The sequence below is a fragment of the Rhinolophus ferrumequinum genome, chromosome 3, assembly GCF_004115265.2.
Source record: "Rhinolophus ferrumequinum isolate MPI-CBG mRhiFer1 chromosome 3, mRhiFer1_v1.p, whole genome shotgun sequence".
In the NCBI taxonomy this organism is placed as follows: domain Eukaryota; kingdom Metazoa; phylum Chordata; class Mammalia; order Chiroptera; family Rhinolophidae; genus Rhinolophus; species Rhinolophus ferrumequinum.
Genome location: NC_046286.1, coordinates 91302978 through 91447156, shown reverse-complemented (window position 1 = coordinate 91447156; position 144179 = coordinate 91302978). Strand labels below are relative to the sequence as shown.

Sequence of the window (144179 nt, the reverse complement as noted above, 5' to 3'; positions counted from 1 at the left end):
AAAGGAAAATGCCAGAAAAAAATCATCAAAAATTACTTAAAGTAGTGACTTCTGGGGCTAGCAGATTAGTGTGGAAAGAGCTATGAGGAGATTGATTTTTTTTCATTATAATTTTTTTAATGTTATTTGCTATTGATTAACTGTGTGTGTGTGTGTGTGCGTGCGTGTGCACACGCACGCACACACACACCTATTTTTTGATAAAAATAAATCATGATTATCCATATAATCAAATACTATGCAATTTCTCAAAAGAATAGAGTACATTCATAATGTGGTAACAGGAAAAGAAGTCTAACATGATGAGTGTAAAACTTCAAATTGCAAAAGTTTTAAACATGATGGAGAAGCACTTTCTCTTTTTACTTTATAAATTTTACAACATGTATTATTTTGTAATTGAAAAGTAAGAATTTCTCAATCCAAGAAAATCCACTGAACATCTGCCAAAATTCAAGAAAGTGTCTAGAACAAGGTAAACAAAAACTAAAAGCTTTCCTATGCATCTTTAATAACCATTAGAATATTTAATGTAAAATTTCCCATTCACAGTGGTGAAAAAAAGCATAAAAAACTAGCAATAGGACAAATAAATGCACACATTTCATAGAAAGCTACAAATGACAACATGTAAGTTGAGGGGTTAACCGTGTTCCTGGTCGGAAAACTTAATATTGCAAACTCATAAACTCTCCTAAAATTAATTTATAGATTCAATGCAGACTGCAACAAAATCCCTGATAGAATTTTCAATCGAACTTGTCCAGTTGATTCTAAAATCCATCTGGAATAGTAAATGCAAAATTTGCTAAGAAAATTCTGAAGAAAGGGACTTGCTCTATTAGATATAAAACACATTATAAATTTCCAGTACTTTTTTTTTAAATATGGCATTAGAAAAAGAATAAACAAGATAAACAGAAAAAAAATAAGCAATTCACACTCAATCTGATGGACATATAAAAATATGCTAAATTTCTCTGATAAGAGGAGAAATAACAATTAAGTGATAAGCTACTTGTTGCCCAACTTGTTGAAAATATTAAGAAAATAATAATATACAATTCTGGAAGATAAGTGGGAAAATGTTTTCTTATTCTATGGGGTAAGAAAGTTGTTCAACCATTCTGGGGACAATTTGGCAGGAAATCTACATGTTAATATGCATAAACCTTGACCCAGAAATTCTGCTTCTGACACTCTATCCTAGAAATGTATACATGCATGAGCAAAAATAGATACATGTATAATTATATTTACTGACCAAAAATTTTGGAAATAACCTGTCAATCATTATGGGAAAGACCGTAAACTACATAGCTACAAAACAATATGGTAAGGCTTCTGTATTGATATGGACAGATCTCCCATGGTATACCTTACATTGAAAATGAAAAAAATCAAACTGTAGAACATTATGTATAGTGTGATACAAGCTATTTAAAATCTACATATGTATGTACATATGTGCATAGGAAAAGGTTTGCAAAATACACATAAAATTATTATAGAACTTCCTTCCAAAGAGAGTGGGATTGGGGTAGGATAAAGGCAGAAATTAACATTTTACTTCACATATTCTAATATAAGTGTGAGATTTTTGCTTAGGGCAGAAATTTTTGTATCCATTTGTAATTAGACATGTTTTCATCATGTGATATTAAAAATATTTTCAGCCAATCTACCAACGGACAAAAGCCTTTGGCAAGTAAATTTTGTGTTGAAGTCCAAACTTTAATTTTATCACCTGGACTTCTGGTAAGGAAGAAAAATTACAAGTAGCACAAAATTCAAAATTAAATGTTAAACTTTCAGTTTTATCATTATATTTTTTTCCCACTACGATATTTAAAGTTCTGTGGAAAAGAAGATTGGGTGGGTAGAAGAGAGGGAGAAGGTAATAAGGAAAATCATTGAGTTATTCCAGGAGATGTGTGAAAAGTCCAATTTTATTCTAACCACATAAAGTTGCTAGTCACCTCATCCTACACAGAGTGGTAGCCCTTAGTTTGTCACAATAAAAACAGACAAGAATTTGAGTTGGTGTAAAGCACCTCCAGTCTTCCTTGCACAGAAGTGCAGACAAGACCGAACTGCCCACTCTCAGCTTTTCCTTAGCCCCATTTTACATTTGGTCATAAAGACGTTCCAGACTAGGCTTTGCCACGACGTGTTCCCCACTATTATATGCCAAGGCTTGTTTGTAAAACTGCAAATCGCCACATAAATTGTTAGATGTGATTATTACCAGTTCCTGGAAATTACATTTTAATGCCTTTCTTCCCATTTCTAATCATTACCTCACCACAAAAATAAGTAAATGTTAGGAATTCCAATTACACAACACCAATAACCCCTTACCCAGTGCCTACTATGTGCAAGACTCTGAACAATAAACTGTGGGAAAACAGATGAATCAGACACACGCTTTACTCTCTAAAAACCCTAATAATGTAACAGAGAGGACAGATACGTCAGCAACCAATTTAATACCAGGCTGAATTTGACAAAGGTTTATTAATGGTGCAGCTCACAGGGAGAAGGGTGATATCTAACCAGATGGCCCCTAGATGGCTTCATGTGGAAAATGACATGTCATCGGGACCTTGAAAAACATGGGAGAAAAACATTCTCAGAAAGATCCATATGATCAAAGGCTTACGGGTGAGAACTGCCAGTAATGTGGTGGTGAAGCTTGATGGACAGGGGAAGGGCCATGGAAAGGGTGGTAGATATAACTAGAAATCAAGAGGGAAAAAAGAAAGCTGGTGCACACGTTATCAATGTATCCCCAAAAATGTCTGCACGCTTATTTGAGGGTCCTATGGAGTGTTTTTCTGGCTTGGGATTTATTTCTTGTCTATAGGAACTATGTAACATGAGGACATCCTTGTATATCACACTATTTACTAAGTTGGGCATTTTGAGGCAAATAAAAAAGATTTGTTATTTCCCACATTACTTCATTTGTAATATCATTCCCACTTCAGACACAGAGGGAGAGTGTATCTTGTGGGGCCAGGGCGCAGGGTGGGGGTGGGGGACTGCCTTTCAGTCCACGCGTGATTTCCAAAGCGGCACGGGAGAGTGGAAGCCCGATAGCGAACTCAGGAGAAAGGGCCCAGAATGTTAGGCAGCCAACAGGGGAACGGAAATGGGGATATACCTTCTTCATAGGAGCAGAGTATGGATGAAGTCATTTGGGAACTCTCTGGGAAACATTTTTATCTAAGGCTCTCTTCTCAAAATACACAGACATTTTCCAGATAAACTGGTACAAACACATCCTACACAATTCCTTGTTTTAAGTCAGAGCAAGGCAAAATTTTTTGAATCATTTTGTAACGAAAGCAAAAATTACAAAAGAAACACACATTCATCAAGAGCAATGAGATATTTCTTAAATGGGGGAAACGACAATCCTTTTACAGTCTTTGCTTAAATAAGCAGCTTAGGCGGACAAAAACAACACAGAAGGTTAAAAACACTGTTGAGTTCATTTCTAAAACTTATGCAGGAAAAATGCCAAAGCAACTATCTTATTAGAGTCTGAAAAGAAGGTTTTAACACCAGAGACATCTCGTCGTTGAAAGATGGTATCACATCAAGGATTATCTTGGCAAAAATTATGTCAGCTGACATTTCAGGGACCCCAGCTGTGGAAGTGGTTTTTGTGGCTGGTTGAAGGTGCACGTTCCAAAAGCAGTGGGAAGTCACCCTCTAATTATATCAGGTTTGAATCGTGACCATGGAGTTGATTGGTGAAAGGTACACAGTAGGAATCCTGCAAATGCATGTTGGCAACCTGATCTTCACTGATCTGATGTCCATTCTTTCTAAAACAGGGTTCGTTTTCCCTTCTGATTATAAAAATACTTCATTGTCAGTGGCAGACTTTTATAAGGCACAAGAAAGTTAAAAAAGGAAATAAAACTCATCCATATCACACTATGCAATTATAACAACTTTTTAATATTTCTCTCCTTTTTTCCTGTGTTATTCCAACACTTTCAAAATGTTAATTTATAAGATACATCATAGGGTTGATCTGACTGATGTACATTAAAAAAAAGGGACATATATCCATGCAAAATGAAAAAAGAAGGACCCTAAAAGAATCAAACAACCTACATTAAACTACGTTTGTAGCTTCAGTTGCTTAAATTTTATCTCCAATTGCAATAAAGGCAATACAGTAGAAAATTCAATAAAAACATTCTTTTAGGGAAGATATTCATTACCAGAACCATGTTACACAGTAACTGCAAATGCCCATTCTAGTTAAACAAGGTCGAATGATTCCCCACTTGCTACTCTACAATCTTGGGACACGATAAAGAAAATTGCTACCTAAGTAAATTTTATAAAGATTACAGTAGGCCAAATACAAAGAGGAAAAAAAAAACCCAACAATAATATTCAAAGCAACAATGAAAGCAACATAATTTAATTCCACCAGGAGATGCTTGCTTCGTGCTATTTGTTTTACCTTTTGTAGGATTTAGGAACGTCTTTCAAAAACCTACATTCCTAACGTTTTGAATTTGATACACATATCAAATATATTTTCTATTTTCAATTAATTCTGCAAATATTCAGTTCAGTCATGAGAGATCAGAATGAAATGCCAATTAAATTTACATATGGTGTTAAATGTTTCTAGATTTTCATTTTTATTTATTTTTAATTTATGGAGATCCTATTTGCTGAATATTAGCATAAATTTTTACTGAAAAGAGTCCTTCAATAAACACAATTATATTTTGATGTGTGATACATTAGTATTTTTCTACAAAAGGATCACAAATAAGCACATCTTTGGGCATCAGTTGAAAAACTAGCCTGACAGAGGAAATCTTTCTGCAAAAGACCTGGACCTCAAAAGTATCAGGACAACTTTGACCCACTCAGAAGATGGCTTATAGTATATTTATCTCTGCTGGTCTCCTGGAGTTATAATGATTACTGTCAGCAGGGATGCCCTTTCTTCTGACAGAGCTGACACTGCTGAGTACAAATTAAAGGAAAATCAGATTTTTTAGTCGCAGAAAGGGTGGTGGAAGTGGGGGAGGGGCAGAATCTTTCCTTCCATATCTTTCATCTCACTATTGCAAGTTTGTCAAGGAGACTCAGCATCAGGAAATTTAAACAGAGATGATGCAAACTGAATGGAGAGATTTTTACTATGAAGTGGAGTGAGACAATCACTAATGAGAAATTACCCACGCTCCTTCATATTTCCCTAACAATTACAAAAAGAAAAAAGATGAACACTAGTCCTTCTTAGCTTAAGTTTGTTCTCAGAGCTTAACCTGTTAGAAATAAAAATGTGATATTTCATTACAAATTTCCAAAACACAAAGTGTGCCAATTTCTAAAAACAAACAAAAAATCCCCATGTAAAAAATTTAGAGAAATGAATGGGTGAAACAATTATAGGATATTTTATCACTGGAGATTTTTGTATTAAGGTTTCAGAATTTCACTGTGGTAGAAAATAAAGTGTTTTCAATTTGCCAATGAAAAGCTTCAGATAAATGCAATATTATTCATTCTCATATGCATATTTTTCTCTAGCTTCATGATAGTTCACACTAAAAATGAAAGTCAACCCCTATTCTGACTAGGTCCTTAATTGCATAGAGGTATGCTAATGTAGTAATGACATATTATCAGATGTCACCTTTACAAAATATCCTACAAGACAGTCACTGGTATACTGTGAAATACTAATAATTAAAAACAAATCACAGTTGTCAAAATAAATACATCTGTCTATTATAATATCCTTGTTTCTTTACTTGTACTTGTTTTCTGAAATGGCAGGTGTCAAAGTGGATCTTTTTGTTGTAGTACATGTATCCAATTATGAACACAGTTTAGAAAAGACCTGACAGCAGATTGAAATGATTAAATGCGTGCAAAAGAGTGATGTAGCAAAAGGGGAGAATGTTGGGAATTATTGTTCTAGGACAATCAAAGACAACAGAATGAGCCTCAAACTGGAAATATTCTCTCAGTGATATTTACTCCAAGCCTTTACACCTTGGTCATTCTCCTCCATGGTAGGGAGTGTGGAGTGAGGGGCCCCGATACACTGACATCTCTTCTTCGACAGGTGAAAGAGATCGATATTTCAAGAGGAGTTTCATTTATTATACAATTTACCACACAATTCAGTGACCAGGATTCCCAGGTTCATACTTAACTTTTAAATCCTTCACTAATTCAAATAATTTTCTACATATCAAAATGGAAATTAGCCATTTCCCGTTTCTAAGATTTTGCATCCTCATTTATTCCCATTTTAAAAATAAACCAGGGAGCCAGTTTATTAGTTTAGAATGAAGTCCTTAATTGCCAGTGGACTAGAGTGTCCCAAAGGCTTGCCTGGAGTATCCACCTCTGAAAGGAGATAGGCATAACCTCATTTGTTTTCTATTCCCAAAGTTTGATAAATTACAAATGAGATGAACTAGAGCTGTTTAACTGAGAAAGGTGAATCAGTCCATAAAATACTATACTTCTTTCATCTTTCACTTAATGCTGATCATTACACCAAAGGAGCACCGCTCATCAGTAAGCACGGCCAGTCCCGTTAGTCTTGTTCTCCTCCCTCCAGAGTATTTTATGGGTCATCTGCCCTTTGCTGCTGTTTATTCTTATTTTGTGAGGACGTGAGACATAAAAAAGGGGAGGGAGTGAATGAAGAAAGATCACTCATTGCTCTACAAAAATGGGGGTGGAAATGGGGAAACCATGAACTCAACCTGGTGGCAAGTAATCTTAACTAAAAAATAGATTAAATTAAAAATTAAAAAAACCCAAAACACAAAAAACAGAGCAAGGTCCTTCCAATGAACGAGGATGCTCTGGTTAACCTTAGCACTGCTCCTTGCAGCAAGTCAGTTTCTTGCATGATAGGTGTGACTTTGAGAGTGACTAATAATTTGTGACTGACAATTTCTTCCAAGATACTCCCACACTTCTCAGATGTTTATGAGAACTTTTAGAGAAATATGTGCCTCAAAAATTTTTACAAATGCTGTCTTCCATCACAATATGATGTCTGATTTTTAACCTATAATGAAACCAGGTGGGTTTCTCCAAATAGTTTACATACTTCTTCCAAGTGAAAAACAACACTTGCGTTTTTAATTTTATAATTGTTAAAATCCGTTCTTCAGTAAAAAGCATGCGGTTAAGGTTTCAAATGTAAGTGCTCTTTAAGGGTGACATTTGGGATCTTTAAAATTCTATTTTTTTCATAGTTGTTCTTTTTCTATGAAACGAAAAAAAAAAACAAATTGGCAATTTTGCTCATAAAGGGAATATATACATGTAACTGCCTATTGCCATGTAGAATTTGAGCATTGGTAGCCAGCCCGTTTGGAGATTTATATCCTCCTGATCCCATTAGGGATACGTCATGTTGGCAGACCGGAAGGGTGATCTCAATGAAACTTGGGAGATTAGTCTTGAAACACTGTCCCAAAGAAACCTTAAGCTGATTTCCCAATTCCTACCAGATCCTGAAATCTAAAGGGCCAAGATGGGGTATTACACCTGGGAAATGTCTGTTTCACGCAAAACCGTGGGATGCAGGGTGGCCAGAGGGCAAAGGGTCTGGGGAAGGGAGAAATTCTGCAAGTCACTCTATAACTCACGTTTCCCAGGGCGTGTTGTACATCCGTGTTCAAGCCACGACTATAGTTACAGACAACACCACGACTTACATGTACTTGCAGGTAATAAATTGTACAATACGAAAAGAGATGTAGAAGATGGAATAATTCAGATGTTCACACATGTACAGTTCCAATTCGTGCCTGAGCATCCCTCCACAGGAGGAGCTGGGCCATTTCAGCATGTCAGGAGGACAGGCAGACTTCTAATTCAGTGCTCTCAAGACCCATCAGCTCTGCGGCAACCTCAAAGCTTCGCGTCAATGTCGTTAATGGCAAATCTAAGCACGTGAGCATCTTTGCTCAGGGTGCTCCTAATAGCATCGTGATTGCCAAGTGATTGAGGACAATCATAGGGAGCAGACAGAAATGGCCTATTAGGCTTTCGTAGCCACCTCCCCTCCCTCTCCACAGAGCCCCTTTCTTTCCACAGGCACAACAGGGTGGTGACCCACAGGAGACTCACTAAAGCTGTTCCTAGTTCTATTTTCAGCCACTGCAAGTTATGAAAATCTAACACTGGGGGGGTGGGGGAAATGAGAAGTAAACCCAACGCCAAAAATACGTACCCTATTGCCAGATACTTCCGAAGAATTATTTGATATCGCTTATTATAGATCCTCCTTCTCTCATTTTTGTAATAAAAGCAATTGAACAGAAATCCCTAAAGGGAATACACTTGTGCTTTTACACTTTGAGGAAACCGTGGGGAAAATCATACTTGCTTTTTTTTCCTGTTCACCCCTAAGATTCCTGTATCTTTCTAACAAACCACCTCTCCACCATTCACACCATCCCACATGATCAAAAGGTAGTTGAGCTAGTTTAAAAGCCGAGGCCGGTATGCAAAACTACAAAAATACAAACATTTTTATATTTGTTCTCTTTTCTTCTCCTGATTACACGATCTCTTGAGAAATCTCCTAGGTCATTATTAATAAGCTTTGCTGACAGCAAAACAATCTATAATAAAGAAATTCACAGAACCAGAGATGAAAAAGCAAAACAAAAACAAACGTGATTTCCCAGGACCAATAATAATTAAAGTCATTTTTTAAATGTTCTGAGGACATGCCCTATTTCCCAATTTTATTCGATGAGGAAAACCATCACCCCAAAGAATAACTAATAATCTATTAATATCTCACAGCACAACTGTCACCAATTTTAAAGCTATTAGAAACACACTGTTCTAAATGTTTCCTCTATGAAATCTTGCCTTTGAGAAGGTGTCTTCTAAATGCATTATTTTCGTCTGTACGAAATGCGCTGAATCTCAGAATCAATCAGGTTGAGTAGTTCAAGCTCTAGAGTAATTCCCACCCATTAACTGAGTAAATTATATCTGTGCCTGTTTCCTCATCTCTAAAACATACACAGTAATCAAATTAGCTCATCCACACACGAGTTTAGTATGTGTCCCCAAGAACACTTAATAAATGTTAGCTATTACTAGTATCCAAGAAAGATTGGGATCAATCCTTATAAAACAAACATGATCCTCACTCACTTTTAGCCCAATTCTGACTTTCATTCCATGTCCTCAGTGAATGTCCTCTTCCACCAATATTCTCACTTGACAGTGGCAAAAACCATATTATCTCAGTAGGAGATGGCATCCAGCCCTTTAGTTTCTTTAATGCCTCTCTTACCATCTCAATTAGTAAATTATTTTTAAGTGTATGGGTGGACCGATAACTGTGCTAAGTCCTTTAATAATCACTGTTTTCACTTTCTCACTAAGGATTTCCACATTTTGAGATGAATAGTATCAATTATCTCAGTTGCTAAATTAACTATCATTTTGCTGGAAAGATGTAGAAGAGACAATTCCACATTAGACTGTCGTCTTTCATCTTGGATACTACTAGTTTTGGTGGCTTTAGGTAGAGTCTTCCCTCTGCAGTTCATAAAAAGAGCTATGAAATAACACGATCCTCAAACTATCTTATCAACATCCATTGGAACAATAGTAGTGAAACAGATTTAATGTGCTCAGTACCAGCAGGCTAGGTTTCTGGGCTTCTGGGTAGAGCCCTGGACTGACCCCAGAGGCCACAGGACTGGTCTGAAAGATTTAGATGATGCTTTTGAACAAAGTGACAAGGGCCATCTTTTAACAGCTGTGGAAAATCTATTTTTCCCATGTTTAAAGACTTTTAATTTGGAAATAATTTCAAACTTAAAAAAAGCAAAAACAATGAAAGAACAAAAAATGCCCATCTACCCTTTAACCAGCTTCATCTATTTTTAACATTTCACCCTATTTGCTTTTTCATTTGCTCTCCCTCTTTCTCATATTTTCCCAAACCATTTGAAGGCGGGTTACATACCCCTTTATCCCTAAAATACATACATCAAGCCCTTTATCATTCAAAAATAGGGGTATTCTCTTACATAGCCAAAGAACAATTAACAACTTTAGTAACTTTTACATTAACACTTTTATCTTATCTACAATTAGTATTCCGTAGTCTAGTGGATTATCTCCAATATGTCTTTTATCCCATTTTTCTACACTCCAGTACAGGATCTAGTCCCGGGTCAGGTATTTCCTTTACTTGTCATGTCTCTATAGCCTTCAATTTGAAACCTTTATACAGTCTTATTATAAGAGACAATTACTTTTACACAATTGACAGTTTTGAAGAATATAGTTCCCTACACTCTTATTTATTATTTATTTTAATAGAACATTCTTCATTTCCAGTTTGTCTGATGTTCCTCACGATTATATTCAGGTATCATTCTACGCCAGAAAATTGCCTAGATGATTTGTCCTTCTCAGTATCATAGCATATGGTACACATTGTCTCATTGGTGACATTAATTTTGATTATCTGGTCAAGGTGTTGCTCAAATTCTGGAGTATAAAATTACCATAGATTTTTCTCTCTCACCTCTAATAAGTAGTATGTGGGGAAAAACAAAGACCATGCAAGTATTCCCCTCATCATCAAAATTTCTCCCTAGATTTAGCATCAGTGGGTGAGTCTTGCCTGATCCAATCTTTACCATGGTTTTTTGGGGGCTCTAGCCCAACCCATTCACCAGTCAGCCTTCAGCATTCTACTGGAAGCAGGATGCTCCTTTCCTCCCGCCCCCATTTATTGTTGGTTTTGCTTTTTGTTACTGGCATGGACTCATGAATTCCTATTACTTTTAATTGTTTATAATTCATTACTGCACTTAATTATTTTGGCACTCAAGTTGCCTAAAATTTGGCCAGGAGAAGCCTCTTCATGCTGGTGTCTCTGTCCCTGCAGCATTCGCCCATATTTTTTTTTTTTTTTGGTACCTCCTTCCTTTGTGGTATAACAAGAATATCCAAGTCCTTTTACCTATCCTACCCCTGTCCTGCAACCAGCCATTTCTTCACGAATCTTTGATTCCCTGTAGTTGGGAATGGTATTAGAGACAAAGATATAGAGCTAGGAAGGGTTATTACTATTTGAGTGTCTTTCCGTCTTGACATGTTTAGCAAACAGAGCTAACAAATACATGCAGATGTAAAAACAAATACACTTACATACCTACATAACTACAATTACATATATACATGCATATACACAGAATTATGAAATGCAGTTCATTTGTTTCGGTTTGCTTCCAATGCTTATTAATTTAATTTTATGTTTTGGATTTGTACAGATTAACATTCTTTCAAAGTTAAAAAACATATAAAAAGATATACTCAGAGAAGTGTCATTCCTTTCCACATCCCTTCCACCCTATTCTCCACTCACCCCTTATAGGTGAACAACTTCATTGTTGTCAGCTTTATTCTTCCTCTTTTAGTAAAGATAAGCAGACATATGTCTGCTTTTAAATTTTTTCCTTCTTCCATACATAAAAGGAAGCATGCTCATATTCTTTTGCACATAGATTTTTCCCATTTAAGTAAATATCCTGGAAATCACTCAATTATAGAGGTCGTCCTCATAAATTTTTATAGTTGCATAATACTACAGTGTGTGCATGTACTACAATTTATGCAAAAAAATCTCTATTCTTGGACACAAGTAATTTCCAATATTTTTCAATTATAACAAATGCTTCAATGAACAAACTTATGCATATATGTATTTTTGTGCTGTTGGAGGTTTATCTTCAGGGTAAATTCTTAGAAGTGGAATTGCTAGGTCGAAAAGCAAATGCACACATAGTTTGGTTAGATACTGCCAAATCCTCCTCTATAAAGATTGTAGCATTTTCTTTTCCCATTAGCAATGTATGACAATGTCTGGTTCCATACAGCCTTGCCAAAAGAATGTATCATCAAGCTTTTAAATTTGCCAATCTGGTGAATGAGAATTAGTTTCACTGCTGTTTCAATTGGCATTTCTCTTATTATGAGTGAATTTAAACATCTTTTCATATGTTCTCTTTTTGTGAATTGTTTCTTCATGTCATTTTTTTTCCACTTTTCTATAGGATTTTTTTTCATTTTTCTTTAATTTTTAAAAGATGATTACTAATTAGGGGTATTAGACTTTTATCTGTGATAGATGCTGAAAAATATTTGCTCCCAGTTGTTCATTTGTTTTTTAACTTCCTTGCTTAGGGTGTTTACCTTTTGAGTGTTTTGCTTGCTTGCTTTTGACATTAAAAAATGTTTATATTTTTTATGTAGCCAAATTTATCTTTTGCATTGTTATATTAGAATTTTTAATAATCACTCAAAAGCCTTTCTCTACACCGTTTTAGAGGGATTCGTTTGTTTTCTTCTGGTATAATATAGACTTTTATTTCTTCACTTTAGACTTTGATGCATTTGGAATTTATTTTTGTGTATGGTATGAGGAATACCATTAGACCCAATTTTACCTTTTTTGGGTCTAATTTTACCTTTTTCACGATGGTAGGTCATTGTCCCAATGCCATTTATTATATAAAAAAGGACCATCTTTAGCTCTATTTTAAGGTACTACGTTTATTTCATACTGTACTTCTATATGTAATTATATTTTCTTAAGTTTGAATTCTATTCCATTGGTTTCTGCTTTCTGTAGGTGGATGCTGTGTTATGTGGTGCATAGATATTCACAATTGTTACAATTTCATTGTAGAATATGGCTTCTAATATATAAAGTATTTTTCTTCATATTATTTAATGCTTTTTTGGCTTGATGTCCACTTTTTTAAAGAGTTTTGCATTTACATGATTTTAAATGTCACATTAATTGTACTCTATAATTAACACATTTCTTGATCAATAGCACATCTTTGTACTAGAGAAGTACAATGAAAAGTAATTAATTGGATGTATGATGTGGAGAGTTTGCAACCTCTTTTGTTTCCCTGCCATGGCAACTCTAGAGAATCAAGAAGATGTTGCAATTAATAAATTACATAAATAAATTTTTGGAGTTGTTGTGGTGGCTGTAATTATGTATAACAAGAGGTGATTTTGTAACACAAATTCTGATGAAGATAGTCACTCTGAACGTCATTGTGTAGAGATTTGTTTTCTGTCCATTCAGTAATATTGAAGTCTTGAGAAGTTTAAAGATCTTATAAGAGAACTAGGACAAAGTGGATATGTATGTTTGATTCTTGCTTCAGAAAATAACATTTATATCAATACAAATAACTGAAATTTTCAGTTTGGAAGAATCATACATGTGACAAAAACGAGGCCAAGCAAGTGAAGTGGCTTGTCTAGTCACAGAGCTGGTTAGTGCAAAATCACTCCCATCACGCAGGTTGCTAATGGCTAGTCAAGTGTTCTTTTCACACTTACGTATTAAGTCTACTTCTGCACACAGCAGAATGCCTTCTTCACTTCACAAATACTACCTTGGCAAACAGAATATTTATGTGACTAAACAAGCCTATTTGACACACAAAGCATTTATTTTCATCCTTTTTCTCACAGGCCATTTATGTGAGAAGTGCAACATTAAAGGGCACCAACATCCTTTTAGGAAAAAAATTGTGGGTAGGGTAAGTAAAAGACAGGGGGAAGCAGTGAAGGAATTTCAGCTCCAGAAAATAAAATTGCTGGGTGCCCATTATAATGATGACTTAATGGGTATGCAATGAGTAGACTCTCATGGTCTGATCACTTTGGCTTGTCATTCTTGTCAATCTAACGGACCCTGGACATGATCACCACCAATCCCCAGGTTACCCAGAAGACCCTACTGGCTCAAGTGGGAGGATGGATGGCAAACTGACAACAAAGCAGATTTCCAAAGTGTTGGGAAGGCATTTTGGGTCTCCTGTCTGCTCTCAGACTTTTAGGTGATACACGTGCATGTGCGCACACATTTATTTGTTTGTTTAAGAATAAATATATCAAACCAGCCAGACCAAAAAAGAAAAAAATCATTCTGATGTAAAAGCTGTTAAGACTTACGGAGGGGGAAAAAAAAAGAAAATCTCTGCATGCTGGAGCTTACTGCTCGCTCACAGATATTTATATCAGAACAGCAGCAGGAGCAGAAAGCAGAGGCTAATCAGAAAGAAGAAAAAACACACTCTAAAAATGCTAAAATGGAGCAATAGCAGTGTCCTTTTAGTGTCCTATAAAGGGGTATCATATGTTTTGGTCAAAAAAATAAACCCTATAGCAATGGAGAATTGAAATCCCTAAGAGTCACTGAAACTGTGTAGGGTTCCCTCGCCTCACTCCCCCAGTTCCAACCTTGTAAATCCCTGAGGGAGCTCTTTGTGCAAAGACAATTTCTCACACTACTTAGGAAGTAAATTCATACATTTATAGAAAGGCATGTGATGATGGTGTATTTATGTGTGAAAGAGGAATAAGGAATCTACTGGTCTCTCCATTTTCAAGGGAGAAAATTCAAAGAATTTTCACACCATCACCTACAGACTAGGACAATGCCTTCCAGAAAAATAAAAATCGTTCCTTTCATGGTTTTCAGAAATGCAAAGCAAAATTTAATGATTTGCTTTAAAATCCTTAACAGGATTTTTTCATCCTGCAGGAGAAAGGTCCCATGAGTAAAAGGAACCGCAAATGCTAACAAAAAAGGGAAAAAAGACAAAAGGGCTCATTACGAAATCCTCAATATCTGGGGATTCTATTCTAAATGGTTTATTAAATTCTTCTTGTCCTTCTCGATTGTATCTCCCAGGCTGTGACCAGTGTTGTAAAAGAATAGGAAGAGCATGAAGTCTCAAAGGCAACTCCTCTTTTCCACACGCATGAGAGTATTTGGCGCTCACAACGGGTTAATAAAGAAGCCCTGATTCTTGATCTCATGGATAAAGAGCTCACCAATTAACAGGCCCACAGGAAAGCACAAAGCAGTCTCATATCAAAACAGAAAAGAAGCCCTGCAATTTGCCAATGTCCGGGAAATGCATGAAATATCAGTAAACAATGGAGAGAAATTTTAAAATGGGCTCCGTGCATATTTAAAAGGGCCTTTTTCCAGAGAAATAATTCTAGATGAACAATTCATGCACATACAACATTTGAATAATTCTATAGAATCCATTTTACCAGATTTTTCTGTCTAATTACAAGTCTTTCAACCAGACAACGGTACTCGAAAGATCAATGCCTGGCTGCACAAAGCATATATAAAGCATAATTAAGAAGACTGCTCAATGGAGCAATGGATGACATGCATATGGATGTGTGAAGTCTTCACATTAACCCACTTTATATCTGTGATATGTACAGTGAAGAGATATACTTCCATTCCCCTAAATGTCTTTGGCTGCCATTTTGTAAATAAAATAACCAAATGAAAATGGAATTTAAAATAATAATAATGCAACCAAGCCACAGATAATGTTCTTCCTCAAATTTTTTACTATAGGGCAATCTAATTAACTACGTCTGGGAGTATTTCTTTCTAACCCTATTTTACTTCCTATTCAGATAAAAATTTGATACGTCTCTAGGAAATATATGGATTTTAAACATGTTATAATTTGTTCAACTTGCTTCTCATTTTCTAATGCTAAATCAACACAATAAAACATAAACATCTTATATTACTCAGAAGGTATATTTATACTTTTCAGGAAGGAATATGGTAGAGCGTATATTTAAGTATGGGTATATCATTTGTGAATTATGAAGGTTTGCTTATTCTCTGGGAGGCAAGTAATGGAAGTCACTGATATTGGATGTTCTTGGTTCTCAGGGGAGGCAGTGCTAATGAATGCAAGAGATGACAGGCAAAAAAGGCCACCTAAGACAGTGGCTGACACCAAGTAAATAAATAATAAATAGCAAATTAATGTTGACCAAATAAAGTAACAGGATTCAGCAACACATCAGATAGAATAAGAAAATATATGAGGAGTTAAAAATCATGGGGAACTGAAAATGTATATGTTGATGGTAAAATAATAGACTGTAGAGTCGCAAGGAGCCATAAAAACAATCTGGCCTAATACACACATATTAAGGAGGAAGTAAATTAGGATCAGGGGCATGAGAAGCCACAGAAGGCCAGAGGGCCAAATAGTCCTTCTCTTCTTCAGTTTATCTATTGACCCAGGTGTCGCCAACATCTAGACCCCTTCCCTTACTCAGTGAGCTTTTGTTCAAAAGCATTTTAGAAAACTAACAGGAGAAAATAACACAGGAGATCAGAATCTCTGTTTCATTTTCCTTTTATGCCTATATATGTTTTTGCTAGGTTGAGAGAATGGGAATTATTATAAAATGTTTATAATATGGTTTCGAAAAGCACTTTACAAAAACAAAACAAAATAAAAAAAACCCTTACTTGCTATACCAGAGGTGATATTTGGACCTTATGTTGTCACCAAATGTCTTTTAGTGCAATTAAATAAAGGACACGTAACCAGACAGATAAGACACTTTGTATATTTGCAATTATGGAGAAAAATGCAAAGCTCCGGCTTAAGAAATGCTCCTTTGTCTCCTTTCATTTCCTGTCCCTTCATTTTGGCCAATGAAGATGTGGTTACTACACACTTTTATTTATTGCTGTTTTGAAACAGCGACGGGTTTTAAATAGGAAAAAAATTTTAATTAAATTAAAATTGGATTTATTGACTAAGGAATAAATGACAATGGAGATATATTTTTCCACAGGGTGCTAGGCTGGGAGGACACAGGTTGGGAATGACTGACCTGCAACACTTCGAACGCACTGTACCAAGGGTACAGGTGCAACCTTGGAGAAGGCACTGAGATACTCTGGTCTTCCGCTTCCTCATCTAAAACACGACACTGTTGAATAAAAGACTCTCTACTGTCATTCTTTGCTCCTTTACTCTTTGATTATTCTCCCTCGTATTTGATTTTGTTCTTTAGGTAAAAGTTGAATATGAGGGGAAATCATACGGTAAAGATTAGCAAAGGAGAAGGTTATATGTGACCACAAGATGTCAAGATTGTTTGTGGATTTCAATGAACCAAAGGTTCCCTGTCTCCACAATGCAGTCTGGACTGTCATCATTTGCCATTTTTAACTACAGAGTTTTAATTGCATCTCTTTATTATGAAACAGAAAGACTCGTGAGCTTTCTAAATTTGATTTTTGGCTAAAAATCTTTCGGCCAATTCCTTCGGACAATAAATTCTGAATGGTGGTATTTTATATCTCCCAGACAAATGTTTCTTTCATAAAAGTGGGTGGGGATGAATGAATTTCAAAATGTCATCATTTTAGCTACCATTTATTCTACTCTATTACAAATTCAATAACCTTGAACCAGAGTTAATAGAAATTCATGATAAGTAATAAAAATCAAACTGGCCTCAAATTCCCATGGCTTCAGATAGTACTTCTAAACTACCAATTCCTCAACTTCTGTCCCCAGCCTTGTTCTACTGAGTTTCAGCCAAAATCACACAGACAGACATCTCCACCTGCATGTCCTATTGGGGTCTCACACTGAACACATCCATTGCCCTCTTTTCTTTCTCCCAAACCAGCTCGTCCTTCAGTGTTCTGTGTTTTCTGTGAATATCCCCACCACCATCCCGCCTGCTGTTCAAGTTTGGCTCCATGATACTCTCTTCTCCTCTGCCCCAAACACTGTCGATTCAACCTTCTAATTTCATCAGATATATCTCAAGTCTTTCCCACAAATAGCATCTTAATCCAGTACTCTAAAATGCCAGTCTGATGACCTGCCTGCTTAAAAATATACCGTACCTGAAGGGTAAAACCGAATCTCTCCAGCATGATAGGTGGTTCCTAGCGGTCTCTATCTTCATGGCCAGACTCATCTTAAGCCACACCCCTTCTTTCCACCAAAAGTTCTCATCACACTGAGCCTTTTACAGTTACCTAATATCCCAGACACTTCCCTCGAGTTTTGGCATATATCACCCGTTCTTAGTAGGACTGTCCCTTGTTCCCTTCTTTGCCAGGCCAACTCCATCAATCCTTTGAAACTCACCTCAGCCCTTCTGCTGCTCAGTCTCAGCCTTTACTGGCATCCATATGTCCTCTCCAAGTATCATACACATTCTTCCACCACTGACCCTACCACATGGCATTTTAACTGCGGTGGGACTGTGAGCCCGTAAGGGCAGAGTCTGTGTTTATTTACTTTATTGATTAATGCCTAGCATACCATAAATGTTCAATAATGTGTAATAAATATGAACAAATGCACACAGTAAAGGGTCTACGAGGAGAGTAATCCTAAGCCGAGATGCCTCGGTACACACCTGTTATCCCAGCCTGATTACTAATAGTTCCTCCCTTCGCTCCCACGTGTCCAGGTGTGGACAATAAATCATGTGCTCACTGTCTATGAGTCAACATTCAAGATGTACTTCTACCCTTATTAATAATCAATATCATTTAAAATACATGGCAGTACACTCAGAGAGAGATATCTAGGAAAAATGATTACTGAACGACGTTCTTGCCCAGATGATATAATTTCAGGTGACTGTTTTTTTTCCTTTTTGTACTTTTATTAATTGATTTCCCTTTCATTCATTGACCACGCATCACTTTTACAAAATAACAAAGCTACTGTGAAAAAGTCATAGTATAATTCATTTCATGTGAATTTTCTAGAATATTCAGCTTTGTCTTTAGAGCTACGGAAAATGTCAAGATTCTTCACAAGTCAAGCAAACATATGGCAACATGTCTCCATCATAAAGAATGTCTGGCAAAAAAAAAAATGAAGTTTGTGATTATAATCACAAATATGTCACCCAAACCCTCATTCCAGGAAAAATGAAACTAAACTAAAATAAACAGTGCTGGCGGTCAGGAGGCCAGAACATCCAGACATTTGGTTTGAAGCCGCTGCATAGGGTCTAGACTTCCACAGCTGGTGATGAGAATACTAGACCAAACTTTCAAATAGTAAAGCATATGGAGAACATTAAATGGAACATAAACATTGCTAATCAGAATCCAACAGAGATAATCCTTAAAACATCCTCTTGTGTCAATGTGCTTCCACAATCTATTCTACTTTGCAGGGTAATGACTTTTATCTGTTCAAACAGCTAAAGCTTAATGGAATGTTAGTAAGGAAGGAAAGTAATCATGTTTCCTACCAACCTTTTATAGTGATTAAATGTATATAGTGATACATCATTGGGTAGGAACTTTTAGGCGATACTTACATATATGTTAATAATAACATTTTGATTGAATTACAATTTCAAATAATGTCCCAGACCAATTACTTTTAGTTACTTTCTCTATTTTCTCACTGACTTGCAGATGTATCAAAAAGAGAACAACAGTACCAGGACATTTTTTTTCTGTCTGAACAGAGATATTTAAGACAAAATTATCTCCAACTTTGTGGATCCAAAGTTGAGACGATTGCTTGCATCTCTTCCAGAGCTGACTATTTCTAGCAGAGTAATGGGTATGAGGTCTTGTACATCAACTGAAAGGAAAATGATGGTGGTGGGGTATATCTTGGCCAGCCAGAGGCTCTGACCTCCTTTTTTTGGCAGTGGACTGAGATATGCACTGACACACTATATAATCTGCTTCTCTAAAACAGGTAGCCTCAGAGAAGGAAGTCTCCCCACTACCCAGGATCCAGCTAACAGCCAATGGTGCGATGAAATCAAATCCTAGAGTCCTATGCTCAAATTCTATAACCCGGATTAAGGCATGAATCTCTTGTAGGGTACCTATGGAACGCTGACTGTGAGTGAACATGAACACACTCTGTCTCCTAAAGCGTAGAGGCATTATGTTGGAGATAAACTCAAAGGATACATTTTCAGAAGAGGATGTGGGCTATTCAGGGAACACTGATCCTCAGTCACCTAACTTTTCTCTTGGAAGACAGATTCAGCGCGATGGTGGTGATATTCCATCTGCTTAGAGTGACATCCTGCCAGGGTACCAGAAGCCCTGATGAGGGTGCTTTTAGCAACTCATCATGTTTGGAACTAATACTCTTGAGAGCAATTATGCTTCTTCTCAGAACATAAGCCTCCCTCAGCCAACTCATTCTCTTCCATCACTATCTACACATTTACAATTTATTTGTCTAACCCAGACTGTTCCTCAGAACATCAGATCAACATCACCAACTGACTTCTGGAAATTTCCACATGAATGTCCCACTGGCACTTCATACTCAGGCTTAATTCATCCAAATCTGATCATTTTATCTGCCACCTACCTCAGAGCCAGTTCTTTCAAATGCCTAAAACTCTGAATGGTTTTACCATCTGCACAATTGGCAAAACCAGAAAATTTAACTCATCTTTGCTTATCCTCTCTCTCTCATTCCCTGCATATACTGAGTCACCATCTCTGGATTATTTTACCTCGAAAATGTTTCTTGCATCGTTCAATGTCAATTCCATACCATCACCCTGTTTCAAGGCACTGTCCCCTCCCTTGGATTACTCTAATTCACTTCCTCAAGGTCTCCTTGCCTCTAATGTCACCCCTATAACCAGTGATCTCCTCAATCTGTTATCTCTGTATTGTAGCCAGAGAAACCCACGTAAAACTCAAATGATCAATCCATTCCCTAGTTTAAAACTCTTTCTGAAAAACCAACTCGAAATGGATTTAAGACTTAAATGGAAGGCCTGAAACTGTAAAACTCCTTGAAGAAAACACAGAAAAAAGGCTCCACGACTTTTGTTTTGGCAATGATTTCTCAGATATTATATCAAAAGCACAGGCAACAGAAGCAAAAATGGGACTGCGTCAAACTAAAAAGCTTCCGCATCGCAAAGGGAACAATCAACAAAGTGAAAAGGTAACCTATGGAATGGGAGAGAAATATTTGCAAACCATATATCTATCTGATAAGGGGTTAATATTAAAAAAATATAAGAAACTCATAGCAAAAAATTCAACAATTCAATAGCAAAAAACTCAAATAACCTGATTTTTAAAATGGCACAAGGACCTGAATAGACATTTTTTCCATAGAAATACAACAAGCATATGAAAAGGTATTCAACATCACTAATTGTCAGGGAAATGCAAATCAAAACTACCATGCGATATCACGTTATACCGGTTAGATTATAACTAAAAATATAAGACGTAACAAATGTTGGTGAGGATGTGAAGAAAAGGGAACCTATGTGTACTGTTGGTGGGAACATAAACTGGTATAGCCATTATGAAAAACAGTATGGAGATTCCTCAAAAAATTAAAAATAAATCTACCATAAGATCCAGAAATCCCATCTCTGGGTATATAGGCAAAGAACATGAATTGGTATCTTGAAGAGGTATCTGCACTCCCATGTTCACTGCAGCGTTATTCACAACAGCCAAGATACTAAAACAATCTAAATGTCTATGGATGGATGAATGGATGAATAGAATACTACTCAGACATAAAAAGAAGGAAATTCTGCTATTCAAGACATGAATAAGCCTGAATGACATTATGTTAAGTGAAATAAGCCAGGCACAGAAAGCCAGGCATTGTACGGTCTCTCTTATAAGTGGAATCTGAAAAACTCAAACTCATAGAACCGTAGAGTCGAATAGGAGAATGGGAAATGTTGGCTAAAGGGTACAAACTTTCAGTTATAAGATGAACAAGTTCTAGGGATCTAATGCACAGCATGGTAATGAAAGTGAATGACACTGTACTGTATAGTTGAAATTTTCTGAGAGTAGCTCTTAAGTGTGTTCACCACCCAAAAATACATAAACAAGTAAAATGGTAACTGCAAGGTGACAGATGTGATAATTAGCTTGATTGTGGTAATTACATACCTATCTATCTGTCTACATATCAGGCTGTAAACGTTTTAAAAAATCACATTGTAAAACCTCAATCTACACAAATTTTATTTGTCAATCACAGCTTAATAAAGCTGGGGGAAAAACAAAACTCTGTGCCCCCTCTGCTTTATCTCTCCAGCTTTATCTCTTCTTGCCATTGCCATCCCATCCCTGTATTGAGCTCATCTCCAATTGCCACACATCTGTTACTCCATAGGTTTCCTGTCTTGTCTGGGATCCCTGCCCCTTATGCCTGGAAGACCATATATCCCATCATCATGCTCTTCATTTGGTCAACTTCCATTCATCTCTCATCCCTCAAGTCCCAGATCAACACTGTCTCCTGGGATTCTCCAACTCCTGCATGCTCCAAAAGTATCTTATCCTTGCTTTCATCTCCTGACTTTAATTTACATAGGCCATAGGCCTTGTGCAGTTATCTCATTCCTTATTGGATCCCTAGAGCCTAGCAAGTCCCTGAAAGATATTCTACATTTAATAAATATTTGCTAACTCCAATTATGAACTTGGATTGGGATCCGTTTCCTCCTACATACCAACTACTAAATCCTCTCTAAGTTACCTAACTGAACTCCAGTATCCTTCTCAGTAAAACTGGATAATGATACCTATTTTACACGGCTGTGGTGAAGATTGAGGAGCTCACATACATACAATGGTTGGCACAGGGCTTCACATACCATTTGCCATGGTAATGATCCTAGTGTCCTGCAAACTGCTGACCCAAGGGCCAGTTCTGGTTTGCAGATGCGTCTCTCTCATTAGTTCAAACTGGTACTTAGGATTGAAAAAATGTACATAAAAACTTGAGGTTTTACTTTATTATGAATAAAAGGTCTTAAGAGCTGACAGCCCTGGAGCTGTATTTCTCATGTAACCATCAGCTAGAGCCAAGGAACATCAATTCTTCTTGGATGAGACATACATAGGTTTTAGTTTGACACAGACCTCACTAATCGTCATGCTCTGATCCCTGACCTGCTTCTCAGCTTAAGACCCTCTGTGCTGAAGACCTTTGCTGTAGAAAACTATGGAAAATTCCTTGAGATGAAAGTGTTATCATACCTGCACACGAATACACCTAGGACATTGGAATTCAGTGGCACTGGCCTTTCCCTTTCTCCAGTGGCCTGCGTGGTTAAGTTGCAGTACATTTATATATATATGTGTATATATATATATATATATATTCAGCTATAGAAAAATTCTGACTCTAAGCTGGGGGTCAGCACCATTACCTCGAGCAGAGGAAGGGACAATGTTCCTTTTGTTTTAGAAATAGATTGCATGAGTTTAGAGAAATGACCTTGGAGACTGCTTTTTGTGAAAACCATTTCCAAATCAGCTTCCACAGGTGGTGCTGACTGGAATGTTGTCCTCGCATAGCCCAGGGGAGCTGGCCTTTGCTCAACTTCATGAAAGAAGGAAATCGGGGCCCAGTGAGTGGCCCCCAAGTGGGGATCATTGTTCCTCCTTGCACTTGACATCGGGCTGGTGGTAGCATTTCTTCAAATCAGCCAGGCGTCCTGTTGTGCCTGGTGGGGGGTGGGGGTGGGGGAGCCCAGCCAGGCAGCCCCTCATTCTCAGATGTGGCATCTCCTTTTTAAAGTCCCCAGATGCTAGCGTTCCACATCACATGAAGGGGGCTTCCCAGGAGGTCTCTGATGTTCGGTTTTGTTGTTGTCTTCACAGAGTATAAAAACCGGTCTGTGAGCGTCCTGACCGACACTGCCCTGATCAAACTCCAACCAGCATGCTTCAATAACAGGCTCAAAACTCAGCGTCTCTGGTGAACAATTCTGACCCTGATCCTCTGACGCTTATTGTTTAACCAAAGAGAGTCTACAAACCCCATTTCTCTTTGATTAATTACTGGGTTAAAATATATGATATACATGCACACATGTGCACATGAAATGATTTATAAATACACACACTATAACATCATGTTTTAACTATAATATATTTGAATGAAAGGACTATGAAGCAAAGCGGTCTTGAAAAAAATCAATGTTTTTCAATCAATAGAACTATTTGATAATGTTCCTACAAAAAATTAAGAAGTCTATTTTTTTATCTAGTTCTAAGACTAATTATCAAAGTCTTAAAGAGATATTAACACATTATCTAGGAAAAATTTGCTTCTTCACAGTCTCATAGTTGAGGTTATATTTATTTCCACAGAAGTATTAACTTTATAAATAAAAAAGCACATTAGATCAACAGAGAGACTTTAATAATATAAAACCATATAAGAAGAATATATCTACTTTATTCTAAAGACTTCAAAAATATTCCCTAGGAATGTCTTTGTCCACTAATATCTAGTATTTCTTAGACGACATGATCTGATAATTAAGTTCGCGAACTTATTCTAGAAAAAGTGCTGCATACCTCATTGCTGAATATCACTTCGGTAACCTTTGAAATACTCCCCTTGGGAAACTATGCACTGACACCAGTGCCTCGTCCAACCTTCAAAGCAATTTTGGAACTCTTTTTCTGGAACAGCCATCAGAGCTGTTGTCATATTATGTCCTGAATGTCATCAAAGTGTCTTCCTTTCAATCGTTCCTTTACCTTCGGGTAAAGAAAGAAGTCATTTGGGGCCAGATCAGGTGAGTGGGGAGTGGGTTCCAATACAATTATTTGTTTACTGGCTAAAATGTCCCTCATGTGAGCTGGTGCATTGTCATGATGCAAGAGCCATGAATTGTTGGCGAAAAGTTCAGGTTGTCTAACTTTTTCATGCAGTCTTTTCAGCACTTCCAAATAGTAAACTTGGTTAACTGTTTGTCCAGATGGTACAAATTCATAATGAATAATCCCTCTTATATTAAAAAAGGTTAACAACATCTTTGCAACAAGGTCACAAACTTAATTGTTATATCTAGTAAACTTTCCAGTTTCTCTTTCATCTCTCCTAAACACGAAGACAGACATTAAGGTATATCTTAATCTCAAAAGGGTAGAATTTCAAGTTTCCTTGCCTCCTCTGATTGGGTTAAAAAAAAAAAAACAGTTTTCTAATTAGGGCAGCATTTCAGGAGTAAATCCATATAGGCTTGGTGTCTACATTTTACAGTCAGTAAGAAATACTGTTTATAATTTCAAGGAAGGTAGAACATTTCACCAAGGGCAGGCATTTATCACACCATGAATCAACATCCAATCACCTTTATTCCCATTCACATTCAAATAATGTCCCAATTTTCCAACTTGTCATTATATGTGACATTTAAACCCAGTTACTTTGGACCTACAGCATTAGTTAACCCCAGGCAAGTTAGGATCCCAAATAAATCCTTCCTAATGTGTCAAAAACTAATAAACTCTCTCTCTCTCTCTCTCTCTCTACCCTAGCAAAGCCTTCCATAAAAGTATACCAAATTATGTGTAACAAAAGGCCTTAGAATATACACTTTACCCAAGCAGTAAAATGCAACTTAAAATTGCCTATTGGTAAATAAATGACAAGTATAGTGAATTTGGGGTGATTTTTCCGTTGGAGGTTTTATCTTCCTCCCTCTAAATGTCACCATGGGATAAAAGACGTAAAATTCAAATCAGACAAGCGGTCTACTTTTATAAACTACATCAAAGTCAAATGAAGGGATAGAACTACTACACTGGTGGAGAAAATTAACTTCTTTACTGTGTGCTTTAGTTGATCTTGTCTCCATTACCAAAGATAATTAAGAAAAAATTTACTCACAAGATTAAAAGGACTGTAGAAGGTACATCTAATTTCTAAGCAAGTATTTAATTCCTTAAAAAAAAAAAAAGCCCATAGAAAAATATAGAGAAATACATCACATATAATGAAATTACTGGGGGTGCCAAAAAAGTGTATACACATGACTTGCATTCATCTTTTGTTGTCAGTATATATTGAGTATTACAATTTTAATACACATTTAATACACATTTCTTAAAATGTGTATACATTTTTGGCACCCTCTGTATATAGTATATATAGAGAATATAAACCAAATATAAAAATATCAAATATATATCAAATATATAGCACATATTTGAATTAACTATAAATAAAAAGAATTATTTTTTAAAAGATCATTAACAAATAGAAGGAAACATAGTCTTCTCAACTTACCAATAATTTTAAAGAGCTCTCCATGTACAGCTGACCCTTGAAACCACACGGATTTGAACTGTAAAGGTCCACTTATACGAGGATTTTTTTCAATAAATGCAGTTGGTCCTTCTTATCACAAGTTTCACATCTGCAGATTCAACCCACTGTGGACCAAAAACAGTATTTTTGCATTCCCAGCTATAGATTCCCAACTTTAGATCGAAACTACTGTTTTTGATCCATCGTTGGTTGAACCCACAGATGCTACCAGCTGGCTGCAATTCAGTTTTTGGAGAATCAAAAGTTGTATGTATATTTTCAACTGGGCAGTGGGCATCCCTAACCACTGCGTTGTTCAAGGGTCAACAGTATTACAATATTAAATTATTACTCGGGCCTCGTTGCCTATACTCAAGTGTAATTATGCCACTTCTTGGTTTAACCATTCTATTGACTACCTTTCACTAAGCACCTTTCACCTAAAATGCCTCTATTTCATACTTTTTACATAGGTGTTTTATGGTCTTTTGATTATGACTCCTCCCTCCAGCTCCTGCTGCCCCAGTTTAAACCACTCAGGTTTATCTTTTTATGTGCTGGTCACATCGGAACAGAAAGCTGTAATCTTCTGTTATAGAAGCATATGGATATTTTTATTCCATACACAGGGTTTACTCATGAATGTTGCATGGTTGTTACATTCTTCTCTTTCCCTATTCTTATGCTTTAGTCAATGGGTAGAATTTTTCATTTGTTCTGCTTCCATATAACAACAGACACAGCTGGGCTGTGACTTATTGTGGCACTGATGGTGCCAGTGTTTGTGGTCCCACAACCCTCAGGCTACTTCCCAGTTGACCACAAATCTGGTATAGTTAATTATACAGAAGCAGCAGTATACTTTTATATGTCCCTCATGAGACCTGAGGTCTTTTCTTTAGCCTACTACATTTTTTTTTTCTCCTTTAAAGGCATTTTAAAAACCAACAACAGATACTTGAGAATCTATGAAAACCATGGACCTTTTTCTCAAGCGTATAAGCCTGTACAGGCCCCTACCCCTGGACACAACAATTTAGGGTGAGCCTTAAGAAAATAGCTGTTATAATATATCATTTGGTGTCATTCTGAAATCCTACAAAAGTCCCATTGCGAAAGACTCAATTCAGCAATTTTTAGTGGCTGAATGTTTGGCAGGGATGTCGTGCTTCAGCTGCAAAGGTACTGAGTAAGCCCCACCAAATTAAATAACATGATATATTCGAGATTGTAAGAAAACAGAATATTATGGTGGGAAATGTTTATGATATTTTTGTTCATCCCTGCTGGAAGGGTCAATGAGTGTGGGGATATACGTGAAATCTGATTAAAATTTCTGGCAGCATTGAATGGTGGGTATGGGAGGGAAGGTCTCCATCTCCTGTCCAACCTACCTATATGATGATCTAGGCCCTGAAAGAAAAGTCAGCTCCACAGGCAAAATTATTGCTACAGAGGAAAACCTGCTTGTACAATCAGTTTATGAATTGCCAGAGCAGTAATCATTTTGTGTAATTTGAAAGTCTTAGAAAGATGAGTGACAGAATTTTGATCCCACACCTTCACTCTCATCTCATGCCAGACTTTCTCCCATCACAGCTTTATTTCTCTAGGCCAAGCAATTTTTTCCTTCTAATATATTCTTGAGCTTATTGCAGGACTAGGCCCTGAGCACCAAGTTTAAAATAGGAATCTCTTTCATGTGCAAAATTCCCGCGCTAAATATCTCAGTCTTTTAAGATGAAAGGTGAGTAATTCTTCACGTGTCCATCCACATATAGGTATGCAGTTATCAAATAGTGTATCAAAGTAGAAAGCGTGAAATACATATGGAACAGGTAAGTAAGTGTTCCTCATCAGAACTAATAATGATTAAAACTGTTATCACCTCACGATGAGTCTATTTGCTAATTTTTTTTGTATCTAGGTAAGTAACAATTATCTTCACAGAGTTAGGCACACCTAAGTGGTGTGTGTTTTCAGTGACTTTATTCTGGGGTGCAATGGTGCAGATGACAACCAACTAACCACTGGGTGCCTATTCACATTTGTACTGACCTTCTGAATCTGACAAGCAAGAAAGCAGCCCCAGAGACGGTGGGCAGTTTTTGACCTTAGACAAATATTTTATAGAATTCACTTTGAGGTTTTTGCAGCCTCAGTTTGAGTTTATTTATAGTAAGACTAGGGTTGAATAGCATTAGAAAGAAAACAAAATGTCAGTTTATTTGCTCTCACATTGATGTTTCAATAAAGCACTGTTTTGTTTTCCTCATCTGTAAAATGAAAGAGTTGAGCTACATGACCACTGGTGCTAAATGCTGGTAGACGTTTCTAAGAATGAATGTCTTTCAGGGAACATGCAAAAGAGGACCTTGCAGCTTGAATGTAAAGGTCACGTCTCAAAAATGCAGTGCATGAGCAGGGTAATTCAGCCACTGTAATGACTTATTAATGTTGACTGCTGCCATGATAATAGTGTCATGTAAACTGAAGCTTCAAAAGACTTCTGGGATCATCTAGGGGAAGTCTCCCATTTTACAGATAAAGAATCTGAGGCCCAGAAAGGTGACATTTCTACCAGTGGGCATTATTCAGGGCCTTCGTCACAGCCTGGGACATACAGAATTAAATGAACTAAGAACAACAATGAGTAGAATGAGAAAAGCTGGAAATTAAAAACTTTTATCAAATCTTTAAAGTGGGAACGTTTAAAAGGAAATGGATTTTTTTTTTAACTAAGAAATAATTACAAGTGCCACATGCATTTTTATGGTGGGCTGCAATCTAGCTCATTATTTTCCTACAAAGAAAACAACATTGTGCAATGCATGTATAATAACCTCATTGTACACTTTGCAGGAAACAAAAAGGAAAGTTTTAACAAAAGGTGTAATTTATCATACCTGGATCTGTACAAACTAAAACAGAACAATAAAGTAGGAAAATGAATCAAACGTCTTCATGTTAGACTGTCACTGTTACAGCAAAAAACCAAGTATTCTGAGAATATGATTTTCTTCTAAGCACATTATAACTGAATTAAGGGCAAAATAATGTTAGGAAACATATCATGAATACAAAGTTCAATGAAACAAACAAAAATTTTACTGCAAAACCCTAAAAGTTAAGTTATTCCAAGTTTATAGGTAAAATGAATAGATTCTGTATTGCTTGCCTCCCATCAAACACTATAAATGTAACCACAAAAGTCTTGCAACAGCATCAGGGCACAATACCAAAGACAGCTCACAGCAGGAGGCTGAGACAGTTGGATGTTAATCATGTACAAAACTCTTAAAAATTTAGGATCTGAATCATCATTTAAAAACACACACGCGCTTTATAGACATTTTGAAATTTTATGATGAGAGCCTAGTCGTCCAACCATTAAATTTTTGAGCAAAAAAAATTTAAAGAACAGAGAAAGGAAGAGAGTTGGTGAGTTGTATAAAGTGGTAACTTAGTTGGAGAGGCCAGCCCGACATCCAGAAGCTCTGAAATATGCTCACATTTCTTGGCCACGTGCCTGAACGCTGCACATGACCACGTCCAAAAGGTCTGTCTTCCAAATAAGGGTGATTTGATCGATCACACACATTGTGACAGCGGCCCTTTAATTTCATTGTAGCCAATGAATCAGCTAGCTTCTAACTAGAGCTCCCCAGCAACGGCGCAGAGGATATTATCATGTGCTGCTGGAGCCCATTTTAATGGAGGGATGTTGGAAAGGAAATTCTTGGAAGAAATCTTCCAATGGTGGACCTCCAACTTAGAATCAAACCTTTTCATTGCAACAGCTGAGCACGGAGCAGGCTGTCACAGGCAGAAGAACTCAGGGATCAGCTTAAAAATCTGGCCTTCTCAGATCATGTGTCCCACCCCACTCTACAAAGCAATGCCCGTCCATCATTGCCCAACTATTATTGTCTCCTGGAGGTTAAAGCAGGTTTATAGAGGATTAAGGGGCCCAAACTTACTCTTCCACAATTTTAAAGTTTCTACAAGAGTTCAGTGAATCTTCAAAGGGATATTTGTGTAGTCGAGAAGACAGAACAAGGGAATCTAACATTAAATTAAAAAATACTTAAGTGCTAAGCAACAAGATAAGCATCTGAGTGATCTCCTTACAAAGTCCCCAGGTCTAACTTCGTAGTCACAGCATAGATTTAAAATCTTGCAAGGCCAGTGGCTATTTGGCTTGGCAACTTTTCTAGGTGCTTTTCCATTTTGGTATGAAGGAAATAGCATCATAATATTTTAGTTCTTTTAAAATAAGGATACTTGCTATTGAAGCTATTTTTTAAATTTTTTATTTTTTTTCAGTTTCAGTTGACATCGATATTATTTTATATTAGTTTCAGGCGTACAGCACAGTGGTTAGACATTTATGTAATTTATGCAGTAATCCCCCTGACTAGTCTAGTACCCACCTGGCACTATGCATAGTTGTTGCAACATTATTGACTATATTCCCTATGCTGTACGTTACATCCCTGTGACTACTTTGTAACTACCAATTTGTACTTCTTAATCCCTTCACCAACTTCACCCAACCCCAGTTCCTCAACCCCCCTCCCCTCTGGCAACCATCAGTTTGTTCTCTGTATCTATTAGTCTGTTTCTATTTGTTTTGTTCATTTATTTTGTTCTTTAGATTCAACATATAAGTGAGATCGTAAAGTATTTGTCTTTGTCATTGAACCTATTTTAAATGGAATGAACACAAAATACTGGCTTATTTGGGTAAATGTTTAAGTTAACAATGTGCCTTTCTTCCATTTGTGAGATGAATTTTAGCATTTATAACCTACTTTAGGATTCCTCCTTGGAACATAGCTAGATTTTGCAGAGCTCTGTTTAATTTTATGTGTAGCATCCTTTACCATTAAGCCTTTTTAGCTGTAATGTGTTTAGCTTTAGCTAAACAATTCAGATTGCAAGTTATTATTTTCCCCCATCTCTATCCTTACAAAAGAACTTGCAAGATTCTTGCCCTTTACAGTCAGCAACCTTTCCTAATAAAAATAAATCAATAAAAGCTGTCTCAGAAGTTGTCTCTGTTTCTACATAGTTATTAAAAATTACCTACGCTGAAGTTTTTAGGGTTTGGGCTGCCAACCAAAACAGGGTGGATGTTCAAACTGATAAATCTGAGTAACTGTTATCTTGTGATTTTCCGAGAGTGGATATACAAAAATCCTACCACCAAAGAAAGATGCAGAGAAAACCTTCATAAGCACATTTTTCAACCCTTCTTAGCCAGAAGGGCCGCAGCTATGAGGGAACACAAATCTCATGCTGTACTCTACTGCTGCTGCTCCTCCAGGCCTTCTGGCTAAGAAAAGAGAACTTTGTGGAGGAGGATACAGCACCCACACTTTAGTAGTGGAACTCAATGAGATGGGGGTGAGTCACAATTCCTTAGGGGACCCCAGAGCGGCAGCTCCATTCTTCCTGACCAGAGTGGACATACCTTTGAACTACGCCTGAAGCTTGGAGAGAGACGCTTCATACTGAGAATGCACTCGTAAATATACACACTGGCTATCTAGAATAAAACTTTAATAGTCTTACCTTGTACACACATATATTTTCATAGGCCAAATACTAGACGGTGTTCAGTATTTTTTAAATTAAAAACTTAATTAATTATGCTTTTGTATTTTTGTATTATAATTCATATAACTACAGTACAGTACTTAGATCGGAATTGTAACCACATCAGAATTAGAAATTGTAGCTTCCTGGCACGGATTCCATGACTATAAAATGTTTAAAAAGGTTAGAAAGTGAGTAACTTTCATTTGCCAAGTACTTGCAATTTACAGCTTAAATAATTGACTGTGCCTTGTCTATTTTTAGAACCAGAATACATAGTAGCACAATGCCTACACAGAACTTGTCCAAGTCAACTGATGTCTATATATCTGTCCTAACTATTCTCTAACTGGGAAAAATCAGCCAGTGTTTGATCAGACACAAATTATACACATATTTGAAACCACTAGCCTACGAAATCATTAGCTAAAAAACTAATATATTATTAATTTTTTATCAGACTGTGTATACAAGTAACACAAAAGAAATCTAATAGCACTGTCCCTGAATGCCAGATCACCCTCTAAAACAAAATATACTGAAGTTGACAGTTTCATGAAGAATAAATATGCATTTCATTTGTTCCACCATGGGCTATCAAATTGTCCAGCATTAAGCCTTGAGGTCTCCCACATTTATTTCCCCAAAGATGACTTGGCCCACCACGGCGCACACACTTACCCAGGCCCACGTGTCTCAAAATAATGTCACGCAGCTCAGGGCAAGCCCTCCAGGGCAGAACTGATTTCCAGACCAGACTCGGGAGAGCAGGCAAACACTAATACCATCACACACCAGTCACTCACGTCTCACATTCTTAATCAGGGTTTTCAAAGGAATACCCAAGGTGGCTGTGACTCCCAGAATAGATGGGGAAATGTAATTATGCTACTTTAAAACAAAATCAAATTGCCAAAATATATATCTAGGCCGAAAAATATCTTTATGGAATTCCTTTGAAGGCTTTGGTGAACAAAAAGAACATTTTCAGTAGTGTAGATAAATGGACTAATGTTCCTCACAGACAAAGAATAAATTACACTTGCCATAACCATCCTGTTTCTTATCAAGAAGCAAAGCATTTTCAGAAATAGCCATTGTTTTCAAAGAGCATCAATAGTGACTTTTCCTTTGCTTTACGCTATATTTTCCCCCAAATATTTGGTGGAAAGAGAGAGAGAAAGAAAGAGAGAGAGAGAGAGAGAGAGAGAGAGAGAGAGAGAGAGAGAGAGAGAGAGAGAGAATGAACGAACATGAGCAAGCAGGTATAAATGATAATGCTTTTCTCTGTAGTCCCTGTTACCATTACTAAGTGTAATTGAATGTATTAGCAGGTCTCTGTAGGAATGGGATATGCTAACACATTCTAATTTTCATTAGTTTCTCAAAACTGTCATGTGAGGAATTTAAAATATGTCATGAGAGAAATTAATAATGGCTGGTATTGAACAAAAGTATCAAACTGGTTTGAAATGAAAAAAAAAAGCAGAACTTGGCTATAAAAAGGATGACATTTAAATCACACACAGGAAAGCACCCTAACGTCAGTACACCATTCATTTCCCTGAAACAGCTGCTGAGCCAAAGAGTGAGAATGAACCAATCAGTCCTCATGTCCCCATCATGGCAGACACCCTTTTATTGCACCAGGATGCATTTACGAAAGCTAAAAATGTAGATGAGATGAAGTGTTTCTCTTTCTTTTTTACAAAGTGACATATACAAACCTCAGCTAAGTCTCTCCACTTAGACTGCATGTTTTCCTTAAGAGAAGACTGCCAACAAAAAAGCCAACCCTGCTAAGATGTTAATACCTGGGCATCTTTGGGGAGTACCAAGATGGCAGCAGCTTTCTAGTCTTCCACCTCTTATACCCAACAAGCACATTTAGGTTTATGTCCATTTATATGCAGTATTTCATTTCATCCTTTACATAAACCCAAAAGCAATAGGTATTATTATCCTCTCCACTTTATAGACAGGAAAGCTGTGGTTCAGAGACACAAAGTCCTACATGCCCCTGATGACACAAGTTTCCTAGGGATCTACAGCTGAAATGGGGTTACTCCATTCCACAAGGTTTACGGGGAGCCTGGTATATCCCAGATCCTTAGGCACCGAGCTGCATACCAGAGGCACTCCTCACCCAACCTCAACTCCTTCTGTTGTGGTTGTGGGATCTCCTCTTGGCTTAGGATGGCGAGGGGTTGATAGATGGAGCCCTATTGCCTGGAGCATCTCGGTTGGCTATCCAGCGCTTGGGCTGCTCTGGGCCAAGTGAACAGTCTTCCATGGGCTTCCAGCACCCAGATCTCAACCTGCTACTGGGTGCTTCCGTGGTGCTGCCACTTCTCTCTCTTTGCTGGCCTCACATGGTTGGAGCATTACTGCCTGAGATCAGTGATTCTAAGGCACATTCCTCTATTCACTCAATACAATATCATTAAAAAAAAATTCCCTAAGTCCATCATTTGGTCTGAATTGAAAGTGTATTTGAAATCAGTCTGTTGACCATATCATACCATCAGGTAGCAGCATGGGTCTCAGGGGCTGTTCTCCAAGGGTTTAGATCATATTGTGAATCACGATACAAGTATTTAACATTTGGTCATGTCCTACCCTACGACTGACCCTTTTTGAAGATTATTAGGTATGTAAAAGTTAACTTGAGAGGCTGGATCATCACCCAGGTCTATGCAACCCGAGCCCAAATGCTTAACCATTTGGCAGCACCACCCCTAGCCACCATGCCAGGTACTGGTCACAAAAATTTTTGGTAAAGAGTGACAGATGCAGAAATCCAACAACAGGTATCTTATTATTTTCTTTTTATAATCCAGGCCAGGTGTCATAAAATAAAACCAAATGAAGAGATTCTGTAGTTTCATGCCGACAATTTCATACAAGTATATTGAACCCACGCTCGTACTAATGAATTACATGGGAGATATTCTAATTTCTCAACTTTTGATGACAGATAACTAATATCTATATATTTTTTATCATGATGTTGTCTCTATTTGCTAAAAACATGATTAAAAACCTCATGAAAATTGACACTTTTTGGTGTTCAAGGGAGTTACATTCTCCTACTTATTTCATATATTACTTGGCATTCAAATAGCCCCTTACCCTTTCAAGATATTCCCAATCAGTCATAATGTCCTCTCCATGGAACTCCCAGAACATAGATATAGCCACTTGCTTATCCATTAGGACACTCATCAGATTTTATTCTGTCTTCTATTAATGTGTGGACACATTGTCTTTCCTGACTAAACACCAAAATCAAGACAACAAAGACTTTCCTGTATGCATATTTATATGCACAACACCTACTACAGCGACCAGCACGTGGTAGACAGTCTAGTCAGTTTGGGTTGCATTAATTACTAAATGAATGAAAGAATAGATGTTATTGTAACAGTCAGTACTGCTACAATAAATCTGTGTAACAAACCACGCCAACCCAGTGGCTTGCAATGTCAAGCATTTATTCTCATGCTCATGGATTTGCCAAGTTGAGCTGATCTGAGTGGACTTCAGGTTGAGGGTCAACTGGGCCTTGGCGCAGGCAGATTAGCTCAGGTCAGCTCCATGTGTATTTATTCAAGTCCCCAGATTAAAAGGTTAGTGACTATTTGGGCATCCTTATCCCACGATGGATCACTGGTGCATGAAAGGCAGGCCAAGCCGGCAAGCGCATTGAAAGCCTCTGCTTACTTCATGTTGCTTAATATTCCATTGCCTAAGCTAGTCACATAACCCCAAATTACTGGGTGGGAAGCACATGATAACCACAGGGGGAGCAGGAGGGGTGTGAATATAGACAAACAATAATCCAAATCCAAACCACCGTAATTATGAAATCATCACGAAGTCAAAAGGGACCGAAGCAGAAATGAAAAGTTTGGGAGCTGCAACTAGAAACTACTTTAGAAGAACGTAGGCTTATCAGAGTAAGTCAAACATAGTTCAAATTCCGCCCTCACTTTTCTGAAATGTAAAAATTGGAGATGTTAATAGGTCCTATCTCATAGAATTTTTAGAAAGACTAATAAAGTAATCCATGTAACATGTTTTAGCATAGTGTCCTGAACACCAAGGAAATGGCCATTTTTCAATACATTCTCATGTGCATTTGACAAACGTTTACGATGGTGGTGGTGGTGGTGGTGGTGGTGGTGGTGGTGGTGATGAGGATGACAAGTTAGAAAAAATTTCAGTTATTTATAACAAACTAGTTTTACATTCTAAATAAAACAAAATTTTTATGGTTGTCTTTGCAAAAATTTTCAACATAATCTGTAACAAGTATTCTAAAAGTCTGGCTCTTACTCAAACTGCTTCTATGTGCCTGTATGTGTCCCCACTGGCTACTCCCAATCATCTATGTGCCTCTTTCCAAGGTCATCTGATTCCCACTGAGGGGCATTGCTCCTCTTCTATATTTTTCCCTTTTTTATTTCATGCTTATTTAATCTATATGTCAAATCACTTCTCTCACTTTTCCTTTTCATATCTTCACTACCTAACTTTTACTCTGTCAAAGATGAAAAGGTACCAAACTCATTTTTCCACATTTACTTCTATAGTATCAACTCAACAATACTGAATTTGTATTAATTTGCAGGTGCTATATGCTGCAGTAAACATAAGCCTGCTAGGGGAACATATCCCTCCCCTTATAATACTTGTAATCCAACAGATGAGATCAAATTTTGATAACTCAAGAAAATGAAAGGATGGAAATGTGATAGATCTATACAATGGAATATTACTCAGCTATAAAAAAGAATGAAGTACTGATTCATACTCCAATATGGATATACCTTGAAAACATAATGCTAAATGAAAGAAGCCCATTTTAAAAGGCCATACATATAGTTCTATTTATTAATATATTAAATGTCTAGAATAGGCAAATCTATAGAGGCCAAAAGTAGATTGGTAGTTGCTAAGGATTGGCGGGGCTGGGAGTTGGGGAAAAATAGAAAGTGACAGCTATCCGGTAATGGACAAAGGGTTTATTTTTGAGGTGATAAAAATGGTTGAAAGTTGATTGTGGTATTGCATACACAACTCAGTGAATATAATAAAAACCATTGAATTATATACATTAAATGGGTGAATGGTGTGGTATGTGCATTATACCTTAATAAAGCTAATTTTAAAAAGAAAGGGAAAAGTAAGCACAGCTTTTTGCACACACAAATATTGAAAAAATTCATGGAAGGTAGGAAAGGAGGGAGGGAGGGAGAGGGGAGGGAGGGAGAGAGAGAAAAAAAAAGAAAGGAAGGAAGGAAGGAAGGAAGGAAGGAAGGAAGGAAGGAAGGAAGGAAGGAAGGAAAAGAGAGAGAAAGAGAGGACAAGCAGCAGCAGTATATACAAATCACTAGATCATGTCCAACACTTTGCAGAGGAGCTGTTGTGTATTGGCCTCCAGAGGAAATTATTTCCATATCAATATCAGTATTTTCCTTTACTTGGAAAAATAGCAGTTGTCAGTCCTTGGAAGTGTAACCTTCCTCCAATAGCCGTCTCCAAAAAATGCTAGACTGCACTAGTGTGAGCAGAAGATGTCCCATGTCACTCCCAATCCATTCAGCAGCTACAAAACTAATAATGCCCTTGGCTATTTCCCCTCTGGTGACAGAAGGGATGAGAAACTGCAGCCTGAAGGAGCCCTCGGGTTAGGAAACCTCACAAAGAGAAGTGATAGCAGGAGATGCTGGCTGGAATTTTTCATCTTTTCAAAACAAGTATGTAACCCTGGTGAAAGTTTATCTATAATAAGGACTACAGTTTAAAAATAAAGAACCAGACACGTTGCCTCAAAAATGCTATATTTGGTGCATTTTGGAAGAAACTTCATAGAGCCTTAGGCATTCAAAAAGATTGTCTCCTTTAAGACAGCAAACAAAAATTAAAACCGCCTGTATTTCTGTCATTTCATTCAACTTACCTCTTTATCCAAGGGTTACATGTGAACACTGACTAAGTTTTATTCTTTTTGTTCTACAGTACCTGTGGCATAGAAAGTGACTGATATGCATTAAAGGAAGGAGGCGGGAGGTTAAGAATGTGGGAAGGGAAAAATGTGGAAAGGCGGGCGGGACATATTAACTACAAGACATTGAAATTAGAATGAAATACTCTGTTAAAATTTTAAGTTGTAAGGCTCTGGAACTCACCTACTATCCTCCACAGCATCAATTGAAAAAGAATATTATTTGTGAGGATTATTATTTTTAAAAGAGCATTCGTCATTTACACACACTTTCAACTTTTATTACTCAATACGAGGTTGGAGGTACACAAATTCAAAACCAGTCTGTTGTCACAGGACACGCATCAAGCCTGTGGTCTGAATTGTCCTGATCCTGATCCTTTGCCTGATCCTTTGTAATGAAAAGGTGAAAAACTAGGATATTTTGTCTTAAGAAAACCCAAGGATCATGGATCATGGACAACTTTTCAACAGACTGAAGTTGGATGTAGCTCTGTCAGAGCCCATCACTGCTGATGGTTAAAACGGCAGTCAAGATACCTTCTTCGTTTCCCCAATCCTGTGAGGAGAGGTGGTACAAACAGGAGATTCTTGATGGACCCCACAAAAAGAAAGCACATGGTCAAAAATCTAGGGATAAGTCCATGGAAAGTAAAGGTAAAGAACAAGACACTCTGACAGAGCAAGTGCTTAACAAAGCGTTATTACCATACTGAGCAGCACAGTTCAGGTTGGTTCTGACCAAAGAATATGAGAACATTCGTTGCCCTGCCCTAGATATTATTTAAATACTCTTAACTAGTATTCATTTTAAAAGCAGTTGAAACCCCAACTCTTTCCCATAACTGCTGCTAAATTATATCCTCTGTCTTCTACGACTGGTTTGAAGAGGCTAAATGTGGGGCTTGGCATCTTCTCCCATTGAATTTCATTCTATCAAGCTTTCTTGTCCTTCTACCTTCCTGAGACCTGTTTAAAGCCTGATTTTACCTCCCAACGCATTAATATCTCCCCTAGCTTCATATTCAGGAATTTGATCATCACCAATATCTTTATCCACCCAAGAAATTTATAAATGGGAAACATAAGAAATAGAGAATGAACCTCGGTGACATTCTAGATTGTGATCAATATAACAATGAGCACTGCTTGGGTATGGCCATTCGATCAATTATGAACCCAACCAAAACTGCTACCATGTAGGCCAGTGATTTTCCATCTGTTCTCCAAAGAGAGTTAAAAGTTCCATGGGCTGCAGAGAGTAGGAGAGCACAGGGAGGGGTGCTCTCCCCTCTCCCTAAGTCAACTCTGTCTTTTTTACTTTTTCTCTGGGGGGGCGGGGGGAGTGCATTTCTTCATGATCTTTTCTTTGGAAAAAAATCCTTTATGTTCAAATGAATCTTTGAAAACTATTGATTTAGCCCTAGTTCCTCTATTTTCTACGATCCTTTGACACATGTCTTTTTGAAATTCACTACCAGTCCTGTAATCCTACTATCAAAGCAAATAATCTTAGCAAGTCCATATTGGCTCCTGTTGATCTGCTTCTTTTTTTAAAAAAATAATTCTCAAAATATATTTAAGAAACTGTCTTATACTGAGCTGCAATGGGCATTAACTTTATTATTTTTGAAAGTCCAGGCCACACTTGCCAAGCCACAGAATTTTAGAAATTATTATTTCTTTCCCCACAAATCCTTGAAAATGATCAATAATGGTCTATAAATATGATTGTTTAAAGTTTTTTGGTATGTTAAATTGTAAATCATTCATGCCAAGGGTTAGAATCGTTTAATGGAGCCAGAAGGTCTCTTATAATCTCCTTCTATTTGGGGCCTCATAAGAAACTTCATTAACATTCAGGAAACAAACAACAAGCAAATCTATCAGCAATATCGATTGGTCCACAATAATATTTTCATTCACAAGGAACTATACATTTTCACAGACTGAAATATTTACTAGGCTTTTCATTCAATATTCAGTAACCATTCTGAACAAATCACAGGCACTGAGATCTGGTGGCCGACATTATTAACCTTTCTGCACATATCAAAGATGTAGAACAATGATCTACTGGCAGGGAACATCTGTATAAAAAAAGAAGTAAAACAGTGGAATGTGAATAGTGTCTTTAAAATTTCTTTTCTTTCTTTCTTTTCTCTCTTTTTTTTTTTTTTTTGCCAATAGCTTGCTTCCTTTTGAGCCAAATTTCATCTAGGTATAAAGCTGGCAACACTTATAGGCTGTCACCCAAATACAAAGAAATTCTCACTGCAGATTTATTAGATAGCACTGCAAAATCTAGACTGGGCATCATAAAGAACACAGGAAAAAGGAAGGATAATTATGTAAAGCCAACATTTGAATGCATTGTGTGTGACTGGCAGACTTCTCCTGACTCACATTAATATTCACGTCGGGCACTGTTTAATGATGCGATTCAGAATGGGGATATGGAGCAGGAAGAGGTATAGAGGCAATCAAAAAATAATTTATTGCAATAGAAATATTCTTCCTGTTGAAGCATCATTTTAAAGAGAGGCACTTTCCCCCCCTGTTCCTAATTTTACTAAATAGATTCCCTTTCCCATCAAAAGCCCAAGGGTTCTTTATGAGAAATATAAATTGGTATGATAAAAAATCCTCCTACACAAAATATATATCACTCAGGTAACAGGCCACACGAATCCTTTTAAACCAACAGACTGCATTAAGCATAACAAAGGCTTTCAGCTGGTCATAAGGTGCTTTCCTAACTATTTCTATCCAGTTTACCCAGCTAACCTTTGAAACCAGAAAGAAAAAGAAATGCTTCCTCTGCTGTCTTTTTTAACTCCAGATCTGCCCACTATCGATACTCAAATTAAAATTACACCAAGCATAAGAAATCTTCAGGTTATTTCTAACATTGAATTTAAAAGTTAAAGCCTCTCCTTTGGTAAAAATTTACTGATATTTCCAAGGCCATCGCCAACGTACCATTAGTAAAAGGATGGAGTCCCATATATAACTTAAAATGCTTATCCTTTATTAAAGACATAGAGAAAGAGGGGGTAGAAGAGGAGTACGAGAATTACAACAAGAAAACAGTGACAACAACTCACATTTTTAAGTGCTAATTATATGCCAGACACTACGCTAAGAGTTTTACATGTATTAATTTTTTTAATACCCTAAAGGACCTTACGAGGTAGGTACTATGATTAGCTCCATTTTAAAAAATTCTGAAAACTGAAGGGGTAAGTAATTTTCCAAGGTTATACAGCTTATTTAAAATGCATAAAATGAACACTAATTACAAAGGCTAAATCTAGGTCAGAATAAGTAATAAGGAGGTGAGTCAATGATGAATAATAACATAGATCACAAAAAGTCCAGTAACTCTTGGCTGACCAGAAAATGTTTCCTAGAAAAAAAAAAATGGAAGCAGTTGGAATTTTTGAGGCTACATAGTGCTTCGTCAGTAGGAAGCTATTTAATGGCCAGAAATAGATAAAGCGATTGCAGGAGCTTAAGTAAACATGGGTTTAATTTTCTTACACACAACAAGACATCTTAAGATAGATGGTTGCTGGTGTTGGTTCACTTGAGGCCAATTGGTTCGTTGAGGCCAATGACACTGCAATCCCCTTGGCCACTCCCTCATGGCAACAAAAGAGCTGCTGCAACTCCAGCCATCACATCACATTCAAAGAAATCAGACAGGTGCTGCCAAATGAGTACATCAGACTCAGGATTGTCATGACCGGTTTGGATCATCCATGACCCATGATCGTGAGCTGAGCACGCTACTGCCTGGAACCACAGTGGGGTCTGTTAGCAAGGCTGTGACTGGATTTGGACTGAACCATAGCCAGCCACTGTGACTTAGGAGTCAGCAACCTTTTTATGCAGAGAACAGACAGTACATATTTTAGACTTTGAAGGCCACATATGACCTTTGCCACGTAGTCAGCTTTTTGTTTTAAGAACCCTTAAAAAAGATCGTAGTTGCTGAGGTATCTAAAAATCAGCTGTGAGTGGGCTATAGTTTGCCAGAGGTTTGGAATAAAGCTCCAGGGATGAAATACAGTAGTGAAGAAACTGATGAGCTAAGTAAGACTGCTTATGGTCCTTAACATTCCCTATATGTATATTACCATTTTCTCAAAAGAGCTAAGACTGGCAGTCAGAAAGTCCAGATTCTTAGCCTAATAGATAATTAGTTAATTTGTTAAATTAACTAATAAATTACTAAGTGATTTGAAAACTAAGTTAAGTAATTTCAGTAACACCTAGTAATTTTAGTTCTTTCATTTTCACACTGTATCCTATAGAGAGACTATACGAGCCACAAGTCTCTTTTAGCTCTAATACTGAGTGATTATGACATGCAAGCATAAAAAAAAAGCAGCAGCATTTATCTTGACGACTAAAAGCCCAAACAGTGGGAACATCGCGTCCATATTAACCACAAAATATTAGCAGATTGATTCTGTAATCCTGATCCCTTCACAGGCCTGGGGTATTCATGCAAATATTCACTGCTGTTCTTGTGGACCCTCCACACATCCACAGAAAAGCCACACCAATGAAGTACCTGGTCTAGAATAAAAATTACCCACTTGTCTTGGACTCCTTACTTCACTTTCACTCCAACTCCCCATACCCCCCAACCTTCAGCAACCCCCAGCATGCAGAGCCAAAGGAGGACGGCCCTAAACAGGCAGTTTTTAATTCAAAAAAAAATTTTTTTTAATTTATTTTAAACAATCAAGTTCTCCTTGTATTCTCTCCACAATTTACCCCTGGGTGTTTTAACACAGAAACAATGTTTTTAATTATTGTACACTAAGCAAAATGGATGCTTTGGCAGCTGAGCCTGGTCTCTCTGGTCCCTATTCTTTGGAACTTCCATAGCCCCTGAGGGTGTGCCTGTCCCAGCGGGACCGATAGCAAGGCCTGCTGGTCATGCTCCACTTGGAGGTTCGTTGGAAGCCTAACTGGGTTTTTATAGATGCTTTTCTCCCTTTGATTTCAAAGTTACAAAAAGTTGGAATGTAAAATAAATGTACCCAGGAAATAAATACAATAAAAAACAAATGGTTATGCCCACAGTTAAAATTCAACCTAATTGAAACATCTTAACTGGCATTTACCAGTTACTAATTCTTCATTTCTCTAATGTGTTCAATCTTACTTAAATTTAAGGGGCCCTTGAGATCTTGTTTTCGGATACACGAGGTGTAATGTGGTCAGAGTTATGATGAGCAATAGCTTATTTTTCCAAAATATACTCTGTTTTTAGAAAGAATTGTTGCAAGTATCTGCTGAGTTATATTATTTTCTTCAATGAAAATGTTCGAACAGGAAAGTAAATCATGGAAATACAAAAGTAATATCAGATTACTCCATCTATGCTATTCCTTTCTGTATCGGGGAAGGAGGCAGAACAAATACCTCTTACAATGGTAGTGTAATATTTGCTACAGTTTAATAGCATAGCATATGTCCTAAAATATGGACGTATAATTTTTGTGTCAAAGTCCTTTGGTATTAGAATAATGATTTTCACATTACGATAATTTGTCATAGGTGGCTAATTATTAAGAATTCTGTTAACAAGACTATATGAAACTTAAAAGCTTCTGCACAGCAAAAGAAACCATCGACAAAATAAAGAGGCAACCAACTGAATGGGAGAAGATTTTTGCAAACAGTGCCTCCGATAAGGGGCTAATATCCAAAATATACAAGAAACTCATGAAACTCAACAACAAAAAAACAAACAACCCAATTGAAAAATGGGCAGACGACCTGAAGAGACATTTCTCCCAAGAGGACATATGATTGGCAAATAGACATAGGAAAAAATGCTCAACATCACTAATCATCAGAGAAATGAAAATAAAAACCACAATGAGATATCACCTCACCCCAGTCAGAATGGCTATCATCAACAAGACAAATAGTAACAAGTGTTGGAGAGGCTGTGGAGAAAAAGGAACCCTCATACACTGTTGGTGGGAATGCAGACTGGTGCAGCCGCTATGGAAGGCAGTGTGGAGGTTCCTCAAAAAATTACGAATAGAATTACGATATGACCCAGCAATCCCTCTCCTGGGTATCTACCCAAAAAATCTGAAAACATTTATACATAAAGACACGTGTGCTCCAATGTTCATTGCAGCTTTGTTTACGGTGGCCAAGACATGGAAACAACCAAAATGTCCTTCGATAGATGAATGGATAAAGAAGTTGTGGTATATAAACACAATGGAATACTATTCGGCGGTAAGAAAAGATGATATAGGAACATTTGTGACAACATGGATGGATCTTGAGAGTATGATGCTAAGCAAAATAAGTCAGACAGGAAAAGCAGAGAACCATATGATTTCACTGATATGTGGTATATAAACCAAAAACAACAAAAGAACAAGACAAACAAATGAGAAACAAAAACTCACAGACACAGACAATAGTTTAGTGGTTACCAGAGGGTAAGGGGGGTGGGGGGTGGGAGGTGAGGGTAAGGGGGATCAAATATATGGTGATGGAAGGAGAACTGACTCCAGGTGGTGAACACACAATGGGATTTATAGATGATGTGGTACAGAATTGTACACCTGAAATCTATGTAATTTTACTAACAATTGTCACCCCAATAAATTAAAAAAAAAAGAATTCTGTTATATGTGAGGAATTATTAGAAGGTCATAGCTAAATAAGCAATAAGACTAGGAGACGTTTCTGGGGAGTCTGGGCAGCTCATAAGGACCCCTCTTGATTGCCCTCTGCTCCCTCCCCCCACTTCCACACACAGCTGCCATGCTTGTAAACTGCACGTCACAATCCTGGGCAGCTAATTAAACCAGGCCAGACTACCCAAGAATGTGGGACCAAGTGACTGTATTTATTTTGGTCTCCTGAACCAAAAGTGTCGTTGGGTGGTCATCTCCCTGCTACAGTGGCCTGAGACATGAAGAAAGCCAATCCACCAAGGATGAGAGCCAGGGACGGGTTTCAGGTGCCATTAACAATCTTGAACTCCACACAGTCCTGAGACAGAATACACACAAGTTCACAGCCCGGACAAAACTCCTCATTTTCTCTCTCAATCTACCTGTACCACCATAATCACATCTTCTTCTTCCTCCTTCTTGAATTCTTATTACTCATTGTTATCAGTTATGTTTGGCTGCAAGCAACAAAATACTAAAAGTTCAGACACGTATGATCTCACTTAACAAGAAGCCTGAAGATACCTGGTTCCACAGCTGGTTCCGAGCGCACCAATATCAGAACTCTCCTAGATTCTCTTTGTCTCCCGGGCATGGTCCAAAGATGCTGGCCACTGTTCGTGGCATCATGTTCATACAAAACAGCATTCAAAGAAGGGAGCAACAGACCAGCTCCTCAGCTGCTGTGTTTTATCAGAGAGTCCCCAGCAGACGTCTCCTTTTTGTTTAGCTCATTGACCAGACCTAGGTCATATGTCTACTCTGAGATCATTCACTAGAAAAGTGAATAGCCTTGACTAGCCCAAACCAATTAAGGCTCATTCCTTGGGACTAGGAATAGCCTTGTGTCAGTAAGAAGGTTGGAAGTGGCTGTTGCATGGAAACTGAGAGTGTCTGCAACCATAAACATCACCCAGTAATCAGGTAAATGCCCTGACATCACCCCAGACATCCCCCTTTCTCTTGCTCCCACCTCACCTTTCACCTAATCAGAAATGAACACTACCTTTGTTCAGAAACGAACACTACCTTTCACCTAATCAGAAATGAAGTTCCATTGACTGTCTCTCCAAAATGCCTCCTGCATCTATCTGTCCGCATGATTTCACTGTCACTGTTTCATATGTTTCATTATTTCTTACATATAAAATTTCAAAGCCTCCCCCAGGATTTCTCATCTCCAGCCTCTCTGCCCCTTTTAACCCAAGAAGTAAATATAAATAGGTATATAAGAAACTTCCCTCAGATTGCATCACTCCACTGTGCATAAACCTTCACCTACTACCTGAACTTCAAAAGAAAGTTCAGGGTCATTAGCCTGCAGTGTAAGACCCTCTTTTAGCCACACTGCCTATTGCTACACACACACACACACACACCACACAACAAGCACACACTCACGTCAACAAAAACATACAAACACAGAAGTATTCATGGTTCCTCCCTCCAACCTGTATCAATTGGAATTCCTTTTAAGAACACATAATTCCAACATCCAAATCTAACCCCGTATTAAGAAAGTGTTCTTACCGTCGGCACGTCGGGACACACATGGAGTCTGACACTGTGCAGCCCACGGAGGTAAGCGGAGCCTGCGAGGAAGCCTCCAAGCCAGCGGCCTCCTTCTGCAGGCTGAGTGCTGAGCAGGGATGGCCGTTTGGTTCAGCTGCATCCTATTCCCACCCAGCATAGCAAGTTAGTGAGCAAGTGCGCTCACCTGCTTCTGGCTCCTTCATGAGGTCTTTCCGGGGCCTTCTGGGAGTGTTTTCTTGCTCTGTAATCTACCTTACAGCTCTTAACGGCATTTAATACTTCTGCCTTGCTCCAGTGTCTTATCTCCCCAACTACTGTAAATTCCTTGCCGATGGAATTCCTGCCCAGGCTTTGCCTTTAATTGGTGCACAATAAAAACAGGAATAAAAGTGTAAATCAAATACTGTGAACTGTGTGTGGTCTTTGTTCTGAGAGCTACTAAGTAGAGAAGTGGTTCAAGTTGGCTGGCTAAGGGGTCCTCCAGGGAGGGGTAAGGCTGAGGCTAGAACTCCTGAGACATTCCTGGGATGAGAGACAAGCTAGGTAAGAGGCATAGACGAGAAGGAACACGTTACCTGTGCAGGACAGAGCTCCCATTGCTGAAGTGGAGTAGGGGCAGGTGGGGGATGGAGGAAAGACAGTGAAATGGAGGTGAGATCCACAGGGTCCACACGGTTGCCCCCAGCCGAGGAAGAGCAAGTGTCACTGCTCTATGCAGCAAGGGTTACACATGGTTCCCAGGCTAAAACACCAACAATCAACTGATTTTGATTAAATACATTATACTTCATATAAAATCCATAGAATTCAAGCGATAATAATGTGTCAGTAGGCCGAGCAACCACAAAAGAACTGCCAAAGCTCCCGCAGTCTACTAGGACTCCATCAGTCTTTCTGTAGTGAATCCATCAGGCACAAGCATACAGGGGATTGTGGAATCCCAAGGACCTGGTGGCAGCCATTTACCGGTAATCACCACTAGAGGGCATCCTTCCTCATTAGGCAGCCTAACTCTGATGGCCTCTCTAGACACAAGATAACAATGACTATGGTCCACACACTCTTGGCAACCAGCTGCACTTGGATAAAATAAATAGTTAACTCCAGCCCCTGAAACTACCAACAGGTTTCTTCTATTTTTCTCAAGAATTTCTGAAAGGGTCAATTCTCCTCTCTCTTAGAAATTACAATGAGGCAGAAGTAGTACAACTTTCCTCTCCAGTTTATTTTTTTAGAGTCAGAAAACAAGGATAACTTCCTGTATTAATTTGTGATTTTAGGAGTACCAAGGAAGCATCTTTATTTATACATATTCTTAGGAGTAGCATATCTACCATGTTTACGTATATAGAACACAGGAAAGTTTCTCTTCAGATCAAGGTGTGTGCTTCTCTTCCATCAGGTTATAGGAAATTAAACAACCCAGTGCATTTCCTATTTAGCTTGGCTACTACCCTGTTCCCCCAAAAATGAGACCTAGCCGGACAATCAGCTCTAATGCATCTTTTGGAGCAAAAATTAATGTAAGACCTAGTATTATATCATATTACATTATATTATATTATAAAGACCCGGTCTTATATTATAGAAAAATAAGACCAGATCTTATATTAATTTTTGCTCCAAAAGATGCATTAGAGCTGATGGTCCAGCTAGGTCTTGTTTTTGGGGAAACACGGTAATGCAATGTTCATTTAAGTATCTAATTTGTTTCAAGGACTGGTGCTTTTCTATTATTTTATTTATTTTAGATTTCTTGTTTCATATATTTCTTTTAAATGAGGATGGGGACGTTGTTATTTTTGAGTGCTTTGGAAGCATATCTCCAATTTAACTATGTTTTTGCAAAGAATTCCAACTTCCTAGAGACACATTCTCCTTAAAAGATGAAGTAACTTAAAAACATTGGTGGAATACTCTGGTTTCTCTTCAGATCGTATACATCTTTCGCCTTTTAAAAACATTGGGGAGATCTTGGAAAGTATCAAAGGAATACAATACTTCTAAGAGATGAATCCCATGTAGATGTGTTTGGCTCAAATGACTTACTGAGTAATAAGATGGTCAAGAGAACAAGCTTAAATGGTTTTTTAAATGTCCTTTCTGCACTCATGAGGAGGCCAGTGGCCCTGAGGGGTGTACCCCACGTTGGCCAGGAGCATAACTATTTCCAAGCTTCAGCAGATACCAGTCTCTGCAGGCTAAGATGATGGACTTCCATTAAGGACTGGATGTTAGCAATATTCCATGTGTCTCCTCACATATGGCTGTTCGGGGTGGACAGTCTCCCTGAGTTCCTGACCTCACCTTACTTTGTCTGTGTAGTTCCTGATAACCTGCTTTACTTTGACCTCTGATAGCTTTTATTTTTTCCAAATGCATATTACATTTTTATTTCAAAGGCAGTTTCCTGATGAATAAAAAGATCTTCCTTTCCCCAAAGATCACAAAGAATTTTGGGGATGATTCGAGGAACGAGAGAAAAGTTGGGCAAATTCAGATGTAAGAGGAGTCCTGCAGTTTTGATGTCCTGTGGAGCTGGAGTGATGGTCCGCCCTTCCTCCTTGCGGTGCAGTCTTCATGGATGAAAAAGGATTGCTTTCAATTCTGCATCCGGGGCATTTATTCATTTTCCCACCAAATACAAATACTGCCGTTATGTTATTTCATGCCTCGTAGGGCGTGACGGTCTCGACCGTTGCTGTACTCCTTTCTCACCTCTGATATCTTAACCACTGGCCACAAAGTACTCTTGTAGTTCCAGCCTCCAAGCCAGCTGCCCACCATATGCTTAGTCCTACCGCCCTCTCAGGCTCTGGGAATCAGCTCCCATTTCCCCACCATTTGGTCTAAAGTACTACCAGGTGTCTCTCCACCAGGCTTCCCCAGCACTGAGCCATTTCTTCATCTTTAGACCTTAAACGGAGGCTGGTCGGTTTCTCTATGCTCATCCTTCCTCCAGCTAGACAATTAAAGTCTAGTCCTTGTCTTAGGGCTGGATCTTATTGTTCTGTGTGTTCGTAACAACCAGCACAATGCCCAGCATATTCAAAACACTCAACGAATGTTGAGAAGCTCATTTAATCTCTTTGCCTTTGTTATATCGGTTTCCTCACTTATAAAACAGACATTATAGGGCTTCTGTGAGGATTAAAGGAATTAAAACATAAAAAGTAGAGTGTTCTGGTATGTTCTAAGCATTAAATAAAATTTAACCATTATTATCAAATACTCAATAAATGTTGGTTGCATAAAAGACTAAATGATGGATAGGACAAAACAATAATTAAAAGTTAAATGACTCACTTGCTCAGCAAGTTTTATCTATTAAACAATTTCACATTCAATCTCTATCAACAAACTTATGTAGTAATATTACTGTTGCACAAGGCACATGCCTGTCACAGACAGCGCTGGAATGTCACTGAAGTACTATACGGAAGGCAGGGGCCAAATTCCCTTTCTCCTAGCCCTGTGCTCTTTCGTAGACTCCAGACAAATGTGACAAGTTTTACATGTGACACAGTGGAGAAAGTGACCCCCATAAGCTAATGTAACCCAGCATTTGTTTTCAGCATCTGCCAGAGCAATTTCAATTAGCTTCCAGAATAGACACTGCCATGTAGCTGATGCAGCAATTTCCATTTAAAGAGCTGGGGAGCAATTTCATTTCATAAAGCTATCCCTGCAGTTTAGATTTGAGAGTATGCCACATTTGTGAAGACTGAAATGACATAATTACATTCTAAGTTGAGTTTATAAATTAAAAACCAATTTTGGAGGCCAATGAATCAGAAAAGTTGCTTTTCCCAGGTATCTTTTTCAATCATTTGGGGCCTAGTGGCACAATGGCTAGGGTGGAGCACACAACCTACACAAGGGATCCTGCTTTTATTGCAGTCCCTGAGTATTTCTTACTTGCTTTTTCAAACATACTCTTAATTTTTTTTGCATATCCTTTTGAGTGACCATAACCCAATGCAAATCTCCCATTCAGAGGAGAGCATCTTCTCCTACCAGTATAAGATTCATCTAGAGAAAGGCTATCCACAATACCCCTAATGTAGCAGAGAGACAGCCACCCAAGAAGAGCCTTCACCTGATAGATCCTCATAATTCAAATTCACAGATGGGGAACTTTCATCCCACAATTTCAACCTGCTCTGTCCACCTAGAATGTGTTTCTTAACACAGAAAACAAGGGGACAAATTATCAGAACCAAATATCAGTCCCTCTCTTTTTACTAATTTTTATATTCTAAAATTACCATATGGCAAGTGAATAGAACTATTAAAGCTAAAAGCTACAGTATGAGTGTGGCCACTGCTACTGCCTAACAGGGGATCATAGTGGGCACAGAATCCCTGGGAAAGGAGGGAGGGAGGGAGGGAGGGCAGCATTTATTGAGCACCTATTATATGCCAAAGACTGTGTTTTCAGTTTGTCATAGCATGGACTCCTCACAAGGCTACACGCTGCGGCAAGCACTAGCTCAGCTTTTATAGATGAAGACATTGAGTCTCAGAAAGGTTCAGGCAATGACCCACGGTCACACAGCCCACCAGATTGTGGAGCCTGAATCTAACCCTGCCTGTGATCAACTTCTCATCCCTGCAGCATTTTCTCTTACCAACATAAAAGCCAAGATGAAAGTCATGACCCCTTGACTTTCTAGAGCAGAAGAGTTAAAGTAAAGAAACCGTTTATGTCTCTGTGTATTTCAAACTGTGGTCAACACAATTTATTTATTAAAGAAATATTTATGCATACAATTTTGGTTCACAACAAACATGAATCTTGCCAGTCAATATTCTCATATTACTCTGTTAAGGAAGGTATGTTTATACTGATGCATGCTTCAGGCATATTTTAAAGAAGTAAACATTTGTTAATATTTGAATTTCACAAGTATTGTGTACATGACAAATTCTTCAGCTATTTCTGGAGGGCTTTTGTAAGCAAATTCACAGTCATGAATGAAATAATGGATACTTTTCCCCTCAAAGAAATAAAATCTCAATTTTTCTCAATTTTATTAATTTTTCATGTAAATACAAATGACTACTCTACTCCAAGATATAGAAAATAGGTGCCAAAGAGGCATGAGGCAAACGTTATCAGTGATCTATTTTAAGTTAATAAATATTTAAAGGTACACATTTATTGAATCTAATCTTAAAATCAGAACTGTAATGTATTCACATGATGTTAATACATCCTAATTTTAAATTTCAACAAGCTTTTAAAAACCAGAAATATAAATTATAAAATCAGGGTTAGTATTCAATAGGTTTTGTTTGACTGTGTTGGTATTTTAAATGTACTGTTCTACATGTGTATCTTTTTCTGCTTAGCTTTTTTTTTCATTGCAGTGTATTTCATTTATAGTAAAATGCAAAAATTTTAAGTGTGAAGCTTGATGAACTTTTACATAGGTATACTTCCATTTACTCACTATCCAAATCAACAGGTAGGAAGTTTACAACATCCCAGAAAGTTCTTGAGTACCCCGTCCTGGGCAAAACCACTCTGCAATCCCAGCTCATCACTTTTCAGCTTCTAAGACAATACATTAGTGTTGCCTGTTCTTCATCTTCATTGCAATGCAGTCATCAGAATGTTTCTTTTGTGTTTGGCTTCCTTTTCTCGATGTAGGGTTCCTGAGATTCTTCCATGTTGTTGTCTATGCCAGTAGTTCACTCATTTTTATCAGTTTATCTCTTCACAGGCGGTTCTCTCAGTCCCAGATGCCACCTTCGTCTAACAAAGCCTGCTGATCAGCTGGGCTCACCCAATGCTCTCTCTTCCAACAAGCGCTTCTTGATTTCCCTGAGACAAAATTAGCAGCTCCTTTTCTGTTCATTTCTTCTTTTCCTAATATGCATTTCAGTCTGCATGTTATTAAAATGTGGTGTGATGCCCCCATTCTACAGAATGATCACCAGGAGAAGGAAAGGAGAGAAGAAAGACAGCAGTCACTCAGTGGATGAACGTAAATCTCAGGTGCCGCCGTGGAGGACTGGTCGAGAAACATATTTAATTTAAGCAAAGCTCCGTTCTCACAATCTTCATTCCCTCCTTCCTCTTCTGCCACCTCCTTTTTCTCCGGTATCTCCATCCCTCTCTCTCTCTTCTACCTCTCCTTCCTCCTCTTCTGCCTTATTCCCTCCATCTCCCCCTCTGTTTCTCCTAATCTCATTCTCTTTGCTTTCTTTGCTGCTTATGTTCATTTTCTCTCTTTTCTTACGTTAGTTAATTCATGTGAAAAACATTTAATGGAATATCAGGCTACTGAGGTCCCAGAAGTTTCATTATCCCTCTGCACAGACACTATACAGAGTATCAGGAGGAGAAAATTTGTGACTCCAGTGCACCAGCAGAAGGACTGTTAGGAGCAGAGAGCAGTCCCTTTGTGAGAGTCTAGGTGAGTACCAGAGCGTGACTAGCCAGGAAGGGTTCAGAAGTCTGACAGTGGGTTAGACTCATCCCAGCACACACGGCTCTAAGAAGGCATTTATCGGGCGCGGGGGGCTCAATAAGGAAGGAAGCCACAAATTCACAGGACGAGGACCCACTGAGTAGACACTCTCCCTCTGCACTGCACAGCCACTTTAGGACATGAAGGGAGGTGGAGAGCAGGTATAGGGCAAGTGGCTCTGTAAGATATAATCACAGTAACTCTCAAAAAGAGCTGAGACCTTAAATGCAATGACTTCAGAAAAGAGAAAGCAAGTTAGAGGACTGAGTCCTGTTCCTGGCTCAGCCGTACAGCAGGCATAAAAGGAAGGAAGGAACTTTGGTAACAGGATGTAACTTAGTATATTTCAATAGTAATGAGGCAATATCCCAGAGAGGAACAGTGACTTATCCAGCATCACACCGCAATTCCTCAGTTCTCCAGTGTTTTTGTTGTTATTATTGTTTGTTTGAGGCCAAATCTAGTATCGTTCCTACTACATTTCTCAAAAAAAGAGGTTCAGGATTTGACAGGTAAAAAAAATTCAAATAAAGCAATACCAGATAGTAGGGGACAGAACAGAATACTAATGAAAGAGGAAGGTTAGGAAAGTAGTTTGAGGCCAGATTACTAAGGAGTTCAATGCCAGGTAATAAAGTGTGAACTTGATCCTTGAGAAACAGTGATGAAATTTAGGATTTTTTTTTTTTTTTTAAATCAGAGGAAACAGAAGGTATGAACATTGTTTTAGGTCATTAGGTTAGCCTAGCAGTGGTGAACATCGTGGCTGATTTCCTTTCTTTGTTTGGGCCAGCCAGGTGTCAGAATGGTACCAAACCGCCAGCCCCTGTCATAAGTCACTACATAGATACCATGTGACCTCCACATAATGGCCAGAGATGGGCACTTGACCCATCTCTGAGTCAGCAACTAAGCAATAGTGCAGCGAACTAAACCAATACTACATTTGCTTTGTAAAACTTTGAACTTGAGACATACAATGATAGGTAAGCAATTGATAGCTGGAGTAGGAGACAAAAGGCCAATAAGGGAAAGAGAATCCGAGAGGAACGTGAACTATGTCAGTGGCCAACACTTTAGCAGGTATCTTCACCTGCTGTGCTGAGGTGGCGGGAAAATAATCCGAAGTACCAGCTGTCTTAGAGCCTTGATGATAATCATCCTTTTCCCAGAAGGCATTTTCATCTTAATCTTATGGCTGCTCCCAGGGTTCTAGTGACCTATCTGATGGAGACTCCTGCCACGATCCTTATAATCAAACTGGATTACTTCAGGTGACTTCAGGGCATCTCTGTTCCTTCTAAGTAAAGAATTTAACCAGCAGAAAAGCCAAGGAATGTGTGGCTCGGTTCCAAATCTTCAGAGGCGTCCAAAGCACCCTTCCTATTTCACATTATGGAACACACCCCTGGAGGTCACAACACTCATCCCTCTCTCTTCTTGCTTATTTCTGACCAGCTTCCATTTTCATCAATTCTTGGTGTCTTCTCTCAGGTCTCTCTTTTGCGCTTTCCATCTAAAAATGTGTATCTAGTGACTCCACAGCCAGGCTTCTTAACTTCTTATAAACAAGTATGGCATCTGTTGACCCCCATTTGTTCTTTCTGCCCCAAACTCTTTCCAGTGGAATGTCCATCCCAGGCCATCCTTTTGGGCCCAACCCCAAACCCTGATCAAACCTTCTGCAACAATGAGGAAAAGGAACACTAAAGCCTCACTAGAATGGCTGGTTCAAGAACTTTGGTTATTCTCATACGATAGGCTGACCTTTGAGATGCTTTGGGAGAGTGTGTGAAGGTCTCAGTAAAAGGACTAGTAGGTGACTTGAATTTAGAAGATATGCTGGTGTTACTTTGACATGTCCAGCCAGTGTCTTACTTGTAGTAAACGATGAGTAAGTAGTTTGGTAATGATACAAATTTCAATTCCACGCTTGAATACAACTTTGTAGGAAATATATTGCACAACAGATGGTGGTGGAGGGTGACTGCGAGAGAACCACATCCCCGGGGCACGGCTTACACACAACGTCGCCCGGCGTGACAATCGCTCTCGGGAGTGTAGTCATTGCACCAAAGCCAGTCATGGCTTGAATAAAGTCTGTGTTTAAAGGGGATATATATGTTTTCTCTTATTTTTTACTCCAGTTGGGTAGATCAGCTAGGAATAATAAAAGGTGCAACGGACTAAACACTTCAGGTAAATTATGCATTTCCTTCTCCTCATTGTGTGTTATCAGCCAGCCCAAATACTATTCACATATAAATGTAAATGAAAACCTGAACACGCAAATTGTAAGATGTGTAACAAGAGATATGTGCCCGGCATGGAAAGTATCTCATAAGTGAGAAAATTGTGTTCATCGTTTACAGAGCACAGCATACAGCAATAATGTGAAGCGCTTCATGCTTTGTTAGTGGCTATTTTCCCAACTGGGTAATGAAAGCAACAAAAGCCACAAGTTGTGTTAACTTGAACTGAACTGTTAGGAAAATTAAATCCAGGTGCATCTGAGGAAAATAGATGGTTTATACGAGGCAAGGTTTTTCTCTCATCTACTAAATGTGTTCTGCTTCAGCAATCCAGTAGAGATGTGAAGTGGTGTCTTTTAGGGAGTATATTAGCTTGCGATGGCTGCTATAACAAAGTAGCACAATCTGAGGGGCTTAAATAACAGAGATTTATTGCCTCACAGTACTGGAGGCTAGAAGTCAAGGTCAAGGTGTTGACAGGGATGGTTTCTTTTGCAGGCTGTGAGGAAAGGAGCTGTTCCAGGCCTCTTTCCTTGGCTTGTAGAAGGCCATCTTCATGTTCATGGGGCATTCTCCCTGTCTGTGTGTCTGTCTCCAGATTTCCCTTTGTATAAAGCACCAGTTATGCTGGATTAGGGGCCATTCTAATGACCTCACTTTAACTTGATACCTCTGTAAAGACCCTATCTCCAAATGCGGTCACATTCAGAAGTACTGTGGGTTAGGACTTCAGCATACGATTTGGGGCGGGGTGGGCGGGGGGAATACAGTTAAATCCATAGCAAGGGGGTTAAAAATGGCTACTATAAAGGTAGCTCTTACCCATCTGATACAGGAAAACATTCATCCTTTAAAAAGTAATTGCTTTCTGTCTTCAAAAAGAATTTCAAAATTCCTTCAGAGTTAATAAAAACAATTCTAGAAACTAAAATGCAGTAGAAATATATGCTCCTTGTGCCACGCATACACAGAGCATAGTGAAGGAGGACTCAGCTTGGGCCATCAGGCTTGCCTTATCTCACTCACAGCTTTGTTTTGTTTTGTAAGTCCAAGGGCACTATTAAAACCTCAACATTTGCAAAAACAGAGTGAGGAAATTGAGTTGAAATCCAAGAAAAACAAACAAATAATCACTTTATAGCATGTCACAATCAAAAAGGTCCACCAAAGTCACCTGACCTAGCTTTCTGTGCATTTCTTTAGTCCTCTCTATAGCACCCAACACCAAAGGGTTATCTAATCCATGCTGGTGAGCAAAGTCACCCTAAAGGATGCCTATCTCACTTTACACAGATGAAAGCCAGAAAGTTCTTCCGTTTATTGAGTAGAATGGATTCTAATTTGATTATGGGACCAAACAAAAGCTATCCAATGCATTCAGCAAAGATTTTCTGTGTACATACCATGTGGTGACACAGCCCTACACCTACTAGTCTTCCCTGTGACAGATAGTCTTCTGCAAACATCCCTGCTGCGAAACAGTTTCATTTCCTTTGCCATTTTGGTTTCTCTGCTCAAAAGAGGAATTGTTCTCCTTTTAAAGTATATTGCCTAGAACCAGATAAAATACTGATGGTTAATTTATGTACCTATTACGTGTCACTCCATCTTAGATTACTGTATGATAAACTTGTAAAATGTTGCAACCTAATTAGTATAAATTCTGTTGAATTTCAGAAAACACAAAGAAGTAAATGGTAGGTTTTTATGGAATTTCCATAGATTATTTAGTGGATTAATATTTTTGAAAACATCACTCTTTTCAACCCTGTTTTCTATAAGTTGCTGTATTTTTAAAAACTGGAAAAATATTTATATTTAAGTATCTAACTTTATTTTAAGTATCTTACATGATTCATTGGCTTACCAAATAAGAGTAACACCACAAAAATGACTTAGGGACTCCTTACAATCCATTCCTACCAACACATTTTATATTAAAAATGCTACTAAACATAGCCATAGGAGCATGACATTGACCTAGCACACAAAGTGACACACAGATAGTGTCAGAAATATTAAATGCAGAAATGCAACCAGACCATATTTTATTGTAGTGGTCAAAACGCTGATTATCCCACACAAGATATAAATCAGTGACCACAGTTTAGAGCTTCAGAAGTTCTTCAGACAAACATTTTAAGTTCCCCACTACACTTTTTTTTTTTAATAACTGTCCATGTTCCAGTGATCGAATAAGGTACAGCCCAGAGTTTTCCTAACATTAGCACAGGTGGACAGGTGTTCTAAGAGACCTACATGGACGCGATTCTTAAGACAATTACGTACTAGGAGAATTCATTCAGTAAATTTGCGAGCCTCGGTTTACAAATTCCATGATGTGGAAGCTTAATTAAGTCAGTGTGTCAGACGATCAAAGGAATTCTTCCAAACACGCTGAACAAAGGATCCTTGGCACTTCAAGGAAAGAGGAGCCGAAATTAGTTCCCTTCCTGAAAACAAGACTTGAAATTGGATCCCCATCTAAGATTGCTGGCACGTGCTTGCGTGCTCGTATGTTTCAATACTCCCCAAATCTGCCAACTGTTTTTCCCCCCCTCTTGAAATGGTTTTGTAATTATATAGCACTTAACCTAACTGGGAAACTATCTCCTGGCTCAGAAGTAAATGGTGGGGAAAAAGGGCGCATAATTTCCTTGCAATATCATATAGCAAGCCGAACACGCCTGCTGTCTTTTTAAACTATATCCATCAAGAATTGCCAAGTCTCTACAGTAGGAAAAATTAAGGGTAGTATTAAAAATGAGATTTTTTTCACCGATCGAAGCACTAACTCAAGACATAAATTTGAGATGCTGATATTTAAAGATCATTTAGTTAAAACAAAACAAACAAACAAAAATCAGTTTGTACATATTATGTAAAAAGCAATCTTGTCAGTCCGTCTGGCATAACTCAATTTGGTGGTTTCATGGAATCTGTAAGTTTTAGTCATCACTCTTCATGTTAGAAACCAAACATTATTTTCTAATAATATTAAGCCTACATCCCGGATTAAAAGCCAAAATTAAGTTTAAAATTGTTTATTTTTAATCCAGACACTATGGAAAATTAAAGCCTAAAAATATGCATGTAGCTTTATAGGCTAACACAGAATGTCTTTTAGAAAAATTACTAGAAAATACTATCAACTAAAACTAGAGACTAAATCCATCCTGTCCAGTTTTCAATTTTTAAATAAATATACTAAAATCTAAACCTCCATGTCCCAGAAAGATAGTTTTTCTTATCAAATGGGTTTGTTATATTCATAAATACACTAAATGTCAATTTATCCCAAATATTTGTGCAATAGCTCAGTAGAAATATATTGGTCAGCCAATTGGGAAGCCTGAATTCCAGACCTGGCTTTACACATAACTACTACCCTGTTTCCCTGAAAATAAGACCTAGCCCGACAATCAGCTCTAACGTGTCTTTTGGAACAAAAATTAATATAAGACCCGGTCTTATATTACTATAATTATATTACTATATATTACTATAATACAAGACTGGGTTTTTATAATGTAATGTAATACAATACAATACAATACAATACAATACAATACAATACAATACAATACAATACAATACCAGGTCTTATATTAATTTTTGCTCCAAAAGATGCATTAGAGCTGATTGACCGGCTAAGTCTTATTTTCGGGGAAACATGGTAGTTCTGCGACACAACACACACACCTGCGGGGCAGCAAAAGAGCTAAGGAGCAGACAGCAACGAAGACACCAGACCATGGGGCTAAGAGATGCAACTGCTAGGAGACAGGATGCAGTGAGTTCACTCCCCCAAACTCATTATTGTCAGTTTCTAACTAGAGCAAATCCCTGATTCCTGTAGTTTTTTTTTCTCCTTTTCTTTTTTAAATTGTAGTAAGAACATTTAACATGAAATCTATCCTTTGACAAAATGTTAAGTATTAACGACCATACCATATTAACTACAGTCACAATGATGTACAGCAGACTTCTAGCACTTCTTCATGTTGCCTCACTGAAACTTTACACCTGTTGGACAGCAACTCCCATTTCTCACTTCCTGCAGCTCCAGCAACCATCATTCTACTCTCTCCTTCTCTGAGTTTGACAATTCGAGTTACCACATATAAGGGGAATCAGGTAGTACTTATCCTTCTGTGAATGGCTCTTTTCACTTAGCATCACATCCTCTAGGTTCATCCATCTAGTTACATACTGCAGGATTTCCTTTCTTAAGACTAAATGACATTCCACTGTGTATATACACTACATTTTGTTTATCCATTCCCCTGCGAATAAATACTCTTATTTAAGTTGCTGCCACATCTAAGTGATGATGGATAATGTTGCAATGAACAGGGGAGTGCAAACACCGCTTTGAGATCCTTTTGTTTTGTATTTTTAATTAAAGTTTATTGGGGTGACAATGGTTAGTGAAATTTACATAGGTTTCAGGTGTACAATTCTGTAATACATCATCTATATATCACACTGTGTGTTCACCAACCAGAGTCAGTCTGCTTTGAGATCTTGATTTTTACTTCCTGCAGTTTTAAAGTAAGGATTACCTCCAGAGAAGGCCGACTCTAATAAAAGAGAGTACAAAATTAGAAATGTAATGAACGGTACATCTCTGTTTATCAATATAAACCCAGATTAACATCTATATATATGTCCACACACACACAAATTATTGTATAGAGCACTAAAAATTATTGCACTTGCCTGGGTCATATATCAGTGGGCCTAAAATTATGCCGACAATAGCCTCTGTTTTATTTACAACCTGAGATATTTCCCTCCCTAAAGCTCAATTTAATGTCTGTTGTAATAATCTAGAAATACCTTTAGTTAACATATCTGATGCAATTCCCCAGGAAGAACCACAAGATCAGTTTCTTTTTTAAAGAATGAGAATCTTGAACGTAGGCAGTCTTATCTTTTCAATTTCATCTTTACCTTTACGCAGCTTTAAAATTATAGCATCGTAATTTGTTTCATACTTAGAAACGGCATTTCCATTACATCTGTTTTAGGTGATGCTTATCAACTTCAAATAATGTAGCCCCTTTGCCACTAGGTCAAGTGAATTGTATGCTTTCAGAGTCCTCCATCGTCCCCACCCCACACCATTTTGTTTTAGTATTCTTGATCTGAATGTTTCTCCCCATTTTCAATTACCTAAGAATGTTCCTCATTCTGGAACTACTCTTATTCTATTGGGTGATAATTTTTGTGACTATGTTTGTTTCCGCAAAGATACCTTCCAACAGAGTGAAGACATACTTCAGAAATATAACCTAACATACTATAGGGATGCCCCACTTTTCAAAAGTTTGCCTTCCGCCACTTGGCTTTTACGAAAGACCTACATAAATGTCTACTTCTGCTAACTGAAACAAATCTGAAGAGGATTTTCGCTTTTGTGGAAAAAAAGGAAATGCAGTATCCAGCGTTTGTTTTGCACACGCCCTTATAGGGGCAGCAGCACTCCCAGCCGTGAGAGTGGCCCCACCAAGCTCCTTCACAGGGAACCACACTCAGCATTGCAGCATAAAGCCCATCACTTTGAACTGTGTCTGTGCGCATCTGGGCTCTATCTTGATGTATCGTGCACATCCGTTAGCAAGATGTGTCCTATGATAATTGCTTTTTTACTTTACACCATCTCGGCACACAAAAGGTTTCATAGGAACACTCTACTTTCAGATAGTAGGGGAAACATGTATCTCCAAATGTAATTTAAAAAATATGTTATTATAATAAGAAAACTGCAGAATTAATCACACTGACTTAGCACTGCCATCCTTCTAGTCCAGCTGTTCAGAAGTAAAATTCTAAGTCAAATATATGCACTTTCACAGCAAAAAAAATAAATTAATTAATTAATTAAAAAGTGCTTGAAGTCTTTAACCTGTCCGATGTCAAATGGGAATAAACAATATTTTATAAGTGTAAGAGTTGACAAGTTTCCAGGATGCTATGGAGCTTTCAATCTGTGCTAAGACATTTAAAAAATGTAAAATACCTTTGTGTCTTTTACAAAGTACATCAGCACACACGAAATGAAATGAGTGGCTGCAATTTAATGTGTGCAAATTTGGGCAGCTGCTGCGGTGCTAACGAGATTGGAGGTTATCTTGCAGCTTTGCTGAGTCTTCAGCCCCTCCGTTAGGATAATTGAGTGTTAATTCAAGTGAAGGAGCCAATGGACCAAGATGGTTTTCATAAAATATGAAAATTTCATAGCACACTTTCCTTCTGGCAGCTGCAGATTAATGAAAATTCTGAAATGCATAATCACATTCACAGTGAAGGTAGCTCTGTCAAATCTGTCGGTTGACCAACAACATACCGCGATGAATCCTTTGGTACCATATGAGACAAGAATAAGAGTAACGGAAGTCAAAAATAAGGCTTCGGTTAAACGATCTTTTTTCTTATTTTACACCTCCCTAACAAGTTTTCTGATTCACGACCAGAATTGAAGACAATGATCTAAGGTATGTTTATATTCATATAATGTGGACATGTGTTCATTTGTGAAGATAGGACAGAGTGTGTCCTCAGAATGTACTGAAGCCCCAAGTCTCAAAAACGATATTAAACAGCCACACGTACAATAGTTTAAAAAAATAATAATAAATTACAAGTTACAGTTAAATACCAACCTTACATTAAAACCAATTCGTACATGAGTTAGAGAAGTTGTTCCGGATATAAAAATAACTTGCCTTTTCAAACATCTGAATGAAAATAGTTGCAGGCAGACCAGCAGAAAAACTCCAATTTACAGTGTTCAGTGTCTGTACTATATTGTAAGTTTATAACCTGTAAATCAAATGGCAGTACCTGATGGATTTCATAATGTGTTTTTAAATACCCATTTCCTAATAAACTGTTGCCACCTTGTTAGCTACGCCACACTGGTCTGGAATAGGAGATGGGTCTCAGCAAGAAGTCCTGTTGCAGGAACATATATACACAGCCTCTTGCCTGGGGGTCAGCTTGTGTATTCCACAGGAAACCTATGGAAAGCCAATCAATCTGTTGGTCTTTCCTGTTATGTTTGTCACGCAAATAAAGCAATCATCTTGGTCTAGTCCCAATCACAGCAAGAAAAGCTCACATCTACTTTTGAAAATTCTACTCTCGTGGATAGCTTGTACTAAATTTTAGCATTCGATTCTTATTGCTTGGTGCAATATTCAAACACGCAATCAAGAACAGACTGCTATGATGGTGTTTGATTTCCTTAAGGAATTCTGATTTGAAGTAGCCTCACCTCACCTCTGCCCTCATCCACAAGAATCCATAATTTGTTCTCACACTCCCTGCTTCTTCCAAGTCTCTAGAAGGTGTCCTATTACCATCCGACAGAACATAGAAACCCTGTGATCAAGTCTTGACAAGCTCCATCTCATTAGTGCCTTTTTTAATCATCAAGAGTGACAACCCATGATAAATTATATCAAAACATATGACTCTAAATGAAGAGAGAGAAAGCAGAGAAAAGTAATGTACTTCAAGAGTAGATGTTTGTTTGTCTAATTTTGAAACTAAAGAGGAAAAAAAGGACAAACCTGAGGGCAGGGAGCACTTTGAGCTTGACAGGGGTTGAGGATGGAAGAGATGGGAAAGAGGAAACTCCTCAAAAAGAAGGAAATGTGAGGCAAGCCATTTCTTAGTTCTGCTTAATTACTTCTTTATCTATCAAGGAATAATTTGTCTGAAGCCAAGGAGGAAAGAAGGGAGGGAGAGAGGGAGGGAGGGAAGGAGGAAGGAAGGAAGGGAAGGGGAGGGGAATGAAGGGGAGGGGAGGGGAGGATAGGGAAGGGAATGGAAGGGAAGGGGAAAAACAAAGTTTGGCCTGTCAAGTTATAGACTCTTGGTTAGTTCCTGTGCAGGAACTTGGTGACTCCTAGACGAACTTCCTGAAGCAGGGTTGGAGTAAAAGCAGAGGTAGCTGGAAGAGGAGGGATAAGGGAGATCTACTGCACAAATCATTAGTCCACTGCTAAATGGAGTGTCCAAGAGCAGTCACTCCCTGGGGTTTTGTTCACTGTAAGGGAGCTTCTCAAGGACGCAGAGGCTGACTATATGCACCCGTTCTGACCACTCTGTGAAGAGGGTCCATATCCCCTTGATATCTCCTTGTAAGTTTACTCCCACTCTGCGCTAATAAGAACGGCTCTCCCTCCTAATAACAGAAGACTCCAGTGAAACGCAGGACGGGGAGGTCCCCGGGTTCCTGGTCTAAAGATCTCCCTGAGACTCGGCAACACTTGGAGTTCAGCGGCATCTGTTGTCGCCTTACAGGGCAGGCCAGTCCAATAAAATGCCTGTAAATAAAAAAGGGCCTTTAAATGAACGAAATAAATGGCCCAGGACCAATTTGACATATGTAATAGGATCTTTAGCTTTACCAAGAGTCATGCAAAGATGTGCTCGTTTTTACAAATCTCTTGCAACAAGAACTGACTGAAATATGAACTGACAATGGGTCTGGTTCTCATTGCTTCTAATTCTAACTCAGGAAAGAAACATCTGAGTTAAAAGCTGAGCCATCAAAGATGTTCTTGGAAGTGTGTTTGGCTCGGTTCTTTTAATCCCGAAGTATCTCACTAGTCAAAATATTAGGTGTAATCTGGAAAAAGAAATAAATAAAATAAAATAGTGCATTTCCCCTCCAACTTTGACAAATTCTATAGCTGTATTAGGTTAGGATTTATACCTTACTTTAACAATTAAAATTGAGGTGACAGATTAATTGCCATTTTTTATAATTTTAGAAACCTTATTTCATTTCAAATTGTACCTTTTCTTTGGCAGGCAAAACTATCTGGACCATATCACAACATGTTCAGTCTCCTCCATCTTAAAAAGTGAAACTGTCAACTCTTTTTGCCTCCTTCACTGCCTTCATGCTTTCAAAGCTATGCTTCTTTCAAGAAATTATTATTTTCTTCTTCCTATTCACTTCTCAACCTATAGCAATTTGGCATCCTTTGCCTTGACTCCATCGAGGTTGCCAATCGTAGCCTTGTCCAATCCAAGGGACACTGAACCATTTGTCACGCTGCCCTGTTGCTCCTTGGAACTCCTCCCTTGTCTTATGTGACACAACTCATCAGCTCTCGTTCTCTTTCTTCCCTCTCCTGGTTCTCTTTCTTCCCACTCCACTAATCTCATCTCCTCAGTGTTCATTACTGACACCTCCTCTGCTCTCCCTTTAAAAGTCTGTTGTCTACAGGTCCATCCTCAGCCCTTGTGTTTTAATTTGCACACATTCATGCTAATGAGTTCAAATGGGTCCACACTCTCAACTGCCACAGAGGGCTTTTTCTTCCCTCTGGGTCCCTTCCCCACCTTTATGCAAATGGGACATGCTTCCAAACCATACAAGTACAGTGTTGGTTTTCATATAATACATGCATAGTAAGTACTAACTGATGGATGAATGAATGAATGCACATGTCTGAGGTACAGAAGCGGGTGTTCTTAACTCTGCTGGGGGAGCAAAGGTCTGGGTTCCCAAAACGGAACCTGGATTACATTCAGTCTTTCCAATGCGGTATCTTGGAGCTACTCTGTGAAGTCAGTATCATCCTCCTTATCCTTGGTGTAATCTATGTAGACACCAGATGGATGAATGTTTTAAATATACATGTTTCTGATTCTTTATGTTGTTTTCTGCTGCATTAGATCGCCCCACAAAAGGGTGGGGGGGGGGAGACTTTTTCTTTCCCACTTGTAAAAAGAGTGTTTTGTAAGATTTGCCACCTCAAGGGCTCCACTGCATCTGTGGGTGGTGAGGCTGCACTGGTGGTGAGGGCCTGGCCTAATCCAGAGAAAGTAGGATGGCTCCAGGACGAGACAGCTGTGCAGCAGAAGGAGTGTCTGAGCAGGGTGGAGGCGCTGAGTGGCCTGCAGGGGACAGCAAAATTGGTTCTGTCTCAGAAGTATCTATGGGACCAGAGGACAGCGCAGTTCAGCCATGCCTGGACGAGGAAGTCACATCTTAACCTACTTACTAGATAAGACTCTCTGGGGATTCCCAGACATTGTCACAGAAGGACTGTTCAGGGGACCTGGCGTCCCACATGCATTTGAAGCAAACTCAGAGAAAAACAGTTTGCTACACAAAGTTTTGCCTTGGAAAAACAGTGGCTTTGGAAGAGGTCATGAAATTTATATGACTAGAAATATCGGTATAATTTTCTTGCTTTATTGAAATAAATAAATCATGTTTTAGAATGTGATGACTCTTCTCTTTTCTGCTGCAATGTTTAATTTTGTAAGTACACTTTCCAGTGTGGGGAGAGGAAATGCATCTGAAAAGCTATTAAGATTTTATCAGACGTTATCAATTCATGACACAGAAGTATGTCACATACGTGAGTGAGAAGGATAACCTGAAATAATTACAAATAGATTTTTGCTAACAGCAAACTCACAACAAGCTCTCTTAATAAATAGTCTCCTTCTACTGTAAAGTTGAATAAGTGAAAGGGATTAATTCATGGTCTGAAAACACATCCCAGTGTGCTCAAGGGACAGTATCTCAACAGACATTTGAAGAAGCCACTGATTAATTAATAGATTAATTAACCAGACAGCTTTACTCTTGAGAGCGGATTTAATTGTTTGGATTAATAACTCTACTAATTAATCCTAAAAATCAACAACCTTACAGTTAAGAAAAATGCTGATTTTTCTAAAGACCCACATGTGTAACAAATGTCTTTCCCAACTACTCACTGGCTAACTAGACAATGGCATTCCAGGACACTCAGTGTTTTCAAGTATCCAGGTGATTTTTCAGCTGGGTCACCACTCAGTCCTGTCATCACGACCTAGCGCCATGAGCCCTTATGGCATGAAGGGGAAAGTCCTCAGATGGTGTTTATTTGAAGTTTGAAGCCTGAGTCACCAAAAGGTAAGCCATTTCCAAGAAATAAGGCTCTGAATAAATTTAAAGAAAGATCACCACCAGCTGGTATGATCGGTCCACACGACATTCTTCAAAATGAAATAAAAGCAGACAGACCCTTCTTTTTAGCACCTATCTAATAAAGCGGAAATGTACAAATATTAGGAAACAGTCTTGTTTGTTAAGTTAATAAGAAAAATTGTAATTTTAAAGAAATGTTATTTTATGATATGTAAGTGACTACCATAAATCTAAATGATGTTTATAAATCATTCTTATAACATTAAGGAGTTTGGGGTAACAGCTCATTAATAATTGGGGAAAGAGAAACCCTGGAGTGCTTTATAACTCATTATTCAAATAGAATTTTTAAATGGCATTCTTAGAGCAAATGATAATTCCATTTCTCTGGAAAATTAGAGAATGAACATTAGTCTCCAACAGTCACTTGCATATACACACAAACCTAACTTTTTCAGAGTTGCAATTATGGCCATAATCAAATACTAGTAAGTTTAATAAATATGCAACCAGAAATATACTTTTGAATCAATTTTTAAATAACATATTAAGTTAAAAATTTGTAAATATTTTATAAGAAAGCTTACAGTACTGAATGAATGAGGAGACATTCATGGACAAATAAACCTTGACAAAGAGGAAAGTTTAATGAGGAGAAAAGAAATTCTAGAATAATCTGGTTTTCTAGATAATTTTTAGTTACTTTCATTATGGCCTTGAGTACCTTAGTTCTCTGAGGACCTGGCAAATATAGACAGGGTTACAGCGACACACACAATGTAAACAAGATATACCCAAAATATATTTTTCTTCAATCTCCCTGGCCAGCAAAATCTATACGGCTATAGCTCTATGCCACATTCATCTGTGTCTTAATAATAAAATAACAAGAATAATATTGAGTTGTATGTAGGGTGGTTATTCTGATTGTTTTCCAGATGAGAAAACTGAGCTTTGGGGAGTATGACTTGCCTACAAATTAAAGTTTAGTCGTGCAACCACTACTAAAGATGGGGTGGGAAGTAGGGTGGGAACTTTTATTACAGGGGAGGGTACATTTATTCTAAGGGAGGCAGAATAACAAGGGAATAAAGGCTGCACTGAAGACCTGGGCTCCACTGGCTCACTTTTGGGGAAGTTATTCTAAGCTGCAAACTATTAAATGGAAAAATACAATATACCTCATAGATAGGGTTGATGTGAGGAGTAAGTTTTATATTGTATATAAAGCATTGTGCGCTGTGTTAATAATAGTAATGCTTATATTTGTCATTATTATGAAAAATAGGTCTCAGGGTCCTGTAAGGATTCCAAATATACTGGCAATTTTTACGGTGGGCTGCTCGAGGTGGAGTGAGTCTCAGAGCTAGATCAACTCTCAAGATGACATATTTATTATACAGTGGTCTTAGCAGGCACAGCAAGCTCTCGGGCAGCTTATGAAAATTATTCTACCATATAAAATTATTATCTTCATAGAGCTTTTCTTCTATAGTTTTAGCAAGTAGACTACATCTCTTTTCCAGTTGGGGATTGGAGAAAGGACACGCTAAGTGACTAGTTATTCTGGTCAACAGAATTGCCACATTTTAAGGTGCACACATCACCGAATTCCAAGAAAAGCATTCACAGATACTTCACAAAAATGACACTGAAGTTACTTCAGTTTTCATATGAGGCTTCAGAAGGCGCCTCGAGCCCTTGAATTCCCTGAACACCCTCAGACTGAATCCCAAGTTTTCTCATGTGGCCATCGCTCTGACATACACCAGTTGGTGACAACTTCTGAGTAACTGATTGTTAGTAAAGAGTGTTTCCAGTTATCTCTCCAGAGGTATGACTGGAGTTTGCCTGGGCTCTGTGCTCCTCACCACTCCATCCTCCTGCATCCTATCTTTCTCCTTTCACTACTGGAAAGACTCAGCCATCATCGGAAGTCTCTGAAATGTGTTTAATTATACACCTTAAAGTGGAAGCAGCTATTTACCAATACCTGCCGTGTAATATAATGAATTAGATGAAAACTTGTAAAAGAAACCCAGTCTCAATTATGTCTGCTGCTCAGAACTTGGCATAATCAAAATCAATGGCATTATCTGTAAATTTTGTTATAATCTCATTTTTCCCTTCAGTCTTCTCTGCCACCAAAACCTTTTGTAAGAGCTGTTAATAAAAGGAAAAGAGACTATTGCATTGTCCTCTTTCTGCTCTTACCTGACCTCTGATGGAGTCTTAACAAGCAAAGAGAAGAGTGAAAGATGAGCAAGAGAAGGGAGGAAAAAAAAAGATCAAAGTGCTCAGATAATGCATAAGCGGACTAATTAAGGCTAGGAAATGGAAGTGCTCGTGGTTGCACTGTACTCTTTGGATCCTGTTGCTTTTCACTTTACTTTCCTGGGGTCGAGTTTGCAAAGGTCTGAGTAGACCCCTTACAATGGATATGTTCTCTAAACCCTAGAATATGAAAAAATAAATAAATAAAAAAGAATAACCTTTGGACATGGAGAAGGAAAGTAGACACAATAGATGATTATGGAGAGAGAGCACAATTGAGTCAGGAGTTAATGTATGATTTTACGATTTTAATTCTTTTGAAATCCATGTTCAAGTCAAGCCCTTGTGAAAAACTTTCAGATGCAGGCAGTCTGAAAAGTGCTACATTCACCCAACTGCAAATGCCTCGTACCCAGAATCTCTAGACAAAGCCAAGGTGTTAGCTACTATTTCAAACACATTACCTATAAAGAACACACCCAATTTGTAGACTGAGCATTTTTTAAAACTAATATAGCCTCCATTATATTGATATTTTTTGTATAGAATGCCTATCTTGCTCCCATAATCTAAAGTAGTTTCCCCACCCTCCCCCTTAGTCTCCCTGTCCTTTTGCTTCAGCATGTTGATCAGACATTTACTTGAATATTATTTGTATGTTGTCTGTGTCTCTACTATACCGTAAGCTCTATTAGGACAAGGAGCCAGGTCTGTTATATTTACCACTATAAATCTCTGTATTTTCCTAGTAGGCTCTCAATGTTCATTGAATGTATGCATGAATGAATGAATGATGGGCCAATGCATAGGTACTGGATTCCAGTCCTAGCCACTCACTTCTGATGTCACCTAGTAAAGCCTCTCTCCTCTACCACAAGTTCTTTTCCCTGTTGTATGAATACAAACACAAAATACTATGCACCCTTAATTACCTGTGTAGTAGCTCGGGACTCTATCACATAGTTTTTTAAAAATCAACCCTCCAGACTAAGTGACGTGGAAGGCCTCACCTAACTTCAGGAGTCTATCATTCTTCCTCTGCTCGAAGGACGTTCAAGAGCTCAACACTGGATGGTGTGACAGATCCTGAATAGTGTGAGAAAAACAGTGGTAACACTGTTACAGCCATGTATGAATGCCTACTGTATGCCAGTTACCAGGCTGGACACTTTACACATGTTCTCTCACTTATTTCTCAAGCAACCTTTCAATATACATATTATTATCTCTGTTTTACAAATGAGCATATGGATGCACAGAAAGTTAATCGTCTTGCCCAATGCTTCTCGGCTAACTACAGTGCAGAATCATCATCACTTTAGACCCATAGTGTTGGGTTTTATTAACACATATCTTATAACTCAGTCTGCCAGGAGCTTCAAGTTTATTTGATAAAAGAAAGCAAGAGGTAACATCCTTTCTAGAAATATGGATGGGAAATGGATGGAGGAGGGCTTTAACTATCTGGACTTCATCTCAACTTGCCTGTCTCCTCCTCCAGGACTCTTCCCTAAACACCTGAGTCCACGTCAGTGCCTCTCTTCTGTTCCGAGGCTGCCTGTCACCCCTTTGCTAGCACTGACCCTACCCCATTAGAGCTGCCCCTTCATGTGCATGGTGGAGGAAAATATTTTCCCTTTAAACAAGCACCAAATGAAGCCACTGGGGGAATAAAACGCTTCCTATCAGCCAAGATAGGGATTTGTTTAGGAAATACCTAACATCTCCTTGAGTATAAAAGGTGAGGCATTGCAGGGCCTAAAGAGAAAGCAAGTTTCTCTCCTACTTTCCAGTACTAACTCTGACCTGCTTTTCCCAGTGTGCCTATAGCTGCCTTCCCCCCAGGCAGGGAGAAATTGGAGCAACCTCTGGAGAGAGGAGAGGGGCTTGCTGAGGGCCCCTACTCTGATGTGGCTCAGGGATTCTGAGCGCCGTGTTCCTGAAGCATGTGCTGCCCCAGGCAAAAGGAGAGGACTTATAAATGGGGGTGCTGCCTGTCATAGCTTGTCATTTTCCAAAAAATGTCCACGATCCTTCTATCCTTATTCTAAGCACAGTAAGTCAAATCAGTGAAAATCTCCTATTTCTTTTTTTTTAAATTATTATTTCAGGTGCACAAAACAACATAGTGATTAGACATTTATACCCCTCACAAAGTGATAACTCCCCCAAGTCTACTACACATCTGACACCGTTCATAGTTATTACAATACCATTGACTATATTCCTATATTCCCTATGCTGTACTTTACATCCCATGACTACATATTTTTTTAAATTATAATTGACATTCAATATTATTTTATGTCAGTGTCAGGTGTACAGCATAGTGGTTAGGCGTTTGTATAATTTATGAAGTGATCGATCCCCCATAAGTCTAGTACCCATCTGACACTATACACAATTTCTCCTATTTCTATTTAATAAAAACCCCCACATCAATGGAGCACTGAGCAGCACAATACCCAGATATATGGCTGAATTGAATTTGTGCCAGAAGGCTGATCCTTATGCTACAAGCTGGAAAATATTAGCCAGTCACAAAGAATGGTCCAAAACTCTGCATTCCAAGTTTCACTCCATGAGGTCAAGTAGACTTCTTATTATCTAAATTTGTTCCTCGTAAACAAGAAGTGGAAAGAGAAAAAGAAGACTGTGAAATTAAACAGTGGCTGACCCCTCAGGTGGGGTGCAGTCCCCTTCAATTCAGCAAACACTGAGCTCTGGCAGGAGCAGGGCCTGCACTAGGCACTAGGCAGGACAGCCAGACACTTCATTCACTGAAGGAGCTTATATTCCCCTGGAGTTATACCATCTTTGAGGAATGTTAAAGAATTAAAATGTCTCCCAGTTCCTACGTGGAAATAGCCACGGGGCATTTAAGAGATAAATGCAATCTCTCTCTCTCCTGGAAAAACCTAACGAAATATTCAAGACCATTAAACCATCACGGTGCTGGATCTGACTTCAAATAAACAGGATAACTAAACCATCCCTTCTCTGCATTTTTAATTTAGCAAAGCCTTTATACGCCCTCTAAGAGCAAGGGAAATTCACATTTGCATCTTATTTGAAATGTGCTGGCGTTTTGCTAGATTTTTTAACTTCAGTTTGGCAGCCCTGTATCCTCTATTTGGAGATATAAAGCAATGTCTGCTTGAGTTTCTAATTCTGAGCCCATATACACATACATATGTATGCACACATTTAGAATATCCATGATGAATATATTATTGCTGAGATTAGGCAGGGATAGAAACCAGACACATCAGGTCAGTATCCAGTCATCTTACTAGATCTCATTTACTGAGTGCTGACTACATTTTAGGCACTTCCATTTATATTATATTTAATTCTCAGAGCACTAGTAACAATTGCTAACCTTTATTGAGCATTGTCCGTGTGCCCAGCCCTATTTTAAGAAATTTGGTACTATACATGTCAATTCATATAATGCTCTCCTAGCTCTAAGTTATGGCAGAGCTGGGATTCACACCCAGGCAGTTGAACCCCAAAGTCCAGGCTTGCAACTGCTACACTACACTGTCTTTCTAAGAAGTTCTATTGTTACCTCATGCACAGGTGAGGACACTGGGGCTTGGAGAGACTATCTAGCCTGGCCTGCAAATGGCCAAGCCAGGCTCAGCTCCAGATCATCTAGTTCCAGTACCCCATCTTTTATGTCTCATGGTATAATGGCCACACTAGCTTTGTCTCCATGGAATATTGAGGAAGGAAAAGTTTGGCTTTTGAGAAGCAGAGGTGAAGACAAGTGGGCAGTGTTTAACATATAAGGAGTGTATTCTGAAAGTCCTACTGACCATACAAGTACTGTTGAAAATTTTGAAAGTGAAATAGGAGCTATTAATACTAATGTCAGGACAACAGGAACAAAACAGGAGGCATGGTCACCCGGCAGGACTCTGATAGAATCATGTGGCCACATTTTCGTGAATTGACTTACTAGTTGAAATGAGTAAAAAGATGTATAAGGAAAAAGTAACCCATATGCCACGCTCTGTAAGTTAAGTGAGTGAGCCTTACAAGTAACAAAACCATATTATCTTGATAAGCAAACTACGTTTTAGTAATCCTCCAAAATCTATTTCAAAATCACATCATGGGTAGAGTAAGACAACACAACATTTTATTTAGGAAACGAAATGATTGTCTGAGACCAGACAATGGTATTCATGTTGTATATTTATCTAAAATACTTGAAAAATTAGATACATATGTACGTTTCAGTCTCCAACCAAGATTTGTTAATTAGCACATAATGATTCCTCTTAAGAACAGATGAGGGAGATTTAAAACAGCTTGATTCTCGTCTTGACTTCTCATCCTTCCATGGCCTCATGTTATTGCTTGTTTCACCTTAATTTCTTTGCTTCTGTTCGTAAACATTATAAGGGCAAGTATCTCTCATTGTAAGAAGTCTATAGAGACATTTAAAAGAGTAGAAGCAGCTGATCCACAATTCATTTTGGAAAATGCAAAGCTTCAATCTTCGATAGTTTCCAGGTTGTAGAACATCCTTTAGGGAAATGAATCCTCACAATCCAGCTCTATTTGTTATTATAAAGTTAGAAGTGAAACAGAGGAGGGGAACGAAGTTCTAGAAGCTTAAAGAACAATATAAGTAACGGTTCTGGTGGACGGGGAAGGGCAAACTATGTCTGACTGTGGAAGGAAAACCCAGAAGAGGAAAGGTCCTACCAAGTTTTGAAAATGCTACCATAGGAAAAGTAGTATTACTATATGGTAAATTCAGGGGCCTGCAGGTATATCCCTATTAGTATGTTATGACATGAATGTTGACCATCTCTTAACTGCATTTATTTTATAAAATTTTAGATGTGTTATATTGCATGATATTTTTCCCAGAACAGCGTGTCTTCAAGAGTCACTGAAAAAATATTTTTAGCGAGAATTAGAGTTGTTGCAGGAGCTGGGAATACAGTGGTGAAAAACACTTGGGCCTTACCTTTCTGACGCTTACAATCTAGTAGGGAAGATAAGCATTAAACAAGTAAACATACAAGTAAATAAATACTGTAAAACCCCATAACTAAATCTAATATGAGAATAACATTGTTTCATTGGCATCAACTTTACAATCAACTTTGCAGGAAAGCAGCTACCTTCAAAGCTTAAAATAACATATAAAGCTTCAGATAAAGAGCCATTGAATTCATGTTAAACATAATTTAGGTACTACTAATTGTTTATTCGTTCCGATTATTATGAAATTTTTTTCCTTACAACCGATCAGGGAAAGAGAAAGACAAGGAGCAAAACAAATGGAAGAATGCTAATGTATTTCACCTTTTATTTTGTTAATTTTTATTTTTGATGCTGTAGGCTCGTTTCCACACTCCCTGTATCTTTATATTTACCTTTATACCATTTGTATCTTTATATTATTATAATATAAATTATAATAGCTAATACTTTAACCCAGTTATTATCAGAGTGTGGAGGAAACGGTGATTTTTAAAAAGCTAGGCAATGTGGACCATGGTAAGAAAAAGACCATGGTATTATAATAATGTTGATTAGTTTAAATGTAGAGTTCAGGCAGAAATACCAGCATGTTAGTTAGCCTGTCTATTCCTCCGTCTCTCTATAAACACTCACAGAGCTATTTAACATCAACGTTAACGAAGATATTTCTTCTCTAGTTGCTTCCCTTTGTAAAAGGCATTTTTATTAAATATTTATCTAAGGGTGAAATTTTATAAGATTTGTTTTTAATTCAAGTCTATTGGGGTGACAATTGCTAGTAAAGTTATATAAGATTTCAGGTGTACAATTCTGTAATACATCATCTATATATATGACACTGTGTGTTCACCACCCAAAGTCAGTTCTCCTTCCATCACCATATATTTGACCCCATTTACCCTCATCTACCACCTCCTCCCCCCTTGCCCTCTTATAACCACTAAACTATTGTCTGTGTCTATGAATTTTTGTTTCTTCATTTGTTTGTCTTGTTCTTTTGTTGTTTTCAGTTTTATAGACCACATATCAGTGAAATCATATGGTTCTCAACTTTTTCTGTCTAATTTCACTTAGCATAATAAGCTCAAGATCCATCCATGTTGCTGCAAATGGCCCTATTTCATCTTTTCTTCTGGCAAAATAGTACTCCATTGTGTATATATACCACAACTTCCTTATCCAATCATCTATCAAAGGACACTTTGATTGCTTCCACATCTTGGCCACTGTAAATAAAGCTGTAATGAACATTGGAGCACACATATCGCTATAGATAAATGCTTTCAGATTTTTTGGATAGATACCCCGGAGAGGGATTGCTGGGTCATATGGTAATTCTATTCTTAATTTTTTGAGGAACCTCCACACTGCCTTCCAAAGCAGCTACACCAATCTGCATTCCCACCAACAGTGTATGAGGGTTCCTTTTTTTCCACAACTTCTCCAAGATTTGGTATTTTTGAATGTATGTACACAAGGGTTTTCCCAAACCCTTTAAAAATAAGTAAAATATTTCTATTTCCAAAGCTTTCCAAATACACACATCCTGACAAATTGCTTTGTGATGAGATGAGACCAGGCAGTTTGCCCATAATTGAAGACATTTTGCCAACAAGTCAGAGGCTGCCAAAAGAAGTGGTGACAGCATTCTGAATATAAGCGTATGATCCCTATGTAAATATCAAGGCTTTCTGCCCTTTCCAAGGCGATGATTCAAGCCTATATGACTGACAGATACCTTAATTAATCATGGCTCTGTGCGATGGCCATCTTTAAGGACGACTGTTATCTCAGCTCCCAGCTAATATCCACTTCCCACCCCATTCTTTGATGTGGCGCATTTCTTTTTGTCGTGACCATGTTTTTCAAAACCGAGACACCAGGAAAATTTGATTTAAATTACAGCCATTATCTTTTTCTTGAGGTCCTTCAACAGGAGTTATGTCAACACTGAATTTTTTCTTTTACAATAGCTGTTTTTGGCATTCATGGTGTGAACATATGTATTTTTTCTCTCTCAACCAGAGATGGCATTAGGATTTAAGAAAATCAAAGTTCTTTGGAAATTCATAATTAAACGCCAAAAATAAGAATCCTTTAGATGACAGAGAATGGGAGGTTCTTAATACTGGATATGGGGCTTGTTCCTCCTGCAAAGAGGGAGCAAATTGCTACTATTTGGAACACTTTTCCAGGCCATTAAGGAGCAATTTCTTATGGTATGTAGTAATTTATTAAATGAATTCCTAGTGGCCTGAGAGACTTAATGCAGCTCCTAACCAGGAGCGCTTTGTTGACTTCTCATCAATAGTCCTTGCCCATGACATAAAGTTCATAAGGGGCATCACTACTTAAGAGCAAAATCTTATATTCTTTGGTGAGACTAATTATTGACTTTGGCGGTGTTTTCTGACTTAACACCACTGGAAAAAAGGTTCATATTGTAACTTCATCAGCCTCATCCTTTCTGGCCTGCATTCCCTGTGATGATATTTACAGCGGCAGTTGGAGCTCTCGATAGCTTTTCATTTGAACCTGTCAATGTTTAAAAAATCTCCACTGGCCTCCATTCCTCTCCATTAACAGACCCTCCATCTAGTTGCCATGACATTATCCAGATTCTTACATCACTCTCCATTGCTCTTAAGCTTTTGTCTGCACCAATGCTCCTCCTATCAATAAAAGTGGCTCACTCAAGTGGTTGGGACACTGGTGGTTGGGGGCAACATAGAGAGCCAATGTGGATGAGTGCAATTTTTAGAAGCAACCCCCCAAGTCACCCAAATCTATTTAATATAACCATACATTTATACATCCTTGATGTGTTAAGAAACATTGATTTGTTATATCTATTTTCACCAGCAGCTACTTTTGTGAAGTCAACAACGATTTTCCCTCATGCTCCTTCTTTTCTATTCTGCCACATTTTCTAATAAGGGTTTTATAGCTGATATCATATCTGCCAAGGATAACACACAAATTACGTTTTGCTAGGCACTCACAGAGCTCATCGAATTAGTGGTCTGAAACATTCTAAAGGAAAATGTGTCCTCGTTTACTTATTTCAAGAAGGCACATTACACCAACTGATTATGTATATTATTATAATGCATATATTAATTCATTAGGGGTAAGACACTGTGTAGAATCAGGAGAACAAATGCCAACCAAAGCCATGGTCCCACATCACCTGGCATGGTCCTCATCAGCCAGTAATAAGGAAACCAGGCATGGGTGAGGAACTGGCCAAGGCAGGCCTGTGAGGCCAGAGCAGCCCTGGATGGGCCAGACCTCTGGAAAGGCAGATGGGCCAGGACAAGGGCTCAGGGCAGCTTCTGTCTCAGTGACCACTGCTCAGGACTGGTCTCTGGCACGTTAGCATAAGGAACATGAGTGGTGAAGACTTAAAAAAGATGTGGATCAAATTACACAGATTAAAGCATACCATTATCAATATAATATGATATAAAGACAAATGACAGTCCTTGGAGAGACAAAAGAAAGTCCTGAATGATGTCTACGAACCCTCCATAAAAGTATGTTGAAACACTTAGGGGGTTTTGGGGTGGGTTGTATTTTAGTAATTGTATATTACTAAAGTATTCAAGAGAAGTAACACATGCTCAATATTAATGTTCACTAATAGAAGAAAAATAAAAATGCCTATAATCACACTCATCAGAGATAAGAATTATTAACATACTGCCATTTGATCTTCCAATATTTTTTCTACATGTATGGACTATATAAATTTTTACTAAAGTCATTAACTTCTTGACGTATTTTACGTGGCAAAATAAACACACACACACACACATATGTGTGTGTGTGTGTGTGTATATATATATGTATATATATATATATATACATATATATGTACACGTACTTATTTTAAAAATGGAAGAATATACAAGAGACTTACTTTTCATTTGTGAAAAGAATCAACTAGGTGTTTTTTTTCCTAATAAATTTCTCCGAAGTAAATTGCCAATTTTTTTGTGTTTTTGTTTGTTTTTTTGATTCCACTTTCTTACATAATTATCAAGCAGCTCATTCTAGCACAATGGAATACTTCCATAAATTTCTCCTGCTCATTCTACCACTGGGTAGTACAGAATGGCAATAGGTTACGAACAAGTTTATGAGCAGTTTTTCACTTCAGTATAGGGCTGATGGTTCCTGCATAAAAATTACCTGTAACCTTCTGGATCTATCTTTCCAGTAGTTATGCATATGATTTAATGTACTGACCCAGGCATATTAAAGTCAACTAAATATATGGATTGTGCGTGTCAGCTCTTTCTCATAAATAATAATGCTGTACTTTCTCTTTCAAAACAATTGACTGCCACAATGACAACTGATTATGGGAAAAACAAAGAGGGTTTCTGGTGATAGGTCCTTTATAGGCTTCTAAATAATAAAATTTAAATGTGGTAAGCGCAAAAGCATAGAAGTGCCATTTCCCTTATTTAGAATGTAACCCTCTCACATTAATTCCATGCCATGTGTTTAAATTTTAGTTCACTGAGGCTTACTGATTAGACCGAGACATCTCGTACTATTTCTTTCACTATCTAGCTAACTATGCTATTGGAATGAGCGAATACTCCCTTCAGAGCCCTGGTGTGGCATCTGGAGAAACAGCTGCTCCGTATCAGATTGGAGAAATATTCAAGTAATGAAATGTTTATGTCTAAAACTAGACATCGATTTTATACAGCCTGTTTTTATTTAATGAATGGGTATGTTACTTTAAGAAATCATTAAGTATTTTAATGTTCAGCCATATTTTCATTTTGCACAACAAGATTTTCTGAGAGGCTGATGCCATCCAGACTCAAACACACCCGATACGCCTGAAGCAACCCTGTTTTCTGGCACCTGCAGAGATAACGGTTCAGCTGCACACTGCCACGCAGGCACTACAGAGCCCATTTCCCACAAACAGGTGCTGCTGACACTGGGCCCCAGGATGCAGGGCAGATCAAGTCTGAAGCCTCATTCCCAGCTTAGGGCTCTATACTTGACATACAAGGATGTGTTTTCATAGTTTTTAAATTAAAACCATACACTGGCAATGTCAACTGCAGAGAGAAAAGCCAGAACAATGATTCTGCTCAATTCCTGCGTTTAATTTAGTCAAGAGGGATACCTCAAGCTCCTCCTCCTTGTAGAGCTTCAAAACCACTTGCTGCTGGGAAGTCCTACAGAGGACAGCAGACTAGCCGCTTTCTTAAAGCCCTATACCAACGTCAGCGGCACTGCTGATTTGGCTTGGCTCTCCTTTTGAGCATAGCTCTATTAGCTCAGTGCATATCTAAAGGTCACTTTAGAATCGTAGACATTAAACTAATGTTGGCAAGACCAGCACTCAGATAGGACCTCTCTCACCCACCATCTACTGAGCCTATTAACTTATCTGTGGCCACATGGGTCCTTTCCACCTCAAACTAAAAGTCATCCCTCTCTCTGCCTAAGGTTGATATCTCTCCCTCCACCTGTTATTGGACCACAACTGTTCCCTCCTCTCTGGATGATCTGCTCACTTCCTTTGCATCCTATCTTCAACCACTCTCTATGATCCAACTCTAACCCCTCTAACCTACCTTCCAAACAGAACAACAACAACAACAACAACAAAATCTCAAAACTTCTCCACCTATCTTTCACCCACCTCAAGCTATAGCTATTCGGTTCCCCTGACCCAAACAGGCAGATATATTGTAAGAGGTTGACTACACTTGCTGCCCTCGTTTCCTCATCACCACCCTTCCTTCAGAGCCATATCACCGATTCTCATTAAAGCCTCTGCTTTCCATATCATGGTTAACCTAGTGGATACTTTTCAGTCCATGGATTCCTTCTCTTACCTGGTTTCCACAGCATATGACACCATTGAATGTTCTTTTTCTTGGAACTGTCTCTCCCTTGGTCTTTGGTAAATGTCTTGTGTTTTCCCTCCTGTCTCATTCAAAGCTCCTCTTCTTCATCGATCACATAAATATTGATGCTATGGCTGTGTTCTCTTGTCCTTTCCTTTTTTACACACCATGGTCTGTGCCAGGGCCACTTTATCCATTCCTGTGACTCTAATTAGTACATGCCAAGGACCCCCAAACATTTACGTCCAGATAATTCTCCAGAGACGCAGACATATCCGGACCTCTGACTGCACATCTCACCACAAAAACCTCACACTCGACCTGTCCAAGATGGAGCTCCTCGCCGCCCTTCCCCTGTTAATGGATTCCTTCCTTTACACACCGTTTCTGAGGGAATGGCACCAGGCACGGGTTGCCTGTCCGGTGCTACATGACCCCTCCCTCTCCCACACTCCACATCAGTTAACAACCGGGAGCCAGTGAGGGGAATCACATCACTTTTCATAGTACGCTTTTGTGTAGACCGAACTACTTCTCTCTTTAACTTCTTGCCTTGGAGCTTCCTGTTTGGAAAGGGGAAGGGAAAGAAAACGATTCTTTTCCTGGGCTAGAGAATGACAAGGGGTAGATTAAAATCAAAAGGCCCAGCATACCTTTATCCCGGAGGTGGCATCCTTTCCTACCTGCTGCTGGGATGGAAGGTCCTGTATAGACAACGAGTGATCAGCCCTCCCACTTCCCTGCTCCTAGATCTGGGTGAGATTGTTTTCAAAAATTTAATTCATAGATTGGCTGCAAAAAATTCTGGTACTTTAAAAACTAGAAAAATTGAATACATAAGAATGATTGTCAAGGAAAGAGAACATGAAATTGGACATTTTTTTATGAACATCTAGACCTGTACTGTCTAATATGTTACTGCTAGCCACATAAGACTACTTAAATTTATATTAAATAAAATTAAAAATTGCCTTCCTCAATAGTAGTAGCCATATTCCAAATGCCCAACAGTCATACATGGCTCATGGCTACTGTATTGAAATGTGCAGAACAAAACATTTCCATTATTGCAGGAAGTGCTGTTTGGCAGTGCTGGTTTAGACAAGTATAATTACAGACATGAGAATGATACTTAAAACAAAGGGAGATAGGATATATTGAAAGGAAAAGGCCAGCGGTGGAATTGCAGTGAAAAGAGCTGCACCTTTGGCTTTTATGACATAGAAAAGGTGCTGACAAACAAGGGGGAGGAAGTCTCAGGGGAGGGAGGGAAAGGCTGCCTGTGAATCCGTGGGATGATCTTGTCCAGTGGAACTTTAATGAGACTAGCCTTGATATGAGCATCTTCCGGCTCCTTCTCAGATTACATCACTTCCTTCCTCAAAGGCCTGAGAAGTAGTTGCCAGTGCTGGGGTCCAGACACTCAGAAGAGCTGGTATTGGTGTTTAGTGTACTAATACTCTGCTAACAAGTATATTTAAAGTGGCAGTTTGTGTATGATTTGCTATTTTATGCATTATGCTCTTCCTATCATAACCAGATTACCATAGATTTGCATTTTCATATGGCTTCGTGAGTGGCTTCGTGAGTGAAAGACAAAATAGAAGCCAGCACTAAATGACCCACACCTATATTTCTTTAGAAATACAATCTGCCTGATGGCAGGATTTATGCCTCGTTTTTCCTAGCACTTACAACAGTGGCATAAGTAAGGATTCAGTACATATTTGTCGCATGAAAATATGTTGGCCACGCGAATGCCATCGGTCATATATCTTGAGAAAGAAAATATTGAAATACACAGCCTATAAAATAAAATATGTCCTCTTGGCATAACATTTAGGGATCCCAGTCCTGCTTCCAAGCTATGACAGACGTATCTTTCCTCTCAGTCACCTACTTGTCCTAGACTCCAGAGCCGACATCCTTTCCTCCACAAAATGCCACTCACTTTCATCTGGTGAAGCCTTTGCTCGTGCAGCTCCCTCATCTGGGAATCCCTCCCTCCTTCACTCTACCACCCCTCAATAATCAAAATCCTATCCATCGTTTAAGTCTTTCCATCTGAAGTATACACATCGTCTCTTTACTTCCCCACCATGTACTAGGAATTTATTTGGCACTAGTGCCATTTTGTTTTGACGGAGTTTGAGTTCTCTCCATGTCCATCTCCTCCTACACATGGTAAATCCTTTGCCCGTTCCTCCCTGTGTACCCGCAGAGCCCAGCGCAGTCCTTGCAGGGCATACTGCTCAATCAATCCTTCTCAAACTGGATCATTTTAGGAATTCATTGGGCCTTGGTTTATCACACAGTCTTATTAATGGCAGAGTTGTCAAATATGAAGATGAGTTATGATGATAATTGCTAACATTTATTGGGCACTTACTATATGCATAGCCTACACAAACAGTTCATGTAATCCTGACAAAGGTGGGGTAAATTGCCAAAGGCCACATGGATTTAGGTGGCAAACAAAAATTCAAACCCACGTCTAACTCTTTTCTTTCTACTGATGTTTGTGTTTCCTTTGTTTTATTAGCTGTAATATGTGTCTTTTGGTTTATTTTTTTTTTTACTTTGATGCTATGTACAAAATATGAATAATCAATACCCACAAATAACTTTCAGCCTCCGCCATACGGATGTTAACTCCAAATTTTCTGGAAACATTTTAAACTACAGGATGTGGGCTATCACGTATTTATCATTCCCCATGTCTACTATAACCAACTTCACCATGAAGGGAAAAATTAGGCTTAACTTTCTCCTATAACTTGATAATGCCTCAGAATTATTTTTGAATCACACAAAGAATTAACTCATCCTTTATTGCAAGGACATACTTATTCTTATGTGGTGTTTATACCAGATGTGATTTAAAAGCTCCCTCAGTGTCTCCGAGGTGAGCAGAGAGAAGCATTATCCTGAGCAGGCTACCCTCCTAATGTAAGGGCTCTCTTCTTCTGGGAGGTGGGAACAAAAATGGGCCTTGTATTTTAGTTACTCAACGTTACCTACTGTATGTGAAGCCAAGTGAATTATATATAAATAGACCCAGCTAAACAGCAGAGGATCAAAATAATTCTACTAACACATCTAAGCAGCAGAGGATCAAAATAATTAAAACTTAAGCAAATATTAATTAGAGTAGAAAGATCCAAAGGCGAGATTCAAAAAAGTTATAAAGCAGAGGGGCAATGAACTTCTGACATGCAATAAACTAAATTCACAGCGCCTTTTTGTCCGCTCTTAATTTGATGGATTGGATTTTTGCTATACTGAATGTGATGCTAGAATACATCTTCATCGGTTTATTCTTTTCCAATATTGGTTAAGTTTACACTATGGTGTGAATTATAAAAATATTAAATACTAGATATATATATATATATATATATATATTCAGTGGCTACATGCTTTTATAAAAACCTCATTCCTTAAAATCACATATAATCTGGCTATTTTCCTTATTGAAAATGGCTACTATGATTTACATTACTCCTGTCTCTGCGGATTTTAAATGTAAGTATAGACTTAATTTTTCATTCAAAAATCACTTTTTTTGCCAACCCTTTCCTCACACCTCCAAAATCCAGGAAATGTGCCAAGATTTTCAGAAAACATATTTACTTATTCTTCAAATATACATGGGAAATTAAAGTATAGGAAAATAAAAGCAGATGAATAGGACTTATGGGCTAAAGAGATACATTCGATTGATTGTGTTGTCAGTTCCAAGAAAGAGAGACTGGAAAAGGAAGGCAGGAAGGCAGGATGGAAAGAAGGAGGAAAAGAAGGAGAAGAAAAGACGGCAGGAAGGCAGGAAGGCAGGAAGGCAGGAAGGAAGGAAGGAAGGAAGGAAGGAAGGAAGAAAGGAAGGAAGGAAAGAAAGAAGGAAGGAAGGAAGGAAGGGAGGAAGGAAAGAAGAAGGAAAGAAGGAAGGCTCAATAATTTCAGGCAACAATTTTAATGTTTCTCAAAACATGCCTCAATCAATTATATCTATCAAATTACTGAATGAACTCCTTTGTCTTATCATGTGTATAAGTACTACCATGTTTTGTATTCGGTAGAGACAATGAAATAATATTCTGAAAAGAATATTTCTAATGCAGATGTTGGGATTTTATGAAGATGAGAACTACTAAAAATTATAGTTTGTTATGTATCCAACTTTGGTTATTGATACATTGAAAATATAGAAGATATTAGGTTGTCTCCCTGAAAGGTCCACTATAGACAATATTTGGTCCCTAAATTCCTTCAATTGAGGTGTCATGGAGAATATTCATGATCAGTAGGAAGTCCTGCACATTGGTATGAAGCTGCATACTGGTTGTTCTAATTTATTTAAAAAAAAAAAGATTATCAATTACTTAAGACAAAAATAGAGAAAATCAATTTGTGTAATAGAAAATGATGTTTATGCGGGTTCAAAAATACCAAAATGTTTATTTTTCTCTCAGTATCTATTAGGCAATTTCAAATGGCAGTTTAATATTCCTGTGGGAATGGAGGATGAAAAAAGCAATTAAAAACCAGTGTAATAAAATTAGTTTTCCTTTCAAGCACCTAATATGTACAGTCATACATGGTATCACTAATACTCAAAGCAAGTCAACCTTTTACAAATCTAAGGACACCCAGGATTACAGAGGTGAAGTGAATTTCCTAAAGTATTCACACTCTGAGCCTTGGTTTCCTCACCTGTAAAATGAAGCAGTACCAGCAATTCCTTTATTGGGTTATTATAAGGACTAAATGGAATTTGCATATAACATGCTCCAACCACTTGGTATTTTGTTACCAAGGCCACCTAGTAGGGAGGAGTTTGGGGTTCCTCTCTCTCTGGTCCCAAGGCTCACCCTCTTTCTGCTGAACCACACATACTCTGAGCACAAGGAATGAGAGCCTCAAAGCTCCCAGAGATATTTAGAAACTTCAAATACTGTAGCAGGGTTCTAATAATTAAGGGCCAAACAGTAAATTTTGAGCCGCCACTTGGAATTCTAATTACGATATGTAGTATATCTTACTCTGAAGCATCAGTGAGAACAAAGTCCTGCTTCTAACAGTAGGCAGATGTATTGGTACTTTATAGACAGGCATCATTATTAAAAAGTCAAATACCCAAATAAATTCTTATCATTCCATGAGGGAAAGTGCTAAATTCTATAAACTAGTATTTAAATCACTTAAATATTATTTTACAGAATTAAATCAATCTCCATGAGCCAGAGATCTCCCTGAAACACAAAAAAAACAGTATACGAAACATAAGTAATTTGTATTATGTGTCTAATGGGAAAATCATGTCAGACACCATAATGTTATCACAGACTTAACTACAAAAAGAATCAAAAGAAACTCTCACTCCGAGTTCAGGGTAGTTACAGGTAAAATTACTAATTATCAGCAAAGTAGAAGACAGAATGTAAAATGAGACAGGTGGTCAATATGTCCTTATAACTGGACAGGCAAGCGTATTTCATGGATTTGAGTGCACACATCTTCACATTTAAACATGTATGAAATCAGGGCAGAGACAACAAGTGGAGAACTACAGTCAGTTTTGACCTGCAGCTAGTGGTGCCATTGCCACCAAGTGCACATGCACTCATGTGGCTGCCATTCCTGGTGGCACAACTGCAGAGGGACAAGCCCACAACATTTCGGCTAACAAACCACTGAATGACTGTCTGAAAAAAGAACGAATCACTATCTGAAAACTTTCTTCAGACAACTTCAGGTAAGATCCAGAAAATACCAGCATCTGAACTTGTAGAACAATTTGGATGAAATTCAGAGATGGTCAGGGTGCTCCCAGACGTGCTACAGTAGCGATGCTTCTCCTCGCCATGACTCTGTGAGGGTGACAGGGGCACTCAGGGACCTGAGTTGGAGAGATTCAGAAAAATCTGCCTCAAAAAAGTTGTACGATTGCCTCATGTCTATTTTTGTATGTTTGAGTGACACATCATAAACCTTTCTGCATAAATAAGTCGAAGATAGCTTTATCAATAAATGGAAAACAAAAACCTTAATTGAAAAGTAGTATCGTGCAATTGTTGAATTGGCAACAGTCCTCCTTTTCAGTGCCACGTAGCAGTGGTGTTTCCCTCCACGGCATCTTTGACTTGAGGAAATGCAATCTGTTTGATACTTTCTTCTCCTGGCCCCTCAAGCACTCCCTCTTTTATGATAAACCCCACTGTCGTGTATCTCTTCCATTTCTTAATTTATGGTCCTTTTGTTTGGTCTTGTATTAAATTTGACCCCATAAATACAAAGGTTAGGAGGACACACTTAAAGTCATCTGTTGAGATTCAGATTCCAGTTTTCCTGGTTACTGGCTGTGTGGCCTTGAGTAAATTACCAAAAATATGTCTTTTTCCTCAGTTCCTCATCTTATAGAATGGGAATAACGATCATATCTACCTCATAAGACTGCTGTGAAGATTAAATAAGAAAATACATGTAAAGTACTTTGAAATGTCCTGGGCACATAGTAAATGTCTTTTTAAGTGGTGGCAGCTATACTTCTTAATGTTGTTCTATAATCAGTTCAAGTAAAGAAGTTTCTTTCCTAACATATCTTGAAATCAATTTTAGTCCATGTTCACAAACCTCTCCTTATAGTCTACCTCTCCATTTTCTACCTGCCAATACTACCTAGCTATAGTAAGGATTCGTGTTCCTCCAACATAAGACCCTCTATGGTTGTCTTTCATGTTATTTTGTTCAACGTGCATAAGACTTCTGGGAGGCAGTGTTAGTAACCTCACTTTTCAGATGGGAAAATAGATTGGAAGGACTAAGTAACCTGCCTAAGGACTTAGCCAGGTGTGGGCAGTTCACTCTGTGCATCGAGGTTTTTGTTATTCCAAATCTTAAATGTTCTTACCTCCCTTCCACATTATTCACACATATCAGGTAATAAAAGAAAGACGAGGCATGTAATTACTGGATACTTGCAAGTTTCCTCTTTGGTCCAGCCTTCGTAATTCTCAGCAGCTCTGTGGGATTCAAACCTAGGTTTGAATAACCCTGAAGTGACTCTTTTAACTACTCAACTCTTTTTTTAACCTTTCTATTGGTAGAAGGTAAAAGTAACTTTTAGGGAAGAAATAATTGTTTCCAGGGACAAAATCACGGGTCATGTATTTACATTAAATATATGTAAAAAGAAGTGTGTCCAAAATGCAATTTGAGAGGGAAATTAATATTTGTATAGGGCAAGTTATCAAAATATCTTTGCTTTTTGTCTAGCAGCACACCATACGCTAGCATGTATGTGATAAGGACATTAATCACAAGTTTGATTAGTTTTAATCGCAGGAATAGATGATATTCCATTCTACAATTCAGATTAGGAAAAAACAGCCAAAAGAAAATCATAATTCAAATAGTGTCATTTGAGTATTTTCATATGCCTTCACAAATTATAATGCTTAATACATTTCTGCAAAAGAAAACCTAAATGAGCATGTAAAATTTTCTTTTATAAATTACTTGCATTTATATTCTTATCTACAAGAAAACAGAAAAGTCAGAGGACCTGAATAACAAGAAAACCACACCCCAAGGTGAAATTCTGATAAAGAAAAACTTTGGGAGAAAGGTATGCTCTCCTTCTGACACAAAACTTCCTGGAAGTTCCCTGAAACCAGGAAATGCCCTAGTAGAACCGACTTAGAGAATTTTAAAATCAGTTTCCTTAGGCGTATGAGAAAGACCATTTAGTCGTTCATTCATTCAGAAATATTATTGAGCACCTAGAGTGTGCCAGAAAACACACCAGGAACTATGGAAGTACAAAGGGGAGACCAACAGTACTGGGGGCAAACCGGGTGGGCTCAGAGCCTCCTGCAGGTCACAGTAAAAACATATCAGAACCATGTTACTCTGTGACTTTCTTCTAAACATGAGTCTATTCAGATACTATCTGTTTCCCAGACCTTTCACAGAGTGTGTTTAGGTAACACTGATCACTGGAGATTTTATAGTTGAGAGAGTAGAGGTGCACAAGGACATGATTTAGCTACTAATCAGGAAAACCAAGACTATTGATGGATTCACGACCTCTGATTTAGTGGTCAGGATTTAGAAAAAAAAAATCAAATGCATATTCTTCTCTCAAAATGGCTATTTTTGCAAATGCTGTTATGTAGATTAATTTCCAAAATGAAGTCAAATAGATTGAGCACAACGGATGTAAAAGAATGCACACTGAATATATACAATTCACAATCGGTGCTCATTATTCAACCAAGAAACAGATGAGATTCCACAGACATCCTGTTAAAGGTACATGGATGTATGTTAAAGTAGAGGAGGTTGGCCAAAAAAGTGTCCATAATTACATGAATGCACTTTCTCCTCAGGGTAACTCTAGGAGGGGGAAGAAAAGTAATTTTTTCATTTAAAATTGTTCAAGCTCCCTCTTTTAAATTAAAAAATCCTCAGTGGAGCAGCATATGGCCTGCAATAAGACTAGAAGGTATTCATTTTCCAGGTTCAGATGAAAGACTTTTAAAGCTGCCTTATGTGAAGTGATTTTATTAATGATATAAACCATCCTATTCTTTATCTAACACTCTTATTACCGTATTTCCCCGAAAATAAGACCGAGCCGAACAATCAGCTCTAATGCGTCTTTTGGAGCAAAAATTAATATAATTTTTATTTTACTATAAGACCCGGTCTTATATAAAACCGGGTCTTATATTAATTTTTGCTCCAAAAGACGCATTACAGCTGATTGTCCGGCTAGGTCTTATTTTCGGGGAAACACGGTAGTTGGAGTCTCTACGGCATCCATGCATTTCACCATTTTAAAAAACACATTTTAGTGCTGCCCACCAATATCACTGACTTTTCTAAATGTACCTGACAGATCAAGGAAGACTTTTTAAAAATATAGTTGGTGTGCAATATTATACTAGTTTCAGGTGTACAATATAATGATTCAACATTTATATGCCTTACAATGAGACCGCCACACTAAGTCTCGTAATCATCTGTCACTATGCATGCAAACTTATCACAATATTATTGACTATATTCCCCTTCAACTTTTTCACCCATCCTCCCAGCCTCCTCCCCTCCGGCAGCCATCAATTTGATCTCTGTTTCTATGAGTCGGTTTTTGTTTTGTTTTGTTGGTTCATTTGTTTTGTTTTGTTTTGTTTTAATTCCACATATAAGTGAAACCATATGGTACTTGTCTACCTCTGTCTTATTTCACTCAGCGCAATACCCTCTAGATCCAGCCATGTTGCTGCAAATGGCAAGATTTCATTCTTTTTTATTGCTGAGCAATATTCCACATCTTCTTTAATTGTCTATTGATGAAAAACTATGTTGCTTCATATCGTGGCTATTGTAAATAATATGCAATGAACATAGGAGGTGCATATATCTTTTAGAATTAGTGTGTTCATATTCTTCAGATAAATACACAGAAATGGAATGGCTGGGTCATATGGCAGACTTATTTTTAGTTTTTTGAGGAATCTCCATACTGCTTTCCATAGTGGCTGTACCAATACACTGTCTCACAAGCAGTACACAAGCGTTCCCTATCCTCCATATCCTCGCCAACACTTGTTATTTGTTGACTGTTTGATAATAGCCAGCCTGTCAGGTGTGAGGTGGTATCTCATTGTGGTTTGGATTTGCATTTTCCTGATGATTAGTGACATTGAGCATCTTTTCATATGTCTGTTGGCTGTCTTTATGACTTCTTTGGAGAATGTCTCTTCACATCCTCTGCCCACTGTTTTGTAGATCAAGGAAGACTTGAAACCTAAGATTTTGGAGTGGAAAAATTATGTTTTAAGCTCCTGCAGAGCCCGGGGGATGCTTGGAGCTTTAGTTTATGCACAAAAATGTTCTCGCGTTACATCTTAAAAAATATGGATCTAAGTCAAAATTAAAGCCAGTCTAGAAAAAGATCTTTTTTGAAACGGCCACAGATCCCTTTAGGTATACTTTCTAGGATCTGACAGAAGACAAAAAAGTCAGAGAATCTGGGAAAATTTCAACTATCTGCTCTGATCCCAGTGCCATCACAGGCACGTCACTAGCTCTTGGCTCCTCGGTGTCTTATCTACATAATTTCTCAATCAGATTAGGGTATCCTAGGGTCTCTTTTCATTTCTAAAATGCAAATGTTTACATACTTCTTCCTACTATTTACTCTATATCTTCATTGCTTTAAATTTACTTTCCTCTGATCTTGTAATAAAAACAATCATAATTATCAAAACATATCATGATGACATTTGTACATAATCCAAAACATGACTATAAAACTTGTTTAAATGAATGTTTTTGGGCTGTTTATCATGTGCTAATTATTTTGCTAAGCGTTCACAATAATCCATTTGCTCACGGTCCTAAAGGCAGAAAGCTGTAAGGGTGGGATTAAATCCAGTGGACTCTAGATGTAATGATCCCTGAGATGCTGCTTATCTGTAGTTGAACCATAACAATCTTTGAGTGATGGAGATTTGGGGGCCACAGCAGGATCACATGTGGGGAAACTCCACATGGGACTCTGCCTACCCCCGACTATATGCTGCCACTGTCACCCCACCTCCAACTGTGGTAGGCCACGATTACTGGCACAGAATCACGTGCCATCATTCTCAGGATAACATTTTTAGTCAGAAGTGGAGCGAGAGGGAAAGGGAGAAAGCCACAATATAAACATATATAACGATCACACACAAGCCTCTAAGTACACGTCCTAATGCTTCACTTGAACTCTGCATGCAGTGTGGGAAGTCTTGCTTTCCCCTTTCTTTCCGAGTAGAACTCTGATTTCCCATGCTAACCATAACGCTACAGTACCATAAACATTTACATACTGTCAATTTAAACAACGCGCATACTCTACTCCGTTCACTGAAAAGTAAACAATTACAAAAGAGGCCAAGGCAGGACCACTGTGACAGCCATAACATTTATTGAAGAACGGACATATGTTTGCAAATCACGGCGCTGCTAGGACATACATTCCATGGTTCATAATGCTGTTCCAATTAGACTTTTCAGAGTGCCTTCTCATACAGCCCCTTTTTAAAACAATAATTAAAAGGAAAGAAAAGGAGTCAATTGCAATTACATTTACAAAACCAAACAGCAGCTTTCAGTTGGAATGACTCTGTGCTTGGCTATTTAGAAGTACAAGTGCTGGTTTTTCAGGCCCAAGCTCATGTTTCTGTATGGGCGGAACTTTTCAACGAATGATGGCGTTACTAATCCAAATAGTATCTCAGAATATTGTCAAGCTTGGGGAACAGGGTGACAACTGCAATGAACAGGACTTCTAACATTTGCCCCAATCACTACACCACCTTGCCCTTAAAGACATGCAATACAGCACTTCATTTTTGGAATCATAAGGGAAAATTCGTCTGACAAAGAGCATGATACAGAATACATCTAGATAACATATTTATCATATTTAATGTTTAAAAGTTGACTTCTTTTGTTCCAGTGGAAGACATTTTGGCCAAATGTTTAAAAAGACATACCACCAGCTCTTAACCTCCCATATTCTTCAAAAGGTATCTCTTAACAACAATAAAAAATAAAACTTCATTTCCAGGAATTTAAACAATTTGAAAGAAAATATCTATTTTGATAAGTAAAAAAGAAAGTTATGTTGTTCATTTTTCTGAACTACCATTCTTTTTTTTCTTTTGCTTTTTATGAAAATATTTAAAGTAGTGATCATCGAATAGAAAGTTATTTGATCTTATCTCCTTAGAGTTTAATAATAGAAAGCCAAATAGGATTTTCTATTCAAAGAATTAGTGTAAAACATTTGACGTAGGGAGATCTGATGACCGCTGAGGCTGCTATAAGAGCAAAATTAGAAAATTCTAAGAGAAAGAAAGCTTAGCTGATTTGCTTTGCTCAGCACAACTTATTTTGTTTAATTTAATACAGCACCTATTATGGCTTTATTCTAAGCACAGTTGTCAGCTGGTCTCTTCCAAGGATTCCTTATTACTTACTTAGTCCTTGGTCTGAACGGAGAACTAGCAACGTAAGGTCAGGCTCTCGCTCATTTCTTGTGTATGTGTTGGATAGTATATTCTACTCTTTATTCTTTATTTACTTGGAGATTCAGAACTCTTCCACCTGCCTGAACATGATATTTTGATACCTAATATTACATTTAAAAGTTATATAAATAAATATTTTGTCCAAGAATTTCATTTTCTTTGACCTCTCTGTTACTCCTCAAGGGATAGGTAAGGGACCTGTTTGGAGTACTCAGACCCTTCACAGAGAACAATCTCAGTTTCCTTGCAGTTGGCTCACAGGCCCTGGCACCTCTGACTTATCTTCACATACAAGACATTGCTGATTCACCATCATCTGCTTTGTATCTTGGCTGGGTTTTACCCCAGAAGCAGCTATGGTGGATTGCCCGTTGGCACTCTTAATTTGTAAACCAAGTCATAAAATCAGAGGAAAACACCCATATGCCACTCACTCATTTGCACACCAAATTTATAAAACTAAAGCTGTTATAAAAAGAGGAAAGTTAGAGAAACACCTTCCTATGTCTCTGTGTGACCACTTGAAAAGTGTTGGCCTTACTGATTTGCTTATTGTTTTTAAAAATCGCATTCTTTTTCATTCAATCAATAAACATTTACTGAACTCCTACTATGAGTGGCCACTGCAACTTTTTAAAATATTTCCTAAAAGAAAGCAAAGGGGGCCTTATTCATTGGGTTTCAGGGAGCAATGAGAACACATCAATTTATGCTTGAGTTTTCTAGTCATTTTAAGGTAATCTCTTTCATATTAGAGGAAATAAAGAAGGTAATTGAGAGTAAAGAGGGGAAGGGAGAGAGGCATTTGTAACCTACTATGTGCCAAGTTCTGGGCCATAAACTGTGTGGGTGTTGCTAGCAGAACTCTTAAGCCTCTTAAGAACTATAGGAGGTATTTATTTTTCCCATCTGATGGACAAAGATAAAAGCTTTGATGAATTTAGTAATTGTGGAAGATCATTCCCATGCTACACTTTAGCTTATGTTCTTAACAGCTTCGCCACAGGAAAAGGCTATCAACATGACTCTAGTATTTGAACTAAGATCTGAGGACCTCCAAAGTAAAAACTCAATGCTTATTGCGTTTGTTGTTGATTTCACAACACTAAGACACGTGTTCTATGTTGCTATAAAGTCCTTTGGTGATTGTGTATTCCCTATGCCAAGAAATACTTTCTGGGAATAACATCTTTCTTTTCTCACTCCTCCAAATTTTGTTTTAAGATGAACTGAACAAAATTTTGCTACAGTCCTCCAAATTCCTCAATATCATGAAATGAAAGTCTATAATTAATCTCTCTTGATGTTTCAGAAAATATAAATCAAGATAATCCTCTAGTTTTGATATGGTATTTGTCCCTCAGCTACTTCCTTTACTTTAAAAAAAATTAAGGGTAGCATGAATGTTACATAAAACAAACTAACAAAACACTATGAACAAACTACTCTTCTTCAGAGTAAGTATCTCCAGATATAACTCATGGTAAGACTACTTCCTTTCTCTTATATTCTAACTCTTACCTTATCTTGTTTTAATGCAAAGGAATTAATGGTCTTCCTTTAATACTTCTCAGCTTATTTTAAAGTTTTCTTCGTCTAGTTTTAAGTAAGAAATCTTTAAAATCCATCAGCTATTTCACCATCCTAGATTGTGACTCTTAATTTAGGTAGAGGATTGTTAGTTTCGAATTCCAATAGCAGACACATAGAGGTGATTTAAATTTGGCAAGATAATTGAAGTTGGACATTACACAAATGGAAAATAAAACCTGAAATGACCAAAGAGCCCCCTGCTTGATTGCAGTAGATTGCATCATAATGCCCATGGTAAAAATAATAGATTTTTCAGCTATTGGGTCCTTTCTAGCAACAGTTCAACAAATGCATGTAAATGTACATCTGTGAAATAAATCTGCCACAGATGCCGCACCTGGAAATGAGGTCTCTAACAGGAAGCCATTTATTATCATAATAAATTACGTCTGTAATCCATACAGACCCTCCCCCACACACTCCTTTAAAAAAAAATCCAGCTTGAAAATTTTAAAGGCTCTAGTCGCTTGCAAAAAAAAAAAAAAAAAGAAGGATTGATTGGAGGACTGGAGTACAATCCTTAAGAAACTAAGAAACTACCAGCTATTATAGTTTAAAGGACAACTTGTACATGCTTTGAGAGCTTAATTTCCTTGTGTTTGTATTTAAGAGCAAGATTGATTTTTACCCAGTGTCTAAATTAATCTGTAGAAGTAGTTAAACCCTGTAAACTTTAGATTTTTAAAACAGTATTGTTTAAAAAATAAACAGATAAAATCACCCTTGGAGACTTTAACTACCTACCCATTCCTAGGGACCAGTACGCACCAGGAAGAAATGAATGTAAATGTTTTTCCCTTGGAGAGTTTCAAACGCTTGAACATCACAAAGCTGATGTAAACTCATGTCTCTTATGGACTTCTAAGTAGGGCAGTACTGCCCACCTCTTCTCAGGAGCTGCCTGACCCAAGAGTTTGTGGCATATCTATGTCTTCTTTGATTGATCTCCTTTGAATGAAATTTTTGGTCCTATCAACATGGCTGCATTTTCTAAGAAGAAAATAAAACTGCCAATATCCAAAGGCAAGAACAATAGGAATGAGAAATACTCCAGAGTCGTCTTAATTTCCTTCTCCCATCTCATGCTGCTCTCCTTTTTGGCTGTGGTTATACAGAGTTCTCAGTGCCCGCTGTCACAGCCCACGCCATGTCCCTGCCCCCCAGGCCCGAGGTCAGAAACCTGGGGAGTGAGGTGGGATCAGGCATTGCATTGGCCATAGCAGTGTCCAGGGAGTGAAGAAAGCGAGCTACCAAGTTACATAGCTGGCTCTTGCTCCGTGCATGTCAGAGCAAGTCACTCTCTCTGGTCCAAATGCCAACCTTTAGCCAGATTAAATTTGAAAAGAAAAGTTAGAAAAAAATTATCTTCTCTTCGTTATGTTCCCTAATTTGTCAGCTTTATCATTGTACCTATATATGAAATAACTATATAAAGCACCTTAAAATAAGAATTCCCTCATAGAACTATTCTATATAGAATTATGCAAAATATGTCCACCTATGAAAACATAGTCCTATATAAAGAGGAAAAAAGGATGTTGAAATAAAAAATTGAAGCTACTATTCTCAAGTGAAAGGCTAATTTGAAAACGATGTAATCACTGCTAATGCCAGAAATCTGCTTTTTGTCTGGTATTACACTTAACATTAGTTTTACCCAAAGGCCTTAGCCGACCTCATTTATTATCATCAAGAACTCATAGGATGGAGGGGAGAATCCCAAAATATGCATAAAACTGTATCTCACAATGGTGTGATTTTTTTTTAAATGAACTCAGTACTTCTTCCTGTGTGATATTTCACTGCCTCATTTCTAGCTATTATAAGTCACCCAGTTTACTAAGTTGATTACTCCAGAATATTTCCAAGCAAAAAGTTAAGCTGATGAGTATTTCCAGGGTCATCATCCATTTCCCTTTTTGAAAGAAGTTTCTAAATATGCCCTTTTCCAGTCTTCAGTCACCTCATCAGTCCTCCACGAGTTCTCAAAAATGATATCTAGCGGTTCTGTGATGACTTCGGCCAATTCATTAAGTACGCTAGGATGCCAGCCATTGGGACCTGTGGATTTGAACATATCGGGGTTATTGAAGTTCTCCTTTACCCATTCTTCCCCTAGTCCAGCATGGATTCCTGCTCCTGTTTTTAAGTCATACTTGTCCCTTTCTGGGCACCAAGTGGACTTTTGAAAAACAGCCTTAAGCGCTGCTTTCTATCTATCCATTTTTCTCTGTGCAGCTATTAAATAAAAGTGTATTTTATTCTTCTCAAGGCTATTCTTCTCATGCCTGTTCTTCTCAAGTTTTGTTTTAAAGAGGTCTCCTTCTTTGGTATTAAAGGAGTCTAATTCCTTCTTCCTTTGTGTGTCTTGTAAGACAGGCAAGTAAGACAAAATTAAATAAACATGTATCTTGTAAGTTTGCCTTCCTAAGTCACATCATGCAGTACTATACTGCAGCATCCTGAGTAACAGAGTAACAGGTAACACACTGCGGGACATTCTAAAGGCTGCCTATCATGCTCAGAGGATGCACAGCTATTCACCTTGTCCCTACAAGAGCTAATTCAAAGTGCACCCTTCAAAATAAAACAATTCACAATCATCTTTCATTATCATCATTTGTATGCAGAAACAGTAACTTTTTCACATAGGCATTTAAAAAGGTTGGTTGTACAAGAGCTGGAAAGAGATAAATATGGATTTCTTACAAAGCACCAACCTAGCAGAATTTATTTGTTGTTGCGTGGTCATCTGTGCCAATGTGGATTGATATTACACTAATTATCTCCACGCTCTGATAGGTGTTGACAATTTTAACCCCTTCATTGTCACAACCATTCCTCCGAAATTGAAAGACAGCAACAGATTACAGTTTCCTGCCCATCTGTCATGGCAAATACCCTGTGCCCAGACTCCTTTGACAGAACTGGAATGGACAAAGGAGAGGAAGAAAGGAGAGCATGAAGGAAGAAAGGACACTTGAGTCTTTCTCACGATTTCTGATATGGCAGGCAAATTGTGCTGCTAGGATTCAGCTTTTTATCTGTTAGGTTTTGTTTTTCATTGGAAAAGGTTGAATCAATTTTGCTTTCTTTTCTTTTGTTTTTCTAGTCTATCTCACTCCTACCTTACCTCTAGTTTTATGTCTTACAAAAAAAAAAATTCACATTGTAGGCATCATTAAAAAGTCTCTTTTGAAAAATAATTCTGCGCATTTCTCTAGGGTATAACAATTTGTTTTAGCACATGCCAGTTTCACCCCTGCTCAAATAGCCACCTGCTGATGGCAATATGTTAACTAATATGTCATTATTAATTAGTTTGGGTAATATCATCCGGCGGTTGCATCTACACTGAAAGCAAGTACTCCTATCCATGCTGAGAAGTATCTTTCTCCAGAGAATAAAGCTATTTTCAGGCCTTTTTTTTCCCTTCACACTAAGTAATAATTACTATTAATTAATATAGTCAAATAGTCACTCAAATAAACTATATCCAAGCTAATGTCTCGATTAAAATCCTTCCTGTTACAAACTGTGAAAAGTAATGTTCAATCTATCTTGGCTAAACTAAGTTTTTGGGGAGGGAGTAAGGGGAAGTTTACCTTAATATAAAGAAAGCAAAACTGTTCATTGTTTAACACTCTAATAAGTGAATAAATGAAAAGACATTACACCAAAAACTATAGTGACTCTATAGTGCAAGGTAACTCAGTATTTCTATCAGAAAACCAGAAAGAGCCTCAGGTTACAGCATGAGGGGTTACTAAAACCCAGGAAGATGATAGCTAGCAAAAAGATGGGGTCACCAAAGGAGGAGGCAGCATCTCGAGGACATTCTTATTAAAAAAAAAAAGATTCTAAGATGTCACCATGCTAGATATAGCTCTGCCTAAGGCCTGGAAGGTGGCCTCACCTCACCACTAAAGTCATTTTATTCTAGGAACCTATAACAATAAAGACAATACTTTTGCACAGGTTATCTTCTAGCAACGCAGACACCCTCCATCCTAAACTCATCCGAAGACGAGGACCACAGGGTCACTTACAAATCTAGCATCAAGCTCACAGCCTCCAAAACCTCTTGTGTCTTCAGTTCAACAAAAATGAATCACATTCATTAAACAAGCCCAGCCTTGCAAGTTGCTGTTTTTCATTCTTTGGGGGAGAGGGTGGGAGGCAGACAAACAGGATTTCCGCAGTTAGGTCATGGAGAGTTTCAAGATGTGAGAGCAGTCGCAGAGAACAGTAATTAGCCCAGCACATACTGCTTCACGCTCATAGGAACCTTTGGTGATTTCCCCGTTAGGTGCGCGCCTCCATGCTCTGGCAGCTGACAGGCATTGTGACATTCCCAATCCTGCTATTCACAGACCCCACTCTTCAAGTGCAAGAGAAATGAACACATTTTTTAAATTCTGATGAGCTTTAAGAGGTAACTGCTGAAAATAAGTCTTCTGAGTCAATAGGCATGGCCAGTCTGGCCTCATTTCACACAGCCCGTCCTCTCACCACACGTTACGCGTGTTTCATTTGCCCCTAAATTATCTGGCCTACTCCTACAATGAAAAAAAGCTCTTTCTTCACTCCACCAAGAAAAATAATCATCTGCTTATATGTGTTTATAGTGTTCTTTGGATATAGTACTAGGTTGGCTTACAAATCATGAAAGGAATGGCCTCAAATCTGGTCCTTTCTCAAATTTCATGAAAGCCAAGTTCTGGAACAACAAACAGCAAGTTATAGTTTGGGTTCTATTAATGCTCCTGGAGTTTGCTATTTTTATACACAGAGTTTGTAAGAAATGTGTTTGTTGGTAATGTGCCAAATGATTCTCTCCCTATCGCTAGGAAAATGTTATTCAAATATCCTTGTTGGCCCAATACCCTCCTCTCCTGCCTTTGAGACCACTCTCAATAAGAGAGTTCTTACCTTAGGGCCACACACACCTAATTCTGGGGCTGAACTGTGACTTTGTTGTATTTGTTGTAGGCTATTATGGGGGGAAGCCTCTCATTTCACAAATATTTGGCAATTCTAATCTACCCTGTTCCCTCCAAAATAAGACCTAGCCAAACAATCAGCTCTAATGCGTCTTTTGGAGCAAAAATTAATATTAGACCAAGTATATATTATATTATATTATATTATATTATATTATATTATATTATATTATATTACTCGGTCTTGTAGTAAAATAAGACCAGGTCTTGTATTAATTTTTGCTCCAAAAGACACATTAGAGCTGATGGTCCGGCTAGGTCTTATTTTCGGGGAAACACTGTATGTTAGAGTTCCAATCTGAGAAACAGGAAAGGGCAGAAAAAAATTACTTAACGAATAAAGAAATTATTATCCTATGGCTAAAAATTACGATTTATGAGATTACATTTTTTTTTCTCAGTTGATTATTCTGATTTTTAACTGATTTCAAGTCTGTTACTCTTTTTTAGCTTGTGATTCCACACCGCCAGTACCCTGCATTAAAGGCAATCATTATTATATGCAGGATAACCCGTTTAGAAGTTATTTCTCTATTGTGATATTATTTTAAGGACGTAGCTCCATTGCAGATATACAGCCAATGGCCATAAATTCCCCACATTTGGTTACTGGGATAAAGAAAATAATTCTTGTGACTATACATTAATAGTCCATGCAATTTCTTTACAATTGAGGGTCAACTTTCTCATAGGAAAAATTAATTAGGAATGATGTCTTCTCTCCTCCTGGATGACAGAAGGGGCACAAAGCTGAACCTTTGGGCAGTTGGTGACAGGACACAGGATTTTTTTCACCTCATGACATCCTCAAGTTAAGTTTACCAACATTCAGCCATTTCATACTGCCTAGCATTATGGGACCAAGGAAGGTTGGGGATTTGCTCAGAGAGAGGGGACTTAAATACAGCCTCATTTTAACTGTAAACTTCTCCAAGGGCAGAAACCATATTTTATAGTTCTTTATATCTCCTTCGGGAACATTATATATAATGCCTCACACTACTACTGTTGGCTGATTGAATCGTCCACACTATAATTTTCACATATAATTTCTCAGTAAACTAGGATCCTATTGGGAAATTTTAGTCGAGCGAGTCAAATAGGAGTGTACCTCCCTTTGCCCATACAACAGAGAAAAACTTATTGATAGATGTCCACTAGACCCATATGTATCTTAATGGTCATCTTTCAGTTCCTCAAAAGGCCCCTAAGCATCTTTCTTTTTTTTTTTTCTTTCTGTTTTTCACTTTAAACACAAATACCTAAATGCTATACACACTGTTGTATACAACTCTCCTCTCTTCATCCATGGTGTGTCCTCGGTTAGTACTGACTTACTACCTAGTTCCTGGAACAAACTAAGTGGGTTTTAATAAACTGTACTGGTGGTTCTCAATGCCTCCTCAGCCCTCCTGGTTCTAATCTTCACTCAGGACTTACCTGCACAGTTCCAGCAAAATGAAAAGTAGACCAGAGAGGCTGGAAATTTTCCTACCTGCTTATTATTCAGAAAACTCTCAGAAACAAATTCAGGGGTTAAAAGATAAAAGCGCCTTTGTTTACGCTATCCTCAGGGCATTAAGAGATCTTGTAATTTTTCCAACTGAATAGCTATGTAAATCCAATTGCTTAAAAGCATTTTGTTACTTGTTACTGAATATTCTGAATAGGCTAAATTCCCACAGAGGGGTTATGATCTGCAAGTCGTGGCAAGCTCCTGGAGACCTTACTTCAGAGGCCCAGGACCCCTTCACTGTCTAGCGTTACAGCCCTGTTTATCTGTACCAGGAAGAAATTATCAGGACTTAACTGTTGGGAATTCTGGATTACTCTTTCAATAGTTTTATAATTAACAGCTTCTCACAACATAAAACTAGATCTAAGTCACTACACTTTGAAAAAGTGTAAAGAACAGTAAAGGAGGCAAAGGGGTAGCTGGAGGAGACAGTGCCTTCAAGAACAAAGAGGAAGTTTGGGCAACTTTACAGATTGAGTGGAAGGATTCCATGGAGAGAGACTAAATGCAAGAAAACAAAGGGAAAATCATGGACCATAATTATTACTTGGGCCAAGAGCAGTTACCAGGGGAGGGATTAGTCTCAGAGGGGCGAGGGGTAATTTCTCATCAGAAATAGAGGGAAAGAAGAACAGATGGGCAAAGATGCCCACACCTTTTGAAGTGAATTAGAGTGAGGAAGGGAGCTCATGTAATGACCAAGCCAAGAGGATCTGAAAGAGGAGGGTGTGAGAAGCACAGGTGGGGGAGTACAGGGGGAGTCTGAAATAGCTACCAGGGGAACTGTGACACGAAGTCAGTTTGACAACTGCAGGAGGACGGATTCGGCTGGATTGGACTGTGCAGAATTATAGAGATATGGACTTCAAGAGTTTCTCTCTATTATACGCTAAGGTCTCCAAATACCACCCAACATAGTGATCAAGATATAGGCCTATAAATGCATGACACAAGTCCAGAACAGAGATAATGATAAATGCGAGAGTATGCTGGACACCAGGAAGCTATCCTCCAGTGCAGCTCTGTAAGACATACGTGTTTGGGGGATCTTTTGATGCAACAGTCTTGTTGAGGACTACCTTGGTCTGTTCAGGCTGCAATAACAATACCACACACTGGGTGGATTATAAACAACAGAAATGTATTTCTCAGACTTCCGGAGGCTGGGAAGTCTAAGATCAAGGCACCTACAGATTCAGTATTTGGTAAGGACACTTTCCCTGGTTCATAGACACCGTCTTCCATTGTATTTTCAAACGGAAGATGTGCAAGAGGTGCTCTCTAGGCCTCTTTTGTAAGGGCACTAATCCCATTCATAAGGGCTCCACCCTCATGGCCTAATCACCTCCCAAAGGCCCTTCCTCCAAATACCATCACACTGAGGATTAGGCTTCAACATGCGAATTTGGGGAACAAACATTCATTCTATCGCAATGTCTATCTCTAACCAGGCTTACTGGCTGCTCACTTAAGGTCCTCATTGCCCTCTCCCTCCCTGTCTCTCTCTCTCTCTCTCTCACCCACCGACTCATAGTAAAATCATCCATTATTATGTACAAACAGTCTCTGAAATCACCATGAAGACTAACTTTTATTACAATTATCATTAAGATAGTTGTCATTAACAATATATTTATAGTGCATACTATGATTATTATTACCTGCCTGCCCTGGCAACAGTAAACAACTACTAATATTTATTGAGTGACCTTCCTCTGAGCCAGGCACTGAGAACATTCTCTATTGGCACATAATCTCATTCTCACCTCAAGCCAACATGATGACTACCTATATCATGGACCCAGCTTTATAGATAAGGAATCTGAGGTTTTCCAGTGTAGATCACCTGGTAGGGTCAGAGGGCTAACCAGTGGCAGAATGGTCCTGTGCAACAGCAAAGGCCACCCTAGTAAAAGCATGCCTGCACTCCCAATCACTTCTGAGCGGGAACGTACACTAGCTGAGCAGTGTTCCCCCAAATTAACATCTACCTGGAACCTCAGAATGTGAACTTGGAAATACAGCCTTTCCAGATGGTTCAGGCTCTCCAGCTAAACCAGGCAAGCCCTAAATCCAATCACTGGAGTCTTTAGGAGAAGAGGGGAGGACACAAGGAGACACTCATAGAAACAGCGGTCATGTGAACACAGAGGCAGAGAACGGAGTGATGGAGCCACTAGCCAAGTAATGCCACGAGCCACCAGAATCTGGAGTAGGCCAGGAAGAATTCTCCCCTAGAGACGTTGGAAGGAGTATGGCCCCGCCAAAACCTTGATTTCATACTTCTGGGCTCCTGAACTGTGAGAAAATAAACTTCTTTTGTTTTAAGCTACTCATTTCATGGTACTTTGTTACAGCAGCCCTCAGAAACTAATACAGAACCCTTTCAGAGAAATAATAATTTCTCAAGTGCTCTTAGGAATATTTTCAATCACATCATTGTTTTTCACAGCACATGCACATATGATTTGAGGCAAAAATTATTTTAATTTTATTCAGAATAGTAAATGTTGTGCATAATGTTTACTTAGATACAGTATATTTAATGTCATTCATAATATGTAAGGAAAATTTTGACTACTTGCTATTAAATAAATGATGCAAACTGTTTAATTATGTAAGAAAAATATGATTTATAAAAATACATTAAAAACTATAGGCTGTGTTTATACATAGACTCCATGTATATTTAAACGAGGACTGATATGTAACTATTTACTACACCATCAAAAACAGAAATATCAGCATTTGAAATTATTGTTTTTCTTTTATATAATGTCCAATGGTTTATTATTTACTTAAATATTTATTATTTGTTTTAAATTGCAAGACAAGAGAGAAAGTTTCAGTGGCTATTTGCAAGCAATTTTCTATAAATAACCCACTATGCATGTGGATATTTCTATTTCCAAACAATTAGAATTGAATATAATTGCCACTATTTTCCTGTTTTGTTATGAGTTATTGAAGAATGAGAGTTTAATGTGCAATGTAAGCATATCTGAGCTCTATGAGGGTTTCATTTTAAAGAGGAAAACATTTAAATATTTTTTATTGAGTTATTGAAAGATATACTGGGGGTGTCAAAAATATGTACACAAGTGGACATTTTGGTCAACATTGTTCGCCATAAGCAGAAGTGTCTGGACGCTGATGGTAACCACTCTGAGCACCTCTTGTAATTGCAGAAGTGAAATGTGACTTGTATTCATCTTTTGTTATAGGTATATATTGAGTATTACAATTGTAATAGTCTTTTCCTTTCTTAAAATGTATATACATTTTTTTGGCACCCTCTGTATAATTAAACAGTGCCTATTGCCAACCTGGACAACTTTTTTGCCTCCTCTGACAGCTCCAGATGGAAAATACTGCACTATTCTATATTGACAGTTCAAAACATTTGGTTCTAGGAGCCATTTGAATTTTTTAAAAACATTGAGGATTCCAAAGAGCTTTTGTTTATATGGGTTATAACTATTGATATTTACCATAGTTGAAATGACAACTGAGAAATATTTAAAATATTTAATTCATTTAAAAATAAAAATAGTAAATATATCACATTAACATAAATAACATATTCTTAAGAAAAATAAATATATCCCCCCAGTAATAATGAGAAGCATGGTAGGATGGTATTGTTTTGCTTTTTTGCATATCTTTTTAATTGACAGTCTAATAGATTCTCACATCTTCTGTGTTTGACCTGTGCCAATATGTTTTTTTTTTAGTTGACGTATATGAAGAAAATCCAGCCTTACACAGATGTGTCATTAAAAAAAGGAAGAGTATTTTAATGGCTTTTTAAGATAGATAATTATAGATTCTTTTTGATATCATGCCAAATCTTAACAACAGATAGTTTCTTAAAGGTCAGTTGCAATGTGAAATCTGAAAACATATGCATGAACTTTTCATACTCTACTACATTAAAGTCGTTGCTCTATCTTCTACTATTAATGAATCTCTTCCCATATGTGATTTGGTAACATCATGCATTGGTCATTTGGGAAACACTGGGTCCCCGAGTCATGCAGATCTTCCAAATGTTAATGTTAACATATATCATTATTCAATATTAGAAAAGTGGCATTTGTTAATATCACCCATCTCATCAAAAAAGCTTTCTTTCGAGTATTGATAAAACTGTCAGGCTCAATGTGACTGATACAAGTTTTCCAAAAATGTAATTATTACTTGAATATTCAAATTTTATCATTAACAACAAACACTGTAAATTGGTTTTTCTTGAAATATTAGGTCCACTTTATTCATCTTTGAGAAATTATCTGTGAAGTACCAAGACTACATAACCATGCATGGCTCATTCTTCAGTTGTTCTTTCAAGAAAATAAGTTCCATGAATAAAACTGCTAGTTCAGCTAGCAACTCAAACAATATCATAACTGGTTTGCGAGGGGACAAGGCTCACACACACTTCCATTTGCAACAGAAGCCTTTTATGGGTAGTTCCATTTTATCACACACATTAAAAAAAAAAATGTACTCAAAAGTTGGACCTTAAACTTATTAATCAACTACTGCTTCATCAAGGATATTTTAAGGAAAATAGCTTTTTTTTTGGCATGTGTGCAGATGAAGAATACAATAGGCACTACAATGGTTTGGTGCCACGGCCTTGATTGGCACTAATGTATGAGCCTTTTCACCCAGTTGCTTTTATTCTCCCAGTGCAAATGTCCACACAGTGAAAAGGGCAAATAATGTCATAGCATTGCTATGAAATAAGTATTACCTCACAGACTCCCTAAAAGGATTTCAGGAACCCACCAATGATCTGTGGACCACACTTTGAGAACCACTGCTGTATACCACTTCTAGATTGAGAGTCAAGGCAGATATCACAAAATCAGCACCAGCAAGCCTCAGATCAACTCATCAGTCTGGAATATAAGTTTGCCCTTTGAAATTCTAGCTCCTCCCTAACAATTACTCTGTATTTACCCCCCTAACCCCTTTCTGCCTCAGCTCCTTGAAACTAGAAAGTCTGGAGGCTTCTCGCCATGAAGGTGAGTTGACTTTCCTCTCCTGTCTGGTGAAAGAGTTTGCAAAAGACACCTGGGCTGGTCAGGAAAAACACTTCTCTAAGGGACTCTACTCGTCAGCCTTGACAATAACAACAGCTTCTGAAATGACTTGGACAATTCTGAGTACAGCCAGCCTGCCCCATTAAAATAACCCTCAGTCCCCTGGTGTCTAGTGCCAGCTTCCCGAACTGAAGCGTGGCCTCCACGGGCCGTTGGCCTCACCTGCCAAATTGGAAGGGGCAGGGAAGCAAGACAACTGCCATAATCCTCTTCAGCAATTCCCTAGAAAACATATTTGCATGTTTATTGGCAGCCAGACTGAAAGAAGACCCAAGGTATCTTGCGCTGGTGTCTCTCATTCTACCGTTTTTCTGGTTTTGGCAAGGGAAGGAGGGACACTTTCAAATGTCTTACAAAAGCAACATGGTCCGATGCTATCATTCTGGGTCTCAAGAACCATCAGCTAATTGCTTTAAAGGCACAGTACTTATAAAGTCATCTGAATAATCCTCAAGATGCTGGCCTTGTCCAAATGAACTCTGAGGACATGTAAATGTCCTCATGAGGACGAAGCAGTAATGTGTGTAAATAGGACTGAGTTCCATCATACACTGGATGTCTTTACCGCACATCCTTGCTATTATGAAGTGACAGTTCTAAAAGGTTTGAGAGCAAAGCCCAGATCAAAGGGCATCACAGTTATAGTCCAAGGTAACCCAATGTTGTTGTGTCCAGAGGAAGCCAGGGGGTGTGTGTGTGTGTGTGTGTGTGTGTGTGTGTGTGTGTGTGTGTGTGTGTGTGTAATGTGTTAAGGGTTAGGGTAGGGAGTGGAGGACACGTGGATATATATTACCTCAATGCAAGCCAGCCTATCCTCCAGGAATTCCTCAGCAGTCATCAGACCCCTTCCTGCCAGGACAGAAGGAAAATCCCCTGGGGCAGCAGATGCAGGGCTAGAGACCCCTGCTCAGACTCTGGAATGAAACCCCAGGTTTACTACTTCATAGAGGGGTGGCACTGGGTACATTACTTAACCCAACCACTCTGTGTTTCAGTTTCCCATCCATAAAATGGGAATAACAGTAGTACCTACATCTCAGAGGGCTGTTAGGATTATATGAGACAATATTTGTAAGACTGTTGAGAACAGTATCTGGCACAGGGGAAGCCTATCTAAGTGTTTGGATGTTTTATCTAATACCTACCCCATAAAAGGCCTGGAATTCTATTCCTTGGTTCAGTCACTGAGTGATATAAACCCACCTCTAAGGAGGCATAGATACTTAGTCACATCTTCAGAACAAAACATAACAGATGTGCAGAAGCATTATTAAGTTAGTCGTCCACAAACGTTATTAGAATAAATCATAAATAATGTATGTGCTTTAAATACTATCTAGCCATTGACTTTTAAAAATTTCACTTAGCTTTGTGAAACATGCCCTGTAGAACATAGCTATCAAGAGTAGTAGTTCTCAGTTTGTTTAAGCAAAAAGACCTCTTTAATTGTTTTAAAAACATAGACCTTCCCCCACACACAGGGCATGAGAAAAAATATTGTTTTAAAAGCGACAGAGAATTTAAGAACTCCTTCACATAAATTTATACAAAACCTACTGTCTATGTAGACATCCAGTGACAATGGTTGGTGCTCAAATAGGTTCCAAGACTCTTGTATTAATTTCTCAAGAGTTTGTGTTCCTCGGATTAGGAGTCACCTTCCCAGAGGAAGAGAATCATCAGAAGCTAAAATCGCTTCTTGAAGAAATTCAAATACATTAAAATAAATATCGATTCACCAAGTGAAAGTCAGAACCCAGAATCCCAACTTCAATAAAACACTGACTGGTCGTCGCTACATTCTTGCATTGCTTAGCAAACGAACCCCAGGCAAGAAGACTTTAGAGCATTAAGAAGCTAAAGACCAACATTTTTTCTGTCTTAAATCAGAATAGCTTGCTTTCCTCTCCACACAATCTTCCACAGTAAGTCCTTACAATTTTTTATTGTTTACTGCTTCAGGAATTCAACCCACTGCAGCAAAGATGCCAAACAGGGAAACAGATAATCCCACGTAGTTTCTGCAGGAACGATGCCTGGTTCCAGAGATAATAGGAAGGACCCAAATTCCCCGGAACGAACCCAGATCCATGGAAACATCCCCAAGCAAAAACACTGAAGCTCAACGGATTGGATATTTTTCAGGAAACTAAAAACCAGAATAACAAGAGATTTTAGAACCACCCCCCACCTTTTGTTGATTGGAGTGTCCCCTGTATGACATGGAATGCAATCCAAAGACCTGACTTTTGTCCCTCAGATAAAATAGAATAAAAATACATACATACATATACATATACATATACATATATATATATATATATATATATATTTACTCAAATCACATTTAGAAACAAGTTCTTTAATTATTTTCTTCTGTGTTTCTTTCTCATTCCCTTTGAGACCAAATGTAAAATAACCTTTCACATTATTGCATTTTACCGTCACTTTAAAGGAGAAGTTGTTTTTATTTTAGGATATAATGTGCAAAATCATGCTACTTAACACTACATTATATTCACAGATCATGCAAGTTAAATAAAGACACCTTGCTGATTTCTTAATACAGGTTCAGCTAAGATTAGTTATGCATCTGGCACCTTAACATTCAGATGGAGAGGGAGTCTTAGTTAAAAATCACACTTGCATTGTAAGTGCTTAGAATTTCATAGTTCATTTAAGAGCATCACAATCAAGAATTTAATTATGTCAAAATAGAATGGTATCTTCTTCACAGCCAAGATTACATCCCCCTCAATTTTTCTCCCTACTCCCCCCAAAGTGGATCATTTTCCTTAACCTTTTATGGACTTGTTTTCTGACCTATGAAATAAGGAATTTGGTTAGATGATTTCAAGATAGCCGGTTCTATCATGCTGTGATTTTTTAAAAAGATTTCTAGGGAATAAACTGACAAGGAGGCAAAGTGGAAACAGCCAAAATGCTGTGGGAAGGTTGCCAACTCAATTCCTAAACAAGGTGGCATTTCCCATGATGCCAGACAAATGTCCCACAGGGCACTGTCAGCAGACTGGTAAAATCAGAGTCGCAGGGTAACACGGTGCCGTAAGCAACACTTCCACCACAATCTCAACCCTGCTTTAACATTTCAACGTTTGCCTAACAATGTGCTATTCAACATATCACTAAATTTCAAAATAAAACCCAAAAGCATGGATTCCTCCCAACAAAGAACTGTGTGTTACAGCATCAGGATACGCTGAGAGCTAATGATGGGAAATTAATCTGTGTGCGTGGGAAGGGGAAGGTCTTATTTTTGGATCAGCACATCTAACAATAACTTTCAGGCTGAGTAGCAAAATGTCTATGCTTTGCAAGTTTCTATAAACACACAGTATAATTCTTTACACTGCTGAATTACTTAAAGAATTCATGCCAGTGGTAGAAAGTGTTCTGATTGGTTCAATTAAATGAGGGTCTAACTGGGGACTAGTCATGTTCCCCCACCAAACACAGCCTGAGACAAAGGCTTGTGTGCAGGCAGTTTATTTGGGAATGTGATCCCAGAGAGTAGAAGTAAGGGCCAGGGAAAGTAAAATAAAGGATGAGGGCCAACATAGGGCTGTATTACGAAGTTGGCCACTTGGTGACATGTTCAATTCTGAAAGACTTTCCAAGGAGCCTCAAGAAACGCATCTCAGAATCGTACTTGTAAGGGAAGGAAGAAGGAAACATTTATCCCCCAGCGTCTACTACCGTCTATTACCCATTGTCAAGGCTGGGCTTGTGGGTGTTAATTTACCTGCGTTTTCTCTTTACACATGTTTGAGTGCCTACTCAGCTCTCATAAGGGTGCATGACAAAATCAGAGGAGCACAGGGACATAAAGCAAGAAGCACGGGCTTAAGCCAATGAGCTGTCAGGCTGTATGTAGCGGTGCTAGTTGAGACCTGTGCAGAATTGCTGCTTAGCAGTGGCTGGAATATGAATTAAGGCCAAGATGATTTGAACTGGGGCACACAAGTATCAGGCATGTGTATCAGTCAGGATGAGCCAGTTATACTGCAGTAACAAATGATCCCACAATTTCAATGGCTTACAATAACAGAGGTTTACTTTTCACTTGCGCTACAAATCCCACATGGGTCTGCTCTGGTTCTGCACCATTTTCTTCACTCCAGGACCAAAGCTGAAAAACAGTCTCTGCCAGGAACATTGTCCGTCATTGTGACTTGAGGGGAAAAATGAAATTTGTGAACCTGGTACAGTTTTGTAAAGTTACTGGCTGCAAAAGGACCATATCATTGTATTCACCTTTCATTGACCAAATCATTGTCATATGCCTATTTTTAGTTCAAAGGGCTGGGATATAGAATACACCTCCAGGGAGGAAGTATGCAGGAAGTGTGATTTAGAGTACAGTAAGACCATCTATCACAACGTGCCTTCATTTTCATGGCAGACAAGCCATGGATAAGAGAAACAATTCACTTTAGGAAACCCTGTACAAATTCTTTCATAGCACCATCTTTTCTCTTTGAGCACATGGCCATCCAATATTTAGAAATATTAAGGCCCAATCAAAGAAGGCAGGTTTTTAACAGTGTGGAAAAAAATAAAAGTGTACAGGGGTAACTCAGGGAGAAGCATTAGAAATCAGCTACTTCTTATGTTATGAGTTTCATCATTTTATGGATGCTGATGAAATCACAGATGAAGTAACTTCTAAGCAAATGAATGACAGAGCTGGAACTAAGCTTCATTTCCACGGAAGCATTATGGTCATAATTTTAAATTCAAGTTACCTGAAAAGTATATATAGTTCCCAGAAAATGTCTGTTTTTGTAAAGCTAACAACCTAACATAACAATGAAACATTTTTAAAAAGCTAGGTTAGCACTACACTGTCAAGACACATCCAATTAATTTATTAATACAACTAAGCATGTTACAGTGAGAGCATTTGATTTACCAGCCTGCTAATCACAGATACCAAGTTCTTCGTATAACTTTTGTATAAAAGCATCAGAATTTTGTCAGATGAAACAACCAAGACAGAAGAGGTTAGACGAGCCTCATTTAAATAAAGGAAGTCTGTATTTGGGAAAGGAAAATAAACTCTAGGCCTTTAGTTAATTTGATCTGCCTCATGGGCCAACGATGAAAGGTGGCAAACCATTTCATTCATTTAATCAATATGTACTGAGCACTCATGATGTACACAGCACAGTTCTAAGCACTGCACTTACAGTGAAGAGCAAGGCAGCTAACATCCCTACCCTCATGGGCGTACCCTCTAGGAAGGGATGGGGGGGTGCAGAGAAAAAGCAACTAGACATGTAGACATGTAAATAACCAAGATAATTTCAAATCGGGGCATTTTCTATAAAGACAATAAACACGAATATGACAGTGAAAGCTGGGTGCCAATCTGTGAATGATAGTCTCTTGGAGCGGTCAACATGTAAGAAAATTATGAAACCATTTATGTAAAATCACAACCTGGTTTTATTAATACTTAGCAACTTTATCCTACAAAGGCTATTGTTACTCTATGAAGATCTTTGAATGAATTTTACTCTCTGTGTTTTTTCTCCACTCCCTATTCCCCAATAAATCTCTCTTTTAATTGGCCATTACCATATTTTTCTTCTCATATTTATTAAATGCAATTTTATGATTACAGTTCTTAATTTAAAAATCAAGCAAGCTATTTTATATGCCCATTTCCTAAATTAAGTTGCTTTTTAAGTATTTTCTGTATATCATAAAGCCTTTGAAAGAAAAATTCATCCTCTCTCCCTATGAACCCCAGCCACACTTTCTTCCACTACCCACATTTAATTCTTATTGTACAAAGAAACATTTCCTTTCAAATATGTTATTTGGGCAAAAATACAGGTGCCACCAAACAAAAACTCCCTTCTAACCTACTCTGGGCAGAAATACATACAGGAGGCAGAATTCTACAAATGACCCCAATGACCTGCCTTTGTCCAATCCCTTCCCTTCTGAGTATGGGGGAACCTGTTAATATATGATGATTAAGTGACATCATATGAAAAAAGGTTGATTCTTTGAGTTGGCTAATCTAACTCTAGTCCTTTAAAAGCATAGTGTTTCTCTGACTAGAAGACAGGAAGTCAGAGGGATTGGAAGCATGAGAAGTACTTGGCCCACCACTGCTGGTTTGAAGATAGAGGGGTTTCATGAGAAGGAATTCAGTCAGCCTCTAGATGCAGGCAGTGGCCCCTGACTAAGAGCCAGCAAAGGAATGGGAACCTTGCATGTACGGCTCTAAAGAACTGGATCCTCCTAACAACCTAAATGAGCTTAGAAGCAGATCGGCCCCACATCCTCCAGATAAGAGCCTAGACCGGCTGATACCTTGACTTTGGCCTCATAAGACCGTGAGCAGGGAACCCAGTCCAGCTTGCCTGGAATGTTGACCTACTGAACTATGAAATAAAAGGGTATTATTTTTTGCCATTATATTTGTTGTAATTTGTCATGCAGCAATAGTATACTAATACGACATGTAACCAGATTTATCAGCTGAAGTGGTCACTGTTAAACAGCTAAATGAGTCTTTCCCCTCTTCAGAATGTGTGATATTAACCTAACAAAAGGAAGGGAATTCCTTGGGAGAGAGCGGAGGAGGGTCAGTGATGGAAAAGCAGGACCCAAGGTAGGAGAGACTGACAGGAAACATACTCTAGCATTTGTAACCCTGCCCAGTGACAGTGGAACGCTTGCACTGGGCTACCAACCACTCTAAGGGAAGGAAGGAGGCAGAGTGAGTAGCATAAGCTAAAAGGCACCAAGCCACAAGTGCAAGGAATTTGGGTAAAATCAACGGATTTTCTTTCTAGTTCTTAGTATGTGGGGTGGGGGACAGAGAAGCAATATTGAAATTGTTTAAAAGATGCCATGCCCCTATGGCGTTTCTCCAATTAAAATTCACATGATTACATGCAGCGTTCAGAAGCATTTCTCCATACCATAGCAGGGGAAATACCCCTTTATTTCCTTTTCCTTGGCACAAGGAAAGACTACAGTCATCAGTCTCCCCTACAAAATAGGTTAGGAACATCCGATGGACTTCTGGCCAACAGGATGTAAGTAGAAATAATCAAAGTCATTTCTAGGCCACACTCTTAAAAAGTAACCTGAACCAATATTCAGTTCTCTTGTCTCTGAACAGGGCATGTGTTCAGGTGATCGGCCACTAGATGGAGGGAACCTGGATCTCTGAGTCACTGAATGGAAGAAAGCCTCCACCGACATACACTAGACTTTGCAGGAGCCAGACATAAGTATCTGTTATATTGAGGTTTTGAGATTTGGGGGGTGGGGGGTGGTATTTTCTTATTATAGCATAGCTTAATACTAACTTACTCTGAATAATATATGTACATTTTTTTCATTTGATTTGAAGCAGAATTTCTTTATTTTTGACTTTTTTCTTGATTTAGTACAATACCCAAGCATTACATAAGAACATTAACACAGGAGTTTGAATATCAAATTTAATTACTGATACAGGAATTCACATTCTGACACATCTGATATTTGCACTAGATTTCTGTCTTACATAAAACTACAGTGAGGAGCACATAAATCCTGAATCTATCTGTCTATCTATCTATCTATCTATGAATTTACACACACACATAATTATTAATAATAGGAATAATGACAAACTCCTTCCTGCAAAGCTAATTTAAAGTGCACTTATTAACTATATCTCCATCCCCTCTTACCTTCACCTCCAAATCAGAAGGGCCCACCTCCCTATCTTTTCAGCCTAATTTAAGCAATGTCAACTTGGGACAAGGACACATTTACAATGAAAACTAGCATTTGTTTAGCATGGAGAAGGGCTCACATTCAGAAGTAAAAATTATTTTCCTGGCTATTCAGAAAAGATGTTAACTATTTATAAACCAGAAGGCAGAAGTGAATATATCAGGCTGTCCAACCCAATCACTCCTTTTTCCATTTATCTAAAATGAATTTCAAAAGAGCTAAGAAGAGACAAAGGCTAATACATATCCTTTAATGTACAAGATTATAATTAACCTAATGTCTGTTTCAAATTTACTATTATCTATTAAAGAATAAATAATTTTACAGCCCTCTAATGTAGCTCTTAAACTTTAAATCACTGACCGTAACTAATAAGCAGCTTAATAGCAAGAATACCCAAAATAGAGCCACAGACAACAATTTCACTGAGGGTAAATCATCATTTTTAATGCAAAGGCAACAGCAAATCTCCATAATTACTGGGTGCATTTTGAATCACTTTCATTATTACTGCACTGGCCCCATTAAAAATCCAACACCCTGAACTGCATGGAATATAAAACTGGAATTATGATACCCCACAAACTCTAATTGAAATCCATAAATTTTTCTACCCATATTCAGAATTATTTTGTTGCCAAAGACTTTCGGCTATTCAGAATCACCTTTGAAAGCATTTGCTTTGTCTAGCGCGAAAAGAGCATTTTCCACTGCCAACTTCGGGGAGTGGATTCTCAAGCAAAATTATATGGATGGTTTCTTACTCCTTTAGTATGTTACTTTTCTAAAGTACACTATGATATGTAAAAAAAAAAAAAAAAAAAAAAAAAAGAATGGAAAAATCAAATAGAATAGACCACCCACAAAATGATACTAAACAGTGCGTCACTTCCGGCATCATGGGAATCACTGCCACACCCGCCCTCAAACAATGGATGTAATGCAGGCTACAACAGACCTACAACATCCTTACTAAACATGACAAAGGTATGTCACTAAATTTCCAAAAGGGTAACAATGTCAACATTCTTACTTGCTTGCATATGGGAAATGAACACAGGAGGAGCCACCAAGCCAGTCTGAGGGTTGGCGATACTATGAACATAACTTTCTGTACGTTTAATAGAAAATAATTTAATAACTGCCTCTTAAAAATATTCCCTCGATACTGGAGGTCACATGAATGTATGTGTGTAGATAAAGTATTTACTGTTTACATCATATGGCTGAGTATGCAGTGCAATCATCCTATTAAAATCAAATTTTCTATATATTGACTCTTACTAATTTGCCTGATGTCCACGATAGAGGTGACAGCCCTGCAGAAGCAACAATTTTCTTTTCATAAGGTTGGGTCTAAATGATATGCATCATAATTTTCTATTCACAGTATACTGGCATCCAAAGGGCCTTGATGTCCTTTGAGTATCGTAGTTTTAAATGGACCTTTTCTATGATGTACCTTTAAAAAGAGAGGGTCTTGCTCTCCCTCGAACATTCCTTCCACACTCTACACGTTTGCTTATTATTTTTTATTCTCATGGAATGCCTCCACTCCTCCTCCCAACTCCTATCTAGACCTAACTCAAATGCCATTCCTTAGGTTATAAATTCCCAGATCATCCCATCCAGAAGAATTCATTCTCCTTCTTCTAAACTCTTAGATCCACTAAATCTGCCAATTTTCCATCTTTGCTGCTTTAAGCTATCACTTAACTTATGCATTTAATCTTTCACATATTTCTGTCTTATCAACTACTCAAGTTCATCAACAGAGACCATATCTTAGTGTTGAAGTATTAAAGAAAACTGTCCATAATTCTAAATGCTTAACACTTGCTTAATTCTAGAACTAGGTGTCCATTCTCAAGTTATTTAGACCTAAATACTGTATATTCTGTTCGTTATATCCAATGTGGCTCCAAGCAAATCAAATACATAAACACCAATACAAAGACTGATAAATTTTTAAACATTAAAATTTTCTCACTCCTATATATATAATTCTGACCTTGTTCTCACTAGAACTTTCTCCAGCAGTGAAGTTTTGTCTGCCATGATGCTCCCATGTGGAATTTTAAAAATGTTTCTAGATGTCAAAATGCATGCATGTGTTTAAGCAAATACACGTTACCAAGGGCTAAATGACACATCTGTCAACAGAGAAAGAAGAATTTTGCAGATAAAAGGAATGTAACTTTAACTCTTGATTTTGTCATTCTATGATCCTGGGACATTGATTCACTGGTTTAAAAAATCAGGATGGGGGAGTAGGGTTAGAATGACCCAGATCAGTTGATTTTGAAACCATGATCCTCAGCATGACCCAGCCTGCTGGTAGGGGTGTGGGGGCTGGCTCCTGTTCCTTGCCCCAACCACTCATTCAGACAGGCTACTTTTAACTCTGCTTTTGGGTTTGGGATTCCTTATGAGATTTTGCCTCAAGAAGGGTTCTACAAGAAGAGAACAAAGGAAATTCCCAGTTCTTTCACCTCTGACATAGCATATCTCTATAAATACTCTCATTTTATACAGCAGAAAACTCAGGTTGGGAAGGTCTAGGACTCACCTCCCTCAGGACAATGGCAGAGCAGGGATCTGACTGCCATATTCTGCCTGCTGTCCTTCTTCTCAATTCTAGGTGCAGCAGGCGTGTCCACACCGTGGCAGGAGGTGACCTGCCCTTCCAGGCCCTTGTCATGGTCCAGACCAAGAACTTGCTCTGGGGACTGTGATGGTTAACTCTGGATGTCAACTTTGCTTGGCTATGGTGCCCAGATTTTTTTGTCAAACACAGTCTAGATGTTGTTGTAGGCATCTTTTAGATGTGATTAACATTTAAATCAGTACACTTTGAGTACAGTAGACTACGCTGCATAATGTGGGAGAGCCTCATCCAACTTGTTGAAGGCCTTAAAAGAAAAGACTAAAGACCACCCACCCCTGCCCTCCCCACCCCTAAGAGAAACCAGGAAGGAATTCTGCCTCCAGACTGCCTCTGGACTCAAGATTGCAACATCAACTCTTCCCTGGGTCTCCAGCTTGCCAGCTTGCCCTTGTAGATCTCAGACTTGCCAGCCCTCACAAGTGCATGTGCCAGTTTCTTAAAATCTTTCTCTCTGTCTGTCTCTCTCTCCTTCTCTCCCTCCCACCCCTTCTAAACACACACACACACACAACCTTTGGTTCTGTTTCTCTAATACAGGGCTCTTCGTCCTGGTGGACTTGCAATGACTCTGTCTTCTGCCAACCCTGACGTCCTTGCCAATCCTGTTGCCAGCTTCCCAATCTCAACCTAAAAGGTTGCTTGATCCCTTAAACGCTCATTCTGCTTGACCAAAGGAAGGTCTCTACCACGAGGTTGAAGCCTCAGAGCTTCTCACCTGGGTTTTCTCAGGCCTTTTAACTCTTTTACCTAATCATGTATTCCATGCCTTTAAAAGGGTCCCCTCAATTGTAAAATCTTCAGGCCTCAGAAGACCCGGCTCTATCCCTGGGCTCAGTAGGTTAGTCTGGGACCCTCCGCTGGAGTCTGAACTCTCTATGTGCTGAAGTTGCCTATGGCAGCTCCACCAGATGCCTTCCCTACCCAACCCGACCAGTCCTGGACCCAGGCTGCATTGGACATACATACAGTGCGGGGAGTAAAATACAACCCTTCCTTTAAATCTCAGCCCAGAAGAGCTTCAGTTAACCTTTACTAGCAAAAAATCACAAAAGTTACTATAATCATAAGGCCTCGGTAGGATGCTACTAAATGTTTAATAACTGGTTCTCCAGGAGGAAAAAAATGTATGCACACATACACATTCATAAATGTATTATACATTTTACTGCTATAAAGGATGTGTAGCACACCATTTACAAAAGGATAATAAACTCTATAATATCCCTTCTTGTAAATTCCACTTACCTAATTGATGCTCACAGAATGCTTTTGTTGATGTGGGCTGAATTCTGGTGTTGGAAGCCAACGTATATTATAATAACGACTGTAGTTCTGACATGAATATCGGTTGATATAATGAATAAGATGCAAATGGAGGCAAGTGTCTTTTTAGGGAGCCCTCCATTCAGGGTAACATTTGATGGGTGCTGGGCCTTGAGGCTAAAGAGCTGAATAAGACATGGGCCTGCCTTCATATATTATAGAACTAAGAAGACCTAAAACAGCAATTATCCTGCTAATAATCTAAGATTATAATTAAATACTGCAATTTCAGTCAGGATATTTTCAATGCTTAGCCAAATTACTTCTAAAATTTACATAATCATAACTGACTATTATGACCTTAGCGTTGATTTCCTATGTGGACTGGACTTTATTCACATAAACAAGATTAAAGTGTTTTTCTAAAACATTACAACAAAAATTGAGTGTTTTATAACCTAAAGAACCTCTTTCATCTCTAAAACTTTTTTAAAAAGTTAAAACTATTATTTTTCAACCCTTGAAAGTTTAAATGTCCTGGGATAATTGAAATATATATTCTGGTTGTGCTATATAGATTTCTCAAGCCACGAAGGGATCTACAGTCGGGGGAAAAGGCATATGTGTCAGGTATGTAACACTATTTAATATGCTATAGCCAAGTCAGTCGTTCGCAATTTTAAATAAGACTAACTCTAAATGAAAGTTGGTCAAGTTCGGACAGAGGTTGACTAGGATTCTCTTGGATATGTGTACCACGGTTTTTTATTTATCAGAATAACAGATTGAGACACCAAATAGCAGACACTTCAAAGAAGGCTGATTATGCAAAACGCCCAGGGCTCAGAACCCAGAATATGACTCTTCTCTCAGGGTTTGGGAACCACTGGCACGGTCCCACATCTCACTAATTCCTCATCTCCAGCCCAAGCCACTTTACACTCCTACTCTCTTCCTTTCAGTTGGTGATTTCTTAGCATTTACAACAAACCCTTTGTCTGCAAGGTTTGCGTCCCACTGGTTGTTCAGCTTATTAAATTAATTACACAATCCTTAGCAATAACCACAACGATTTGAAAAACAAAACGAAACGAAAACAAAACCACAAACCAGTTGTGGCGGAGGAGGCAGGGGTTGGGGCTGGACGGCATGTCTCCAAGACGCCAAAGGAAGGAGTTGGACGGCTCCAGAGGGCACTGCAGGCAGCTTCATTCCAGGCTCCTTTGCAGAAAGGAAATGAGAACTGACAAGCCTATCACTTAGGAGAAGCTGTCCGCACCTGCCTCCTGCACACTGCAGAACGGCCTGGCTCCGAGGTAAATGCCAACAAGTACGGAGCGGATGTGCCTGCGTGTGCTCGTATGACTGTGATTCCTGCCCATGTCACCTCTACTTGTAGTTAAAAATCTAAGGTTAATTACTACCAAAGAGAAATCTCAAACACATACAACTATCTCCCTTCCTACCACAAAACCTCGTAATATCTTTGATGGTTCTGTTTGTAGTTTTTTAAAGCAGAACCTAAATGTCAGAAAAATATCTTTCCATATTTGGTAAAGATTAATCCACTTTAAAAAAAAATAAAGACCATAAGAAAAAATGCTGAAGAATCCCAACTGTATATATTTTTAAATGTCTTCTCAACCCATCTTTAAAACTAACAAACCTTTTTCACTAACTTTATTCTTTTAAACAAGCAATACAAATTGTATCTCAGTCACCATTTGCACTGGATAAACTGGGCATAGCCTGAAAGAATTATTTTATGATACTATTCAAAACAGCCTTATATTACAAAGTATTTGTAAGTACCCAACTCATTTTTGTTGGATAGTTCAAAATGTTCTAAGATGAGTATACTACTAGGAAAATAAGTGATAGGAAAAGTAATGATACACTGACTGCTTTACTCTGGGGTAGAGATGTAGGCAGACAGATCCAAGAAAATACATAAAAGGTCCAAGAAAATCATCACTGATGAGTGTGTTCAGCATTTTCTGAGCCCTATCGTTCCTTTATGCAAAACTCTTGGTAGGCTTCCTGTGACATTATTTACAATGAAGAAATAATGGCATCCAATGTTTCTGTATATCTTAACAACACAAAGAAATAACTTATTTGTGTGCATACCTCATACATAAGACACTTAAAGTTTATACTATTAACAGAATCAAGTGTTCAATTCTAGAAGATAAATCCACTTATGTTACATTTAAACTGGTTTCGTCAAATTGTTGGCATAAGGCCAAGGAAAGTTATTCTTCAAAATACTACTGCATACACAGGAACAAAAGGTTCACTTTATTTGATAAGGTTATAAGAACAATATTTATGATATTTTTCAACCATTTGGAATGTATGATTGCAAGTTAAGAAAAATTATTTCTTCGATTTATGTACACATGGCCACAAAAACTAATATTTTGCCAACAGTTCTATTGCTAACGTGCCTATGAATACCATTTTCATCTTTAATAACAGCTAACACTGAATACATGTTAGATTAGTGAGCTTACTGAGTGCTTCCTATGTATCAAGGACTGTGCTAAGTGCTTGACATACATTTTCTCATTTAATCCTCAGAACAATCCTATGAGGTAGGGAACATTAGTATCTTCCATTTATAGATAAGAGTGGCAAAGAAAGGTCAAACCATCTGTCCAAGGTCATACAGATCAAAAGTGATGAAGCCCAGTGCATCTGACTTGAAAGACTGGGATCCCAATAACTGTGCTGCTCAGTAATTGTTTAGTTGGTTATTCTCTCGTAAATGTCATAGAACTATGCTATGGATTTATGGCCATCGTTTCCAAACTTACTGAAAACTATTGTAATATGGACGATGCCTGGATGGGTAGAGACTGAGCTCTTCAGAACGGATCATTTTCACTAAGCAACAATCTAGTTTCCTCAGCTTCTGAGCAATTATCCACCTTAAGTCTTAGATTCAAGCTCAGATTCCAACCAGATATGACCTGGATTGATTTAAACCCCAATACCAGAACTTTCTGTCAGGTGGTGCAGCATGGACCTAATTCCTGAGGTCAGTGTTATGGTGTCTCCTCTAAAAATAACATGTTGCAATCCAAACCCCCAGTGCCTCAGAGGGTGGAAATACTGGAAATAGGGTCTTTAAAGAGGTAATTACAGTAAAATGAGGTCATACAACAGGGCCCTAATACAAGTTGACTGACGTCTTTATAAAAAAAGGAAGTTAGGAGATTAGGACACAGACAACACACGAACTGAAGGGTAAATACTTGAGGACACAGCAATAAGATGGTCTACCAGCTAAGGAGAGAGACCTCAGAAGAAACAAAATCTGCCGACACCTTGATCTTGGACGTCTAGCCTCCAGAACTGTGAGAAAATAAATTTCTGCTGCTTAAGCCACCCAGTCTGTGGTATTTTGTTATGGCAACCCTAGCATACTAAAATAGTCAGCAATTAAATCCATGGTCAACCCCTGCAGAAACACCCTGTTCCTGGGTTATATGCTTCTGACCAATATAATAGGAAAATTCATTGATTACCACTGGAGCAATGTAGCAAAGTTTTTTAAACCAAAGCTCAGAAGATGGGGGATAGGGTGGGATACAATAAACGGGGTGCATGTGGATAAACAGATTAAGAACTCCTAAGGATAGAATGCAAAATAAATCAAAGAATGGAAAAAGTATGAAGGAACTTTGTAAAATAAATAGGTTTTTAGGTAACTCTCCAGGTCAAATATATATCTGACATGTCCAAATTGGTGGAATAAATTCCAAACTCCTTAACACTACAGGAAAGTGTCTCAACAACCCATCTCATCCCGAGGCTGCACCCTACACCATATAACCACTGTCTCCATCCTACACCACCCACTGTGGACCACTCACTTATCCATATCTTGTACTTTCTTTACTCTTGAGATTTTGCTTACGCTGTTTCACACATTCATTCATTCAAATATTTGTGGCAAGATGCTGAATATACAAAAGTTTATAAAATGGACAAGATCCTTGTACAACTCATAGTATAGTCCTCAGCTTCCATTTCCTACTCTACACTATGGCTCTGCCTAGTGAAATCCTATCTATCCTTCACTGCCAGTTACTCTCCAAAGATCCTCCAAATGCCCAAGCAAAATGAACAGTTCTCAAGTTGGCCCCGGTGGCTCAGGCGGTTGGAGCTCCGTGCTCCTAACTCCGAGGGCTGCCGGTTCGATTCCCACATGGGCCAGTGCACTCTCAACCACAAGGTTGCCGGTTCAACTCCTAGAGTCCCACAAGGGATGGTGGGCAGCACCCCCTGTAACTAAGATTGAACACGGCACCTTGAGTTGAGCTGCCTCCCAGATGGCTCAGTTGGTTGGAGCGCGTCCTCCCAACCACAAGGTTGCCAGTTCAATCCTCGAGTCCCGCAAGTGATGGTGGGCTGCGCCCCCTGCAACTAGCAACGGCAACTGAACCTGGAGCTGAGCTGTGCCCTCCACAACTAAGATTGAAACGGACAACAACTTGACTTGGAAAAAAGTCCTGGAAGTACACACTGTTCCCCAATAAAGTCCTGTTCCCCTTCCCCAGTAAAATCTTTTTTTTAAAAAAAAAAAAGCATTTATACACACAATAGGTATACAATACACACTTATTCATAAATTAGTTATGTAACCAAGGGGATTGAATAAAATATACTTCTGCATTAAAAAAAAAGAACAGTTCTCACTTTGGTGCTCCTGTAGAACTCAGTTTATACTTCATTTTGGCAGTTAGATCATTCAGAAGGTTATGTACACACACACACACCCCCAATGTATGGATTTGTGTGTGTGTGTTTGTGAGTATGTTTGTATACACAAGCTAGGATGTACTTAGATACAGACATAGAAATAGAAAGAGAGTTAGAAATAAAGATCTTCCTTCAGGTTATAAATTCCATTAGGGCACAAGTTATACTTCAGTTACCTTTGAATTTCCCCATGTAACACCTAACAGTGCTTTTTACATTCTTGGTGTTTGATAAATATTTGCTGAATGTAATTAATAATTTTAATAAATAATAATCAGTAATATGTTAAGACACAGAACAAAACCAATATATAAAACTCACCAAATCTGAGCCTAAAGTTTTCTAGGTTTACAATGTTTTCTCTGCAGTACACTATTCCCCACGTCCTGTGCAAATGTTTGTACTTTTTAGCTGAATTGCAACAAGCCCAATTTATCATTACTGAACTCTGCCTCAGGAATTCATTTCTAGCAGGACATCTGAAGACTGCGACATTAACAAAACATCAAAAGGCAGCCAGGTGTGGTCTCTGTGGTACACCCAAGGATAATGGCAGAAGCTTGGACCTTTATCTCTCATTGGAACTTAAGATTGATACAGAGATTGATGTCTTATCACTATCACAAAACCATTTAGCTTTCCAGAAGGTATGCTGACTTTCTCGCTGTGTTTTTCTACATGTAGGTAAGCATATCAACAGACCGATCCCGCGAAAGAAGCAGAATTTGTCAAGCACATCAAGGAACATTGACAGTAACTAGTGCTTCTCTCATACAGGCTGGCAGATGTTTCTCTCTTCATCAGATTTCGGGACACCGGTGTTAACTGATTTTGCCCACATAGAAACTAACCACGGTTCACACCTCAATTACAATCTGAACTGCTCTCTTCAGGAGGTTGATCGCGGTGGGTTAAGTCTCACCATTCCACTGAGACTAACAACAGTATCAAGTCACAAATGGGAAAAAGAATCATATCCCTTGTAACCCCTAACTGGCTATACTTTGGATATCGATTGAGTTTACTAAAAGTTCAAATAGTATTCACACAGATTTAGTTCTTTTTGTGAGGTGTTTCCCCCGCCCCTTTTGTATTAGTTTAGTGCAAAAGTAATTGCGATTTAAAAGGTTGAAAAGAATGGCAAAAACCGCAATTACTTCTGCACCATAGTAGTAGCGTTCCATGGACTTCTAAATATGCATTTCAACTCTCAAAAAGGCCAAAATGCTGACCAGTTTGCCTCCAACACACAATCCTTCAAGGGTCAAGATCATCATCACCTTCTTTATAACATCTTCCTGTTTTCCAGATTAGATACCTATTCCATAGACTCTGTAACAGGCGCCCAGGCCTTGGGTTTCTGGGTGGGAATTCCTGCCCATTCTCAGGAATATTTTTCGCTTTCCCGTTCCTGAATCCTGAGATATCAATAGTTTTCTGTTCTCCACGATGAATCATTTCCACAAAGTGATGGCCGATACTACCAGCCACCTGTGTTCAAGGAGCCGATTTTTCCCGATTTCCTGACCAACTTTTCTCAGGACTCGGGAACGGAAAAGCGAAAAGAAATTCACGAGAACAGGCGGGAATTCCCGCCCGGAAACCCTACCCATGCCTTCTCAAGTACTTATCACAGTCAATGCATTGAAATACCCCATTGACTGGTTTGTTTTCACAATAAGTTCTTGAGGGCATAGACTGAGCCTTATTCTTCAAGGTAATTCCACCACTTAACACAAGGTTTGACATAGAGCGTGCTCAGTAAAATAGATTTTGAATAAATGCAGAAATGAGTCTATACAATAACACAATCATCAATTTTGAAGTACGTTAGTAACATTTACCTATTCAGGTCATCAACAATACATGGAGATTCAACTCTATTACATGTAGAAGTTAAAGCAACCTCATCACTAATAGCATTATTGACTCACTGTGTTCTGGGGACACAGTAAGCCCTTTATGTGTGCCAGTTAATTAAATGCTCACAAGAAAACAATTTTATACATAAGGAAACTAAGGCCGCAGGAAGTGAAGTAACTTGTTCAAGGTCCCTCAGATAGCATGGCATTACCTTAGAGACTGCCAAAAGTTTTGTTTTTGTTTTTTTATAATTGCATTTTAAATAATATTCTGAGAACCTACTATATGTTCTTCTAGAATTTAATAGCATTTTTGGACAGGTGTGTTGAGATAATTTGCATACAATTATTTACCCTTTTAATCTATACAGCCCAATGAGTTTTGACAGGTGCACAAGTATATAGTCATGTAACCACAACCACAATCAAGATATATAACATTTTCATCATCTCAAAACCTTTTCACATGCCCTTTTCAGCCATTCCCATCTCTCCAGCCCAGCCCATGGCAATCACTGATCTTGTTTATGTCATTATAGTTTTGTCTTTTCCAGTTTTGTAATATCAATGGAATTATATACTATGCAATCTTTTGTGTCTGACTTGTTTCATTTTGCATAATGCTTCTGAGGTTTACCCATGTTATTGGAAGTGTCAGTAATTGGTTCCTTTTTCTTGCTCAGTAGTATTTCACAGTATGGATATATGACAACCTATTTATCCATTCACAAGTAGATGAAGATTTGGGGCTATTTCCAGTTTGGGAATATGTGTATTTTATGTATAAGTATATTCTATAGAATATGTATATTCTATTCTATGTACATTCATGTAGAGGTCATTGTATGTACATATGTTTAATGTCTCTCGGGTATAGAGCTATGAGTGGGGCTGCTTGGTTGTATGGTAAGCTTCTGTTCACTTTTATAAGAAACTGCCAAAAGTGGTTGGACCATCCTGCTTCTCTACCAGAAATGCATAAGAGTTCCATTTGCTTCACATTCTTAACAGTACTTGGTTTTCACAGGCTTTTTCATTCTAGCCATACTAATGGTGCCTCATTGTGATTTTAACTTGCATTTCTCAAATGTTTAATGATGTTGAACATCTCTGCATGTGCATAATTGCAATCCATATATCTTCTTTAGTGAAGATCGAAATGTCCATTTTCCTGTTGAAATGGTTTTCTTCTTATTAGTGAATTGTAAGAGTTCTTTATATATTCTAGTTATCAGTCCTTTATCGCATAGGCACTTTACAAATTCTTTCTCCCACTCTCTGGCTTGACCATATCAATATGGACCATATCAGTATGGTTAACAATATGTTATAAATATATTCCTTAACAATGCAACTTTTTAATAAGCTTTACTTTTTAGAACAGTTTTATATTTACAGAAAAATTCATATACGCCCATACCCAGTTTCCCCTATTTTTAATGTCTTACATTAGGATGGTATATATTTTTTTATAATTAATAGCCATTGTTAAAGTTTCTATCTGACAGTTGTAACTCCTCGCCATTCTTGGGTTTAAGTTCTACTGACTATTTTTTCTCTTGATAGGTCTTTTTTTTTTCCTTTTCCTTTTGTACATCTTGCAATTTTTGATTAAATGCAAAACAATCGTATGTGAAAAAAACAGGTGAGACTGAGGTAAACTGAATTTACTTCTGGAATGGGCATATCTCTTCTGTTTTCAGGCTATTATTGTGAGTGGTGGAGTCAATCTAAAAGTTGTTGAACTGGGTTTGTGTTTTGTTGTTGCTGTAGTAACTTTCAGAGCAGCAAAAACTATGACTTTCTCCACTAGTGGATTTCACCCACTTTGTGTTTAGTGTGAGGTCTTGGTAACAAAAGAGTTTTTTTCCTTTTCTTTTTTGGAACATGAAATTATTTATTTCTTTTTTTCAATTATAGTTGACATACAGTATTATATTAGTTTCTGGTGTACAACATAGTGATTCGTACAAAGTGATCACTACAGTAAGTCTAGTAATCATCTGTCACCATAGGAAGTTATTACGATAGTAATGACTATATTCCCTATGCTGTAAATTATATCCCTGTAACTTATTTTATAACTGTAAATTTGTACCTCTTAATGACAAAGGGTTTTTCTTAGTGTTCCTGTTCCACATGTATACAACACAGGGTGCCTCTCTGTGCCCATGCTCTTCCCCTAGACTTAGGCTTGTTACTCCATGCAGGTCTCATTATGGGGTCAAAGGGTTTTTATTTATTCTCCTGCTGCAGTCTCTGTCATTGACCTTGTGCACCTGAGCTTCAGAGGTAAGACTTTCTCAGCATTCCTACCGTGTTTCCCCAAAAATAAGACGTAGCTGGACCATCAGCTCTAATGCGTCTTTTGGAGCAAAAATTAATGTAAGACCCGGTCTTATTTTAAACATAAGACCAGGTCTAATATCATATCATATCATATCACATCATATCATATCATAATATAATATCACACTGGGTCTTATATTAATTTTTGCTCCAAAAGATGCATTAGAGCTGATGGTCCAGCTACGTCTTATTTTGGGGGCGACACGGTACCACTTCCACCCTGAATAACAGCCAATCTCTACCTTATACTGTTGGTGGGCCTTGGGTCCGAGCTGCTCCTCCTCAACTATGGCAGACCACTATTTAATATCAATTCAGATCCCGGGCACAAGTGGATTTCCTACGCCTCCCTTGGTGCAAATAGGATTTATCTAGCTTCAGTCAGTGCTGGAAGACTATATTTTCTATCCTTATCCCAACAACTGGCAACCTTTGCCTGGATCCAAGTGTTTGGCCATGTTTCCTGCCCATCCCCTGCCTATGAGAGTTTGATGTCCTACGACAGAAGTTCTGGGACACTGGCGGAGTTTGTATCTATCTCCCCGGAGTCGTTGCTCATCACCTGCATGCCTACACTACTGAGCGACTGCCCCATTTCTATCTTTCCCATGAATATCTAGTGTAGGCCTGTAGCAAAGCGTAGCAAGGAGATATCCATCCTCTTTATGTCTGGGGGGCCTGAGAATTTGAAATCATCATGCTGGCCCCTACGAGCCTATAAAGAATCACAAAAATTGTAGTTGTTTTCTTCATATCTGCTTTGATGGCTGCTAACCAACCCTCTTGGGCCCTACCAAAGACAAAACAACAATGTGTCCCTCCTCTCCTTGGAAATGAGACCACCTGACCTCCTTTAGACCTCAAGTCTCGGATGGGATGAAAAAAGGAATGATACTGTGAGTTATCCATCTTTTTTCTTGTAGTTAAACTGTGAGCAATATTTTCTTGTGGCTTTCCACATCCTAAGCAAAATCAAAATTCTAGAGTTTAATATTATTTAAAACAAGTCATTGATCCTGTAGGACAGGACTTACAGTATAAACAAATGTTTTCACATTATTTTGATACTTCCCTCCCCTTCCAACAAAATTAAGCCTCATATTCAGTATGTGAGTCTATTTTCACACTCAAATGATCTGAAGGTATTCTTCCCAAACCCACATGATATTCCGAGATGTAACATGGGCTCAGTCTTATTACAAGTGTACAATATCTCAACTAATTCTTCAGAACAGGCTAATTCCCACTTTTACAAATAAGGCCCAGAAGACAGACTGTTTCTCTAAGTTTACCATTGCTACTCACTGAATTTCAAATATGTATTCCTTATTTTTATAGCAAAATAAGACCATTCAAAAGCAAGGAGGAAATGGTTATGTAGTTTTTTTACCAAACAAATAAAGACTTATATATGTCCCCCCAACAAGTATCTTAAAAAGTACTTTTTGTTGGGAGACTATTCTAATTACAACACTGGAGCGACATACGTGACCAAGATATTGAGTCTTTCTCCCTGGATATGCACATTTCTAAGAAAACAAGCCTTATCACTTGGTAATCACGTTTTTGTTTTGATTTTCATTTGATTGTTTGGGATTTAGTACTAAAAATAGGACTACCTACTGGCTAACTTGTGTACCACAATAATTTTCAACTATTTCCACATCCTACCTTAAACACCATTTGCCATTGTGGATATTCAACAACTATGCTGGAGGCTACGAAAGCAACTGAAATTAACTTCAAAAACTATTCCAGGTAACAAAAGAATCATTTGATTAAATGTCTGGTTCCTATAGTCTTCTCTGCCTTGCCTAAAAGTAGGAAAGCCTTGGATCTAAAGAACTTTCCATAAACTAATATAGCAAGGTATGGATGTAGCAAAAACTCCTGAGATGTTAAACCAAGGAGAGCCAATGTTTTCTTGCACAGTATGTAACACAGTAGCAATCACACATAATTAATGATTGCTAATCACTTCACTGGTGGACGCTCAAGATTAACAGGACCTTTGTCACCCAATTGGCGCTTCAACTCCTATCACTTTCTAGTCTCCGTCTGTCGGTCAGTGTTTGTAATGAACATGTATCAAAAGAACGAAGGAATTATTTTTGTCTTAAATCAAATATAAAATATGGATTCATTCTACCATAACATCTTTAAAATGAACAGTAATTAGTATGTTATTAATTTTTAAAAAAAGCGATGAAAATCTGTAGGATGTATCCCCTCCCTACCCCACACTTATTTTTCACCGACTGACAGACAGCTGCAAAATTGCATAAAGCAATGTTTTCAGGCAGAACTGCACAGTGACGAGTACCACGGGCTCTGGGACGAGAACACCTAGTATCCAGATGAGATCTGCTGTGTGACTTTGGAAAAGTTATGCAAGCTCTTTAAGCCTCATTTTCTTCATTTATTAAACAGGGATGGCAAAAACAACATTTTCTTCCGAGGACTACTAGGAGGATTGAATGAAATAATGTGGTAAAGCACTATGAACAAACAATATAAACTTATCACTATTATTATTCTGCATATTTCAAAGCTGTGTTCTTATGTTATATCTGAAGAGATCACCAACAAGCAGGAAGCTCATCCTCACTTGTGCACGTCTGACTAAAACAGTAAATCTAGGTGGGAATGGAAAATAATATTTTAGCTTTCAAAACTCTGTGGGGAGAGTGAGGGAGGTGGTTCAAGCAAGAGAAGTCCCCTCTAGCTGTGAAGATGAAAATCAAACAAATCCATAAATAATTAGTACACAGTTGAATTAAGAATAAGTCTCATTTTCACAATTAATGAATCAAAGGATAATAAAAGGTTTTCAGAAGACAGGTTGAGGAGCCATTGCCTTTTCAATTTGCCATTGCCTTTTCGATTGCACACACCCTCTTTCCCCACATATCACCTTTAATATAATTTAGCATGCAAATCCCAAAACAGCAATATTGGGGGTGATAAAAAAATATATCATACTTCTTGCCAGGGAGCAGGACTAATACAGTTCAGCAGTTCAAGTGCGTCACAGTGTTCTAATAAATGATCATGAGAAGATCAGAAGATTCAATCCACCACCACCACACTCAAGGTAAGTGTAAGGGAGCACATTAAGAGAGATAAACACACTGGCCCAAACTGCTGTACCAAGAAGTGGCAGTAAAAACTCTGACCTAACATGACACAGCAATAAAAGTCAAAGTTAATATCACCGACCTAACTCTAACTCTCCACCACCTTTCTGTAATGAAGTACATCTCAAAAGAGTAATTACTTTGCATACTCTCTGGCTCCACTCTAATCTGTAATGCATGGAATATGCGTAACCTGAATCTTTTGCCCACTGTACAAGCCTAAGCAAGCCAGAGACACAGTGGGTTTGTGTGATTCCCAAATAGCAACTAATCCAATTCTTCCTTTAGATGCCTTCTCAGTGACAGTGACTAGATCACAGACCTTGAATGCAATTCACAATTTATCAAATTAGATTGGTTTTTTTCTTTTAGATTTACATGAAGTTACTTTTCACCTTAACTGGATCCTAGGAAGCAAGTCCCAAGAATTGCTGTTTTTTTAACATAAAATATTTTCTTTTCGTAAAGATCAAGAATAGCTTTATTACTTCCTGGTCATAAAAATATTGCTGGTACTTAATGCAGCCCAACTTTTGTCAATCAAGAGGAATGCTTCATAATGCAGCAGTGTTCCATTCTTGTTGACACATGGTGACTTTAAAGTGGCTATATCTTTACTGCATGACTGATGGCCAGCTGGGGGAGCTTTGGGTGCCTCCGTTTCTGCACACTCAGCTGAGTTCAGCACCTGAAGTGAGTATTTTCTCCAGAAACACATCGGTCCTGTTCCCCATCTTTAATCCTTGTTTCAATGACCTTTTAAAAAAAAATCATTCTATTTGACCTGTCAACAAATTTTAAATGTAAATCAAGGATTTGTTATAATTATATTTCAATAGTTTTTCAGTTTTATCTTTGTCACACATTGGGCTGTTGTTTCTATGCAAAGCCAAACATTCAAATTAAAATGAATGATACTTCAATTTCTTTTATAAGGGTTTTCAATTTAACATGGCATCTGGCAAGCAACCCTCATCTGTATTTTCCGCTAAAAGGCCTGAGATGCTGTGGGGGCAGGAAGGGAGCAGAGTAAGGGGTGGGGACAAGGGACAGTGAGTGGAAGAGAGGAGGATGCTGTGAAAACAGTATAATCAGTAGGGATTCAAGTTAACCTCTCCTGCCCTTCAGAGTCTCTGCTGTCTGGTTCAGAAACAAAATGTCTCCACAAACCAGAAAACTAAACCGTTATCCACAACTACCTGCCTGTTGTCTTTTGAGCAACGAGAGTGCATTGCTAGTGCCCCATCTCACTGCTGTCACTGCCTCTTGTGCCTGTGTAGACAGAGACTGCAACTTCTAAGAAGCTAACGGCAGGAAGTCAACTGTAACAATATCAGGATAACAACTGAAGTGGTACCAAACTGAAGGAAAATGCCAAGCATTATTAATGAAAGAAACGATATGCAATGTAATAGAATGTCCGTGATGATCTGGGAGTGAGATTATAAAATTCCTCCTCTCACTTCAAAAGACATCATTTGATTATTCACCTCAGCTATTTAAGGATAGTTTAATATTAGGAAATCTCTTAATGTAACATGTCACACCGACATTAGGCCCAGTAAGACAAAGACTCTCAATTATTTTTCAGTTGCTAAAAAGATAGTTAGTAGCATCAAATATCCATTCCCAATAAAAATGCATACAAAATTAGGAAAACAATGATGCTTTTTTAACATCATGAAGAATAATAACAAATTACTTGTAGTAGTTTCATTAACATTTGGGAAAACACAAGAACATGTAATTATCATTATTATTTAACATTGCTGTATAAATTCTAGCCAATGCAATAAGACCAGAACACAGAAATAAAAGCTGTAATTCCTGTAAAATAGGTGATAGAATTATGCTGTGTGTATGATTATATTTATTATTAGAGCTTTACCTTCTATCGTGTGCCAAATAAATTTCAAATGGATTAGAGTGTTAAATGTAGAAATGGAACAAAAAAATTAATAGGAGATAAACGTATATGTTAACTGATCTTGGACTAGAGAAAGGACTTAGAAGGATACAAGTAATCACAAAAATAGAGATTAACTATATTTCTCTACAAAAAAAAGAAAACCTAAAATGCAAATGACAAATTGAACAAAGTATTTTCAATGGTTATACCAGGCAAAAAAGTTTTATATGTTATTATTAAGAGCTTTTGAAATTATGAAAAAACACTTCGCCTCAACAGAATGGCAAAAATATGAACTAACAATTTAAGACAAGCTCTTCATATTTTAAATAACTTCACAATCATAAGGCTATGTATAATACTACAAATATTAGCCAGGTGTTTTGAGTGACTACTATGTGTCAGATATTCACCGTGGCCCTTTTCATATACTGGCTCACTGACCCCTCACAATATTAAGAAGTAGGTAATCGTATACCCATTTTATAGATCAGGCAACTCCGCTTTAGAAAGATCAAATAACTTGCCCAAGTATATGGTAAAAATATTTCAAACTCAGTTCTAGCTGAGACTGTATCCTCCATATTCCTTCAGTTTGGAAGAAATAACTAAAATTATTGATAAAGTGGAATACATATGAGGTTTTTTTTTTCTTTTTTTTCAAATTTAGGACAACCAAAGAAAAAAAAAAAAAAAGGTCCCATACAATTCTAAGATAAATCACATTCGGGGGAAAAGTCTACACAATAATGGTTATTTTCCTTAACATATAGTGTTCCTGCTACGCAGCTGAAGTAGAAGTCTGAGACCAATAGGAAAAAATAGGCAAGCTCCATGAACAGGTGTACATAATTATGAATATAAAAAGCCACAGATACGAAATTATATAAACTTGTAACCCAAGAAAACTAATTCAAATAATGATGCAATACCATTTCTCAAACACCACGTTTTCAAATAATGAAGTATAACAATCAATAACACAGGTAAGCTTTCAATCCAATAAGAAAATAATTAAATTAATCATGGTGCTAAACGAAGAATATGTCTTAGAATTAAAATTATTTTTTAAACGTGATCTGCTGGCATAGGCATAGCCTCCCGTCATCCATACAAAGTACCATACCAGACTAGTGCATATATACAAGGCATACATCCTTACACATAAATGATTTTAAAGAAATATAGTGTAGTGTTAGAAATTGTAACACGGATTTTGAAATTTCTTCTTGATCTTCTTCAGTGTCCTCCAAATTTCCTCAGTTCAGTGTGTTTATTTTCAATCACAAATATTTTCAAAATTTTATTATAAACATAATAATTTATTCAGTATCGATAAGAACACCTTAAATCGATCAAGTCCTTTTAGAATTTACAAAGCAACTTCATAAACCTGATCCCATTTAATTCATACTGTAACACTGTGAGACAGATACTGGTATCATCTTACAGAAGAAATAACTTCTCTTAAACTAATATGACTATATTTATTTATGTCTTCCAAGAACAGGACAAAGGGAAAGGTTCACCCCAGTTGCAGGTAACAAAGGAGTCCTTTAAAACAAGATAAAACTTTAAATTATGAGAATGCCCTTCAGACAACTCTAAATAACGTCAGTAATAAAATACTCTTCCCTGAAAAAAAATCTCTTGCTGACCTAAATTCTAGTTGCCACAATTATGATGAGTTTCGATGGGAGGTATATTTGCTTCAGATTAGTATCTTTTCATTATCTGTCCTTGAATAAGCATTGTGGTCAACATGGGAGTTAACTCAAGAGAACTCCTCATTATATAGTTGGCACCAACCCACAGACTAGGTTACAGCAGTCCTTTGCTAGAATGAGCGTGTAAACGTTGTCATGTCTCTCCCATGGTACTTCATATTCCTAAGTTAAACAATAGATTTGAAATAAACAATAATAGCATCATGATTTGACAAAACAAAGAAATAAAACTTGAGTTATGTCAATGCTATTATCCTTATGTGACTACTCGGAGTTTTTATTTGTGTTGAAAAATCAAAACAGTGAAACAGTGCAAAATGAAAGACGCAATACTTTAGTTTATCAAGAAAATAATTACTGTGTATTATTCCATGACTATTACTTAAAGTAATTTTGTCAAATAGAGGTGGGGTGTTAAAAAATGATACACTCTGAGTGTCAAAAACCTCTAGTCTTACTATAAAGTTACGGTATTTTCTAGGAAAAACATCTTAAAATTTGGAAAATGTGTTCATTATGATTTTGATAAACACAAGAATACATACCAATTATTTTCCTTATCTTTCTGACATGTTCCAAATCAAGTAGGCTTTATTTTGTTTGTATTTATAACTTTATGGAAACATAACAGCAAGGTTTTTAAGAGCTCATTAGACTATTTATTTCAACTAAAAGCAGTAATGAAATCTCTTTAAACTATTAGGTGTCACTTAGTCTCTACGTAAGATAGAGTGTATGCTTAATGCCTTTTGGCATGATCCACAGTTACTTGCCTTAATTGTTTTTAGATTGACTGAAAACAAGGATTCCCTTCCTACTCCTCCCAGGCTTCCCCAAGCTCAAATCAGTAGTTGATCTGAAATAGCGCTATTTGATAAAATTTAGAAAATAACTGTTAAAGCCTTTCAACTCACGTGCTAGCAGTAGTAACCATAAGCCTTAGCCATAGCCAAGGACGTGACACTGTTTCTAGCTCTTACACAGGCCGTGACGTTGAGAAGCTGTGTCTATCATGGTTCCCGGTATTCTTGCCCTCACCACGGGCAACGTTGTTCCAAATACCTTAGGATGTCTCTTATTTATTTTAGGGACCAGCCCAGGTCAAGTCCATGTCATCTGACCCAACTTACTTCAAGAAAATTCATTTAGGAATATATTTCTGGTAAACCAGAATCTGGGCTTTTTCGTATCTGAACAAAAATTTCACTTTTCTCAAAACTTATTACTTATTTTGCATGGTATACCTTAGAAAACTACCTAAGAGCAGAGAAGGTTCATGAGGGCATCCCTAATACTGCTACCCTTCCTTCACATCTTTTTTTTTGTCACTCAAGAGTAAGGAAGGCAGAATGAGTACAATCATGACTTCTTTAAGACCTAAGGTGGCAGTGTAAGGAAGAAAGCTTTCTAAGAACAGGACAAGCAAATGACAAGCCATAAAAACACCCTGGGACTCCTCAAATCCAGATTAACCCACTGAGTACTACAGTTCACTCAAATCTGTGCACAGTTTACTTAATTCCTCCCTTTTATAGTTACAGGCACCTTTACATTAATTATCCATTTGGAGAGTGCACGACGACTGTTGAGTGTCTCGCTCTTTGTAAATACATAGGGAATTGACTTTTGTGTTTTGAAAAGCCTTGTTGAGGATTTTCCATATTTACAATACGGTACATACCAAAAAACTCATTTTGTTGTCATATTCTGTTTTCCATTTCAAATTTTTATTGAACGCCATTACTCTTAATTGCCTGATTTGATTCCAAATTACTTTAAGTATTTACCCCAAACAAGATCCACCTTAGAAGAATGAAAGTTTGCCACCACAGAAGATACTTTAAAGAGTGTTTTGCAGGTGCTGGAGTTTCAGAAATGTTTTGAGTAATAACAACACTCTCTTCTACCCAGTGCACATTTTGAAGATTATAACCTAACTTTGAATATCCAAATTCTGAAATGTTTATATTTTAAAAAATCATTTTCATTATTGTATCCTCAGGTACATAGAAATAACTTAGCATCATTTATACTAAAAAAAAAAAAAAGAAAGAAAGAAAATCTACCAATGATTAATTACCAAACAAATATCCCTATTATCCGGAATCAGACCTGGGACAATGGGCTCTTCTGTACACAGAGGACACATGACCAGAGGTTGAAGTGTCAAAAACAAAACTAGGTAGGTGGTAATAGGAGCCAGCACAGGGGAGCACTTACCAGGAGCCAGGCTATCCATCTGGCAAATGCTTTTGTCTTGTTAGTATCCAACAGAAGCAATTTGCTTTCAGTTGGCAAGGCCAGCTTCACTGTCCTACTGCATGGGTATATCAACTCTCCAGCCCAAAGTCATAATTTAGTTCACAGGGATCTTGATTGCATTTCCCTTCCACAAGATATCACACTGGTCCTTTACACTGATGACATTGTGTTGCTTGAACCTAGTGAGCAAGAAGTAGCAACTACTCTAAACTTATTAGTAAGACATTTGCATGTAGGAAGGTGGGAAATCTGACAAAAATTCCGGGGCCTTCTACTTCAGTGAAATTTTCAGGGGTACTGTGGTGTGGGACATACTGAGATATCTTTCCTAAAGTGAGGATAAGTTGTTTCATCTGGCCCTTCCTGCAACCAAAAAAAGTGGCACAATGCCTAATGGGCTTCTTTGGATTTTGGAGGCAACATATTCCTAATTTGGATGTGTTACTCCAACCCATTTACTGAGAGACTCAAAACGCTGCTCGTTTTCTTTATCCAATCATCCATACTACTCAGCCATAAGGAAAGATGAAATACTGCCATTTGCAACAACATGGATGTGTCCTGAGAACATCATGCTAAGCAAAATAAGCCAGATGGAAAAAAATTAAGAACCATATGATTTCACTAATATGTGGGATATAAAATAGAAAGCAACAAATGGACGCACAAACAAGATAAACAAACAAAAACTCATAGACACAGACAACAGTACGGTGGTTACCAGAGAGAAAGGCGGGATGGTGGAGGCAGAAGAGGGTGAAGGGGGTCAAATACATGATGACAGAACATTTCACTTTGGGTAGTAAGCACACAATGCAATATACAGATGATGTTTTATTAAACCTATATAATCTTTATAACCAATGTCTCCCCAAGCAATTTAATAAAACTAAAAAAAAAAGAAAAAGGGGGGGCCGGCCTGGTGGCCCAGGTGGTTGGAGCACCATGCTCCTGATACCAAGGTCATCAGTTCGATTCCCACATGGGCCAGTGAGCTGCGCCCTCTACAGCTAAGATTGTGAACAACAGCTCTCCCTGGAGCTGGGCTGCCATGAGCAGCCGGAGGTCAGCGTGAGCCGTGAGTAGCCGGTGGCCAGTGTGAGTGGCCGGCAGCCAGCGTGAGTGGCTGGCAGCCATTGTGAGCAGCTGGCAGCCAGCGACAGCTGCCGTGAGCTGTTGTGAGCGGCCGACTGACGACCAGAGACCAACTGCCTAGGCAGGTGGAGCGCAAGGCTCATGATACCAGCATGGGCCACGGAGCTGTGTCCTACACAACTAGACTGAGAAACAATGGCTTGAACCAGAGTGGGGGGGAGGGGAGGTGGAAGAAAAAAAATGAAAAGCTGTTAGTTTAGAGTTGGGCCCAGAACAAGGGAAAGCTCTGCAACAGGTCCAGTCTGCCATGCACGCTACTGTCCCACTGGGTCAATGGTCCAGCAGATCCAATGGTGTCTGAAGTGGCAGTGACAGAGAGAGAGAGATGCCTTTGGTGGCCCCTACAGGTAAATCACAGCGCAGACCCTTAGGATTTTGGAGCAGGGCCCTACGCACACCTTAATTTTGGACTTCTAGCCTCCAGAACTATGAGAGAATAGAATTCTACTGCTTTGTATACCCAGTTGTTATGGCAGCCCTAGGAAACTGATACAAATTGTGGCCTAGTAAGTTCATGAGAACTAGCTCATCCAATTGCCATGAGAACCTCATGAAGTAGTCACGAGTATTGTCTGCTTCTTACAGAGGAGTCGCAAGTGACGTAGCATGGAGCAGAGCTGGGACATGAACTCTGCAGTCTGGTTCTGAGTCTGCACTCTTAACCACTACAGCACAGTGTTGACACAGACGTGTCCTGTCAGTGCACAGTTCTCTCCTACCTGGATGAACGCCATGGCTGCCACAACTCATAGAGTACATGTCGCCTTAGTTTGGGAGCTCGGCACCGTCTTGGCTCTCAGCACACTGCTACGCATAGCAGGTATGATGCACGGGAATAGGTGACTGCACAGGGTATGATCTGAAGGCCGCCTCCAATGCCCGCGAATATCTGATATTTCATGAAAAGTGATTTGTTTTGTTAATGGCGGCCAGCCTACTAGCTGGGCCTAGATTTGCACAACCCTGAGAAGATTGCCTCCTTGAATTTTGTGCCCTGGCGCCTCACTTGCCTCTTCCTAATTCTTGGCCCTGCTGCAGAGGTCTTCCTTTTAAATGACCTGCAGGAGTAGCACTGAATTCCCAGTTCTCCTTTGATGATACTTCATGAATAAACATACTTTGACTTTCAATTTCACCACTGATAATCTTTACCCAAGTTTTGACGAACATTGATCTTTTGTGAACAATTGAAATCAACATTAAGAGCAAAATTCGCCACCCCCTTGACCTTCGTAGAAATAACATTAAACTCGTATACGGTACAACTACTACGACACTAGGTTAGGCAGGCCCTCCCCATACACAATACTGAACCTGCAAGCGGAGCCCACGAATATATATTATGCACTCCTATAATCTTAGGGCCTGGCTGTTGGAGGAAGTCATCAAGAGGATGTGACTGCCAGCTGACCCCAAGGTTCGGAGAGTCAGACCCAGGAAAAGGCTCTTTTCCCCTGACCCTGTCATTGAAATGCATGTTCCATTCACTGTTTCCAAGCTGGGAGCCACTTCAAAACAGCCTTGAGAGAGTGATGTGTTCCTGAGATCATCTGTACCGTATGTGTGAGTGAACCCCGTGAAGGCCTCTATATAAGCTTTAAGATCCTGGTGAGCAGGTGCGGAGATCTGCTTATCTTATGGCAGACAAGCCTTGTACGTAAGTTTCATGCTCATTAAAATTGCCACCTACCAATCTGGAGTGGTCTGCCTTTTTCTTCCATCTCTCCTTGCCTTGTGTGTAAAATGGTCAGTTTCAAATTTCACCAGAACTCCCAAGGATGTGAACCAACACTGGCACATGGCACATTCTCACTATTTGTTGGATGGATGGGTGGATGGACGGACGGATAAGGGTCTACTTATATGGAAACTCCATGGACTACAAGAAGCATGAGGAAGGGGGTGGCCCCACCACCACTCAAGCTCTTATCTCCCTCCTCCCTGCCCTTTTTTCTACAGTGTTCCAACCAGGGACTGAAAACAGAAAAGCCTGGAAGGACCTTCACTTGCCCAGGCTAAGGATACTTGAGGATAGGATTTGAGGTGGGGAAACTGAACTTTGCCAGCTTCCAGCCTATCCCTGATAACTTTGTGAAGGCAGAGGAATTCTTGGGAGGGAGGAATATTTATTGTCATTTCAGCTTCTGCCAAGTCTCAAGGCAAAACTCCAAAGGATACAGCGTATCTTTGCCAACCTCTCTCTTTCCCTCCTAAACATTTCTATATCCTGCACCCTGGCCCCAGGAACAGAAGCCCTCACGCCACCTGTCTCTCCAAATGCCTTCATCCTAGGCCATCCTCCCAAACATCCATTAACAGCCTGGTTGCCATGAGAATCTTGTTACTTAATTAAATTCACACTGAGGTGTGAATGAAGCTTACCACTCCTACAGCATTATTAAATGAGGTTATACTAACTCAAACATTTTTAATTAGTAGTGTGTGGCAAAGAGATATTTTTCAGGTAAAGAAGTCAAGAAGCCTACCCGCCGCCCATTATCCACCCTAGGGCCTGCCTTGCGATTTTCCAAGTCTGCTTGCTAGAAAACAGAATGCCTTTACTCACCCACACCTGCACATCCCCACCTACACAACCCCCATTCACAAGCACTGCCAAACTTCAAGGGACTTGAGAAAACATCATGCACAGCCTGTAACCTGCAGCATAAATATATGAATGGGGATGGTACCTTTATGTATGTGTAGTCATGCATATCCTATAAACACTATTGTGTCATGTTTATATTTAGGCATAGTTATAAACGCCAGCTCATAATACTAATATTCATATATTAACACAACCTTCTCCGTCAACCTCTAATCCTTCCATCTCCTCCCTCACTGGTGTCAAATGATCAAAGAAATGAGAGCTCTTCGGCGTCACCCCCACAAAGTTCTAAGTCTCCTTACCCATCCTTCCTCTCCCCTCCATGGAGAAGGCACTCCTCTCCCACTGGAAGTGAATCCTCCTTCCCCTTCCAGTGCTCTGGGCACAATTCCCTCCCACTTCCTGCAGGACCCTAACCTCTTGGCTTGTCTCCTTTCAACCATATCTTCATCATCTCCCCTTCTCTGGCTGCCTACCGTCGACATTTACACATGCTCCAGTTTCTGTCATCCTTAAAAAAAAAAAAAAACACAAATCCACAAAACGCTTCCCTTGATCTAAAGTCTCCCTTCTTCCTCTAGCTATAGCCCCAGTTCTTATCTTCTCAGACCGACTTTGTTAAAAAGTTGTGTGGTGCATCGAGGAAATGGAGTATTGTTCAGTTCTATAAAGAAATGAGCTATCAAACCAATGAAAGACATGAAGGAATCTTAAATGCATATTACCAAGTAAAAGAAGCCAATCTGAAAAGGTCACATACCGTATGATTCCAACTATATTTCATTCTGGAAAAGTTAAACTAGGGAGACAGTAAAAAAATCATTGGTTGTCAGGAGGTGGGGGATGGAGGAGAGGGAGGGATAAATGGACAGAGTAAAGAGGATTTTTAGTCCAGTGAAAAGACTCTGTGTGATGTCATAACGGTAGATACAATTCATTACAATATTTTCCCAAGTCCATAGAATGCACGACACCAAGAATAACCCCCAATGTAAGCTTAGGTGATTATAATGTTTCAACATAGGTTGATCAATTGTAACAAATGTACCACTCTGGTAAGGGACGCTGATAATGGGGACGGCTATGCATGTGTGGGGACAGGGGTACACGGGAACTCTCTGTACCTTCCTCTCAACCTAAACCTGCTCTCAAAATAAAAATAAAAAAAAAGAAAATTAAAAAAAAAAAGGCTTTCTGTGTTCCCTGTTCTACTTCTTCCCATTGGTCCCATCACCTTAAATTGCTATTTCCGAGGTCCTCACGTGGCATGGTTGCTACCTCCAATGGATATGTTCTAATTCTTGTCCTACTTGACCACTGTCGGATCTCCTGACCAGCCCCTTCTCCTTGCAGCCTCACTGCTTCCACTACCTTCCAGAACACTCCTTCCTGCTGCTTTCCCCCTAACTCTCTGCTCAACCGTTTCAGCCTCCTTTAGAGGTTCTTCTTTTGCTCATCACCTAAATCCTAGTGATCCCCTGGTCCTTTCTCTCTTCTCCCTCAACAGCTCATTTATATTCATGGATGTCAATGTGCTGATGACGACCAAATCTCATTATTTGGCCCGGAATCTCTCCTCTGTCTCACTGCCAAATTTCCAACTGCCAACTAAATAGCTATGTCCACATACCCCAGAGGCATCGACCAGTCAGTAAGTTTAAACATGAAGGCCACATCTTTCTCCCCAAACTTGCCCTTCTCCTGGGTCCCCTACCTCAGAGAATGGCATCGCAATCCTAAATCAGAAATATGCATGTCACCCCCACCGCTCCCCTCTCCCACCTCTGTCACCCAATCACCACGTACTGTCAATTCTGCCTCTCAATTACCTCCATCACTCCTCTCCCACTGTCACTACACAGTCCAGGCCACCAGCAAATGTCTCCTGACACTGCAACAACCTCCTAATGTTACCCTGACTCTGGTCAGGATCCATCAATAGCTTGCCCTCTTGAGATAAACTCCAAACTCCTAAATGTGACGTCAAGGCCATCCAGGACCGCCACTGTCTGTCGCTCCATCTCTCGCCACTTCCTCTTAGCATTCTGTGCTCCAGCCACATTGAATTCCTTTAAATTCCTGTTTCCCTGCTGCAGGCTCAACTTCCTCCCGTTCTGGCCTTTGCACACATTGCTCTCTGCCTGGGACACCCTTCCCCGAGGAGCCTCCTCCCAGTGAGGCTAACTCGTCCCACCATCAGTTATCAGATCAAATGCCAGTTCTGGAAAGGCTGCCTTGATCCCACGTCCCTGCAAACTAGGTTGGATGCACTTGTCATGGCAGCATGTGTTCCCGATCAAAGCAACTGACACCCTTCATCATTATTGCTCATTCCATTTCCTGCTAGACCCCAAGTTCCCTGAGGGCACAACTTCTGCCAACACAGTAACCTGGGGCCTAGCAGAAAGCTTTGGCAGAGAGAAGCTTGGTAAAGTAATGCAATAATGTATGGAAAACTTTACCGGATCCCTACCCTGTGAAAACACTTTATCCCCATTTCACGAAGGCAGACATCACAGCATTCAGAGAAGCTAAAGAAAGGCAGGAGAGGGACTTGAGTACAGGTGCTCTTTCCAAGGTCCTGGTTTTCCAAAGCTACAGACCTCCTTTGTAAAACAAAGAGAACCTTACTTTCACCTCCCGTTTTAACTCACCTATGAGGGCAAGTGGCAATTGTTGGTAACATTTAATGAACACAGCAATGCAGCAGAGCACCTGCAACATTGCCTGTTACTGTAGCAAACCCTACCTCCTACAGGGCTCTCCGGTGGGAAACTTCCTCTACTTAGTACTTAGTCCTGCAAAAGATTCACTATTCCTGCCTTCATCACCCTTCGTATAATCCACTGTCAAGCCATCTAATATTCTCACCAAGTACATAAAAGTCTCACAGGAACCAACGATGCAAATGACTATAAAGGAAAGGTGAGGCCGGCTCTAACAAGCAGAATTCTAAATGCACATAATGAACACTACACATTCTGATCATGACAGAGCCAAGGAATCTGGAGAAATTTTAACATGATCGATCACATTTGAAAGAAAAAGTCCTAGCACTGCTTGCAAAGAAATAAACTGCATCAGAAAACAAATTCTTAAATTATTTAAAACTCAAAACTGAAGAGGCAACTCACACATAAGCAACAAATTTAGAATGAGCCACGTGACCTGGCTCTATAAACTTGTATATTCAGCTTGGTAATACATTAATTATATTTCAGTTCCTATTTTAGTGTTTTTCTTGTAACAAACATATAAACACACAGTAACAATTTTTTTTTTTTTACAATTAAATTTGTCAGCTCTATTTTTTTCCTCCTCAGTTGGAGTATCAATGAAGAAGGTACAAAAACACTTCTACCCCCATTTTATTCTTTCATGAGTTCAAGAAGAATTAAATATCTATAGAAAGCAAATGGGGGTATAACTTTATTATCAAACATTATTGTTGTGGGATTTATATAGAAGTTGCTGAAATAAGTATTCACATGGAAAGTCAATGGTATTACCATGCAAGGTAAAATTTTCTTCCATAAATTGCACTGACTCAAATGCACCACCATATCACTCATTGATCTAGGCAGGAATCCATGGTCCAAAGCCTATGCCAAGACATTTCATGTCCTTAGAATCAATCTTCTTCCACTAAGGAATCTTATTAAGCTTCTAAATTTGGTATCTAGGCTTGTCTTTTAAAGTATCAGAACTGAAATGTGTTATTTCTGGCGCACCAACCACTCTCACCTCCGGCCCCCTGCTTTCCTCTGTTCTCTTAGCCAGCCCCATTGCACAGCTCTTTTCTTGAAGAATATGCAAGCCCTAGTGACAACGCTTGTTCTCGGCCCCCCTTTCTGGCCAGGTCTTGACCTTACCATGTATTCAGGTACTCACATTCTCTCAACCTAAGCCCAACTCACTTTTTGGGATGTAAATCACAAAAATCTCACCTTGAACTCCTTTGACCTGCTGACTCCAGAAAAGAACTGTTACACTGATGCTCAAGTCCATCTATCCACTCTTAGACATAACTCTAACTCTACCCGCCTGGGAAAATTGTGCTCTCCTCTCCATTCCCTGCTTTGGGCCACACATCAATAATACAGTCAGAGTGGGTTAAGTGGAACATGTGTTTAATTTGAGGCAAACTGTCCTCCAGACCTGCCCTCTTTATATAGTTTTTGTAAAACAAATTTATATGCTCAAGCAGGTTATGTGAATTGCCTATCTGTCTTGCAAGATAACATATGGGTAATATTAAACCCTTTATTTCTGTCCACCCTAGATACTGTTACCTACTTTATACAGAATTTTCACTTGAGCGTCCTTAAATCCAGACAGTATGACCTTTACATCAGACAGTAGAACAGTGCAAATATCCAAGACCAGAGCATACAGCATTTGGAGTATCTACATTCCCCTCGTAGAGGGCTGTGTCTGACCCCTTCCAGCTGCTGCATCTTTGCCATCATTTTCCCCTGGGTTTCTCTGGCTTGATCGTCTAGCTGAGGTGCTCCTTTTCCTGGGTAACCCCAGGCATGCTGGAGGATCACCTGTGCTGTCTCCTTCTCCCTTTCAAGTCAAGACCCTCTACCTAGACAGGTGTAGAAACAAACTAACCAGACTCAGCTGGAGACAGAACTCTTGTGTGAAATAACCCTGTTCCTTAATTATTCAACGCCCAAATCCACATTCGGCCTTCCTCACAGAGCAGCTGCCATAACTTCTGGCTCCTTCCCGGAGGCTCCCCCCCAAGGGACTTCCTCACTAGCTACTGAAAATCTCACTTCTTTGTGCTGTGCCCTCATCTTGGAAATGCAAGGCCACTCGGTCTTTGTAAAAGTCACAGTTGTACCTACTTCATCTCTTCAGGATTAATACTAAACCAAACTGGTGACTCAGCACAGATTTTGGCAGCACACAGGTAGTGGCCCCATCATATCCAGAGTCTTCAGCACCTATTACCTCCCTACATTGAAGCTGAAGAAACTTATTCCAAGTTGACTGATAGGTTTTGCTAACTTTTCCCCCTAGAATGTTCATATCACTGGTTCACTTTTCAAATGTGAATCAGCGCTGAGATTTAACTTTATGGAATTGAGAATAACCGGGTGTGACTTCCCACTCTTTAAAGAGGTCGCCCATTTGCTTTGGGAGTTTCTCAAAACAGGAAAAGAACGAGAAACTGGAAGGTCGGAAATAATGTAGACATGAACCATTTTTCTGGTGATCCTCAGACCCCAACGCTACCACGGAGGACATCAGGACCGGCCCTTTCCTTCTAGAGGAACACCATGAGTCCAGTTCCTGACAGGTGAGCACCGGAAGTCACACAGAGACTTGGTCCTACTTTAGAATTAACATCTGGGGCCGAGATCTTGTCTTACCAACCTCTGGTGACACCAGGAAAAAGGAACGAGGAGCGAATACAGAAAGAACATAGGAGAGAATCCCAAATACCCAAAGCATCCTTGCCTCCCCGTCGCCACCTGGAATGGGTTGCGGAGCCTGGGCTGAAGCGTCTGGGCCGCGTCCCCTACCGCTGCGCGCCCCGCACCCCCCGGGCGGTGCCTCCTTACCTTGCAGGAGTACGGGGGCTTGCTCAGGTGGATGCCGTCGCGAACGAGCTTATCCCTAATCATGATCTTCAGTTTCAGCTTGGGGTAGCTCACCAGCTCCCTGCTGCGGGAGGCGGTCATCTGGCTGCGGGGGTCCCCGCGGGTGCCCTGGGCCCGACCGCCGCACGGCTCCCCCCGGCGGCCGGTGGAGAGGGCGACCGCGGGCGGCCCGAGAGGAGCGGTCGGCGGCTGTGGCTCCAGCGTGAAGTAGAGGCCGGCGGCAGCGGCGTCCTGCTCCCGCAGCCGGCGTACGGCCTCCAGGATGCGGCGGCGGTGCGCGGGCGCCAGCACCCCGATGGCGTCCAGGTCCGGGTCCCCGATCTGCTTGCACACCTCCAGGTCGTCGTAGCCGTTATCCACGAAGGACTCCGCGTACTGCGGGAGCTGCAGCGCTTTCAGCCACTCGTAAACTATGTTGGTACACATGGTGGGACAGGAACCCCGCGGCAAACACCCGCGCCCGAGCCGCACCAGTTCTCGGAACTTTTAATCCTCTCCTCCAAGGGGAAAGAGAAATGGCAGTAAAGTTTTCCTTTTAAAAGAAAGGCTAGGGCCGGAGACACAACGCCATCAGAAGAAGCCGGAGGAGGGATGAAGCGTAAAAGCAGCAAAGTGAATTCCCCGAGCAGCCTGGAGCTCGCAGGCACTGGAGGCTGGGCGAGCCGCTCCGCGCCGCCCCTGGAAGCGCCGCTGCCGCCGCGGGGAGGGGCGCGCGGCGGGCGCGGGCGGGGGCGGAGGCGGGCGGGGCCGGGGCACACCCGTCAGAGCCGCGCCGGGTCCGCGGCGCGCGGGGCCGCCCCGCACTTTCCCCAGCCCGGGCCGTGCCGGGGCTGCGCGCTGCAGCGCGGGTTCTGGCCGCCCCCGTCGGCGTTGGAACGCATGCCCCGCGCTGGGGAGGCGGCTCCTCCGCGCAGACCCGCGGCCGCCCAGGAGCGCCTTGTCTTCTTCGCGAGTGCGTGTCACTGTCGTCCTCCTCGTGCGGACGGGGGGGTGTCTTCTAAACTGCCGGGCTCCAGCGGCTGCTTGGATTGCTTTTCATATTTCTTTTTAATCCG

The 144179-nt window shown here is 38.7% G+C and overlaps 1 protein-coding gene across 1 annotated transcript; it reads right to left on the bottom strand.

Annotated features, from left to right (window-relative positions):
• Window positions 1-92908: 92908 nt before the first annotated feature.
• SAMD5 (sterile alpha motif domain containing 5) lies at window positions 92909-143768 on the bottom strand. Its single transcript, XM_033102966.1, has 2 exons — window positions 143086-143768; window positions 92909-94460 (listed from the first exon to the last, which is right to left on the bottom strand). Exons 1-2 carry the CDS (start codon window positions 143548-143550, stop codon window positions 94398-94400), a joined length of 528 nt encoding a protein of 175 aa, XP_032958857.1. The 5' UTR covers window positions 143551-143768; the 3' UTR covers window positions 92909-94397.
• Between the last annotated feature and the right edge of the window lie 411 nt (window positions 143769-144179).

What these genes read in the sequence shown, in the direction of transcription:
- SAMD5 (XM_033102966.1), bottom strand. Translation starts at nt 143,550, where the DNA reads ATGTGTACCAACATAGTTTACGAGTGGCTGAAAGCGCTGCAGCTCCCG. An exon ending in AGCCCCCGTACTCCTGCAAG is followed by an intron (nt 94,461 to 143,085) that starts GTAAGGAGGCAC and finishes TCAAATCCACAG; the next exon opens with GTCCCAATGGCTGGCATCCT.